A 129,471-nucleotide genomic window follows, 5' to 3' on the forward strand; every position below is an offset into this window, starting at 1 on the left:
CCCCTCTCACACACACACACACACCCCGTACACACACACAGCCGTTCTCATGCCCACACGCGTTCCTCCTACCTAAGGTCTCCTCTGCTGGAGGCAAAACAGAGCGTGCTCCCAGCCAGGGGTTTGGAACAAAAAACACTCAGAACCCTGGGGGTCTGATGCCGATCAAAGGCCGCTTGGTGTTTGTAAACCTTCACCCTCTGCCCAGGAGAAAGGAGGGCAGGGATGGCCAGGAACCCAGAGCTGTCAGAGCTCCAGGCCTTCCCCAGAGTGAGGAAAGGCCAGTGAGGCCAAGCTGCCTGACCGCCCCCTCCTGGGGACATGAAGGGGGTGACTAATCCCAAGCCCAGCCTGAGGGCACTCTGCTGGGACCTGCTTCAACACCAATATTGCTCTTGGAGCTGCAGAGACCTTGAGTGAAATGTCACACTGAAAGATGCTGACAGTGGCGCAGGGGAGAGGAGGGGCTGGAGCAGGGCAGGGGACTAGAGATCCTCTGGGGAGGCAGCACCCCCAACTCTCTCCCCTGCCTGCTGTATTCTTATTCATCGTGTTAAAGTCAGGCGGGATGCTGTCCATTTTACACATGTGTCTTGTCTTAGAACTACTCAAACGAAACCAGCAAAACTTTGGCTCCATCACTGCCGCACCTCCAGCACCCAGAATAATGCCTGGTACGTAGTAGCTGCTCAGTTAATCCTTGTTGATGAGGTGATACTCAAGATTTTGATTGATGCTCGCAGTAATCAAATATGATGTAAAGCAGTTTCAATGATTCGATAGGTATTGATCCTCTATGTCCCAGGCACTGTTCTCAGTGCCGGGAATGTGGCCAGGGACAAATGGGAGTCTTTGTTCTCATGGAGTTCATTCTGGGGGGAATCATTTCAAATAGAATCATGTTATGCAGAAAATAAGAGGGAGGGGCTTGCATACAGGGCGAGCGTGGCTGAGTTGGAGAGAGCTGCATTTCATTGGACTGTGCGATCTTGGGGCCCTTCTGAGGAGAAGATGTTCGAGTTGAGACCTGAGTGAGGGGAAGGAACCAGTCACTGCCATGGTGGCAGGGGCTGGGGAGGGTGGCCAGAGACAGGCAGGTGGGCAGTAAGTGGAGACTTGGCATGTTCCAGGGGCAGGAAGCAGGTCACGAAGAGCTCTGTGCGCAGTGGTTGAGAAGGAGGCACAGGGCCGAACGACTGGGCAGGACTGGTCATTCACTGAAGCACCCAGTGCAGTGCCCGGCATTCAGCACGCCCTCCGTCACCCGGCCAGTGACCGTCATAAGTACAGCAGCACATCCGCTCACCTCCCCCAGCCTGTTGTTTTCCCGTTTAAAATCATGGCACTATTTAACGAGGGCTTGATAGGCCGCTGACCCATGCTGAATGAATAAGCATGCAAGGGACATGGAACAGTGGCTGGCTGTCCACTCACTGACCCCTACACAGCAAGAGCAGTTGCAGGTGACAGAGAACGCAAACGGGCTAGCCCCGCACATCAGGCTCACGCCATCTTCAAGAAGTGCAGAGGCTCCCTCCACGGCTCCAGGGGCCGCCTCTCGGCTCTGCCCTGGTGTGGCCCTCCTGTTCTCAGTGTCCTCTCCTGTCCTCTCTCTTGCTGTGTTCTCTTGGTCACCCTTCTCCCTTCTTAAGTATAGAGCGGCCTCCCGCCCTTCCTGCCGTGGCCAGCGGGAGGCTCGTGCACTTCGCCTGCAGCCCTTGGAACGCATTTAGACTCGCAGGCACCGGCCCTGCAGACCAGCGCAGTGAAGGCCTGCGCACTCCCTCAGGTCCTCTGGTTTCCCTGAGCCAGGGCTCAGGCCCGCCCTGCCCGTTGGCTTCTTGCCAAGCACTGCCTCATGTGGGGCCCGGCCGCTCCGTGGATGCAGTCCAGCTGGGTGGCAGCGAGGCTCTGACCAGCCCCTGGGTTGAGGACCACCCCCTGGAGGGCGGCTGGGAAGGTGGAGACAGAAGAGCAGGACAGCACCCAGCAGGGCACAGGGTGTTCATCAGTGGTACTGAGGGCTTGGGCGTGGCCTGTCCCCCTGGCCATCTTTAAAGGGAAGGCGAGAGAGGGAGGGAGCGTGGCGTGGTGTCTAGTTGGAGCATGTCTCTGTGTTCTCACATTAGGTTCTTCACTCAACAAAAATCGGTCTTGGGGTGCCTCCAGGGAACTGCCCGGTATAGGGGTGGGTGGGGAGAGCGGCATGTGTGTCCGGGGACCTTCAGTCCTGACCTGAGCTGGCTGTGCGACCTTGGACCGTTGTCTTCATCTCTGCGCCTCCGTTTCCTCATCTGTCCAGTGGGCACGCCTTCACTACTAGCAGATGAGAGTGGAGGTCAGCCGAGCCGCCTGTGTGCTGTGGGCACTTCTGAAGAGCCCTCTCCCACGGCCACTTCCTTCCCACTGCCCCAGGGATGTGAATGAAGGAGACCAGTGGGTCCTGCCTTGGAGCCAGCTTTTACGCAGCATCCCAAGGTCCACGTCACGGGGTGCGGACCTTGTGACGTGCAGAGCCCTCTTCCTAAAGGAAGCTGCAATTTTGTTAAGTGTCAGTGTCAATAACAGTCACCTATTGCTGGGGAATCAGGTGCTCTGTGAAGTCAGTGGCAGGAGCGACTCAGATTATGCTGGTCAGACACTGGACAGGGCTGCGTGGCGGGGGCTTGTCTCTGCTCCAGCACATCTGGCTTCCGCTGCAGGCCAGAGGCTGAATGGCAGTCATCTGAGGGCCCTTCGCTCAGTGCCCGTTAGCTGGGTTGGGAGTGTGGGTCTCTTCCTGTGGCCCCTCTCTGTGTGGCTTTTCTGCCTGGTTCAATATGAACTTCAAATGTGGTCGCTGGATTTCAAGGGCGAGGGTCCCCAGACTGAGTGACCCAGGCAGGCACCGGGCCCTTGTGACTTAGCTCTGGAATCCCGTAGCTCTACCTTTGCCGTGTTCTCGCTATTGATTGGAACGTCACAAGCCCCTCCTCCCGATCAAGAGGTGGGACAGAGACCCCCAACTCTCAGTGGGAGCAAGTACGGATGCTGGTGATTGTCACAAGTACTGGGACCTGCACCATGCGGGGACCGCGCAGCCCTGTGTGCCGATTCCTGTCCTCCCTGTGAGCCTCCCCTACCTAGAGATGCACAGGAGGTCAGCAGAGTGTCCGTCTGGCTTTCCGGCAGGGGGAGCACTCAGAAGGTAGTGCCAGTGGAGCTGCCCGAGGTGAGGGGAGCCAGCACAGGCCAAGTGCTGAGGACCACGTGTGGCTCTGGGCAGGCGTGGTCCCTGGGCTTGCCACTGTTTCAGTCCTGCCACCTTTGAGCCCCAGCTCGAAACCTCTGTTCTGAGCCCAAACATGGTCTCTTCCCCTCTTTGTCCTGGTACAGAGAGGCCAGCCCAGGGCCCTGGCGAGATGCACCCTGGTCCCAGCTGCCTGCACCTGGACTTTAGGGGCTGGACTGGCGTCCAGGCTGTGAGCTGGTCTAGGAACAGCTGTTCTAGGCTGGGGTCCCCTCCCTCCCGCGCTCTAGAGAGCTCTCAGGAGGACCTTGCTCTCCCTATAGTGCTGCCCTTGATGAGGCTGGTCATGGGGATGGTTCAGGGTCAGGTTCCAAGCCAAAAGGTCATGGAGAGTTCACCCCAGGTTGGCAGGTCCACTGCGAAGCAACTTGCCCTTGGGTTCACGGGAAAGAGGGCAGCACACTCGTCTTTGGGGCTATGGGAACGAGCACCTTACTTGCATCTGGGCCCTTCTGGCTCCGCCTCTCAGCTTCCCGAATTTCAAATCTTTGCATCCAGAATTTTGCCACAACGGTTTGCTCTGCACCATGAGTTACTCAGCGTTTTCCTCTGAGTTGCTTCATATGAAAACTTAAAAGGAGGGTTTTAAAAAATCATAGGCATTAATAAAAAACAAAAATCACTTGCTTTGTCAAAGATAATTCTGAGAATAAATAAAATACAAACAATACGGTGTTGTCTGATTCCAGCAAATGCCAAAGCCTCTCACCACAAGACTGTCTCTGGTTGCGAAGGAAGATTTCCAGGAATGCCAACACCCACCGAGCAATGGCGAGTAAATGAATATTGACACAGGAATCCAGCTTCGTTTTCTGTGATTTAATGTTGTTATTTAATGTGGTTGCTATGGTTTGGATGGAAAGTGTCCCCAAAAGTTCACGTTTTAAAAACATGGTGTTCCCTGTAGCAATGTTCAGAGGTGAAACAATGAGAGGATGAGCACTCCGACCTCATCAGTGGATGAATGCGTTTGGTGGATCAGTGATTTGTAGGCGGGGGGCGGGGGGGTGTGGCTGGAGGAAGTAGGTCCCTGGGGTGGTCTTTGGGGTCTGTATTGAGTCCCTGGCTCCTACGCTCACACCCACTCTCCCTGCTTCCCAGCCCAGGAGCTGAGCAGTGGAGTTGGCTAACCTCGGACTGAGACCTCGGAAACCAAAATAAAGCCAAAATGAAACGTTGCCTCTTCTGAGTTGTTCTTTCAGGTATTTTTGTCACCGTGACAAGAAGCAGCCACACAGCAGTCTGTGTGTCCTCAGCAGGTGCCTCGCACCCTCCGAGAAACCTTCCCCCCAACCTGGTCCAGCAGCAGCTCCCCGCTCAGCTCCGCAGGCCTTCACAAGACCCGAGGCTCCAGCAGCCAAACAGCCGGGACTGCTGGTTCTTGGCCACCCCCACCATTGCTGCCCTGGGCCAAGCCAACGTCCGCTCAGCCAGGTCTTTCAGATGACAGGCTCACCCTTAGGACAGCTGCAATAAAAGGACAGGAGTGACAATTCTGGCGAGGATGTGGAGGGGCTGGGACTCTCGCACACTGTTGGTGGAAGGCTCTGGCAGGTCCTCAGAAGATAAGGTCCACAGAGGCTCAGGTTCCTTATGTAAAATGACATCGTACTTGCACATAACCCCACCCTTTAAGTCCTTTCTAGGTTGCGGGGAGGCCTGAGGTAATGTCAGTGCTCGCAGGTAGTCACCACCCTGTTCAGGTAATAATGACAAGAGGGAAATCTGCAGGCTCCATGGAGAGGCAGTGGCTTTCAGGTCTTGTCTCCGCACCGTTGGCTGAGCATGCCACTGGGGAGCCTGTGGATGCAGGGGCCACTCTTCCAAGTCCCTGCCGTGAGTGGCCAGGCCCGTGGACTCTGGGCTGGACCGCTGAGGTCTGGCCCTGCACTCGATAGCTGTGTGGACTTGGAGGGACCCTCGAGCTCTCTGTAGTGCAGCTTCTTCCTCTGCAAATGGGGTCCACGAGGACCTGCTTCTAGGGTCCTCTGGAGTTCGCTGGGCTAAGTCACGCGGCGTTTTCAGACAGTGCCCGGCACAGAGTGAGCACTCCAGTGCCGCCATCACGATTCACGTCTAAGTAAGAGGGAAGACCACCATTCCTGGGGCATTTCACATGGACGGCAAACTCGATTACATTCCTTTCAATTGGAATTCAATGGATTATAAAGTTTTGTAAAGCTGGTTCTTTTGAATGGTGCAAGCATTGAATATATGTCCATTCACTGGCGATGAAATTTGTGAATATCGAGGATTTTGATACTGTTGGGGTGTCCTGGGGCTGTCCCCCACAGTTGCCAAGACTAGATATATGTTTATTAGATATGGGAAATATGATTTTAATACTGAGCATTAAACAGAGCGAGACAGCAGTGTCCCGAGCCTTCTCACTGTCAGGGGCTCAGCAGTTTGAGTGGCTCACTCTGGAGGCTGACTCTCCGTCTCCCTGCCTCGGGCATCAAGAGGTCATTTATTAAAGGGCTGAATTCATGGCATTTACTCTATTTCTTATTCATATTTTTGAGAACTTTCCAAAGTCTAATTTTTACCCCTTCCCAGATGCAGCACTAAATAGATATCCTCACGGGCACGTGGTCATCTTACCCAGATTCCAAAGTAAAGGAGTCCTACTCAGACACCCGCATCTGCAGGCTCCGAGTCACTGCTTGGCTGAGCTCTGAGCGCACGCTGGGCCTGGATGTATGGTTCCTGGTGATTCACGCTTGAGCAGAGGCTCAGCTCCTTCCTATAACAAGTTTCCTTTGCTACACCAGATGCCCTAAGTTCTCTCTATTCTACGTGGATTTAACATTGAAACACTTGAGTCTTTCCCAACTGAAATGTTCTTTCAGTTTCTGTGTGGCTGACCCTATGGTCCTGGTTTTTTGATAGACTTCATGTGGGATGGCCTTATTAGAAACAAGCTGTTGTCATTACTCCTGTGTGACAGGGTTCTACTTCAGATTCCGATATAGGAAGTTAAAAGATACTGTTTCCCCTACACTAAACGTCCACCCTCACAAACCAAGAGGATTTATAAGCTACAAAACCATAATTTTAAAAAACAAATAGAGAATTGTGGACAAAAAAAAAAAAACCTAAAGGAACTAAATTTTAAGAAGAAATGCCAAGATCCTCCCAGGAGAGAGGGACCTCAGCAGCTTCACACCCTGAGCAAATGCCTGTTGATGTGGCCAAACGTCAAGGGCCACCTGGGAGCTGCCATCCGATGACAAGGAGGGGCCACTCAGGTCTGAATCACCAGTGCAGAGATGGTACACCCAAGGGACAGGCTGAGGAGGGCTGGGGATTCCCCGTGAGTGCAAGGTACCAAAACTGGGGTGGGAGGCAGGAGAGGAGAACCGAGAGAAAGACCTGACATGATACGTATTTTCACATACAAAATATTGGGAGGGAGAGAGAAGAATTGAGAGATGTTCTCCCCTCCCAGGTCCCCCATGCTTACCTACCAGAGACGGAGAGAGGGTCGTGTCACTAAGAGAAAGAGACATGAGGCATTCCAGGCCTTCACAGTGTGTGGGGTCACAGCTCTCCAAAGCCCAGATGAATGTCAACAGGGCTAGGTTCAGGAAATGGGGGACAGGATTTGTAAGAAAAGAAAACTTCCTAATCACCCAAACAAGACAAACTAAAAATACAGCCCTTCAGGTATCAAGTCTACCTAGTCCTAGTGAAGGTAAAGTTCTGCTTCTGCCCTCAAACACTTGGAGCTGAAGTAAAAGTACACCAAAAGCTGAAACCAGCTCAAGGACCCATCAGATGAAGTCCACACTCTGTCAGTCTTACTGGAAAAGGGGAGTATCCCTTTCTGGAGGTAAATATTATCTACTTCATTCTCTACCATTCCTTTCCATAAAATATCCCCTTTACACTCAGATATTAACAAACACAGAGAAAGCAATAAAATGAAATAGTTAAGAGAGAAAAGAATTAATAGAAGTAGACCTGGAGTTGCTCAGATTTTTAAGTTCTCAGAGACTTTTTTTTTTAATTATGACAAATGGAATTATCTAAACAGCATGCATTAATACATGGGAAATTAATATGGAAAATTATAAAAAGAATTAATAGAAATACTAGAGTTTAAAAATACAATATCAGAAATGAAAAGTTAAAATCTAAAGCAAACTGGACACAGCAAAGGAAAATATCTGTGAAGTTGAAGATGGAATATAAAATGCCCAGACTGAAGCACAGAGAGAAAAACAAAGTGAAAAAATATACAAGACATGACCTGAGATTTGTAAGATGATATACTGAATCCTCTGACATAAGTACAACAAGTTTTGAAGGAGAGGAGAGAAGGAGGAAAAAGAAGTATCTGGAGACATGGTGACAGGGCACAGTCCAAACTGATGGAAGACACCCACACACAGATCCAAAACCTGCTCGGCAAACTCCAAGGAAATAAGTACAAGACAGTGCATCCCAGCACAGTACAACCCAAATGCTGCAAAGCCAGAGATAAAGAGACCTTCCAACAGCGTAAAGAGGTATGTGACCTAAAGGGAACAGTGATACAAATGGTAGCTGATCTCTTACCAAAAACAATGTGAACTTGAAGACAGTGAGATGATGTCTTTAAAGTGCTGAAAGAAAAAAAAACAACAGAAAAAAACTGGTCGACTCTCACAGTGAAAATCACTTCACTCTGTATCCAGTGAAAACAACTTCAAACCCAGATACTTCCAGAAAAACCAAAGCAGAGGGAATTCCTCCTCCCAGACCAGCAATGTAAGAAATGGTAAAAGGAAAGGACGCCAGCGACTAAGAGAATGAAGCTGGATCTTCCTGTCAGGAAGGAACCAAGAGAGAGCTAAATATCTGGGGAATGTAAAAGACCATTTTAGAAGTACCTTCATTTTAATTTATTTATCCATATCTTTAAAAGATTATTGACTGTTAAAAATATAACAATGGAGGCAGGAGGATCACAAGTTCAAGGCCAGCCTCAGCAACTTATCAAAGCCCTAAGCAACTTAGCAAGACCCTGTTTTGAAACTTTAAAAAGAGGGGAGGAAGGGGTTCTGGGGAAGTGTCTCAGTGGTTAAGCGCCCCTGGGTTCAGTCCCCAGTACCCAAAAACAGAACAATTGTATTGTACAATTTATAAAGTGGGGTTCTGGTAAATTTTTAACAAGTGGCTCTCTGAGGGGGAAAAAGTCCTTATTCATAGCACCTTATTATTACTGTAAGGTAAGTATTTCCATAATGGTGATTTCAAGTTATCAGTTCTACAGCTGGCTTGTATTTTTGTTTTTTCAAATTTAACAGTCCTCTCTCATGGTGAGCTTCAGCACACCACTGGGTTTATAGAATACATAAATTTAAAAAGACAATGAGAATACAAAGAGTGAGAGGGAAGTGGGAAGTGGAATGGTATGGTTCTTATGCTGTTCCTAAAATAACACCTTGTCATATGAAAGGAGACTGTGGTGGATGCATGTCTTAACCTCTAGAGAATCATTAAAATGATAATACAGAAGAATGAAAAAATAATAATACATGAAATAGATGGAACTCCCAAAAGTATATTCAGATGGCACAAAAAAAGACACAAGAGAAGAAAAAGAGGAACAAATAACACATAGAATAAATAGAAAATAAATAGCTAAAGAGGACACTTAAATCCAACCAGAAAAATAATTACATTAAACGTAAATGGACTAAATACTCCAATTAAAACTCAGAAGCTTGGTGCAGAGGTGCACATCTGTAGTCCCAGTGACTTGAGAGACTGAGGCAGGAGGAATGCAAGTTCCAGGGCATCCTGAGCAACTTAGCAAGACCCTGTCTCAAAATGAAAAATAAAAATGGCTGGGCACATAGCTCAGTGGTAGAATGCTCCTGGATACCATCCCCAGTACTACAAGAACGAGAAACAGAGACAGATATAGAGATAGAGACAGACAGGATAAAAAGCAAAGTCTATCTGTCTACTACATACAAGAAACAGTTATGAATATCGAAGCATATATAGGTTGACAGTAAAAAAAAAAAAAAAAAAAAAAAAAGGAAAAAGTTATCCCAGGGCTGGGTAGAGCACTTGCCTCACATGTATGAGGCCCTGGATTTGATCCTTAGCACTACATAAAAATAAATAAAGATATTGTGTCCATCTACAACTAGAAAAAAAATTTTTAAAAAGAAAGAAAAAGATATTCCATGTCAACATTAAGCATAAGAAAGTTAACATAGCTATATTAATATCATGGTAGCATCTTGAGTTTCCTAAATTATATTTGACTGTTGAAGCAAAAAGTGTAACACTGATGTGGATATAAATGTATTAAGAGTAAATACTATAAACAATCCTATTATAAATGAGATAAGGTTAAAAAATGAGAAGATACGGTTTCTTCATTTCTCTGAATCTGGCAAAATGACACCAGTAGACTCACGCTAACTTATGTATACTTAATGCTCAGACCTACACTGAAAAAGACACAAACAACAAAACCCAAACAACCCAAGGGCAGAGGACTCTTCTCCAGAGAAGCTGTATAGATGGCCAATAAGCACGTGAGAAGGCTCAGCCTCAGTAACCATTAGGGAAATGCACATCAAAATCCCGAGAGAGACTCCACACCCCAACAGTGTGGCTATCATGGCGGGGAAACCCTGGAAACAAATGCTGGTGAAGTAGGAACCCTGGTGCACTGTTGGCAGGAATATAAAGTGGGGCAACATCTATGGCCATTCCTCCACAAAACAAGCATAGAGTTACAATGTGAGCAAGTAGTCCCACTTTTGGAAAGTAGAGACTCAGATACTTGTCCACCGTGTTCATAGCAGCATTACTTGTAATGGCCAAAAGGTGAAACAGTATCAACAAATGAATGGATAAACAGCAAAGCATGGCACATACATGCAATGAAGTTTTAAAAATATTTAGTTAGTTAGTTATAGGTGGACACAATATCTTTATTTTGTTTTTAGGTGGTGCTGAGGATTGAAACCAGTGCTTCGTGCTTGGTAGGCGAATGCTCTACCTCCGAGCCACAGCCTCAGCCCCATGCAATGGAATTCTATTCAGAAAAAAAAAAATTCTGACACAAGCGACAATATGAATGACCCTGGAAAACATGTTAAGTGAGATAAACCAATAAACCCAGTCAGAAGACAAGTGTTCTGATGCTGTTTATGTCAGTAAAATATCTAGATCCACCCAATTCACAGAAACAGAAAGTTGGGGTGGGGGGACGGCAGAGGCTGGGGGAGTTAATGAACCAGTGCAGGTTTCAGAGACAGAACTTCCAGACCTAGGACTTCGCAAAGAATTTGAAATCAAAAGCATGACCCGAAGGAAAATTTAACTGGGAGCACATCAAACTGAGGACGCCCGCGGAAGCCCGTTAGAGACTCACAGGGCCCGGTGTCGGGGCACCCCAAGACCCTCAAAGCTCCACGCAGGGCAGAAAGCCAGGGACGCCCAGAGCGCGGCCCGGAGGGAGGAGAGCGCCCAGGAGGAGCCGCGGGGCGTTAGGGAACAGATGAACCTCGGGGAGGCAGCGCCACGTCCCTAGCGACTGGTTACGACCAGCGAGGGCGCCAAACGCCGCGGGACGCCCAGAAACCCACTCTTCAGGACCTGCGCGGGACGCTGCGATGACACAGCGACTTCGGGAGCCTGTTTTATCTGTTTCTTTAAAAGACCAGCCCTGGCACCCTGTGCCTTCATCCAAGAGGAAGGAGAAGCCTTCTCCAGGGAGAAGGGACCCACAGGTCCCTCGCCAACCACGGGAGAGAATGAGAAAAACCGCTGGCGCTGGGGCGCCTCCCCGCTGTTCTCTGAACTTCCCCGCACACCCCGCCCCTGGCCCCGACGGCCGGTCACGGCCGTCCCTCCCGCTTTCAGATGAGCAAACTGAGGCTGGGGTCCGAGGCTGGGGGACGAGGCTGGGGTCCGAGGCTGGGGGGCGAGGCTGGGGTCCGAGGCTGGGGTCCGAGGCTGGGGGGCGAGGCTGGGGGACGAGGCTGGGGGGCGAGGCTCGTCCTGGCAGCACGTGGCGGAGCCAGGGTCTGCACCAGGTCCTCCGCACGGTCCTCCTCACGCTGTGCTTCTCTGGGCGGGGAAGGTCGGGCCAGCTGTCCCGGGACACCGCTGCGAAGCTGCGAGGCTTCCACCCGAGGCCAGGCGCCTGCACAGCTGGGTCCCTGTCCCCGGGCTCCGCTCGCTCCTGCGCCCGGCCGCGGGGAGGAGGAGAGCGAGGGCGGGACGCGGCCGGCGCAGTCCCCTCCCCGGACCCTCCTCCGGGCTTTAAGCCGGCGCCCGGGCCCCGCGGGGCAGTCGGGCCGGCCCGGGCGCCGGGGATCGCGCGGATGGCGGCGCTGGCGGCCCTGGCCAAGAAGGTGTGGAGCGCGCGGCGGCTGCTGGTGCTGCTGCTCACGCCGCTGGCGCTGCTGCCGGTGGTCTTCGCCCTGCCGCCCAAGGTAACCCTCCCACCCGCCCGCGCCACCCGCTGCGCCTCGTCCCGACAGGCCGTCGCGGCCGCGATCCTCTCCCCTTGGCCTGCCTCGGACTCCGGGAAGGCCGCTCCGTCCCCGGGTATTTCTCCTGCTCTTTGGAGAGCGGCCTTCGGGCCCTCTCCAGGCTGCGGGATGATTTCTGGTTCTGAACTCTGACTGGTGCTTGGCCACGCTGCGGTGCACATTCCCCTTCACGGTGACCATGAACGCCCAAGGATGCCGGGGTGGGTGGCCTGGGCAAGTCACTAAACCTCTCTCAAGTGAACTCCCGTAAAGACAGGGGGGTGATGGTGTCAACCTGTGGCCTAGTGGTGACTTTAAATGAGGCGATGTGTGTGAATCTCTTCCAACAGCCTGGTGCACAGTAAGTGCCTAATACATGCTTGCTGGCCTTTCCTTTGCACCAGGTCCTTTGGTGACAGGGGGCAGATTTAATGAGTGCCTCAGGCGCATCATCTTAAAATCCTTTCAGCTGCGCCGGAGGGGGAAGCTATTACCCCACACTCCAGAGGTAGAAACCAAGGCCCAGAGAGAATGACCTCAGAGTCACACAGCCAGTGACTGCGTAGGGATTTGCCCCCTGGCTTGTCCCCAGATTTTCAAAGAAAGTAACTCTAGAAGATCAAAGGCTGCGGCTGAGGTCAGAGGAAATGGACATGCTGGGGGCTGGAGGGAGAGGGTACCCGGCCCCTCCTGGGTCCCTCGCCTGTGCCAACCCATCGGCCGATGTGGAAGACAGAGTTCCTACTCAAGAGATGGCTTCACCGCTCCTCCCCGGGATGCCGCGCGAGGCAGTTCACGTGCACAAAATCACAGCACAGAGAAGGTGTCTCCGTGGTGCCTTACCCAGCACTGCCCAGCTGAGAGCCAGGGGCGCCGTCTGAAGGAAGCGGCCCCTCCTTGGTACAGGAGTAAGGAGGTGGCACCCGGTGGTGGCTGGGAGACCCAGGACAGTGGTGTGGACGAGTCTTAGCTGTCGGACCCTCTTGACATGAAAACCAGAAAATAAATGATGTGTAAGTCTGAGGTTGCCGGGCGAAAGCCAGCCCGCCTCAGCCCCCTTCTGCCCTGTGGTTCTCCAGCCGAGCTCCTCTCTTCCCTGGGTCCCGCTTTTCTGGCCTTTAAACTGGGGTGTCACCTCCCTGCCTCTGGGGAGCAATGGGAGGGGTGGCGTGAGCCGCTGACTGAGGCCGGCTGGAACCTGCTGGGAAGGCGAGGCTGGGCCAGTGCTGCTGTCCCCAGGCCCCCCAGAGACTGAGGAAGAAGAGAGGAACCCCCGCGTCCGTCCCTGACCTGTCTCTGCAAGATGGTGTCCATGCGTCATGAGGTCAAAAGCCTGTACTAACTCTGGGGTCTCTAGAAGAAAAACGATACACACTTACAAAAACGAAATTCAGCACGGAGCTGGGGTGGCCGTGAGGTTTAAGCTTCACTAGTTTTGCAGGACTCCTCTGTCCCCAACGCACACGAGTGGGTAGCAGGGAACGTGACAGTGAATGCGGCAGCCACCCCTACCAAAAGGAGCGCTTTTCAATGCCGAACTCCGCTGGCTCCGGGCTGGACCGAGCTCCTCAGGCACTGTCCCATATAATGTCCAAAAAACCAAGGAGGCAGCTGCTTTTTGAGACCCTATTTGACGAGTGAGGAAACAGAAGCTCAGCAAGGTTAGGTTATCTGCCCAAAGTTGCACAGCTGGTCCAAAGCTGGAGAGCAGAGGTTGTAGTTTAACCACTCTCCTTGGTTCTGATTCAGTAGGAACCACTCCTGTTTCCTGCAGTTCCCTGGAGGGAACCCTCTGTCTGGCCCTAGATGTCACTGCTTCTTTAAGTGACTGACAAACCAGCACCTTCTCTTTGGTGCTTGGGGTGGAAAGTTCTAGCCTCCTTCAAAATTTCTGATGACATACACGAAGCCCCCTCCCCCACATATATTCTTGGACATTAAGAAGTGACACGTTTCTCAATCTGATGTCCAATGTGAATAAGTGTGCCCTTAAGGAACATTGCTGTTTTTATTGCAAAACTGGGTTTGCTCTGCACGGGCAGCCACAAGACTTTCATCTTAACCAGACCCTCCCCACGATGGCCTTGCCAAACGCTGGTGATCTACCTTAAAAATAGTCTTGCTCTGCACTGTGTCTCCGACGTAAGTGCCTGCAGCGCCAGCTTCATCCCCAACACCAGAATGCCACTGCTGCACCTCTCCGCAGCCACCAGCGCAGGGCGTCTTGTACTCCGGGTTCCTAGGAAGCGTGTTTGTTTGGTGCTGGGATTGAACCCAGGGCGATCTCCACCACGGCCACACACCTGCCCTTTTTCTTTCTGAGTTGCTTAGGGCATCTGAGTTGCTGAGGCTGGCTTTGAACTCACGCTCCTCCTGCCTCTGCCTTCAGAGCTCGGGGATCACAGGGGGGCTCCGCTGTACCTGGGTCCTACAAACTTTTGAGAAATGCCAGATACCAGATCAGGATGGGGGCTTGAGAGGCCAGCGTTGCTGCTTGCTGGGTGCTGAGGAGGGTTTTCCAGCTCTGTGATTTCTAGGGGTAAGTGTGGTCCAGAGAGAGCTGGGCTGGTCTGCAGGGAGCTGTGGTCAAGCCAGCGCAGGCACAGAGAGTGTTCTTACACTATGTCCTCTGGCCTGGACGTGGCCAGCAGGGAGGGAAGGACCTGGGGTGCAGAGGCTGGAATCTCCAGCCCCACTGGGGATCCTGGCTCTTACCCCAAAGAATGCCAGCTGCTCAGGACATCAGGATGCTGCTGACTCTAAGTTTTTCAAGTGTGGCCATCGCGGGAATCGGAGGTTTGGGGAGTGGCCTTGCACAACATGGGCCCTAGGGAGCAGGCAGAGATGGACGGTTAGACAGGCTTGCAAATAAGCATCAGCCCCATGAATTTGCAAAGTCTGGCTCCCTTTCTTGCCTTGCACCACTGAGAGCAAATGAAGCCCTGCTGACCATTTGGCCAAGATGAGTCCTTGACAGTGGGCACTCGTAGGTGACTCCAAGGACACTCCGAGTGGAGGGAGTCCGGGTGTGCTAGACAGGGCTGCTACAGGATGTTGTACAGGTTGTACACTGATCAAGGGGCCTTGCCGAGGCCAGCAAGGCTGACCGGCCTGTCTGCCCATGCCAAACTGCGCCTCGGTGTGAGCCGATCCACCTCTACTGTCTGTCTGCACAGAGGTGTGCGAGAGGCTCCCCGCAGGCTTGTTCTGGGACGGGGCTCTTGGGAGGCTGCGGAGCTCCTGTAGGTCAGAGGCCCACTTCCCACATTTGCCTGATTCCCAGCAGCTGGTGACCAGGGAACCGTCATGTTGTTCCCAGTTCTGAGGTCTTGAAATCAGAAGTGGATTCCCACCCCACATGCTGGCCCTGTGGCCTCGGGCAAGTCACGGTCCCTGTCTGGGCCTCCGCAGGCCTCGTGGCCTCGGGTCTTCCACACCCGATTCTGGACCCACTGCCGGGGTGCACCTTGGCTGGGGACTCCAGAGGTCGGTGCCCGCCCAGCTCCCGGTGTCCCCTTGTGCATGATGGCTGTCCCTGTCACCTCAGATAGAAAGAAGGGCCTCCTGGTGTGACCCTGCGGCACGCAGGGAGACTGTTGTGCACGGTCTGGCTGGACCTGGAGCCTCCACCAGGGTCCTCACGGGAGGGCGCGGCAGGAGTCAGAGGCTGAGCGAGGGTGACGTGGCCAGGCTGGGTTCTCTGCGGCAGCTTCCCGAGGCACCTGCCCGCTGGCCCTGGACTTTAGCCTGGTGGACATGATCCCCAACTTCCGGCCTCCGGCCTGCCCTGCGGGAGCCCGGGTGCCATAGGTCGTGATTCTTGGGGTCGTTTGTTGCAGGAGCGACAGGGAATGAACAAGGAGGGCTTGGGGGAAGTGGAGCCTCACTTTTGGCCCTGAGTTCCCAAGTGCTACTTGCCCAGGGTCACATGGCCCTGTCACATGGGCCCCTGTTCCTGGGACGCACACGCCTGTTCAGGAGGGAGCTGCTAGGTTGGGACAGGTCCAGGCTGGGGATGTCTCTGCGTATGAGTTCGTCTCTGGCCTCTACCTGATGAGCTGTGTGATTCGGGAACAGTGTCTGGACCTCTCTGAATCCATTACCCACCTTAAAAAATGGACGTATCCACCGTCTTTCCTCACTGGGTTTTGTGATAAAAAATAAGTAAGCTCCTATTTGAAAAGCCACTTCTCAGAGACACATAAGTTGTTTCTCCGGCGATGGAATCCAGGGCTTGCCCGTGCTGGGCCAGTGCGTCACCACTGAGCTGCACCCAGCCCCCTCAAAACCACTTCTGAGCCGGGACCTTGCTAATGGGCCTGGCTGGCTTTGAAATGCCTCCCGCCTCAGCCTCCAGAGCTGCTGGGGCCTCGGGCCTGCGTCCTGGCGCTGCCCTGGGGCACTCAGTTCTCTTCAGATCCCTGGAGTCACCAAGGGAGGAGAAGCGGGCGTTGACCGATGGCTTAGGAAGAATCCCGGGCCCTGCTCCGTGACCCACCTCCCGCTCCCCCCACTCCCGCCAGGCTGCTCCTGCAGTTCCTGAATCCGCCCAGGCTGCCCGTCACCCCAGGGCCCTTGCCCTGCCGTCCCCCAGATGTCCCGCGGTCCTCGCCCCACTCCCTTCATCTCAGCTCACCTCCCTGCGTCTCTGCCCCATCAGAAAGGGAAGTGAAGCCGCTCCACTCTCCGCCCTGTTTTCCTTCGGGACCTTTCCCACCACCTGCCCCCTGAGCCGCTGTGTGTGTCCCTGCGGTGCGGCTCCTCGAGCTGCGGTTCTTTTGTCTGGTTCATCATCGGGTCTTCAGTGCCCGCACAGAGTGGGTGCTCAATAAGCGCGTGTCACAGAGAGAAACGAAGGTGGGTCTCGCACCAAGGTCGTGACCCTCATTTCCTCGCGAATCCCCGCTGCAGCCCCAAGGAGAAGCCGCCGGCCCCGGTGCGTTGGCTCCGCTCTGCTGGTTCTTTGTTTTCTCGGTGTGGTGCCGGGGTTGAACCCAGGGCCGCTTTACCTGGGGACCGCCTCCCCAGCCCTGGGTTTCACTTCTGGGGATGGACCCAGGGGCGCTTGACCACTGAGCGCACCCGGCCCTTCATGTACTTTATTTGGAGACAGGGTCTTGCAGAGTTACTTAGGGCCTTTCTGTGTTGCTGAGGCTGGCCTTGAACTTGCAATCCTCCTGCCTCGGCCTCCCCAGTCGCTGGGATCACAGGTGTGCACCGCCGAGCCCAGCTCTGTCTTGTTCCTGCATTTGCCCAGTGAGGAATCCGAGGGCAGAGGGCAGAGGGCAGAGGGCAGCTGAGGGAACGGTTCCCAGCCAAGTCTCCCCACTCGTGCCTCCTGCACTGAGACGCTGAGTCCGCCCCCTCTGAGAACAATCGGAAGCTGACTCAAGAGCTGGGAAGAGGGCCGGGCCAGGGCAGGGACAGCTGTGGGCGACCGTGATGCTCTGGGTGGGGCTGGCCACCAGAGAGAGGATGGGGTGAGGGGCTCCTGAAGAGCGGAGCCAAAGGCGGGAGGAGGAGTCCCCGCTCACTGACCCACTGAGCTGGCCCCAGCCACCGCTGCTGAGTGCTGCCAAGTGCACAGGGTGCTGTGCCTCGTGGGCGGCCTGGCTGGTCCTGACCGCATCCCAGTGAGGTGGCCCTGAGGGAGCAAGGCCGGGTCGGAGCCGCAGAGCCAGGGCCCCGTGGGTGGTGGGAGGCAGAAGGCCCCCGGGGCCGCGTGATCTGCCTGCTGCCCGCCTGGCCCCTGGACCCGCCTCAGAGTCCCTGCACAGACTTGGCTGCCACAGGGGAGGGGGAGGGGAGCGGGGGAGGGGGAGCGTGCCCGTCAGCCTCTCAGATCCCTGCAGACGGCCTGGGTCCCGAGGCACCCACACCCGTTGGTCAGAGGTGGAGGAGTGGGAGCCGTGGGCGAGCCCTGGAGGGCTCATGGCAGGAGTGGAGGCCCGAGGCCAGGCAGGCAGGCCCAGGGTGGGCGGGAGCGCTGCCCACGGGTGCCCACAGGGCTTCCCGGGTGATGAGGGCGGCTGGAAAATGGCCTGGAGTGTGGTGCCTAGGACTGTGGGTTTGGGCTTGTTGGGTTCTGAAAGCAGCACTTGTAGACGAGTGGGTTGGGATCTCTAGGAACTGGCCAGCCCTGGAGGCGCAGCACCTGCGGGTGTCAGAGCATCAGACACAAAACTTAGTTCAGCGTCCTGCACTCTCCTCTTCTCTCACTATGCCTCAGCCTCACACGCCTCTGTTCCTCAGACTGGCCAAGACCACACCTGCCCCAGGGCCTTTGCACTTGCCTTCCCTGGATGACCCTGGCCTCCTGTCTTCTGTGGCTGGCCTCTGCTCATTTGGGTCTTTGCCAGCACGCTTGCCCTCCTCACTGCACAAACCTCTTCCTGAAACATCTCTGCCTTACTGCCTTCAGGGATGTATTCCCAATCTCAAACAAGCATCTTTCTGCCTCTCCCACCAGGCTGTGGGCAATGTAGGGACAGGGCCCCCAGGACCTAGAACAGCATCCAACACGAGTAGGCACTCAGCACGTGCATGGCAGAGTCTGGATTTGAAGGCAGGTTCTGATTTCAGAGCACTGTGCTCTCCAGAGCCCCAGGCTGTGGCCCAAATCGTGGAGCGTTCGGGCTGAGCTCAGTGTTTTCAGCTGGGAGGGGGCTGGAGGGACCTTCTCCGCCCTCTGCCAGCAGGGCGGGTGGTCCCAGAGCCCCCAGCTGGGCCCCCTTCAAGTTCTCCCTGCCAGGTTGACCCGCTGCCCCTTCCCGAGCGGGCACAGGACCCTGTGCTCCTCTGAGGCCCTGCCAGGCCTCCAGGCTCCCTGCTCCTGCAGGTGTGTAAACAGGCCCACGAGGCCCCGCCAAGCGGCAGGGAGCAAGATTGTGTTTCCTGACCACTCCGGACAGTGCCCTCTGGCCCATGAGCAGGGCTTTCTGACACCCCCAGACCTGCCTGGGGCCTGGAGCAGGTGGAAGGCTCGGCCACTCTCGCTGCTGGAGGTGGGTCAGGGTCTTGGAGACACAGGGCCATGCTGCCCCGGGGAGCCTCAGCTGCTTCTCGGCCCTGAAGTGTGCGGGACCAACGTCCCTGCTGGGCCCACTGGGCCACCTGACCTGGTGCCAGCAGAGCCCGTTGTCGGCATAATAAGGGGCACTGCTCTGTGCTCTGTCCACTTGTCCCTGAGATCCCCACGAGGGGGGCAGTGACCCCGTCTCGATAGAGACATGGCCCTTCCCCCGGCCAGGCCCCCCCTGTCCCCTTGCTGTGCTCTCCCGACCTGGGAGGAGTGTGCTTTCGCCTCCTCAAGCCCCCGAGGGCAGGTGCTGGTCCCTGGCCCTGCGGGAGGTGAACTGGAGCTTGCCCTGGGCCCAGGCCCTGTCCATGCCCCTCCTCTGTCCCAGAGGGACTCTGGGAATCCAGCTGCCCCTCTCTGCACTCCCTGAGGGCCGGCTGCGGTTCCACACACTTCACTGAAGCTCCTGCCGCTCCGTGGCCAGGGGCGGACACCAGGAGGCAGACTCAGATGAGGAGACGAGGCCCGGGCGGTCAGTTGCCTGCCCAGGCGCCCGTGGCGGGAGGCGTCAGAGCCGGGGTACAGACACCCACGCTCTGGCCCTGGTGTGTCCCTGCAGGCCCGGGGTGGTGGGCCCACCTCACAGATGCAGAGGCCGAGGCCCAGGAGGTAGGGCCTGGAGCGGCAGCGCACAGCCGCGGCAGGGGCCTGGGCTGGCCTCGGGCGGCCTTGCTGAAGGCTCAGCTCCTCCTTGGCCGGCTGTGGGCAGAGGTGCCATCCAGACACGGGGCAGGCGTCCAGGAGCGGGCGAGGGCTCAGGCCTTGGAGGAGACGGGGCTCAAGTGCTGGCCATACCCAGTGCGCGGCCGTGGCCAGTCCTCCCCCCCTGCGCCTCGTTTCCTCATCCACGAGGCAGGTGTCCAGTGGCCGCGGGCTCCAGAGCACCCCACATGTTGCCTGTGGGCGCCGCGGCGCTGGGCTTCTGGCCGTACCGACAAGGCTCCGGTCGTCTCACGTTGGTCCCAGGGGACATCTGGCCACTTGAGGCCATTCTGATCGTCACATCCCAGGGTGGGGTGCTACCGGCCTCTGGTGGGTCCGCGAACACCCTGCATCGTGGAGGGGGCCCCGGCTCCCCATCTCCGCAGCGAGGCTGGGGGCGGCACAGTGCAGCCCTCTTTGCTGTGGGGAAGCTGGGGCTGCAGAGTGGGGTGCTTGGGGGGCACCGGGCTGGCAGCGGAGGGAGGCCCAGGGAAGGGCTGGGAGCGGGGAGTCTTCCGGACCGGCCAGAGCACTCGCTGCGGGCTCAGAGGCCAGCTCCGGGCTCTGCCTGCCCCCTGCCCTCTGCCCTCTGGCCCCTGGACAGCCGCCTTCTCTGGGGTGGGAAATGACAAAAGAAGGCCTGTCCCACCCTGGGCCTCCGTGTCCCCGGCCCCTCTCTCTCCTGCCAGGCACGGGGAGCTGCTGGCTCCGGGGCTGGAGTTGGGGCAGCGGTCAGGGAAGTTCCCCTGGCCCCTCGGCCACCCCTGCCCATCGGCTTCTCTGGAGGGGCTGGAACAGCCAGGAGCCCTCACCTGGGGCTGGCGAGGGCTTCTCTGCGCCGAGGACATCTGGGGCTGGAACTGTGGGGCGCAGGCCTGCGGAGCCTGGCGAGCCTGACCTGCGGCTGCCTGTGGCCACCTCTGCTGGGCTCCGGGAGCCCACGGCCGGCTCTGGGTACTCTCGCCCACTGCAGGGAGGCTGCCGGGCGCCTGCCTCCCCCACGCCTCTCCTGCTGTGAGCTGCACAGACCCGGGCGCTTCCGTCTCTGGAAGAGGGGCCTGCTTTTCCCCAGACTTGCCCCTGGGGCGGGGCAGGGGGTGAGCACAGGCCCCAGCGCCAGACCCCAGGCCTGCCTCCCACCTCTTGGCTGCACGACCTGGACACGCCCCTTGTCCTCCCTGTGCCTTGGCTTCCTCGTCTATCAGATGGGACGCTGCGGCTGCCCTTGGGACCTGGCGAAGGGGCCTCCTGCGCCTGGACTGCTCAGGGCCGCAGCTGGCTGCGTGGTGGTCTGCTCTGCACTTGAGCCCCGGGAACCGCGGTCGGACGAGCTCCTGGGCCTCCGGCTCCGTCCCCGGCTCAGTGGTCTTAGGCCCTGGATTCCCCTCCCCCTAGAGAATGGAAAGAAGCGTGTCTCCCAGAGGTGTGGGGACGGTTGGTGACACAGTGCTCATTCAGAGGACACCTCAGAGAAGGCTCCCGTCCTTCTTAATCTCAGCCCAAATCCCAGAGCCAGGGGACGCTGAGGCTCAGGGTCAAGTGGAGCTGGCGACCCCCAGGCCAGGCCTCGGCAGCAGGGCCAGCTGGGCAGCCGGGGGGTAGATGGTGGCCGACCAGGAACGCAGAGGGCAGGGCCCATCCCAGAGGGCACAGGCTGCAGCCGGCAGCTCAGGGGGCCGCGTGTGGCTCCGTGGGTGGAACGCGGTGCTGCCATCGCCAGCCGGGGTTTCCTCACGGGTCACGCGGCCTGCCTGCCTCGAAGGAAGCCAAGTCTTTGCCCACAGAGAAGGTGAATAGTGCCGTGCACCCTGCTCGCGGTTCTCAGCACACAGAAGGTGCTCAATCAATGTCCCAGTTGGCTGTGCATTAAGAACCGCCATCTCTGCCTGTGCCCCTGCGCCAGGCACTGTCACAGGGGCCAAGACGTCAGTCAGAACTACTAGCCGAGCACCTGCGAGGCACCAGCTGCCCTTCTAGGGGACAGGGCGTGAACTCAGCCACAAGTCACTGCCCAGTGGAGCCGACGTCCTGGAGGGACACAGAGAGCCAAAGCACATGGGGGGAGTGTGGTCTGCAGCACGTCCCTTGATGCTGAGGTAGGAGGTGGCAGGGGCCCAGGGACAGAGACAGTGCCGTTCTAGAGTCGGAGGTGCCACTGGGAAGGAGCTTTTGAGAAAGGCCTGAAGGAGGCGGAGGAGCCGGAGATGGAGAGAGGAAGGGCCTCCGGGCAGCGGGAGCAGCGAGTGCAACGGGCCTGAGGTGGGAGCGGGTGAGTGCTCCAGGGGCAGCAGACGGTCCTCCTCTCCTCACCATGGCCCTTCCCAGGACCCTGGTCCTCCCCCAGAGAAATGAAGTGAAATCCCAGGGCCTCGGCGAGGTCTGAAGGCTGGCGCCATCCAGGCCTGCAGACTGGCCTCCCCCCGGCCAGGCCTGCAGGGTGAGCTCTGGACGCCCCCTCAGGCATGAGCGTGAAGGGACCGCTGGGCGAGGGAGCTTGGCCACGGGGAGCTGAGGAGCCGCCCAGGGTCACACAGTGAGTCAGCTTCTTTTTCCCAAAGACGATGTGTCCTGCTGCGCTGAGCCAGGCAGCGTGGTCCTGGGCCGCCCCTGCCCGGTCCCTGCCCTGCCAGGCTGGTAATGATTAGTGAGCCGGGCAGCCCCAGGGCGCAGACTGCCCGGGAACACTTTTAATGAATGGCTCCGTGAACTTGAACTTGTCACAACATCTGCTAATGAGTCCAGGGTCTGACATCCCGCAGAGCAGGGGTGGGGTGAGGGGGCTGGCTCAGAGGTCACCGGGCAGCTCCCCCCTGTCCTCTGTGAGCAGTGCCAGCAGCTGCCTTCCCTCTGCTCCTCCTCTTTGCTGACCACGAGGGCCCTGAGGCCAGACCAGGGCTCTGGGCACGGACCTTCCGGTGGGATCCTGGCTTCATCCCTGCCAGAGTGCACTCGTGGGCAGAGCCACCAGCCCCCGGCCCCAGTCTTCTCATTTCTGAGCAGGTGGCTGAGATGAGCCGGAGGGCAAGTGCAGGTCACGCCTGCCTGGCGCCTGGGTGGAGTGGGTGCTCCATGAAGGCTGGCTTTGTGACCCCTGGATGCCCACACTGAGGCACAGTGGCCCTGAGCAAGTCCTGCGGCCCGAGCCACAGTACGCCCAACACCCTACCCGGTGGCCACGGATGTGGGTTTTTAACAAAGGAACCCTCGGAACCATGCCCGGTGCCTAATAAGTGCTCCGTGTGTGACGGCCTTGCACTGCAGTGGTATGGCACCAGGTGACGGGGACAGCTGCTTGAGACGGCGGGAGAAATGCTCCTGGTGTCACCCAGCTCTCTGTGGCCTCGTCGTCTCCTCCGGCGGCCTCTGCCCTGGTCCACCACGCATTCCCACTTACGGATGAGACAGGGAGACTCAGAGGGCCAAGCGGTCAGATCGGAGAAGCGACCTGGCCAAGAGGGCACAGCAGTCGTGAGTGACAGGCGTGGGGCTTCAAACCCTGCTGGCTCAGAGGGCCCAGCCCGGGCAGGGCTGGCGAGGGACCCCTGAGGTGCAAGGTGTGGCTTCTTCCTTGCCAGAGGTCGGAGCTCAGGGCCTCCCAGCTGGCCCTGGGCGCTCAGGTGGCAGCGGGAGGTACGGCTGAGGCCGCTGGCCCCAGGCCTGCCCCCTCAGGTCTGGCCTGAACCTGCATGGGGTTTCCGGTACCTCCCAGAGCCTGGTCACAGGCCAGTGCGTGACAGGAGTGTCTGCAGCAGCCCAGGGAGCAGGGGTGTCCTGAGAGCTCTGCCCCCAGCCCTGGAGAGGACGTGCCCCTCTTTCCTCCCTGTCGTGGGCAGAGGGCAAGCTTGGGGTGGTGGGGACAGAGCAGCCTTGAGCCTGCCTGGAAGCCAGGCCCAGCTCAAAAATTAACCGCCTGACGCGGCACTTCCCCTGCCCCCACTCCTCGTGTTTTGCCTACAAACTTTAATCCCTTGGTGAGTTGGCTAAGCTAGAGAGGCTGGGGTGCCGTGGGGGGATTACAAGGCTTCCTGCAAGGCACTCACACCCTGGGCCATGTGTCTGGGTTGGGTGGACATGAACAGGGCTGCTCAGGGACTGTGACCACCACCACCCCTGCCCCACTCACCCTGTCCTTGCTCCCAACAGGGCAGATCAGGGCAGGACCAGGCTTAAGGAGGGCTCATTGTGAGGGTCATGGGTGCCGTGCCCTAGTGCCAGCTGGGCTCCCAACCACTGTGGCCTGAAAAGCTCGGGACCATCACCTCTTAATGAGGAAAGAGAGAGAAGCTTCTGGCTGACACAGTCTACCTCTGACTTGCTGGGTGGCCTCAGGCAAGCCTCTTTCCTTCTCTTTCCCTCTACTGTCCTTGGGTTAGACAGACAGATTTTCTCAGTGTCAGCACTATTGTCATTGACACGGGGGGGGGGTAATCTTGATTGCAGACGGAGGGCACCTGGGCGCTGCAGGAGGTCAGCAGCAGCCCAGCGTGTTCACTAGATGCTGGCAGCACCTCCCACCTCTCATGACAATCAGCGACCTCCCCTGGGGGACAAAACCGCCCGCCCCCCCATGGGAACCATGGGTTTACATTTTTGAAGTCCAGCCTTAAGGAATTGAACTTGTATTATTTATAATAAAATAATGTTGATATATGATCATAACAATGCAGCAGAACAACAGGCCATTTGTCGGGGTACCCTCGTACCGACCCCTGGGGGTGTGTCTTACATTAACAGCTCTGTCCCCCAGGTGGGCATCAATGTCATGTGTCTACATCAGGCAAACTGAGGGCAGGGGCTCACCAAGCAGCCCAGGATGGCTGACTAGAGAGTGGGGGCCTGGGGTGGCGTCTCCACGCCCCCTCCTTCCCGCATGCCGGGAGCCAGGGAGCAGAGGACCGTGGTTCTGATGGCCAAGTCCGCAGGGGAGGCTCTCGGGGCTCAAGGTGGCAGAACAGGCTGCTCTGTCCCAGCCGTCTCTGCAGCAGCCTGACAGCAGCCACCAAAGGGACAAAAGGAGAAAAAGAGGCCACCTTCCAGGGAAGCAGGGGACAGTCCACCCGCGAGGTCCAGCAGACAGGGCCTTGGGGTTGGGCCTGGGGCAGGAGGAACCAGGAGCAGCCCAGCAGCCGGGCAGGACCGGCTTCCCCCTTCCCTTCCAGTCCCCAGCCTCCCTCTTCCTGGAAAGCCTGGGGTAAGGAGAGACCTTGAGACATGTGACAGCCCAGGCGGGGTGTGCTGATCCCGGAGGCTCAATGACCTTTGGCAAGAAGTGGGCAGTCAGAGGGCCGGGGAAGGAGGGGACGGATAGCGGCCACACGTGGGCCAGGGGTCCCATGTTCTCTCTGCAGGAGTCAAGGGAACAGGAAGGCTGGGGGCCACCACGCCGGACCTCCTTGGTGTTGTGCTCAGCAAGGCTCCCGCCTGCCAGCCCAGAAGACTCCAGGGCCGGCTGGGGAGAAAGGTCCAGGACTCACTGTGCAAACGGTAGACACCTGCAGCCCCGCCCACCTTCCCCCCAACAAAGAAATGGGCCTGGAAGGCGGCCCCCATTCTGTAGGGAGCAGCCAGTGTGGACCCTCACCAGGATGGCCCCAGAGTGAAGAGACAGAGGGATGCACAGCGAAAGCCCGCGGAGAATAGAGCTGGGAGAGTCAGCCTGGAGCAGGAGGCGCAGGAGCAGGGGTTCCCTCTGAGATGTGAGCACATCAGAGAGGTGATGGCCTCCTGATCCCCAAATAGAGCACCAGATCTCAGAATGCGAGGTGCAGGGCCCGGAAGGGGAGGACGGGAACGCAGCGCTCAGAAAGAGAGCAAAGACAAGCAGCCACCCTCAGAGGAGAGGGGATGGGGACGTGCTCACACCATAACCAGGTTGTGACAGAGGGAGCGACAGGGAGAGGAAGCCGAGGAGAGGGGTGCTGGAGAGGAAGGACAGCAAGCCTCGACACGGTCGAGGTCCCTGCGGAGGACTAAGCAGCTGAGAACAAGGTGGAATCTTCAGTGGGAAAGACTTTGTTAAAACTAAAATATGTGCAGGTTGAAAAAGTACATTGTTCCCCAGAAAAAAAGGGACAGAGACTCGGCAACGCAGAGTTCAATCATGGCCACGTAAATGAACTTGGCAGTTGAACAAATCGGCGGATGGACATCCCGGTGAAATTCTGTGAGCTGTAAGGGGGAAGCAATGGACCTGGCCTCAAATTTCTCCTGCACAATAATCACGGGTCTCCGAGGAGGAGAGGGGAGCCCAAGAGCCGGGCCAGCATGTGAGCTTTACGTTCAGAGAATGTCTTCTTTTAAAAAAATATGTCTATTGGTTGTTGAACCTTGGAGAAACAGAGCAATGAATAAATAAGAATGCGCTCCTGGGGCTGGGGTGCTGGGGTGCAGCTCAGTGGCAAAGCGTCTGCCTTGCATTTGCAAAATCCTGGGTTCAACCCCCAAAAAGAAAGAAAGAAAAAAAGAATGCACCCGTTACCTCCCCCTCAGAGAACCGCCCCACATTTCCAATCGCCTTCGAACGCCTTTCCCCTGACAGCTGGACGTCCAAATATGATCATTCCAAATGTGCAGAGGAAGAGACTCAGCCCCGGGTGTTGTGTGGCTTGTCCTGGGAAACAGGAGCCAGCCTGTGGGGCCCAGTTCTGTCCAACAGAAGTCTGTGTGAGGAGGGAAGTAGCTACACCTGCTCTGTCCCCAAGGCAGACACCAGTCACAGGGGGCTGCTGAACCCTTGAAATGTGGCTAAGTCTCTGCGAAACCAGCAATTTAAACGTCATTTAATTTTAAGTACTATAAATAGTCGCATGTGACGGGGCTGCTGTATCTGGACAGTCCAGCTCAAGAGATGTCCTCAGCATCCCTTGTCTTCTGATGTTGCTGACTGCTTTCCACTTGGCCACTCTCAGACCCCTTCCATCTCAAGTTTTGCTGAGGTCTGGCCTCTGGGGCAGCCTCCTTGCTTTCAGGCCCCGGGCTTCTCCAGCCGCGATCTCCCGTGGCCTCCTCCTCGGCTCCTCCACACCTGGAGGCTGTCGCTGAGCTGCCGGCTGCACAATCTGCTGCGGATGGAGCGGATGGAGCGGAACTTCCCCTGGAGCTCGCCTTGCCAGGGGCCCCTCAGCTGATCCCCACTCCTGCAGAGCCTCTGGACAGGACAAAGTGGCACCAGGGCAAGCTGCTTGCCCTAGGGTGACCCAGAAAGTGAGTCTGCAAGATCTGACACTCCCCAACCTCTGACCTCCAGAAGTTAAAATTCAAAGGATCAGTGGCTGCCATCACGGGATGCCCTGCTCCCTCCTACCTGGATCCGCCCTTGAGGAGCAGGAGCCTGCCCTTCCCCCACACAGGTCACGTGGCTGGTCCCAGTTCACAGAGCACGGGGCCCAGCCACAGGGTGGAACCTGCCTGCCGTGGGGTGGGTCATCCACTGCGTTCCCCTTCACGGTGAGGTCTCAGAGCTCACCCTGCGCTCTCCATGGTGCTGAAGAAATCGCTCTGCCTCTCCAGGTCTCGGTTTTTATACCTGTAAAATGGGGGTTTTAACATGGAGCAGAGATTTCAGAACAGGGTCCTGTGACCCCTAGAGGTCCATCAGCACTTTGACATCACAGTCAAACCGTGTGTCTGTCTGGGCACTTTTCTGAGGTTTTCATTAATAATCAAAGACATCCATGACTCCACCAGTTAAAACCACGTCAACGCCCGATCATAGACCGATGAGTGTGGGTTGGACAGCCCTGGCCAATAATGGCCACCTCCCTGCTTTCCTTTCAATGAGTCAATCTTGTTAAGCTGAAGTTTCTAGGAAAGCAGTTTGAAGCTTCTCTTGAGGCCCCAGGAGTTCGGGGATCATGGGGCCCACGTGGCAGGGAGCAGAGGGGCTGAGCAGCCCTGCTGTCCTCAGGGGGCCTGTGCCACCTTCACCTTGGTCCCCACCCTTCCTACTGCACCCATGACACTGAAGCCCAGTGTCAACTGTAAATCATTGTCATGTTTGGGCATTTTTCCCCTGGAAAAATAGTGCTTTTCTGCCCTTCCAACACTGTCAAGAGCGCCAAGCAGGTTCGTCAAGATGGTGCGATTTTTCTCCCACCAGCTCACGTCACTCACCAGATAGTCCCCCGCGCCGCAGTCTGTGATGCCTGGTTTCTGTCACTTATTCTTTCACTTAGCAGATCTAGGAGGACCGGGGTAGAGGGGAACGGGACGGGCAGGGGCCCTGTGGCGTGGCCTTGTGGTCTGGGAGGAGAGGCTCTGAGAAAGGACACGCAGGAGACTGCAGCCAGGGAAAAGCGCCTGTCAAAAGACATGTGGAGCAGACCTGAGTCCCTCATGAGACTAGACTGGCTCCCGAGGAGGGGCCTTGGAAGGGAAGCTGGGCAGGGGGCCGGGGAGGGGACAGCAGGTGCTGAGTCCTGTTCTGGAGGTTGGCCCGTCTCATCCCCCAGGGGCCTCCACTTCCCATTTGGCCACCTCAGCTCTGAAGTCCCTGCCTCCAAGTCTCCTGGGGAGTCCCTTCTGTCCTCCAGGCCCCGCAGGGGAGGGAGGTGGAGGCGGGCAGTGGGCTTACTGATTCCCCCCAGAGCGGGCATCAGCGGGCACATCTGCAGCCACTTGCCCGCAGGAAGCTCAGCGGGGGAGGGGGAGCTGTTTGGGTCACCCTGGCACTGGTCCAGTCCCCAACCCGTGATGTCACGCCATACTCACTTCCTGCCAAAGTCCCCGGTGGCCACGGCAGACTCCCCAGGTCCCACCGTTTTCCTCAGGTCACCCCCCAGTTGACATGTGCTGTCCTGGGCCTTCCCTCCACCCAGGGCTGATGTGGGCATCCTCGCAGGAGCCGCCAGAGAGAGGAGGAGACGAGGAGTAGAGGAGAGAGGGGAGGGAGACGAGGAGGGGAGAGGCAGGCTGGCCCAGTGCCCACCCTGAAGGCCAGAGTTCAGCCGCGCGCCGTCCTCCCCGGTTCACCAGGTGTGGAAGGGTCACGCTGCACAGAGCACTCGCCGGCCATCACCCCCGAAGCAGACGTGCTCACGTGTCCTTACCAGTCACGATCACGATGTCCCCCAATGAGAAATGACCCAAATGTCCATTGGCAGAGACTGTAGAGCGAGTTGCCTGGGTTCAGAGAAGGAACAGCTCTCGACAGCCAAAAATAAACCCGGGGCTGATAAGTGCCACTTGGACGGATCTCGATATCACAGCAGACAAACGGCCAGACGCAGAGTGTGTCCCGAGTGGGTTCCGGATGCCGAGGCGGGAACAGGCGGAACCCAGCTGCGTTCGTTGCTGCTGCTTCGGGCACTGGGGCTTGGCCCAGCGGTGGGTGGGGTGACCTGAGAGGGCCCAGGGACGGTGTGGGGTGGGCGGTGGCTGTGGGGCTGGGAGTGGTCAGAACCCCCGAGCTCGCCCTCGCCCGGGTGTGGTGCTGCTGGTGGACTGGAGCTCAGGGCTGACTGAGAAAGCCGTCCCTCCTGCCCGGCTGCTGGGGGGACTGTCCTCTGGGGCAGTTCTTTTCCTATTACTTGTACCCCAAAACCCCTGGATATGAGGCTCGTTCCGTCACTCTTGGGAAATGATTAAAATCCCAATTGCTTGATCCACAGTCTCAATTCGGAAATCAGAATGGCCAGCTCCGGGGGTGACTGACATGTGGGACTGGACCTGAAGGGACCCCTCCCCTTTGCCTCTTTGGGCTGGGTGCTGGGAGAGGGAGGAGGGACAGCCTGTCTCCCAGGCCTTGGGTTTCATCTGTCCCTCCTGCACCCACCGTGAGAGCAACCTCTCTGCCTCAGTTGTCCTGTCAGTAGAATGGACACAGTGACCCCTGCCCTCAGCGGGTGAGAACAGAATGAGTTCATACGTTTGTAAAAGTGCCCAACGAATAGTACTGTCCAATCTCCGTAGCCCCTTAGATGTTTAAGAGGGACGAATTTAAAAGTGAGGACTCCTGTTAAAGGATGTCGTTTGTGAACGACAGACAGCGCAATGCCAGGAACTGAATTCTCTGTTTTCTTTTTCTTTTTGCGGAGCTGGGGATTGAACTCAGGGCCTTGTGTGTGCAGGACAAGCACTCCACCAACTGAGCTATATTCCCAGCCCCAGGAACAGAATCATCTGTATCAGTTTATGTGCGTGACCTGAATGGATGTCTTTTCATGATTCCCCCTGAAGAGAGGGAGGAAGTAGTAGTGCCTCCCAGTTCAGGTTGTGTGGGCGTTGAGTGAGTTGCCACATCAGAGAGCCCTGAACTGGGTGAACGACGGGAAGTGAGAAAGTACTTGGAAAATCAGTGGAGGGCGGGGTGTGGCTCGGTGGTAGAGCGCTCGCGCGCGCGTAGCATGCACGAGGCCCTGGCTTCGAGCCTCAGCACTCCCCCGAAAAATGTTGGTGGCTGTCATGATTGCTGCAATCCCTCCTGCACATCGTGTCGTGAGTCAAGACAGAAAAGGAAACTCTGAGCCGAGCGTCTCGGAGTTAAAGATGCCCAGGGGACCCCATGCCACGGCTCCCTACAATTCCAGGCCATTTTCTTTTGATGCCCTTATCAGGAAACCAGGCTCAGAAAACGCCATGGGAAGTGACCCTCCCTGTCCCCTGAGCTTGTGCACAATGGCTCATCCATTCCTCCGGTGTTTGGTAGAATGACTTCTGAAGCCACCACGGCCTGAAGGCTTGTGTGTGAGGGAGTTTACACGGATTGGATTTCTCTGGAGGAAATTGGACTGTCCAGCTCTTCTGTTTATTCTTCTGATAGTTGAGTGACACTTTTCAAGAAGGGGGTTTCCTTTAAGGCCGTCAGAGTTGTGGTGTACCTTGTGTGAACTGTCCTTTATTATTCTTTGGATGCTGTAAGGTCCACGGTTGGGCCTCTTCATTCTAGTCCCCTGTTAGGTGCTGACCTCAGAGTGTCACCAGCAGAGAAGCTACCTTCAGGCCTGAGGTGTTTAACTTGGGTGCTGGACATGATTCCTCCCTCCCTCTCTCTCTCTCTCTCTCTCACACACACACACACACACACACACACACACACACACACACACACACACATACCGATTCCTTTCAAGTTAGAGGAACGAGTTTGCCACGTTCCTCTACTGCTGCACAACTTTGCCCTCAGGTTGCGAGTACAATACACAAGCAAATGACCAGACGCTGGCGGGACAGCGCAGGGTCTGACCTTCGGACGCTGCCGGAGCTTTCGTTTGCTAATGTTTAGTTGAGGCAGTTTCTCCTGAGAGAAGTCTCCCCTGCTAACCCCTCTGGCCTCTCAGCTAAGTTAATGACTCCCGCTAGTTGTCCCTAATGGACTTGGAGCCACGGCTCCTTTGGGTCACGTGACTTGGTGCTGCTCTTAAAGAGTCTTTAGCCACTTGCCCCGAAAGCATTTAATTTTTTAAAACTTATCTTGGTTCTGGGGATTGAGCCCAGGGGTGCTTATCCACTGAGCCACACCCCCAGCCTCTTTTTTGTTTGTTTGTTTGTTTGTTTAGAATCAGGGTCTCACTGAGTTGCTGAGGCTGCTTTTGAACTCACAATCCTCCTGCCTCAGCCTCCCGAGGCCTGGGGTGACAGGCGTGTGCCACCTGCCCGCTGCCCACTGAGGGCAGAGGTTCTCTTCCTCCCTCTGCCCCCGAAGCTCCAGGACAGGGTCCAGCAAAGAGTACCGGGGGTCCCCTCCCTCAGTTCCCTCATTCTGCACTGCCTCAGCCCCTACGTGTTGGGCGCTAAGCCGGGTGCTGGGGACACAGAAGAGAATGAGACACAAACAGGGACCCCCTCCTCGTGGCACTTGCATTCTGGGCGGGGACACAGAGGAGGCCAGCGACACTGAACACCGGAATCGTCGCAGTTTGCGACTCGGCAGCATTTCCAGCCACACAAAGTTTTAAGGGATGTTTTGATCCATGGGCAAATGAATGTCAGGAGCTTTGGGTCCACGGGGACAAGTAGATGTGTGCATGTGGTCTGGCAGTGCTTTGGATGCTCCGGGAATTTCAGGGGTCGGTAGGGAGAAGGGCTGTTGAGAACTTCCCCGGCTTGGAACCCGTTTTGGCGGCCTTAGGGGGTACACCAGCGTGACTGATGTGGACGCCCCCTCAGGCCCCTGCTCTGCTCCCAGCAGCTCACCCTCCCAGGTCCTCTCCACGTGGAACACACCATGTTCCTGACTAGGAATGGAGTGGGTATGCAGTGGCACCCCCTTTTACTTCTGAGCCTCAGGAAACACACCCTTCCGTTGACGGAGTCACCTGTAGTGAACAGCGAGGGTCCAGGGAGATGGAGGAGCGTCTTATTCCAATTGAGCTGCTGTAACAAAAGGCGCCGTCAACTGGGTCGGGGTGAACCACAGGAATGTATTGCTCACAGTTCTGGAGCCTGTTAAAGCAGCCCAGCCAGCTCCAAGACAGAGGCGCCGACACACTCAGTGTCTCAGGGGCCTTTCTCTGTGCTTCAGCACCTGTTGCTGGGCCCGGACAAGGCAGAGGGCCCCCAGGCCTCTTACAATTGCATTCATGAGGGTCCCGCCACAGTGGGGTTAGGTTTCAACATATGAATTGGGGGGCTGGGGGAACTCAGCCAAGGCAGCGCCCTCCTCGGTCCCCACCAGTCCCTCCGATGGCTTTCTTCTGCCCCATGCTCACGGTGCTGGGTCGCCTGGGGCCTTGTCTCTCGGGGCGAATGGTTTGCCTGCACGTGGGTCTCCTGGAGCTGCAGAAGCTGATGAGCTGCAGGTGTCTGGGCCCCAGACTGACTGCCAGTGTCAGGGGCAGGAGTGCACTGTCCCCTGGCAGTCTGGCGTCTCGTGACAGACCCCAAAGAAAAGCAAGATGTCTTCTTGCAAAGTGCGAGATTGTGCGGGGGAGCCCAGAGCTCCACGGTGGCACGTCAGGCTCCTGTGAGCACTCGAGGTTGCAATCCTGGCTCAGGATGCCTCGTTTCCAAACCGGGACACCGGTTGGTAGGTCAGGCGGTGCACAGGACGGGATGAGTGTGACGGTCACCGTCTTTGGGCGTCGAGTGTGTGCCGTGCTGGCCGCTGCACCTGCCCAGCTGCGGCCGTCCTTACTGTGTGCCCTCCACTCCAGGGTGGTCCCTGGGCCCGCACAGGCTGATCCCTCTTCCTGTGGCTGCAGGAGTGTTTCTCTGGCTGTGGGCAGAGCTCAGCCTGCACAGGGGGAGGTCGGAAGTGCTCCCAGGAGCCGTCCTCAACCAGCGATGGCCAGCGGCTCCAGGGAGAACAGCTCCCGGGTGTGCCCTGTGCTGCGTCCCAGGCTCCCCACCAGGACTGTGGCTCCAACTGCCCACGGTGGAAACTTCTCGTAAACTCACCTTGTATTGGCCCCTTCTCTGGGTCACCTGCCCACACCCTTCCAGAACTTTCTGAGGTCCCCTATTAAATCAAGTATTTCCATTCTCATCCTCGCCTAGGGGTCTACCTCCAAGACAGTGAGTATTTTGGTTGGTTTTCTTTCAGTCTTGTGAAGTAGGAAGAAATAGCTTCTCTATTTTGTACCGAGAAAAATGAGGCTCAGAAAGGTGATGCCCTAGCTCAAGGTCAAAGCCAAGGGCACCACTTCCCGGCGAAGGAGCCCGGTAGGCCCTGCACCAGGCCCCGGGCACACCCCCAGCTGTGCATGTCCCCCGCAGGAGGGCCGCTGCCTGTTCGTCATCCTGCTCATGGCCGTCTACTGGTGCACCGAGGCCCTGCCCCTGTCAGTGACAGCGCTGCTGCCCATCGTCCTCTTCCCCTTCCTGGGCATCCTGCCCTCCAGCAAGGTCTGCCCCCAGTACTTCCTCGACACCAACTTCCTCTTCCTCAGCGGTCTCATCATGGCCACTGCCATCGAGGAGTGGAACCTACACCGGAGGATCGCCCTCAAGGTCCTGATGCTCGTGGGAGTCCAGCCGGCCAGGTAAGGCCAGGCCACAGGGCCAGCCGGGGACGTGACTTTGCCCCTCGCTGCCTGGAAATGGCGAAGGACCTTGATTCACAGAGTCCCTGCGAGCACTAGAAGGTTGTTGCGGGCTGTCCCTGAGCCCCGCGCAGAGGGCCTGGCCCTGCGCTCTCAGGCTCGCTCGCTGCTCAGCAGCCCGGGTGATGGGGTGGAGCCGTTGGGGACACACAGTGGGTGGGAAGATGGCCCAGGAGAGGCGGGGGCAGGACCCAACCCTGCAAAGCCATTCTCCAAGGGTTGGGTGGATTTAGCAAAGGAGTGTGTGTGTGCACGTCTATTGTTTTTTTTCCATGAACCCCTTTGGCAATTTGGTGAATCTTAAGATTTTTTCTCAGAATGATGTTTTAAATTGCATGAAGCAATCCAGTTTTCAGGATTTAAAACAACAACCACAACCCTAACTGGAGCAAAATGCAGTTACTCAAACAGTATTTTTAAAACACATTTTGCCGTAACAGCCCCTTTATGAACCCAGCACACGGCAAGATCTAGTGATGAAACCGTTTTGAGCATCATCGCTAAGCCAGGGTCCTGCAGCTGTTACAATGTGCTAGAAAACACCTGTGACCTTTTTTGGTGATAAAGTCTCAGGCACTGAGGAAAAGACTCACTTCTCACTAGACGTTAGCAACGTGAAGATGCCAGGTGTCTCCCTGATCCAGCCTGGTGGTGTCCACAGCCCCCTGCTGTAAAGGGTCCTGAGCCAGGGAGTGACCTGGCAAATTTACATCTTTAAGCCTCCTCTTGGCCACATGTGGTGGGCTGCAGGTGAGAAGCCAGGTGCAGCCTGGCTGGGAGGCTGTTCTGGGTGTGACAAGGGATGGTGACAGCTTGCACTAGAGGGTGGCAGTGGAGAAGGACAGAAGGAGAGACCTGAGAGCTCTCTGAGTGACATGACCCGTGGGGGTGAGGGAGGAGGAGAGCTGTGGATGACCCCTGGGTTCCAGCATCCACTCTGCTGAGACAGCTGCCCGACTGTGTGAGGTGTCCCCTCGGGAGGCTGTGCATCCTGCGGGACAGACTCCATCGAGAGCTGAGCCCAGCAGCCAGCGGGGTTTGCTATCCAGGGGCGCGGGGGCTGTGGAGGTGAATCTGCAGCCATGAGCACAGCGAGGCACTGGCTTAGAACCATCTAGACACAGAAGAACCGACCCAGAGGACACTGGAACTGACAGGGAAGGAGGGAGGGTCAGTAAACGGCGGGAGCTTAGATCATTGGTCTGATCTATGAACAGAACTCTGCTGACTCCTTCCTTCATAACCGTCTAAATGAGCTCCAGGTGGATTAAGAAACTAATATATGAAAAACCAAACCCACAACACCCGAGACTTAGATTCTGTTGTGGAGGCAGACCAAGCAAAGACCAGGAGCCGAGGAGTCAGGCGCGCTGGGTGCTGGGGAGAGGCTCAGCGGGTGAGCAGCGGGTGCTGGTGGGAGTGGGGGCCAGAGGGAGCCTGGGAAGGTCGCAGGCAAGATGGCAGGAGCCTTGGTGTCCTGGCACCTTTACCCTGAAATGGGTGACACGGAGGGTTTGGTGGAAATGGCTCTGGTTTCCCTTTCCCCAGGAGCCTGTGGGCCGTTCACTCACAGTGGCCAGGGCTCTTGAGATCCCAGCAAGCCCAGATTGTGGGTCGCTTTGGCCACTGACTTGCTTCTCTGCATCTCAACTTTCCACTGTGAAGCTAAGGGCTTGGGTTCCTCAGGGAGGGGAGCCTGGGCCCAGAGGACCTCGTGGAGCCTGGGTTCGGGCTCTGACTCCATCTCCCTCTGTCCCCAGGCTCATTCTGGGGATGATGGTGACCACCTCCTTCCTGTCCATGTGGCTCAGCAACACCGCCTCCACCGCCATGATGCTGCCCATTGCCAACGCCATCCTGAAGAGTCTCTTTGGCCAGAAGGAGGCTCAGAAGGAGCTCAGTTGGGAAGGTGATGAGAACACAGGTGAGGCTGTGCAAGGGCACTGCGGCCACTCCACCGCATGAAGGGCGGGGAGCAGGGACAACCAGAGGAAACTGGGAGAAGCCAGGGGAATGCGCACTTGCAGAGCACCTTCTAGGCGTCAAATGTCTAATGGAGAATCAGACAGGTCCAACTGTGGGACCTTGGTTTTCTGATTCTTGCATTTGTTGAGCATATGTATTGGTTCCTTTGACTCTCCACATTACCCTTTGAACTGGATCCTATGATGAAACTTTGCTTGAAAGCATTTGAACAGATGTTCAACCTAATTCTCAGAGAAACGCCAATTGAAGCAATGAGATTTGAATCAATAAGACTTTAAAAAATAAGAAAGCTGGGTAATGTCCAGTGTTGGCAGCCACGTGGCCGTGGGAACGCTGGGGCACTGCTAGAAAGAGTGTGGTCTGGGCCGGCCTTTAAGGAAGGGAGGAAGGGAGGGAGGAAGGAAGGAAGGAAGGGAGGGAGGAAGGAAGGAAGGAAGGAAGGAAGGAAGGGAGGAAGGGAGAAAGATGAAAAGCTACACATTATGCTCTTCAGGAGTGTGCGGAAGCCAAATGTGCCTCTGCCCTGGGGGAACAGCTCTGCTCCTGGGGGATAAAGCCCCCGGGATTCTTCATCCGGGAGACAGGCGACAGACAGTCCCTGCGCGTTCTTCCTGGGGTGAGGAGTTGGCGGTCACGCAGGCTCTGTTGATGGCACACACCAAGCACAGCACCGAACCAGCAAACCAACAGTTACAGAAATGGATCTCTTAAAACAGTTTTGATTGTGGGAAAACCAGAATGAGGTACAGGCCCCAAGGACAACATGTGAATTAAACACGTGCACATGTGGATGACACGGCGTTGTGGAAGAACATAAGGAATATAAACTGGCACCGTGGCGCACACCTATGGTCCCGACGACCTGGGAGGCTGAGGCAGGAGGTCCCGAGTTGGAGGCCAGCCTCAGCAAGTTGGCAAGGCCTAAGTGAGAGAGACCCTGTCTCCAAATAAAAAATGAAAGCACTTAGGAGTGTGGCTCAGAGGTGAACGGCCCCGGGTTTAATTCCTGGAGAGAAAGAAAAGGAAAGGAAGGAAAGAAAGGGATGGAAGGAAGGAAGGAAGGAAGGAAGGAAGGAAGGAAGGAAGGAAGGAAGGAAGGAAGGAAGGAAAGGGAAGGAAGGAAGGAAAGAAAGGGATGGAAGGAAGGAAGGAAAGAAAGGGAAGGAAGGAAGGAAAGAAAGGGATGGAAGGAAGGAAGTAAAGAAAGGGAAGGAAGGAAGGAAGGAAAGAAAGGGAAGGAAGGAAGGAAAGAAGGAAGGAGAGCACAGGAAGCAACAGCTGCCTCTTAGCCGTGGGGAAGCTGCTACAGGAGGGTCCAAGTGGGGAGCGGTGAGAGTAGAAACTTTAAAAAAATGAAACTGAAGAGGGGTCTGGGCAGCCACAGTGGCACTGTGCCGTGACCTGGCCCCGTGACCCCCACCCTCTGAAATTGTGCTCTTAGCAAAAACAAACTGACTGCAAAACCCCACAGCGGCCACCGTGCTTTAGACCACTCTGTGGGCCCAGAGAGGGCAAGCAGCCTCCCCAGATCACCCAGTGGGCAGATGATGGAGCCTGACTCAGGCCCGGCACTGGGCTCCAGAGCCACCGGTGCCACCGGAGGGAATCAGCCGAGCCAGAGGGAATCCTGTGGCCACAACTCAGAGAGTGACGTCTTCAAGCCGCTGCAAAAGCAGAGGTGTATTTCCCTCAGGTACCAAGGAGCGGGAGAAGGCCGTCCAGGTCACTCCAGGGCACAGGCTCCTGGGCTCTTCTTGGGCAGCCCGAGTCCCTGGGCCTTTCTCCCAGGGCTGCACGTGGCTGTCACATCACGTCCACTTTAAAATGTCTCATTTCTTTCTTTTTTCTTTTTCTTTTGTGGTACTGGGGACTGAACCAGGGCCCTGGGCATGTGGGGCAGGCTCTCCGCCCACTGAGCTGCACCCCAGCTCTGAAATGTCCTATTTCTTAGTTGATCCGTGTGTGGGTACAGATCACTATTCGTCCCACACCAATTTCTCTGGAGTTCTCCTGGCAGTGGGCCCCCGTGGGCTCGGGGCTTTGCAGGGAAAAGGCAGGATTTCCCGGGTTCCCTTGCGGCCGGATGTGGTCAGGAGGCTGCATCTGGCCTCAGGTACATAAGTGCCTTCCTGCTCGCTGCTTCCCCCTGGGTCCATGAGACTAGGAGAGGCGCCACCTGGGACCTAGAGGTAGAAGCCACCTCTTGAGAGAGAGATGGCAGATGGGTCCCAGCAGATTTTGGGGTCGTTTTCATAACTCACACGACCGCATCCTCCACGCCTCTGAGGGTTTTAGGTGCTGGTTACGTTCTTTTCCAGTGTATGTTCCAGTCAAAATGGATCTGACCAAAGTTAAATGCTGGCCCGTGTGGCATCTAAGCCATGTCGCTTGCTGGCATCTCTGTGCACTAGTGGCTCCTGTGTATTCTGTTCCCACAACGGCCCTGAGAGCTCGGAACGATCGTCAGCCTGTACAGGCGGGGTTGGGGAAGTGAGGCCGTTCATTCATATGTCGTCGCTGGCCAAGCAGCGACCCCGGGTCTCCTCGGGGGCAAAGTCTTCTCCCTGGGAGGGGGGAGAAGCTGGGGCTGGCAGACTTTTTCTGTAAATAACCAGATAGTAAATATTTTAGGCTCCGCCAGCCGCTCTGTCGCGATTACTCAATTCTGCCTTTGAAGTGAGGGGCAGGGTGCCAGTGGGCGTGGTGGGCGCTAACACGACTTTATTAATGAGTTAAAATCTCACGGACTGTCGCATCCTGAACGGTTATTCTTCTACTGATCTTTTCAACCACTTAAAAATGTGAACTCCAGTCTCCATTGGCAGGTGGTGCAGAAACAGGTCATGGCCGGATTCTAGATGCAAACCGTGCGCGGCTGCCCCTGCTCTGCACTGTTGGCTTTATTGGTTTTTAAACTGTCTCCCCAGGTCTCTGCACCTTGTCCCCTTTCAACCCCGGCTGAGCTCTCTTTATCTTAGGCTGCCCTTCCTAGGAACAGTAACTGTGTTTATTGAGCACTTACTTAATGCAAGGTCCCTCCTAAGGCCTGGGGTCTGAATGAGATGGAGCGGAAGAAATAAGAGGAGCTGCCGTGGCCTCCCAGGCAGCGTTTCCAACTGTCGGGAAGGCCTGCTCCTTCTCTCCCCTATCCGCCTCCCACAGGAGTCTCTTTTTCCAAAATGAACACACGAGGTTTGAATACCAGGTCCTTCCTTACAAACACGCAGAGTCTGAGGCCCGGGGCAGAAGGGGTTCGCCCAGGGTCACACACAGTGGTGACCTTGCAACAGGAGCCGGGGCCTTGTCCCTCGCACGGCAGGATGTCAGGAGGCTGGGGCCCTGGGAGGCTGGGGGCCCTTCAGCAGCCGCAGGACAGAGAGCAGGGACTGGTTAATGATCAGTCTCTGGGACAAGGACAAGGCTGATTCCAGCTCAAAGAGAGATGTCCCTTCCATCTAGTTCTGTGCCTTGACCAGGTGCTGGGGTGAGGCCAGAGCTGGAGGGAGTGGAGTCTGTGCTGATGAACCAGGAGAGGGGCAGGGCGTCTCCTCCAGGCTGCAAGGTCACAAGGGCCATCGATAGCAGCCACACAATGCTAATATCAGCCACCCTTTTCTGAGGGCCCACTCTATGGCAGACGCCATGCTCAATGTTTCAACCCATCGACTTGTTGAATCCTAACTGCACCATGAGGTAGATGACCTCCATTTACAGATGAAGAGACTGAGGTTCACAGGGGCAAAATGATTCACCCAGAGTAACACCGTGAACGAGTCGCTGAGCTCTAGTCTGTGTTTATGAGCTCTGTGCCGTAGGGCCTGGCCCAGAGAGGAGCCAGGGAAGCTGGGGTAGGATGGGGCTCACTGGACAAGACCCCAGAGGTCCTCAGCCTTTGAGGGTAGACCTGCCCCCTCTCTCCAGTTCCTGAACCATCCTGTGCTCGGTATTGTCACGTGAGTGGTGGCTTCAACACCCTTCCACAGGGGCGCTCCCATTCATCCTCCAGCTGTGGGGGTGGGCGGCACTGTTTCACCCCGTCTTACAGAGGAGCAAATGAAGTTCAAGTCAGTGATTTGCTCAGGGTCCAGTAAGGGGCCTGTGTGTGCTAGGGAACTGCTCCACCACTGAGTTCTATTCCCAGGTCTTAATTTGACTTTTTAATTTTGAGACAGGGTCTCACTAAGTTACTGAGGCTAGCCTTGAACTTGCGATCCTCCTGCCTCAGTCTCCCAAGTAACTGGGATTATAGGTGTGTACCCCTGCACCCACCTCTACCTGGCTTTCAAATCTGAACCTTTTCCTCCTTTTCTCTGCCCAAAGAAGGCCACCCAGGCATGCCACCCATGACTTTCCTTCAGGAATGTCCGAGATGCACCATCTGTCACAGAGACATCTTTCGGGTGGCGGTAAACATTGCCCTCCTCTTCCCTCATTAGGCCAACCCACCTCCTGAACCTCTTCTTGTCTATAAAGACAAAATATCCCCATTTTGTCTTATGTTGAGTGACATGTGAGAAACGACAGCCAGGCACATAGGAAGTGGCTCATATGTGGCCGCTGCGTAAAAATCTCTCTAGGATTCCAGCAGTGGGAGGAGCTTCCAGCAGTGGGAGGAGCTTCCAGCAGTGGGAGGAGCTTCTGTCAGTGGGAGGAGCTTCTGGCAGTGGGAGGAGCTTCCAGCAGTGGGAGGAGCAGTGGGAAGACCCGCCCTGTGGTGGGTGGAGAGGGCTATTCGCTGGCTCCTTGGGACCTCCCCACGGACTCCACGCTCCCTGAGGGCCCGTGTTGTCCCTCACCGCTGTGACAGCTTTGTCCTGCCCACTTGCTCACCCAGAGTGCCCTCTGGCCGGTGGCAGGTGTCCCGTGTTATTAAGGAGCTCTAAGCCTCCGCCCCTCGGACGTGCAGTAGGGGTGGTAAGTGGCCTCCCGGGGCGTCAGGAGTGCTGATGAATTCATGGATGGCACCTGCCTAACGTGGGGGCTTCTGAATGTCCCCTCCTGTCTCAGCTTCCCGAGCTGCTGGGGTTACAGGCCAGCGCCACCCCGCCAGCTTCTGGGTCGGGTGGATGCCAGCTTTGCCCGCCCGTCTGGGCCTCGGTTCCCCGGGTGGAGGGGAAAGGTGGCCAACCCCGCCCGCGCCCAGGGCTGCTGGGCTCTGTCCTCCACCCCAGCGAGCCTTCTCGGCCCCTCGGACTCCAGGATCACGTTGTTGACCAAACCTTACGTAAGCGCCAAGCTCCGGCTGACCTCGACTTGTGCGCCCAGAGCAGCCGGCTCTCGTGGCCTCTGGGCCCCGCGGCCACGGGAAGCCCGGGGAGGCCTCTGGTGAATCGTTAGGCTCTCGCCTTGCTGCCCTGGCCCCAACTCCATGTCCTTGGCTTCATCGGCTCCGTCCTTAGAAGAGTAGGCCCGGGGACTGCTGTCACCTAACATAAGAAACGGGACCCCTCGCCCATCGCCGGTCCCTCCACCGGGGTGTGTGCGGCGAACCCCGACCCCGGCTGGGCTCCAGCTCCGTCTGGCCTCCAGCGGCCTCCAGGGAGGAGCAGGTGGAGCCCCCACCAGGGCCGGGCAGCCGCGGGAGCCTCATTTTCCCACCAGTAACTTCCACAAGTTGCCCTCAACCCTGGCTGCACAAAGAGGTGCCCCCAGAACTTCTTGAAGATCCTGAGGCCCAGGCCCCACCCCAGAGTCCCCCATAGGGACCCCCGCCCTGGGGACTCCTCAGGGCCAGCTGTGTGGAGCTCGGCGAGGTCGGAGGGGTGTGGCAGCGGTGGCCCAGCCCACGGGGAGTGGTGCAGAGGGCTCTGGAGGTGGGGACCCGGGTCACTGAGTCCTCCTGTCTAGCCATCCCCTGGGGAGCGACTCTCCTCACCCACCATGTGCTGTGGAGGGCTCCACCTTCTGCTTTAGTGCCCTGGGCTCAGGGCTCAAGCCTCAGGTGTGCATGTGTGTTACTGTCACCTGAGCCCTGAGGTCCTGGTCCCCGCCACTCAGGGTGAGCTGGCTGACTTCAGCCTCAGACTTCTCTGGTGGTCACAGCACCACCCCAGGCACAGCAAATATGACCCCAGCTGCTGCCATAAAACCCTGTTCCCTCCTGGTACCAATAGGAACCACCCAGCGTGGGGGGCGGGGGCGGGGATGATGACTTCCCCCAGCCACTGGGTGAGCAAGCCGCGGAGAGAGCCAAGGCTGGGGTCCAGACCCTTCCTGCTCCTCCACGTGGTCAGTGTGTGACTGACTTCCTGAAGGAAATCCCATGTAAAGAGGAAAAATCAAACATTTTGCTGGACTTTCTTTGAGAGTGTCAATGTCCTTCAGCCTAAGTCCCCCGGGAATGTCCACTTAAATGAGTGGACTATCCACCGCAGCAGGGGTGAGAGCCTGCACCCCAGGCCACAAGCGACTTCATCAGAGGGGTCACAAGAACCTGCCCGGGACTGGGCCGCCCCTCAGGTCACCTGGAGGAGGGCCTGTGGAAGCCCGGCGGTCCCCGATGGGTGAGGCCAGCAGCCAGGGCGCATCCACACCTGGGTCAGGAAAGAGGGTCGCTCATTAGCCAGGAGCGGGTGCTGGGGTTCTCGGGCAGCACAGTGACCGTGCACTTAGACAAGGCCAGGAAGTGGTCTTGCTCTGTTAGCTGGAGGTCCCGCAGGAGGACCACGTGGCCTGGCCCCAGCATCCAGCACCCTGCTCTGTGTCCCGCACAGCACCCTCGCCCACCGGCTCCTGCTGGCACACCCTGGCCCTCCACATCCAGAGCACCGTCTGTTTTTTGTGCAGCTTATGAATCAAGAATAGTTTTTACATTTTTTTTGAAATAAATTGAAAGAAGAAAAACATCTCGTGACATGCAGAGATTATGTGAAATTCAAGTCCCAGCGCCCAGCTATTCATAAACTGTACCTTGCGCGCTCCCCCGCAGAGCTGATTATTTACAGCAGAGATCACATGGCCCCAAGCCTAAAATATTTACTATCTGGCTTCGTAGAAGAAGCTTGCTGGCCTCTGCTTTATCTTTTTATTTTATTTTAAAGTGCTGGGGGTGGAACCCAGGGCCTCAAGCAAGCTGGGCACGTGCTCTGCCACTGAGCTGACCCCAGGCCTGTCCCTGAATTCCTTGGGTTCATTCCTTAACCCCTTGACAGTTGTATGGAGACGGTAACTCCATTTATGACTCGCGAACGGAGTAACGGGAAATCAAGGATGTATCTGGACCAGGGCTTCTGACTTCAGCACTATTACATTTGGGGTGACAGGGCTCTTTGTTGGGGGCCTGGCTTGCTATGGGGGGCGGTTATCATGGTCTCTAATATGTGCAGCAGCATCCCCGCCAAATCCCTGTGACAAAAACGTCCCTAGTCATTGTTCAGTGTCCCTCGGGGGCAGAATTGGCTACATAGTGACGGAAGCAGGCCGCAGTTTCACCGGCAGCCCCACACCCAGCTCCCAGGGTCCTGGGTGGCGGCTCCAACTGCAGGAACTGAAATCCGTTCCGTTTTTTCTCTTCTCCAAAACACTGTCCAGGCTCCTGGGGAGTGTGGTCGGTGAGCAGAGGGGACTTCAGAAGGAAGTCAGATCCTGAGCAGTCCTCCTGTGCCCGAGCTCTACCCCGGCTCCCGTACTGAGCTCCGAGACCCTGTGCGGCGGCCCTTTTCCTGCCACCCTGCCTCGGCCTCTTCTCTCTGCCTCCCCTGGCCTCCGGCTTCCTGACACGGGCTCTCTCCTGCTCGACCCCCGGGCATTTGGGGGCTCCCGCTCCCCTCCTTCAGGTCTCAGAGGACAGATTTTCCTTCTTGGTCAGAGCTCCTCTCTGTGGGAATTTCTTCTCTGCCCTGTTCTCCGCGACACCCCTGCGTCCGACATACCACGTACATTTACGTGTCTGTGGTCTGTCTCCCCCTCTGAGGGTAAGAACCGCAGGGCACGGACTTCCATGCCTTGACACTCCGTGCCCGACACACGAGAGACACTCGCTCCAGAAAGATGTCTCCGTGGATCGATGGTGGAGGCTTCGTGTATCTGAGTTCCTGCCCTGAGCTCCAGGTGGCCCTGAGTTCAAGTCAGAGGAGCAGAAACACCTGCCGGGCTTACCTGCTCTCGGCATCTCTGTGGCCACCAGCCCAGCCAACCGCCACCGCGTTACCTGGAGAAGGGGAGAGGCCCTGCCTGGGTTCCCCGCTCCCAGTTGGGGCCCCGCAGTCCCTTCTCCCGGGCCAGGCCAGAGATGTTTGCAGAAGCCCTGTCATCCCTCTTGGGCGCGGAATCCATTACTCCTTACAGCTGGCCATTCTCAAATAGCCCTTGGGCGGTGGCTGCTCGCGGGAGCCTGGGCCTGGGCTATGGGTGGCCAGGTGGCTTGCAGCTGACTTCCTGCCCACAGGCCGGGACCATCTCCAGACAGGATGGTGGGACAGGAGGGGGTGAGGCCCTCTCTCACCCTTTTTTCTTTAAATGAATAGCACAGGGTCCTCGGCCAGGAAGAGGCCCCTCGGCTGGCTACCCCAGAGCCAGTGCCCTGTCCCCTCTGCCGCTTCCGCTGACGTCGCCCTTCTTTCCCCCAGCTGCCGTGCGGAGGAGCGGCCTGCCCGCAGTGCCCACGGAGATGCGCTTTCTGGCCAGCACCGAAGAGTAAGTTCCTGGGGAAATTCTGGGGAGACATGCTGGGTTCAAGGGTCTGCTTCGGCCTTCCCCTGGCCACCCCGAGGCCGTCCAGACAACCCAGTGCCCGAGTTTCCACCAGTCTTCCCCGTGGCTTGGGCAAGGCCTCAATGGCCTCCTTTAAACGAAGCCACCATGGAGAGGACAGAGGCACAGGAATCCCCGAGGGGCTGGGGGCTGGGGGCTGGGGGCTTTCCTCTTGCAGGAAGGACCCAGGGAGCAGGAAAGCTCGGCCACATGGTCGTCAAGAAGGGGAGGCCAGGCTGAGAGGCTCTAGGACAAACATATCCTGTGATCTGATGGCCGTCCTTCACCCTATGTGACATCTTTACATCATTGTCACGTTTGTTCTGCAGTGTCCTTTGTGTTACGGCAGCATGGTTAAGGCCCCAGGGTTTGGAGTCGCACAGACCTATGTGGAATTCTAGCCCTGCGACTTGTTGACTGTGTGACTTGAACAAGTTGCTTGACCTCTCTGAGCCTCAGTTAGTGCTCACCTACCAACTGGACGTGATGTTGGGGCCCACCTCCGAGAGTTGTTTTGAGATTAGGTGAGATAGTGTGGATGAAGGTTGCCCGGGTCTGACGTATACACAGGGCACCTGTTCCTGAAGTGTCATCTTCCCCATTCTATACGGACGGAAGACCAGGCAGCACAGGGCTGTGTGGGCAGAGCCGGGATGGGTGGGCGGCTTCACTCACTGGACACGCGCTTAGGGAGGGCGCAGGGCTGGTGGGGAGCAGCAAGGAGCAGAGGAAGGCGCCAGCCCTGGGGGAGCCGGGTGGGCGCGTGAAGCCCTCACTGTGGGGCAAAGCAAGGGGAGCCGGCGGGGAGGAAAGGGCAGGTGAAGGCCGGGAGGCGGGAAGGCTCGCCAGGAGGGTCCCGCCGAGGGAGCCCCGCAGGAGGTGAGGTCGCGGGCATCTGTGGGGGGCCTTGCCAGCAGAGGGACAGCACCTGCCCAGCTCCTGGGGTTTCCAGAGCCACGGGAGGCCGGCGTGGCTGAGCCTGCGTGAGCAGATGGGGGTGGTGCAGAGAAGTGGCTGGGGTGACGAGAAGGTGCAGGTGGAAAGACGGCGTGTGGGACCTCCTAGGCCACTGTCACAGCCTTGGCTTTGACCAAGATGGGAGCAACGAGGAGGCGTGGTCTCTGTCAGTGGCTTCCGTGGCCTGGGCTCCTTCCCGGCACCACGTCCAGGGCCTTTGAGCCAACTGTAAGACGTGACCTCTGGGACGGATCCAGCCACTCAGGACCACGTGACCCGGGGGTCTACTTTGGTATGTGCCCATGCAGAGCACACGTTGGGTACGTTGGACAGACCTGGTGCCCACCATCAGGAAGACCATACCCAGGCTGCAGACCCCTCAGCTCCCCATCTGAGTAAGCAGGGCTGCGCTCAGGGCGCTGCAGCCTACTGCCCCCTCGGCCCTGGTCTCAGGCTGACGGGGCCCGGGCCTGAAGCAGACCATGGCTCTGACCAGGCCGCTCACTGCTAAAAGTCAGGCCTCATCTGCTTCCAGCTGTCTCCGGTCTTGGCCTTCGTGTGAGACTGCAGACCCAGTACCCACACCCCAGGCAGGCCCCCGGGGCTCTTTGGGGAAAGTGTCTGAAAATAAATTTTAATCTTAAAAAGTAAGGTTTGACAACTGCTTCCACTCCTCTTTTCAGGTTTACTGAGGTATGACATTAGGTTTCAGGCGTCCCATGTGATGCTTTGCAATAGGTACACACTGAGAAGTCATTACCAGTCAGGCTAAGGGGCCTGCCCACCCCCCACAGACAGAGCAGAGGGTTCTTAGTCTATCTGCTTAGAGACGCTTTCACGAGAGCACAGGTCAAAACCAGCGCGTCCAGCATCTCATTCCCAGAGACAGACCAAGAGTCAAGGGAACACCGTTGTGGATGATTTCTTGGTATCTCTCTCTATACATAAATGCATGTTTGAAAACAAACAAACAAAAAAATGTGTGGCCCACACCTGTGATTCCAGTGACCCGGGAGGCTGAGGCAGGAGGATCGTAAGTTCAAACCCAGCCTCAGCAACTTAGCGAAGCCCTAAGCAATTCAGGGAGACCCTGTCTCTAATAAAATATTAAAAAGGGCGGGGGATGTGGCTCAGTGGTTAAGCACCCCTGGGTTCAATCCCGGTACCGAAAATAAATAAATAAATAGAAATTTAGAAATTTACACTGTCATTCACACAGTTTTGTAACTCGCCAAGTCTCTCCGCGGAGTGCAGTGGACACCTTTTTACTTTAATAGACACCTTTCTACTTTAGTAAATTCATGCCAATATCAGGATCTCTCAACGATATGATCAATTCTTCATTTCATTTCTTCTTGAACTCTTCCACTGCACAAGGAGAACAAACAACCCAGAAAATTCAAATAAAGAATCAAAGAGGAAAACAACACATAGTTCCACCTCCTTCTAGAAAGGGACCAAACAACGCTGTCGTCTTTATTCTACATTTTCAACACTCACCTATTCACAAAACATGAACATTTTAAAAGAAACCCTAAGTTGTACTGTCTCCTGCCTTTGGCTGAGTCTGGGTGATGGTGAGCTCTTATGTCAGTGGACATTCAGTCACCTGTCCCCATATCCGAACAGCTGCTCCATCCAGAAAGAGAGCCCCTTGGCTTGGCTGGTCCCTTTGGGTGGGCTTTTAGTTTGCTTTTGATTTAAATAACATCCAATGCCACAGTGAGCCCCTGCGCCCACACCCGGGGCGGTGCCTCGTTTCTTTAGGACACCTTCCTGCAGCGAAGGTGGCCAATGTCTGGGCTGAATCTGCCTCTAGAAGCCCCCAGACCCGACCCGGCAGCTGCTTCTCTGGCTGGGTTCTGAGCGGCTTCTCTGTGGGTGTTCAAACAGAGGCCACCCTGACGAGGTGGAGGCCCCGCTGGATCTGCCGGCTGACTCCAAGAAGGAGGAGGAATATCGCAGGAACATCTGGAAGGGCTTCCTCATCTCCATCCCCTACTCGGCCAGCATCGGGGGCACCGCCACCCTCACGGGCACAGCCCCCAACCTCATCCTGCTGGGCCAGCTCAAGAGGTAAAAAGCGAGCGCCCCTCGCCTGGGCTTCCATCCCAGTCTCCGCATCTCAGGAAGGTGGACAGAGGCCTCCTTTGGCCAGGCTCTAGGGACACAGAGATGCTCGAGGTCAGGGACACCTGTCCCCTCTGCCAAGGTGACTTTTAGCAGAGACCTACAAGTGAGGGCATGAGCTGTGGGGACAGAGGTCAGGAGAGCGTTTGAGACCTGGGCATCAGCTGCGCCAAGGCTTTGAGGCGGGGCTTTCCTGGAGAGCGCAGGGATCAGGCAGGCAGGGAGAGCCAGGACGCCGGGGAGCACTCGTCCCAGCTACTCAGGAGGCTGAGGCAGGAGGATCGCTTGAACCAGGAGTTCCAGGCCGGCCCAGGGGACAGCAAGACCCACCCAGAGAAAGAAAGGAAGAAAGATGAGGGAGGCTGGCGGGCCAAGGCGGTGTGAGGAGCAAGGCTCTCAGCAGCACCCGAGGGACCAGATCTTCCTCCACACGGGATGAGAAAGGTGGGGAGGGGACAGCAGAGGATGACATGGCGCTTTAGAAACTGACCCCTGACGGGCTTGCTCTGTGGCTGGGAAGAGCCGAGAGAGACGCCTTCAACCATGCCGGGGGGAGGGGCTGTGGGGCAGGCTCTGCTCCCCGCACTGAGCGGGTCCCAAGTGACAGGGCTGCTGGCAGCCAGGGCGGGAGGACAGAAGAGAAGGACTCTTCACTGCACAACCTCATCCCGCTATCCCAAGCCTTTAGTTTCTTGAAGTTTAAAAGCTCAGTACTTCAAGATTCTGTGTCTATGGAGCTGAGATTCCAGGATTCTGGGAGGTTCCTTTGCAGTGGAGATGAATCCTGTGATTGTTGATTTGCATAACTGCAAACGTAGCTTTTAGCAAACAGCAGCTGACAGTGGTTGAGATCAGTGTGGCCACAAATGCTAGCCGGCCTCTCTGCCTGGTGCTCAGCGGTCACCATCTGTCAGGATGGTTCCGAGAGGGGGCCCTGTTGGTCTCAATCTCGTGAGGAAGGAATCAAAGTTCTCTCTTTTTTGCTTTTTGTTCATTATGTGGAGCTGGTTACAGATCCAGGGCGTGCTCTGCAAGCGCTCCACCAGAGCATGCCCCCCAGGTTACTTTCATGAGAAGTTTTCGGTACCCCTCCCCTCCCCGTTTGGCCTTAGTGAGCTCCTGGGTGAGATGAATTGTCACCGTACTCTCAGATCCCAAGTCCTTTCATTTTAAGATCTCAGCTTCACATGCCTCAGAATCACTGAGGGAGGTGAGGAAATAGGTGTGGGCCTCCCTTTCAGAGATTGTGACTTAGGAGGTGTGGGATGGGGCCTGAGCCTCCCCCTGTACCCGTGCTTTAAAGCCGCCAACCCCAGGTGTCTCTTGGTCTCTAGTCTTGCAGCACGGCGGGCCTGTGCCTCGTGGTGTGGATCCGCAACAGACAAGCCAGAAAGCTTGTGGTCCTGCTCCAGGGCTGGGAGGGTCCGGCGTGGCCTTCTGCTTTCCTACTTGTATACTGCCAGGTGGCCCTGGACTTGCTGAAGCCCAGTCTCCAGGGCTGGACAGGAAGCCGTGGGCGCTGGGTGCAGGACCAGGGTCTGAGTTGGGGCCTGGGGGGTACTGGGAAAGAGAAGTCACGGTCAGCCAGTTTCCAGGCCGCCTGCCTACCCTGATGTGAGCAGGATTGTGTTTCAAGTTGAAAAGAAACCAGGGAGGAAGCACTGGGGCTGTTAAATGAAAATGCCAAAATACACAGGATTTTGAGTAAATCACATGCAAATTGTATGCAAATACGCTTGCATCTATGCAAATTGTATGCACAAACTTGGAACTTCTGGTGGAGAGAGAGAGAGAGAGACTGTAAAAGGAAACCTCTCCCATTAAAAAGAAAGTGGCTGCCCTGCCTGATCCTTGGTCCTGCTTCGAAACACATATTACTGTTTTATTTTGATTATCAAACGATACAGACACATTATAAAACAGAAAACTGAGAAAAAAATTAAAAGTGTAGAATGCCTGCAATTCCACGGCTACAAGGCTTCCCTCGGCTCCTTTGTGTTCAGATACTCACTATCAGTGTAGCTTAGCCTTTGTTTTGTGTTTGGCAGTTCTGGGGATTGAACCCGGGCCTCAGGCCTGCGAGCAAGCTCTGGACCACTGAGCTACATCGCCAGCCCTGTACTATTTTGGAGCCTGATTTTCACATTAAAATTTTATAGAAAACATAAATTTTTAATAGCTATCAATTCTCCTGTTTTGGCTAAGTGTCACACTTTATTAATCGTGAGCATTTAGATTGCTTTCATCTTACTTTTGTTATTATGAATTATAGGACTGGCCACATATCTGCTAATATGTTAATATTTTAGAACAATATTTTTCTTTTTCTTTTGTCTACTCACAGAGGCATTCTTATTCATGGTAGAGAATACAGATGAAGAAACAGAAGGAAATAAAAGTCTCTCAGGGTCCCACTCTATTGTATATTAATATTTTCATTCATTTGTGCATTTATTATAAAATAACTTTATATTTTGGTTATTTATTTATTATTTATTTTAAAAGGCCTATGAGCACATGTGTGTTGTCATTTTACAACTTGTTTTTTCCTTTCCAGTCTAGCACAGACATTCCCGACTGCATTTGATCGCTGTTTCCTTAATGCATATTTTTAGTAACAATTTCTGGATAAGAGGGGGTACACACATTTTTTTAAGACTCAATGCACTTTTTTAGAAAATTGTTTTTAATTTGTTGTAATGAGTTATCCATGACAGCAGAAGGCATTTCGTTTCATTGTACACAAATGGAGCACAGCTTCTCATTTCTCTGGTTGTGCGTGACTGCAGAGTCGCACCGTTCACGCAATCGTACATGTACCTGGGGTCCCGATGTCCTCCTCATTCTGCCTTCTCACCTACCCATGCCCCTCCTCACCCCTGCCTCCCCTCTGCCCAGTCCAAAGTTCCTCCAGTCTTCCCGTGCTCCCTCCCCACATTATGGATCAGCATCTATTTACCAGAGAGAGCATTCAGCCTTTGGTTCAATGCACTTGACCAAATTCTTCTCCGGGAAACATTGTTCCACTGACCAAGCACCAGGAATCCCGTCCCCCACATCCTCCCGGCCTGTTGCCCTGGATCCTTCCTTTCAGGCTGATGGTGTGCTCCAATCGGAGGTTGAGCCCGAGTAGCAGAGAAAGACCCCCCTGGGACCTCACCGTGGGGGCGCAGGCCTGGGCTCAGGGAGGCCGTCCAGCTAGGGCGAGGTGGCAGCCCACGTGCGTTTGGTTGACTAAAACCATCTCAGTGACCTTCAGGAGCACGCCAGGCTGGGCCTGCTGGGCCCTGCTCTCACCTGGAGACTGGGGAGCTCGGTGGCGGAGCACTGTGCTCCGTGGTCCCCCGTGGTCCCCGTCCCGCTTCATTGGCTCACCCAGGAGCCCTTCAGTCCACAAGGTCAGAGTCCAGCGTCCCCACAGAAAAGGAAAGGAGGATCCCGGGGCCCCTGTGGTCGCTGCACCCTGACCACCGTCCCCTCCCCGCCCCCGCTGTCCTCAGCTTCTTTCCACAGTGCGACGTGGTGAATTTCGGCTCCTGGTTCATCTTCGCGCTGCCGCTCATGCTGCTGTTCCTGCTGGCCGGCTGGCTCTGGATCTCCTTCCTGTACGGGGGCCTGAGTCTGAGGTACCGCTCCTTGTTCCCCTGGTGGCTGCCAGGCGAGAGACACCTAGCTCCTGGGGTGGGTGTCCCCCGGGACAGCTGTCATCAAGCCCCGTCCCTGCTCCTTGGTGAGCCAGCTTTGGTCACTGGGTGGAAACCCCTGACGGAACAGCTCTGGGGAGGAGACCCTCTTTTGGCTTCAGCTTCAGGGGTCCTGTGGTCCCCTTTGTCCATGGCTCTGGGCCTGAGGTAAGGCAGAGCATCACGGTGGAAGGGTGCGGCAGAGGGACACCAACCCACTATGGCGGCCAGGAAGCAGAGAGTCCCAGGGAAGAGCCAGGGACAAGACCCAGCCCACGGCCATGTCCCAGTGACCTCCTTCCTACCTGCCCAAACTCCCACCCAGTGGTCCATGCAAACGACCAAGCCATCAAGGGGTCAGTCCCCCTACGGGATTTCACCCTGGAATCCAATCACTTCCCAACAAGCCTGCTGCTCTCCTAACACGGGGCTCTGGAGGTGCTGCAGCGCCAGCCCTGACCCCAGGTCTTGGCCTCCCAGGCTGTGGGATCGGGCTGGGCCGGCGGCCGGCTGTGCAGGCCCTCGGTACCGTCCCCCCCTCGACCATCATCCATAGCCCTGTTCTCTAATAAGGCCAACACTCGGGCCAGACAGGAGGGGGGTGCAGGGTCCCCGTGGGGCCCGCCCGCTGCAGGGTGTACTCTGGGCGGCTTGAGGACTGGTATTGATCGATACTGAATCACATAACGGAGGGGACATTCCTTTGCCCACCCTCATCCAATCGACCCGCTTTGAGAAGAAGGCCCCAGCTGGGTGCGAAGGAAGACTAGAAACTTCCCCAACATGTTTTGGAACAAAGAAAGAGCGAGTTCCAGGCCCAGAGACTTAGGCCAGCCCTGGCTTCTAGCCAAGAGGCGATTATGGTGATTTACTTTCCGCATTTGTTTTTACGGTCACTTTATTTATGAGGGAAGTCTTACTTCCCTTTATGGGTGGATAAATTTTTCTACTTAAATACATTTCCTTAATTAAGCGGCGAGCCTATTAGGAGGAATATATTCACTAACCAGGAGCCCGGTGGGGTGCAGAGACGGCAGTGTGGGCTCCGGGAGGTGCGGATGCCCAGAGCTTGGGGAGCAGGAGAAGCAGCTCCGAGCTGGGCCTGGCACCGTGCCCACTGTTCTTCTCTGACCAGGTCCCTCCCCTCATCTCCAGGCCTTCAGGGCTCATCTGTGAAATGGGACCAGCGGGAGCCACTCTGGAGCAGAGATGTACAAATGCTTGAAACAGGAGAAGCCGGGTGTGGGGTTGGCTGACTCAGATCCCTGCCAGGACTCCTGAGGGCGGGAATCGGGGGCTCAAAGGCCAGCTCTGGCCAGGGAAGCAGGCCCAGGGACTCGGATGGGCCCGAGTTCAAGTTGTGGCTCGGTGCCGTCCTACCCAACTCTGGGCCTCCCCGAGTTTCCAATGTCTTCGCTGTAGATTGAGGATAAGAACTAGCCAGGGCCCAGGTAAGGACTGCATGAGGGAAGGGCGGGCTGAACCGTGGCCCCTCGTCTCACCTCCCTGTTGTAAAAGCACCTGCTGCACCTGTCCCAGAGGAGGCTGAGGGAGGAGATGCAGTAGAGGGAGCCCAGTGACAGGGATGTTCTGGGTGCACATAGGAGTGGTTCAGGCCAGCCCCCAACTCCATCTTCACCTAGCAACGTCCCCTGGGCCCCTGAGAGGTGCCTGACATAGGAGCTGAGAGGAGCTGAGGTCGCAGTCGGGAGAAAAGCAGAGACCCAGGCAGCCCCGGTTGAACTTGCTAGACGGGGAGGCCCCCAATGAGGAAGCCAAATCCAGGGAAGTAGGATGGCAAGTACAAAGGCCCTGGGGCCAGGGGTAGCAAGGAGGTAAAAAAGGCTTGATGACGTCTAGTGCACGGATCTGGGTCGTCTGTGCTTTTGGTGTCCTAAGAAACTTTTGCTTGATCCAAGACCATGAAATTGTACCCTGTTTCCTTCTAAGAATTTCATGGTTTTAGCTCTTATATTTAGGCCTTCAGTTCATTCTGAGTCAAGTTTTATGTATGGTGTGAGGTAGGGCTCAGATCCATTCTTTTGCACGTGGGTATACAGTGGCCTCAGATGGCTCCATCCCCGTGGCAAGGTCTCGGCTCTTTTGTCACAGTGCAGTTGGCCATGGAGCTGGGGTGCCTTCCTGGGCTCTCAGTCTGTCCCGTCAGTCTGCACGTCCCACACCACCTCTGAACAGCCTGCTTGTCCACGCTGACCTGAGAGGCCAGCTTGCTCACAGGCCCAGCTCCCACCTGAGTGGGTCTGATCCCGACGAGCTGCTTTGTTCCGTTGATCTGTCTGTGTCCACGGGTCCATTGGACATCAGCCTGGGCCTCATGTTTTCAGACCGTCAGCCAGACTCTGGGGCCACAGCTGTAGGCAGGGGAGGCAGAGGCCTCCCAGCATCGAGGACAGAAGTGACAGGGCTCGGCCAGGCAGGCGGGGGATGGCAGAGGTGGGACTCAGCGCGCGGCTGCCCCTCCCCACTCTCTCTGTTTCAGGGGCTGGAGAAAAAGGAAATCCAAGCTGAGAGTGGACGCAGAGGAGAAGGCGCGAGCTGTGATTCGGGAAGAATTCCAGAACCTGGGTCCCATCAAGTGTGTGGGTGACTTGGGGTGGGAGAGAGCGGGCGACCGCCTGGCCTGGCCCTGGCCGAGTCCCAGGAGAATGTCAGGACCTGGGAATGACCTGGGAGCCCGCAGGACGGGGACTGGGTAGACCCTTGACCAACAAAGCCCTCAGGGTGCTTGGGGTGGGGACCTGCCCCTTCCCACCTCAGGCAAGTGTCGGATACCACCTCCCGTGGCTTTCAGCTCTTGTTTAATGCCCACTACCCATGGGTGAAAACATCTAGGCTCCACCGGTCTGTGTCCGAGGCTGGCTGTGCACGACTCCCTGTGGGGCTCTGGGCATTGTTCTGACCCTCTCTGGGCCCTGCTGCCTGGTCTGTGAAGGGGGTACACCAGGGAGCCATTTCCTCTTGCATTTGGAGTCTCCCTCCCCAGCCCTGCACCCCTCTCCACGTCTGTCCCTCCCTGTGTGTGCTCCTCTCGGTGGCTGTCCCCTCCTGAGTCCTGTCTCCTCTGTCTCCGTGACGGTTCCTCTCTCTCTTCCCCCGACTTTCCCTTTTCTCTCTGCCTTCAACCTCCGTCTCTTTTCCTCCTTTTCTTTCTCTTTCTTGAAAATTCCCAGAAACCACTGGGAGGGGGTGGCCTGGTGCTGAGGCAGGGTCCTGGGCAAGGGCGGAGCCGGGGACGGAGCCGTCACCCCTCATCACCCTGCCCTCTCTCTGAGGCCTCCCGGGAGGGGGGAGTCTTTTCAGCTTTCTCAGAGGGACACCTGCCTGGGTCCCCCGCCCCTGCTGCTGTCACCTGAACCCAGGCTCACCTCTGTGCCTCTCTGTGCCACAGGTTCGCGGAACAGGCCGTTTTCATCCTGTTCTGCATGTTCGCCATCCTCCTCTTCTCCCGGGACCCGAAGTTCATCCCTGGCTGGGCCAGCCTCTTCCCCGCCGGGTGAGATTCTGGGATGGAGGCCAACGGGGAGGATTGTGGGGTGGGCCGTGTGGAGCTGGAGAGGCTGCAGACCAGGACACCCGTGTCTGAGCTTGTGCCATTGTTACCCTCTGAAAAGAGTTTAGGCTTGGATGATAGAACATGTATATATTCAGATATTTTTAAAAACAGCCACCTAGCTGGGCATGGTGGTGCAGGCCTCTAATCCCAGCAATTTAGGAGGCTGAGGCAGGAGGATCACAAGTTCAAGGCCAGCAGCCTCAGAAACTTAGCAAGGCCTTAAACAACTTAGTGAGACCTTGCCTCCAACAAATAAAAGGGGCGGGATGGGGCTTAGTGTTAAGCCCCTGGGTTCACCTCCCCCTCGGGGCTGCCAAGTCCTCACTGTGACCTGGGTGATAAAACTTTGATCTACTAAAGGTTGTTTTAAGGCAGAAACATGTAACTTCATGGAGTCGAGAGAACTGACTACTGTTATTCTTTTATTTTTCCAGAATAATTTTCCAGGTACTTTGTTGATTTTTTCCAGATGCATAATGGATGCTATAAGCATTTCAATGATACAGAGAAAGTGAAAAATAACTCCAAATCTCAACCCCCAGTTCTGATAGACATCTTTTCTGACTTTCAGTAAAGCCCGACCAGATCTGTTTTACCTCTTGGTCAAGTGGCTGGTTACAGGGCTGGGTACATGTGTCCAACCTGGAATTGTACCCAAGACTTTGCATACATCGTGTTGTGTATTACCATGGATACGTCCCATTACAAGTTCATTACGCTTCAGTAAAACTCCTGACAATTAGCTGGAAAGAACTCCAAATAGAAATGTAATCTCAGTAAACAGATCGGCATCCGTTTTTCTCTTTTTTAATTAGAAAAATTATGCATATTCACAAAAATTCAAAGAAGACCAAATCTAAAATGAAAGAGTTCGTTGCCCTTCAACCACCCTCTGCCCAACTCCCGAGGACAATCACAAGGAACGGTTTGGTGTGTGACATTCCGGATGCGCAGACACATATCAGTGTACACATGCATGCACACAGGGAAGTTTGATCCTGAACAACTTGCGGTTTCTGATTCACTTCATTGTTTTTAGGCCCTTCCAGGCATTCTGTGTCCGGGAGGATCTTATTTTATTTATTTAAGCGTTCCTTACGGAGCTATGTCCAATACCACAAATGAGCCCTTCCTTTTTTCTGTAATTCACAAAATCTTGGTTCTATTTCTATGTGGATGAAGATTGGTGCTATCTTTTATCTCTTTTCAAACAGACAGATTATTTTGTAATGTGGGTGAAACACGCTTTACTTAAGCATGTTCCTATCAGAACTCCTCCCCGTTGTCTTACGGGTAGTGAACACCCTGTTCCTAATCTGTGTGTGAGTCTCATAAATCATTCCTGAGGGTGAACTCCTAGGAGCAGAGGAGCTCAAGGAGCGTTCGCAGGTACAATCTGCGGCTTGTTTTCCGCTGCCTTCTAGAAGGTTAAGCCCGTGCGTCCTCCCTCCCCCGCCCCCCCACCAGGTTCATCCCCCTTTCAGGTTTTGACAATTTATTAGCAGGTAAGTGGTATTTTGTTACTGTTTTTATTTGTGTTTTTCTGGCGTCGGGTTACTGGCCCCCTCCAACCCTCAGCTATGTGCATCCTCCTGTCTCCGCACCTGTGAGCCCAAAGCTCCTGTCAGGAACGGGCTCCGGGCCTCGTGGAAGCTGGAGCCAGGCCACCCGAGCTCAGGCCCCTCTCCGCCACAGCCAGGGTCTGGCCCTGAGCGAGCCCTCTCTGCCCCCGACACACAGGCCTGCCCTGAGGGCCCCACCCCTGCCCAGCTCCCCCCAGGCCCTCTGTGGGTGCTTAAGAGGTGGCATTAGGGGTGAGGCGGGGTACATCCCTGTGGGGAGCTCAGGGGTGCGATAGAGCCCTGGGGGCCCCGTGGACCCCCGTTTTTGTATCTCTCAGAGTCTCCCTCTCTGGCCAGGTCCCTCCTGCTCTGGTCCTTGAATCGGGAGGATTAGCGTTTGGCACCAGCCACGTCTAAATGCCCAGGGGCTAGGGAGAAGGGCCTTTGCCTCCCTGGGGGTGGCCCCACACTGCGCTCAGCATCCAGTGGCCCTGTCCCCGACAGTGCCCCCTTCCCAGCGCGCTGACTCCCGTCCCTGACCCTCACTGGCGGGCCTGCCAGCCACGGCCTGCTGAGAAGCCCAGGGTCACATGCTGTGGGCTTCTCATTGTAGGTTTGTGTCGGATGCTGTCACCAGCGTGGCCGTTGTCATCGTCCTGTTCTTCTTCCCGTCCCAGAGGCCCTCCCTCAAGTGGTGGTTTGACCTCAAAGGTAAGGTGGGCCAGGCTGGGCCTCGGGTCTGCAAGGACCGTGGCCTGCGGCGTGGCCTCAGGGACCTGGAGCAGCACTGTACTGACCAGTGGTCCTGCGTGTCCCCCTCGCAGTGTGAGGGACGTCTGGGGACTTGGGACTGCCTGAGGTGGCATCCAAGATGTGTTCTGGGCCAGGCCCAGCAACTGGCCGTGGCTGTACAACCCGTGAGCCAGGAATGGGTTTCATATAATTGAGAAAAATCACAAGAAGAACATTTCCTGACGCGTGACATTGTAAGAAATCCACGTCCCGTGTCCGCAGTCAAGGTGCCTTCCGCAGGAGAGCTGGGAAGCCGGGAGGTTCCTTTCCCCTTAGTTATGTACGTCGACCCAAGGCCCGATGTTGCCCGGCCCTCAGCCAAACCCCCTTCCTGAACAGTGGCCGACCCCCCAGCCAAGGCAGGAGGCGCAGCTGGTGGCCTAAGAGCCAGGCAGGACAGAGCCAAGCTGGGCGCAGTGAGTCGGAGGCAAAGCTCAATTAAAATCCAAATTTACGAAAATCACCGCAGGCCCCTAAGCGGGCGCCCGAAGGCTGAGGGCCAAGTGCCAGTCTGCGACCCCAGTAGGTGTCCAGCAGATGCTGCCAGAAGGCGGCACCAGCACTTGCCACCTGTGCCTAGCCCCGTGTCTGTCTCAGGCAGGGAATGGGCTCTGGACCAGGAGTCGGGGTCAGGGGTCAGGGGTCAGGATCTAACGGCTTCCTGTTGTTGGGGAAGAAAGACTTTGGCGCAGGCCAGTCCCAGCTCTAGTGGAGACTGCACAGAAAGCCAGGTGTCCCCAGGGTCCCACACAGCAGTGGCCTGGCTGGACCCCAGGGGGCCTGGCCGTGGGCTCCCCGCTGAGCCGGACTCAGCTCTTCTCTGGCCCTGGCCGCGCTCCTGCCCGACGGCCCCTGCTTTGCTCACGCCTCGTCTCCGAGCTTCGTTGCTGGGCGTCTTCCGCGGTCCTGCTGCCTCTTGGTGGCTGCTTCCCCCTGGCTCCGGCTTCGCCCCCAGCGCTGCCGCCCCCTGCCCTGCCAGGACCTCTGCTAGGGCCACCCTGGGACATCTGCTTCTGCAGGGTTTCTGCCCCCACTCCAGCTCCCTGCAGGACCCCGCCCACTCGGCCCTCCGTGGGCACCTGCGTGGGCACCTGCGTGGCAGGACTCTTCTCCCAGTCGGCCCCCTCCCTTGGCGGCTCAGAATGGGGCTGCTCCGGCTGCTCCTTACTTGGGCGGATCTTCCCCAGAGGCCACCTCACGGCACCACGGGTTCCCGGCCTCCTGTGACGACTGCCCAGGTCAGGTGGCCTCTCCTGAATGCCCAGAGCTTCCTTGGCTGGGCTGCAGCGGGTGATGACGGAGACGGCCGGTGCCCGCTGCTGCCCTGTTCTGGTGCTCTCTCCCCGGCTCCTGGGCTCGGGGCCTCCCACAGGGAGGAGGGCCCTGGGGGCTGCATGTCCTCTCAGTGGTCTCGGGATCAGGTTGCTGGCTCCCAGTCCGTGCCCGGAGCACGTGGCCTCCTCGTCCATCTCCCCTGTCACATCCTGGTACAGAGAGCAGCGCCTGCCCCTGGAGGAAATGGCCGCAGAGAGGAGGACAAAGGACAGGAGCTTGGCACCCTGGGAGCAGGCTGCACAGACCCATGCCGTGGGGCAGACGGACGCCCGCGGTTCCTGCCCGCGGTTCCTGCCCGCGGCCGGCACCCAGGGAGGCAGGACTGGTTCGGTCCGATGTTTCCAAGAGAAGCAAAGATTCTGGGCTTGTGTGAAGTCTCCCAGATTTGAAATGTTGGTCACCAATTCAAATGACAAAGCCACCGCCACGCGGGCCAGTGGCAGTCGCACTAGGACACTGTGAGTGGAGCTTGGTCCAGGCAGTGTCACTATGCCACCTTAGCCAGCATTGAGTCCCTGGTGGGCAGGGACTCTGAGCACCACTGTCCTCTGGCCACCGGTGTCCTGTGCAGACTGGCCGAGGTGACGCTTTGTGTCTTAGCCCTCAGAACGTGGACGGTGCCTTAGAGAGTGGTCTGATGGTCAGTGTCCAGGGCGAGAAGGTGACTTGGTCACAGTCACCCGACGAGCTTAAGCAGGGCGTGGAAACCAAGCAGCTTGGGTTTCCTCTTCACCCCAACTGGCCGCGTCCACTCTCCTCCTCCCCCTTCCCGGCCAGCCACAGGTGTGGTGTCTCCCTGCTGGCCCTTTTGTGTCCCAGGTGTCCTGAGCAGTGTGTGGCACATGGCAGGGTCTCGGGGTGAATTCGTCAATTGAAGAACCAGGACTTGCTGTGGGCCATGGCCCCGGCTCGGCCCTTTGCCCACGGGGGCACATTTCATCTCAGCGCCAAAGTCTCTGAGGGAAGTGCTATCACCCTGCCTGGCAGATGAGGAGGTCGAGGCGCAGAGAGGTGGAGTCACCAGCCCAGGTCACACAGCTGGTGAACAGCAGAGCGAGGGTCAAACCTAATGCAAACCTGTGCTTGCTGCCTGTGCTTCGCTGCTCTAGACGCCAGCCAGGCGGAGCTTGAGCCAGAAGTGGAGCCCACCTGGCCAGAAGCGGGCTAACAGGAAACAGTGGCAGGGCGTGGTTGGGCAGGACAATCGTAAAAAGGGCAAAGTTCCTGCCAGTGGTGCCTACCAGGTGCCCGGGGCCTTCCCCTCCCTGTCCTGCTCTACCTGCCACACAGGGCGGTCCCTTACTCTCTCAGGCCCCTTCCCCCTCTAATGAAATAGGGCGGTATCACCCCGTGGAGGCTGGGCCTCCTGCCACCTGGCCTAATTGCCTGGTGTTGGTCCAGGAGTCCCCAGGCTCTCCCTGGGGAGGTTCCTGAAGCAGCTCTTATTGTTCTTACTTTCTGATCTCAAAACCCTGGAGGCCGGGGAACTGGGGAAGCCAGAGGGGAAGGAATGCCAATGGGGACCTGGGAGCGGCTGCCCCTGCTCCCTTCCAGAGTGTCCGCCGCCCAGCAGGGGGCCCAGGGTGACATGCAGACACTCACAGTGACTTGGCTCCAGGCCCTGGGGACGCAGGGTCAGCTGCCCCGCCCCGCTCTGCCTCAGGCAGGGCTCACAGGGACCTCCGGATTGGCCAAGGCTGGGGTGCCTCCCGGGCCAGGCCCAGCCACCCCCTGCTGTCGTGAACAGTCTCCGTCAGTGTCCCTGTGCCACTGTCTGGACTGTCCTGGCGGCTTCCCAGCCACAGGGACAGAGCAGGAGCTGGTGGTGGTGGCTCGTGCACCCTGCACCCGGCTCGCTGCTGCCCTCCTCACCACTGCCCACGTGGGCCCAGCTGGGGAAGAGAGGCCAGGGGACGGCCTGGACCAGGCTGCTCTCGGTTCCGTTGTTCTAGGTTCCTCCCTTCTCCCTTCCTGCTGGGCCTGGGGATCCCGCGGCACCTCCCGGGGCAGATGGAGATTTAGGTGGTGTCTGGCCTGTGGGGCGCCTGGTCCCCCACATCTGGAGCCGAGGCATGGACACCCCCTGGTGACACTCATGGGGTCTCTCCAGCACGAGGCCTTGACGTCCTGGGACCCCTGAGTGTCCCCACGAAGAAGGGGCTGCAGGGCTGGCGGCCCCCTCCTCAGGCCCAGGCCCCTGCGCATTGCTGGGTCCCTCTCTCTGCCCAGCTCCCAACACGGACACGGAGCCCCTGCTGACCTGGAGGAAGGCCCAGGAGACGGTGCCCTGGAACGTCATCCTCCTGCTGGGCGGGGGCTTCGCCATGGCCAAGGGCTGCGAGGTAAGAGCCGCCGTGCGGGCAGGTCCCCGTCCCCACAGCTCAGACAGGAGAGGGGTGGAGAGGGCCGGCGGGCACAGCCAGGTTCCTCTTTGACAAAGAGGGACAACCATGGTCCCGGCCTCGTGGGCCCGCACTCGGCAGAGGCAGAGGGAGGAGGTCAGACGCGCAGGCTCCAGGAGCTCGGGTGGCCGCAGGATGAACGCTGTCCCGACTGGAGGGTCCTGGGAGCGGGAGGAGTAGACGCGGCGTCCTGGATGCGCTTTCCTTGTTCAGCTCCCGGGGCCTCCCAACGACCCTGTGCGGCAGGGGCCGTGAGGATTCCCTTGTGTAGATAGGAAAGCTGGGACACAGAGAGGTAAAGTAACTTGCCTAAGGTCACACAGATGGGGAGTCAGGATGAGAAACCAGGGAGTCTAGAGTCTATGTCCTCGACCCCAGAGATCTGCATGTCAGATACTAGTAGCCGTTGGTTCGTTAAAGCTATCCCTAGTGTTATTCTAGAAGGCTCCCTGAGCGCACAGTAGGACTGGGGCCGGGCAGGCGAGGCACAGAGCAGTTCAGGAGGCGCTCACTCTCAGGCCATGCAAGTCCACGGTCCGTCGGCACTGCCCAGAGGCAGTGCAGCCTCGGCGTTCAACACCTGTGTTGTATCATCTCATTTAATCCTCACACTGACCCCCAGGGAGAGATGAGGCCTCCATCCCTGTTTTACAGGAAGGAAGACTGAGGTGTGGACAATTAGGGAGCTCCCCAAGGTCACGAGCCAGCGCTCTGCTGGGAGCTGGGGTCCAGCCCCGTGCTAGTCCCAGGCCCCGCCCTGTGCCGGGCAGAGAGCTCACTGAACCTCCCAGCCCCTTGTGAACCTCCCAGGCGGGATGCACAGGGCTGCTGCTGCCCGCGAAAGGCAAACGGCAAGACAGGAGGAGGCCGGTGGCCCCTGGACACCTGCGATTCGGAGCCAGAGCTGGCCCCTGGGCTCCGCCCCCACCTCCCCCGGGCCACGCCCACAGCCAGCCGGGCTCACTCTGCAGGAAGGCAGAGAAAACCAGATCCCGGCTCCCGGGCCTTCCACTTCACCTCCACTTTGATTCTCAGTTCAGGTCCCGTCCCGAGCAGGACACCTGTCACCAGGGCATACTGTGCAGGTGACCGGATTTGGGGGCTGAGCTCTGCCTCCTCTCACGGGTGCTCTGACGGGCTTCTCCACCTCTCTGGGCTGCAGTTTCCTCATCTGTGAATCACAGACGAACTGTTCTCCTCCACAGAAGAAACGGGGGCAGTAAGATGATAATGACCCAGGTTGGCAAGTGCCCGTCCACCACCTCGCCGCCTCCTGGGGCCACATGGACTCTGAGCTGCGTGGTGGGCAGCGGGCCCTCAGTTTGCGCCCTTGGAGGGAGAGGAGAGAGGGAGAGGCTTTAGAGCGTCCTGACTGGTCAGAGGTGGCCAGGCCCTGGACTCCCAGTGTCCACTGTCCGCGGGCCTGAGCTGATAGGACTGTGGGCCAGAGGGCTCTTCTGGGGCCAGGTCAAGCTGACTGCACGCTGAACCTCCCCCGCGAGCCCCCCCCCCCATGCGGGAGGCACACACAGGTCCTCCGTGACGTCCTCCGTGAGGCACCTGCTGATGAGGACCGTTTATTCCAGAAAGAGAAACGCACACAAGTGAGCAGAATTCAAGGAGAACAAATGACAGGCGAACAAAAGGACTTTTTTTGGTGTCCATTTTAGGAATTTCAAGGCCAGAGAGGTTAGGTGACTGGTCCCAGGTCACACAGCTCTCTGGTAGCAGGGCTGGTTAAGAACCCTGGTTCGTCTGCCCCTCTCGCTGTCGCCTCCTGTGGGGGTGTATCAGGGGAGGCTTCCTGGAGGAAGTGACTTGTGACTCAGGTCTGGCCTGAAACGCAGTGAACAGGTCCCCTGGGTTGGAAGCTCCGCCCTTCTTACTTATTCGACCTCCGTGGGGGGCACTGAGGCCTGCCTCACTGGCTGCCCTGCCTGGAAGCTGGGGAGGGGAGCTGGGGTCAGGAGCCATGGTGCCGTCAGCACAGGGACCTGAGCCCAGCCCGGCCCAAGGCAGGGGACTGGGAGGGCGGCCTCGCCTCCCGGAGCCTCTGGGCAGTGGCGGGTCCTGCTCCCGGGGCCAGGCGCAGGGAGGCGGGGCTGGCTCTGGGCCCGGGCCTGGGCAGCGGCGGGTTCTGTTCAACAGGGCCTTTGTGTGGTGGCCCCCTCCTCCCAGCCTCTGCTGGTACCATCCTGTCCCCGGGCAGCTGAAGCCCAGCCCAGGAGTGACAAAGCTGTGGCACGGCCCAGTGTGTTGGCCGGGCCACAGCCAGGCCTCCGAGGCTTGGAGATCCTTGGCTGGGGCCCAGCTGAGGCTGGGCGTGTGGCTTCCCCGGGGCTGAGTCCGAGAGCTAAGGCCCAGCCTCGTGGACGTGGGTCTGCAGCGTGTCCCCACTGCAGGGCTCTGCGGCAAAACCGTGTGCTCACGGCTGCCCACACACGTGAGCACAAACCCAGGGACTTCCCAGGCCTGCACACGAGCCCACGCGCCGCCTGGCACCTGCCTGACTCCCCGACCTTGACACCACCTCTCCCTCCTTCACTACTCTCTAGTCCCTCTGACCGCTGGCTCTTCCTCAGCCACGTCAGACTCACATGCACCCCAGGACCTTTGCACCACATTTCTCTGTTGAATAGTCTTCCTGAGATCTCCACGTCCATGTCTCAGCCCCTTGGAGACGACCTCCCAGGCCACCATAACTAGAGTCACCCCGCCCTCCGCTCCTCTCTTCCCACCCTGCTCATTTCTGTTGTACCTCATCTACTCTCCGACAGATCCGGGCAGTGTTTGCTTATTGGTGATCTGTCTCATGGGGACAGGGACCAGACCTGTCCCAACCCCTCAGGTCCAGGCACCCAGGAGTGGACCCCTCAGGTCCAGGCACCCAGGAGTGATGCCCAGCAAGCGTATGTCGTTAGGATCCATAGACGGCGATTTTGAAAATGGATGACAATATAGAAAAGGAGCTGGAAGAACAGCGCCCCCAGGTGCAGACCAGCCGCTATGGCCGCGAATGTGTGACCATCTCAGGGCAGAAAGAGTGGCCTTGTTCTTGGCCTTCAGATACAGGAGTCACAAGAGCCACTTCTCCACCGACAGATTGAAGTCACAGGCGCCTGGTGCCGAGTGGAGCAGACCCCGGGGCAGAGACCCGAGCCCTCCCCATCCCGCTCCTGAGGGGAACCTGAGGCTCGTCCCTCTTACTGCCCCATCATGGTGGGGGACAAGAGCTGGGTGGCATGGCCGAGGCCCAGACCCCAAGCCCAGAATCACTCACCCTCTTTGTGCCTCAGTTTCTTCAACCGTGACGTGGAGGTGTGTGCCACCTGCTTTGGGGGTTGTTATGAGGATCAAGTGAGTGAATATCAGCAGAGACTTAGCAGAGTGCCCGGCACTGAGGAAGCACTATGTTGTGTGATGAATCAAATGGGTAATAATAATTTTATTCAGTGCTGAGTATGTACAGGGACTCTTTTTACCTGTACTTGTTCACGATCACTTAAAGAAACCAAGGAACAGAGATGGTAAGCCGCCTGCCCAGTGTCACCCAGCTGGTAAACGCGGCGATGAATGCAGGGTCCCACAGGCGCATACAGGACTCTTTGTTCTCCTTCCTTTAATCCGAGTCACTGGTCTTGCTTCCTAAGATTCTTATTCAGGGCTGTAGAGGCACAGCGGAGGCTGCTGTTTTACGAGCCTCTTAAGGGAGTTTGAGGACCCCAGGAGAGTCGATTTCACACCCTGAACTTGAGCCGCAGCGGCCTGCTCGTAAGAGGTGGCCCTGCGTGGAGAGGAGGCCCGGGAAGAGGATCTGGACGAAGTAGGAAGGGGGAGGGGGCCTCACCACGCTAACCCAGCCTCCCTCCCTCCCGTCCTGCAGGTGGCCCTCGGTCTTGTCATCCTTGGGGCCACCAAGGAACACAGTTGACCTCTGCACTGGGTGATTCTGAGTCCTGCCATTTCCCGCATCTGGTGACTCGGTGCTGCACGGGGCTCTTCCCGGGTCCTTGGCCACTTCTCTGGGCACTCTATGCATCAGTTCTCTCTCTCAGCAGCGTCAGGACAGCACTGCTGTCCCCAGTTTACAGGTTCGGGAGTCAGGCACAGAGAGGCCTCGCGGCCTGCCCAGGGCGGCTCAGGCAGGGAGGAGCCCGCCGAGAAGCACCCTGACTCTGGAGGCTTCTCTCCACTTTTGGCCGTGCTGCCCCTGACTTGGCTCTCTCTGGTTCCTGGCACCCCTGGGGACATCCTGGGGACATCCCTGGGGTGTGCGTTTCCTAGGAAACAGAGCTTCCGATTCCAGAGGAATGGGAAAGGGAAGGTGAAGTCCCTTAGTGTCCCCAGCAGAGCCCCAGGAGCTGCCCAAAGTCCCTCCTGCGAGGAGCTGCGCCCAGGACCTGGGGGCTGCTGGGCCGATGGCAGGAGGCCCGGCTCTCGGAGGCCAAGAGGCGGGGGCCCTGGGCGTCATCCTGAGCAGGCGCATTGACATTCCCTGCCACCTCCCTCTCCGTCTAACTGCATGTGCCCGGCTGGGCCAGCGCTGCGGCCTATGGGAAAAGCCAGTGGCCCCACAGTTCCTCGCAGTGTCCCCAGGCCAGGGAGGCCCGTCCTGGGCTATGGGCTAGTGCAGGTGGAGCAGAAACACCCCGATTCTGCAAGGACCTTTCCACAGTGAAAACATTTTTAGCCTTTATTATTCATGCATTGAAGGTAAGCTGAAAGTCACGTTGTACAACCAAGTGTAGTGTTTTATTCATGTAAATAGAGCAACGTGTTTTACTTACAACGTGTTCTAGAAGCCATCATGAAGTCTGAAATTCTGAATAAACGGTGAATCTTCTATTAAACATGAAAGAAAATGGGCCAGGTTTCTTTGGCAAAACAATGTGAATTGGTAGCAGAGGATCCTGGGTTGATAGAAGGACTATGGCAGGAATGCATTTGATTTTAAATGTTAGGGCTTCATCCAACTCTGCCCTTGATCAGTTCCTAAACCTATACTTCTGCCGTTTTTGAGGAGAAAACAAGCTACAGGAGAGCCATGGAGCTGCGTTGTGATCTCATGTGGCACCACCAGGGGGCAGTGCGCAGCAGCACTGGCCCTAGCTCTCAGTCCCGCAGGCGGCGCAGCATGGCTAGAGAGTGGCTCAGGGGACTGTAGGGGGTTTTCTTCCCTTCCTTCCCTGGCCTGGAGGACTGCGGTCAGCTCTGGGTGCTGCTCTTAATTAAGAGATAAAGTGACAAAGTAGTGTGTCCAGAGGAAGTGGGGTGTGGGGAGCTTTGCAGAAGCATGTCAGCTCATGAATCGGATGTGGATCTCAGTCACCATTTGGGGGATGGACCGTGGGCAGGTAATCACAACACCTTTCCAGGCTCGGATTCCCCACCACCACCCTCTCCCCATAAAACAGGGACGATAAAATCCACCGTACAGGATGGCTGGGACGAGTCAGCAGGTAACGCAGCAGGTGCTGGCCCCAGAAAGCCTCCGTCATGACAATTCTTATGACGGGAAACAGTAGTACAACGCCAATAATGTTAGTATTTACATTAGCATTGTAACAGGCATCCTTATTATGGATCATAAATATCTTTATTCTTAATGATCATTGACTGTGTTGCTTTTGACATATGTTCATTTGTTCCATATTATATGTGATATTTAGTATATCGTATATATAATACTTCGGTACATATCAACATATGATCATATAATAATTACAACAATAATGAATATTTTGCATAGCAATTGTTGAGATTTTGTTAATTGATCACCATCGTTGGAGGAGTGAGACTCGTGGGGAAGGGTCTGATCTTCTCACTCCCGCTCAAGTTGGCGCCTCGGGGTGCTACAGCCTATGGAGACAGAATTTCTGATTCTAACCAAATGGGTCACGGGGACCCTGAGTTCCAGCCCCTGGCTGGTAGGGTGTGAAGTCTGGGAGGCCAAGCAGCTGGCTCCGATGGTGCCCTTGGCCATGCCCCCGCCCCTCTGCCCCGGGTCTCCGTCTGCACAGGGGCAGCGCTGTCCCTGCGGCAACGCCCCGACCCCCCGGGCAGCCGGGTGGGCTGGTGTGAAGGCTGTGCCCACCCGCAGGAGTCGGGGCTGTCGGCGTGGATCGGGGGGCAGCTGCACCCGCTGCAGAACGTGCCCCCGGTGCTGGCCGTGCTGCTCGTCACCGTGGTCATCGCCTTCTTCACCGAGTTCGCCAGCAACACGGCCACCATCGTCATCTTCCTGCCCATCCTGGCGGAGCTGGTGAGGGTCCCTGGGGCCGAGGGGGGGGGGCACGCCTTCCCGGGGCAGGGAAACCCCTCCCTGCGACAGAGCCCTCCTAGGGACCCTGGTGTCACTTCTGTCTTCCGAAATGCGGGGAAGTGTCAGAACCACGGTGTCATTTAAAAGATAGGGTTTTTTTTTGCTTCAAGAAATGCATAAATATGAGTTAATATGTTCAGAGTGAAAAACAAACAAACCAGAAACGCCCTCGTTGGGGAAAATGAACCTGCAGTGACATGGAGAGTTTTCTGAGAAGATATAAATTTCCAAAGTTGGATGATGTGGAAAATCTGAGATTCTAAGAACAGGCAAAGCTGTAGCCCCTCTCAAAAGCAGGCCTTTCCACTGTTGAGAACTTGGGCCAGAGAATTCTCTGCGGTGGGTGGGCTGTCCTGTGGGCTGTGGGGGTGTTGAGCATCATCCCTAGCTTCGACCCTGGGGGGATCATCACACTGATTGAGAACCTCTGCTCTAAAATCACCAGCCCCCGGGGCGGGGGGGTGGAGTCTCATCAGGGACCCGCTGGAGCCATTTATCCAGAATCTACCTTTGCTGGTGAGAGGGGGCAAGTCTTCAAGGAGCAGAGAGTTCCCACCTCACCCAGCTGGTCCCCAGCACAGAAAGAGAGAGGGCCTGATGCCAAATCCAGACAGAGAGGAGAGGGGGAGAGAGAAGGGAAAAGAGAGAGAATCCAATCTCACGGGAACAAAGATGCAAATACTGAAGCGAAGTGAGTCCAGGATCATATGCAAACAACAAGAATAGTCACGATCAGGTAGATGGTCTTCTAAGAATCTGTACCAGGGTTAGCCTCAGGAAACCATCCATGAGGTGTTACACTTAAACAGATTAAAGAAGACCACGCCATACGACTGTTTCAATATGATCCCAAACTGACCAAATCAATGTGGCGATCACGTACGGTGTCTAAGCCTGGAGTGCCAGTGGTGGCACACAAGCCCTCTTGCCTGCTCTGTCTGGTTTGGGTTTTAGTTTGCTTATTTTATGTATCAATTTGCAGACAAGTCACACTGAATCAGCACAGAGCTATAACGTGTGCTTTTTCAACCACTGGGGGATATTCCGTTCTAAATGGACAGTTGCTGATGAGTTCAAGCAATCTTGGGCTCTTGATCATATGGGTGACTCCAGGCTGCTATTACCCAACAAGGCTGCCTTGATCTTGCCGGGTCTGTGCATCCTTGATTGCTTTTGGAGAAAAGGCCTACAGCTGCGATTCTTGGATCAAAGAGCCTGTGCATTTAAAAGGTTAGGTTTGAGCAAATTGCTCTTCAAAGCGACTCCCAGCTTACCCTCCCACCAGCAGTGTGGGGTGGCACCCCTCACACCCTCAGTCAGACCCTTTCCCAGGATCTCAGGGACCTGGCAGTAGGGGTGCTGTGGGGGGGGGTGGAGAGGAGGGAGCCTAGAGCCTGCTCTTGCTGGAAAGCCTCTGCAGGACACATTCTCTTCTCATCAGATCCACAGAGGGCGGTGTCAGAGCTTCCCCAGAATTTTCCAGGCTTCTGGTTGCAGAAACTCCTTAGAGGGGCCCCGATGTCCTATCTTAAGTAAAATGGCAGAGATTGACCGACATGAATTGCTGGTGAATCTGTCATGTAGCAGAGGTGACGCGCTGGTGACTGTTGCCTGAGGTCAACCCACAGACAGCTTACTCCACAAGGCTTAGAATGTGGGGATGCTTGCAATGATGCAGCCCGAGCTCTCCTTGTTACTGAAACGCAGCCAGCCCCGACACAGGTGCCCGGGGGAGGACCAGGTGTGGAGCGTTATGTCAGGGCCCTGGTTCTCAGTCCCTGTGTGGTCCCTGGAAGCGGCAGCAGCAGCATCACTGGAGAAACTGCTCAGACCTGTTGGATCAGCCCCTCTGGGGAGCAGGGCAGCCATCAAGCCCTGGGTAGTTCCGATGCTCGCTCCCATGAGACGGTCCTGGCTAAATCGGCCCCAGCTGCTCCCTAATGAAACAGCCCCGTGGCCCTGCGATGGCACTGACTGGGAACCTCTCTCCATCTCGTCCTGGTCTGCTGGCCCCTTCCTGCCTGTGTCTGTCTGTACTTCTGGCTGCATGTCTCGGTCTCTCTGTGTCCCTGTTCTCTGTCACTCTGCCCATCTCTGTGCCTCCGAGTCCTTCTCTTTCCAACTGTCTCTATCACTCATGTGGTTGCTCGGTGTCTGTCTGTGTCTTGGTCCCCTCCTGGCCCAGGCCATCCGCCTGAGAGTGAACCCGCTGTACCTGATGATCCCGGGCACGGTCGGCTGCTCCTACGCCTTCATGCTCCCCGTCTCCACGCCCCCCAACTCAATCGCCTTCGCCTCCGGACACCTGCTGGTCAAAGACATGGTGAGTCTGGGCATTCCTAGCCACAGCCTGGGAAGCAGAAGGAGGGGCACCGGGCACTGGGCAAAGCGTCCAGGCTGGACCCACGCCCTCCACCTGCCCCAGTCTCTGAACAGCTGTTCTGAATGAGGCTGGGGACAGGTTTCAGCAAACACTCTGGGCTAGGCCCACGCTTAGGCCATTCCAGCAAACACGCCTAGTGACTGCTCCCCACAGTTTGCTTCAGGGACGAGGGACCTGCCCCTCTCTCTGGGCACTGCTGTTTTCTTGGTTGTTTGACCAGCAGCTCCGTGCCCAGAATCTTTAGGAGAGAGGGCAGCAGACACGCTCTGGGACTTAGGGGGTGGCTTCAGTGCCCAGGAGTGAGACAAAGGAAGCAGAGGCCTGTGGGTGGCTGGGAGAGCTCAGCATCTGAGCAGGGCTTCCCGTCCCCTCTCCCAGCTCTGGCCCCAGACCCTCCCTCCCTCCCGCCTGCCACTCTCCCCCAGCAGCTCCTCCCTCCCCACTGGCTGCCTGGAGCATTTGTTCAGCGTCCTGAGCTGACACAGCCAAGAGGGGTGATCAGCGTCAGCAGGCAGGAGACCCCAGCAGGATAACTGGAGAGAGAGGGACCAAGGGTCAGAAGAAGAAAGAGCAGAGGAAGGGCTGGTGCATTCTGCGCTCTGACCACTGGGGGCAGCAGCGTGGCGAGGCCGGGAGACAGGTGGCAGAGCTTTTAGAACGTGAAATGTGAATATTGCTGAGCTCCAGAAAATGGACAGAACCCGGAACAGGGGACGGAAGAGATGAATTTGATGGGAGGGGAGGGATGGGATGCCTCTCAAGCAGGTGACAGTAGCTGAGACCTGATCTTGAGAGGCAGTCAGTCTTCCACAAAAAAGGGAGCAGAGCTCTCCAAGCAGAGGGTACCGCAAACCCCTGGGCATGCTCCAGAAGCACCCAGAAGGCTGCTGTGCCTGCGGCGGCGGAGACGATGGGCAGAGTGCGGGCACCAGGCCTGGGTCGCTCTGTGGGGCTCCAGGCAGGACAGAGATGTCTTTAGAGGCGACTCTGCACTGAGTGGAGCGAATGTTAGGGCAGGAGGGATGTGTGGAGCAGAGGGGACACAGTGGGGGCAGACGCACAGGCTACAGGGCTCCAGAGAGCAAAGAGGCAGCCAGAGGAGCAGAGAGACCCAGGGACAGTGAGTGACCACCACAGACCGCCCACTCGTCTACAGCTGCCCAAGGGGACATCTTTGTCCCCATGGGATCCAAGCCTGGGTGACACTAAGGTGAAGCAAGCAGAAAACCAGATGGGAAAGCAGGCGTTTTCAACGCAGGAGACCCAGTGGCCCAGAGTCCAGGGGGAAGCGCAGGCAGGTCCTCTTCAGCTGCTCCAAGAAGTGGACTCTCCAGGGGGGAAATGCATCTCCATAGACAAGTACAGCCTCCCCTGGACCTGCAGAGTGTGCACGCGCGTGTGTGTGTGTGTGTGTGTGTGTGTGTGCGCGCGCGCGCACGCGCGTGTGGCCTGTGCTCATGTGTGTCTGTGGGGGAGGGGCATCACGATCAGACACGGCTGCTCTCCAGTGGTGGGACCTGGGCAGGTGACCTCCCTGGGCTCTGGGTGGGTGACTCCTGCTGGGATCTAGGTTTCCTCACCTGTACGTGGGTCTGTGCTGGCCCCTCCCTCAGCCTGGGCTCCATCTCAGGTCCGGACAGGTCTCCTGATGAACGTGATGGGCGTCCTGCTGCTCAGCGTGGCCATGAACACCTGGGCCCAGAGCATCTTCCAGCTGGGCACCTTCCCGGACTGGGCCCACAGCCACTCAGCCAACATCACAGAACCACTCACCTTGACCAACGACACCTTTCGGACCCTCTGAGCCTTCCTGGGGGTTTCCCTGTGGGCTGGGCCCTCCCAGAGGACTGTCACTATCACTTGCTGCTAGGACCCTGCAGGATGATCCAGCAGTTCTTTGTTGTCATCCAGTATGCAGCAGAGCAAGGATAACCTCCAGTGGTCCACTGGGGCCCACAGGTTCCTCTCTCATGCGGTCAAGGCCCCAGACCTCCCAGGTCTGCGCCTGAGGGCAAGCTCTGGGAGCGTTCTGAGGCGGGATAGAGAGCCCACTTTAGCCACCTAACAGATCTAGAATGGGGTTTGTCCTGTACGTGGGGCGAGAGGCCCCCATGCCCTGGAGCAGCCTCCTCCCCAGTGGGCTGCTGGGGCCTCTCTGGGAGACCATCTCATCTCCAAGGTTCCCAGAGAGGCTTGGGGCTGCGCAGTTCTGGGCCCGATGCTTCCTGCCTGGGGTTCTGCCCGCTGGGGCCTGGTCTGGGACCGCTGTGTGGCTGCCACCCTGTGACACCCTCCAGTCCCTGGAGACGGGAGGAAGGGAGGGCCTGGGCAGGGTCCCTTGCTGTTTCCCCCAGCACAGCCGGGTCTCGGGAGCCCAGCGCCACGCTCCCGGGAGCTCCGCTTCTCCTCCTGGAATCCTTCAGCTTGGCCCTAATCTGGGGTCAGGCCAAGCAGCGGCCCTGCCCTCTCACAGGTGACCATGGCCGGCCAAGACCCTCCTGCAGGTGGCCCCGCGGGCCTCTGTGGCAGGGGGTCATCCCCCATTTCTTGTCCCAGGAACTGGTTGTCATCTCCCCGCCCTCCCGCCCCTGCCCCTCCCGGGTGGGGAGTGTGTTCATTCAGCAAAGATCGCATCTGGGTGGGGGAGAAAGTCTAAGGAACAATCAGGGCCTGGGGGTGGCCTGGGGGCGGTCTCAGGCAGGCACCTGGGGACCTTCCTGAGCAGGTGGCGGGGCTGGGCAGGCTTCCCCAGAGGCAGCCGCTGAGACACCGAGGGAGGGCAAGGAGGGCGGTGCATCGGCAGCTGCAGAGGCTGCCACCTCCCGCTTCCCCTTCCTGCTCCCTGAGCGGGGCTCCCTGCAGCACCGGGGACACAGGGCTCCTGTCTACAGCTCAGTGCGTCAGAGGTGTTTCCCCAGGGGCAGGGCGGAGGCCCCTCGGAGCTGCAGACTGGGTTCCACTTCCTTCCTGGGAGCAGTCAGTGTGAACTACAGCTTCAGCCCACTAGGGTTGGGTGGCCCTGATCCCTAACATGGGACAGTGAGAGGCTCATGCACAGAGAAACCCATGGACTTGTCACCAGAGGAATCATGACTCAAATACTTATGATCAAAAATGCTACAAAATAAAGAATGTTAATCAACACTGGCTCTAGAGATCCTTTGCCTCTGTGAACACGAGAGAGCCACTGACCCCCAAATTCCTGGACTTCATGGTCGCCTATGGCTCCACTTGCTTCCTCTCCCCTCCTCGACTCCAAACACTCAAACTCTCCTACCTCAGGGCCTTTGCACATGCTGTCCCCCTACCTAGAACACTCTGTACCCAAATATACGCGTGGCTCCTGGCCTCACTTTATCCAGGTCCTAGGTCACCCTTGTTACTGTCCACCCTTACGCTGCCCTAATCATCCTCTTAGTTCTCAGGATGCCAAGTCATCGCCTTCTTTCCTTCCAGCATATACACTTACAAAAATACAAATTTTATTTGGTTCGCTGCCACAGCTCTGGCACACAGGCCAGCCTCTGCCCCATGCCACGTGTTCGGCAAATATTCAACACGTGGATCTACACCAGAGTAGGAGACAGTTATCTTGGCCTCTCTCGTGGGGTCTTGATCTGGTTCACTTCTTCCCCCATTTGTTCACCCAACAAATGTCTAGTTAGAAGCTTGATGTGCTGGTTCCCTGTCCCCACCCACATGGAACTTCCGTCCTAACAGGAGGGACAGGCAACAGGAAGATAAATAAATAGAAGAAATGACTCTGAGTCATGATTCGGGTGAAGAAGAAAATGAGACTCCCCGTGGGTACAGTGGTCAGAGGCCACGCTCAGGACTGCCTGAGGAGGCAGCGGGGGCTGGGACAGGCGGGCAGGAGTCCACCAGAGGCAGGGAAGGCTGCCAGGCAGGGACGGCCTCCACCCAGCGGGGCCCCGAGTCTCAGAGTCCAGCTTCTGCCCATTCTGGCTGGTGACAACCCTCTCTGCAGCTCCCCATAGGAAGCAGCTCTTCCTGGCCCTCGGGGGACAGCCCTCAGTGGGTGTTGCTGGCCCTATGCTGAAGGGCTTCCTGTTCTCAGCACGAGAGAGGAGCTGGGGCAGAGGACCTGGGAGACAGAGGACCTGGGACAGAGGACCTGGGGAAGAGGACCTGGGGGACAGAGGACCTGGGGGACAGAGGACATGGGGCAGAGGACCTGGGGGACAGAGGACCTGGGGGACAGAGGACCTGGGACAGAGGACATGGGGCAGAGGACCTGGGGGACAGAGGACCTGGGGGACAGAGGACCTGGGGGAGAGGACCTGGGGGACAGAGGACGTGGGGCAGAGGAGCTGGGGCAGAGGACCAGGGGCAGAGGACGTGGGGCAGAGGACGTGGGGCAGAGGACCTGGGGGACAGAGGACCTGGGACAGAGGACCTGGGGCAGAGGACCTGGGGGACAGAGGACCTGGGGCAGAGGACCTGGGGGACAGAGGACCTGGGACAGAGGACCTGGGGCAGAGGACCTGGGGCAGAGGACCTGGGGGACAGAGGACCTGGGACAGAGGACCTGGGGCAGAGGACCTGGGGGACAGAGGACATGGGGCAGTGGACATGGGGGCAGAGGACCCGGGGCAGAGGACCTGGGGCAGTGGACGTGGGGGGCAGAGGACCTGGGGGACAGAGGACCTGGGGCAGAGGACCTGGGGGACAGAGGACCTAGGGCAGAGGACCTGGGGCAGAGGACCTGGGGGACAGAGGACATGGGGCAGTGGACATGGGGGGCAGAGGACCCGGGGAAGAGGACCTGGGACAGAGGACCTGGGGGACAGAGGACATGGGGCAGTGGACGTGGGGGGCAGAGGACGTGGGGCAGAGGACCTGGAGACAGAGGACCTGGGGCAGAGGACCTGGGGGACAGAGGACCTGGGGGACAGAGGACCTGGGACAGACGACCTGGGGCAGAGGACCTGGGGGACAGAGGACATGGATCAGTGGACGTGGGGGCCAGAGGACCCGGGGTAGAGGACCTGGGGCAGTGGACGTGGGGGGCAGAGGACCTGGGGGACAGAGGACGTGGGGCAGTGGACATGGGGGACAGAGGACCTGGGACAGAGGACCTGGGGCAGAGGACGTGGGGCAGAGGACCCGGGGCAGAGGACCTGGGGGGCAGAGGACCTGGGGGACAGAGGACCTGGGGGACAGAGGACCTGGGGAACAGAGGACCTGGGGCAGAGGACATGGGGCAGAGGACGTGGGGCAGAGGACCTGGGACAGAGGACCTGGGGGACAGAGGACCTGGGGGACAGAGGACCTGGGGGACAGAGGACCTGGGGAACAGAGGACCTGGGGGACAGAGGACCTGGGGCAGAGGTCGTGGGGCAGAGGACCAGGGTCAGTGGACCCGGGGCAGAGGACAGGGCTCTATTGCAGAGGCTCCATGGCGAGGTGGGAGGGTGGTGCTCAGTCCCTGGAAAGGTACCAGGTTGGTGTGAACCACACAAGGAGCCATGGCCCAGGAAGGACAAACCCTCCTGTTCTGACAGCTTGTCGCCCTAAGGAGCCCCCGGACGCCGGCCTCGAGCTGATCTATTGGCTCCTTTTTCTCCTTGGACCGAGTCCTCAGGGATGGCTGCTTCTGCCCTTTGTGACGTGGCTGCAGGGAAGGAACTAGCGGCTGGCATGTCGTGATGGCCACTGAGGCTCCAGAGTCCCTCTTGGGGTGGCTTCTCCAAGATCTGAACAACAGTCCAGGACATTGACTCTGCCCAGAATCAGCAGGTTTCAGGGGCTGGTTGGCGGCTGTTTGTGGACCCTCCTACTCAGCCCCGGAGGAAATAAGCAAGAATAGGAGATGCAGCTTGGAAAAGGGCTACTTCTAGACGGCCACAGGTTTGAAGAGTGGCCAGACGCACTTGTTTGTAATCAGGGAGATGCAAATTAAGAGAAGATAGAACCACACGTCAGTAGGATGGGAGGAACCAGGAGGGGACACGAAGTGGTGGTGGCCGGGAGGAAACCAGGCCTCTGCTCTGCAGGCCAGACGGCGGCCCCGGAGCCCGCCAGAGACTCGGCAGTGGCCAGGAGGGTCATTATCCTTGCTCCCTGGACCCAGTCGTCCTACTCCTGGGTTTATAGCCCGGCCAGCTACCCCACGGGTCCCTAAAGAGACAATGTCAGAAGGCCACTCTTCTTGAGGTTCGGGGACCTGGAGGCTACCTCGGCAGCCGACATTGGTGAAGCATCACACCCAAAGGCTTCGCTACCCGGGGGCCTCGGACGCGTGCGCACTCCAATATGGGTGCCAACAGATGCAGAGTCGAGAGGGCAGAGGAATGGGAGCCGCGACCCACGGGAAAAGCCAAAGGTGACATGAAAGTCACTGGACAGTGTCCAGGGGGCTGTCCAGGGGCTATGCCACTCCACCCCAGCATGCTGCGAGGGCTTGAGGGGGTCTCTAGTGACTTTGGACTCAGTTCCTAATCTGAGAAATGGGAGCGCAGGGCAGGGCTCAACAGGAAACGGGAAACAAGCTGGCTGGCTGGAGTTCAAAACCATCATCCACAGCCAGGGACAGAGGGCAGGAGGCTGGGTGCAGCAGCACCTCCCAGCCCAGGCCTCCAGGAGACATCCGCCTGGGCAGGGGCTGGTCCAGGGACACAGGGAGCCCCAGGTGACGCTGCAGGGCTGAGGGAGACACGCAGATGGTGTGAGCAGCAATCCCCCTGCCCTCACGGATGGGTTCCCAGAGCCGCGCGGTGCCTAACACGGTGGGTGACATCGAACCCCACATCTACACCTTCCCTCCTCCTCCGTGGCTAGGATACGGTCATCTTACAAATCAGGCCCAGGAAGAGGTGGACAGTGATGACGAAGATGAAAGTCATTTAAAACTGGTGAGTTGTTTGTTTCTGAGATTTTCCTCTGAATCTTCGGGGACTGTGATTCCTGACGGATGAGGAAACCCAGGGAGCAAAGCTGTGGGCAAGAAGGGAAGAGCGAGGGAACGTGAGCCCTGGGTTCACAGCTGTGGGCCTCGTGAGTCCCGCGTCCAGCAGCGAGCCTGGGACTGAAGGCAGGAGCCGCAGACTCCCAGGTCACCTTGTTCCCGTCAGGCTCCCACTGATGGGCAGGACCCCCCATCCTGGAAGGCAAGGTGCTTGACTCAGAGTCCATTTATTTTAAGCGTTAATCTCATCAAAAGCATCCTCATGGAAACATCTAGAATAACCTGGGACCAAATATCCGGAACCACAAAAGGCAGAAAGTGACGAGTCTTCAGTGCGGCCCTCCCAAGCCCACCTCTGGGGCCAGGGGACCAGGGGCCAGGAGCCGGAAGCAGGTCCAGAGGCAGACCCCACACAGGGTGACAGGCTTTAGTCACCACCAGAGGTTGCCCCTGGTGCCCCCCTGGTGCCCCCCCCCCAGGCCTGGGTCAGACGCTCTGGCCCTCCCCGGTGAGTGTTCAGCTGCTGATGGGCTGCTTCCCCCCCCTGCTATTTTTTCTTTCTTCCTCTTTCTCTTCCCTCCCTCCCTCCCTTCTCTCTCTCTCTCTCTCTCTCTCTCTCTCTCTCTCTCTCTCTCTCTCTCTCTCTCGGGCTCTCTCCCTCCCTCCTCCCTCCTCCCTTCTCCTTCCTTCTTTCCCAGGGGTTGCACCAGGGCCACTTGACCACCAGCCACACCCCAGCCTTTTTATTCTTTATTTTGAGACAGCGCCTCACTAAGTTGCGGAGGCTGGCTTTGAACTCGTGATTCTCCTGCCTCAGCCTCCTGAGCCGCTGGGATGACAGGGCTGCACCCAGCTGGGTTGCTCATCTTTAAAGTTCCGATTTCACTTAAAAATCTGGATTCCCACTTCTCTTGGGAAAGAAAAGATCTAGCAACGTGGGGGGCACAGCCTGTGAGGGTCCTCAGCTCTGGCCACCTGCTGCAAAGGCAGGAGCCCTGACCAGATGCTCTCCCCTCTCTGAGCTAGCGATGTGGGGCCCTCGTGCCACCTGGCGACAGTGGCTGGGAGCCAGGACGGTCACCGACCCCAGTCCCGAGCTGCGTGTCCTCTCACCCTGGCCCCCTTCTTCCCACTCTGCCACCTTCCTGGCCTGGGAAGGCGCTGGAACCCAGGATCCTAGGTTACACCATCTGGAGGGTCCATCTTGGCCTCAGTGTCCCTGGTGGCCACGGTGGGGAGCCTCACTGCCCAGTGGAACTGTCTCTGATGAGGGGGCAGCTGGCTCCTGCCCGGCCCAACACAGAGGCCACTTGCTAAGTGAGGGCCTGAGCCCTCCCCATGTGGCTGGTCTGAATCAAGGCGTGTCACAGAACACAACGCCGAGCAGATTCTAAAAACATGAGACATACAAAAGGGAACTGTCCTAGGAGCAATATTCCCTATTTTTCACATATGAAAGGATAATATTTGGCAGGATAGTTGACATTTGAAAGGATACTGTTTTGGGTATATTAGACTGAATAAAGTAGCTTCACTGAAATCAATTTCATTTTTTATGGGGTTATTAGAAAATCACATCGTGTGACTCATTGCCGGGGCTCCCGCTCCGTTTCTGTCCGGTGGTCCCACCACCTCGCTGCTCTCCTGACCATCTGGATGGCGGCCTTGTTCTCCACCCACGAGCTAAACACCCAGTGTCACCAGGAGTTGACAGACCTCTGCTTGTGCTTCTAGACCAAGGCCCCGAGAGCTGGGCACCCAGTTCCCCTCTGTCTCATGCCTCTGAGTCCTTCACCCAGAAATTCCCCTCGACAGGCCTGCTCTGTGTGGATGACTCAGAGCCCCTTCCGGATGTGGTGGACCTTGAGGTCAGGCAGCCTTAGGTGGGCAGGGGTGACTGCCCACAAATGTCAAAAAAAGCCAAAAATACCTTCTGCTCTTTCCTTTCCCAAGTCTCCAGTCCCCAATCCATAGACCTCCTGGAAACAACTGAGTGGTTCTTGACCACGCAGCTCTCTGGTGGCTCTGTGGAACCCGGGCCAGCGCTAGTGGGTTCCCTTCTGACCAGCCCAGTGCCTCGACTCCCTGTGTGAAGGGACCCAGTGACGGTGGCCTAGGGGGTATCACAGAGGCCTGCATGAGCAAGTCTGAGCAGCCCGGAGCTCCCTCAGGCAGAGCCACCAGCCCAGGTGGGAGGCAGCAGGGCATGAGCATTTATCTACTGCTTACTGGATACTCCACACATTATCTCCCTGGGTCCTCAAACAATCCTAAGAGGTAGGTAATAGACTCTCCTTGCTATAACAGAGGACGCACAAGTTCAGAAAGGGACTCTGTCTTGCCCCAGGCCACATAGCACAGTAACTGGCACAGCTGGCATTTGAGTTCCTGTCTGCTGGGCACAGCCCAGGGCCCCTGCAGTTCACGGAGCGCTCCCTGCTCCCTGCAGCTGGACAGCTGGACAGCAGGCCTGACTGCTGCCCCCTGCAGAGGTTGCAAGTTGGTGACCCTCCTGCTGCCTTTGGCCTGGCACCTGATGATGGATCAGCACCACCCGTGCCTCATTTTTGTGGGGCTTTAACATTTGGCTGGGGCCGTGGGGCAGCTGCCTTTCCCAAAGGAGCCCACACGGTCACAGTTCTCCGTTCCATGGGACCTGCTTTGTGTGTGAGCTTCCCTCCCAGCCCTGAGGCACATGGCGGCTGCCTTGGAGATTTTTGTGCCTGCTTCTTGCGGATGTGGAGGCTCCAGGCTTCCAGGGACGCATGGCCCAGGAGAGTTTAGCCACACTCAGCTATGAGACTATGAGAGGTCACGTCCCTTATCGGGAGGCAGGACCCTCCTCTTTAGATCTAAGCAAGTGGCCCAGGGAACGTGCCTTTGAAGGGCAAACGACAGGCAGCCTGGGAGGCCATCTAGCTGTGTCCATCCCGACATGGTGGGGTGCAGAGATGCTGGGGGAGATGTCTCTACTCCCGTGGGACTGGCTTTCAGGTCAGCCTGGAAGTGACGGCAGCGTAAGGTACATGTGGGTGACAGACATTTATTGAGTGCCTTCTGTTTGTAATGCCGGGTATACAGCAAGGTGATCACACATCTGAATTATTCCCTCCAAGGCAGTAGGACAGTGGACAGGAGCAGTGACCAGTCACAGACCTCTGTGACCATCAGGGATCCCACTGTCTCCAGTGGATTCCCCCCCCCAAGAGTTAGGGACCAGGGTCCCTTGGGGCAATAACAAGGGACACAAGGGACGGGGAGAAAGGGGAAGCAGAGCTGACTTGTTTGTCTCGCATTACTGTGAATGAGCTGGTTTCTCTGAACCTCGGTTTCCTCCTCTGTAAAATGGGGCAAAGCCTACCTTCCTGCTAGGGGGATTGCAGATATTTCTTGGGAAACTTCTTGCTCTCCTCCCACACTTTCCACTGGCCCTCTCTATGGGAAAGGGTGAGGCAGCTCACCCAACCCCCAGGAGGTGGGCCCAGGCAGGCGGGACAGGCAGCCAGGAGGGCTTAAAGGGTAGAAAAGCAGAAGCACAGGGTTCCCCCCATGGCCACTCCACCTGCCACTGCTGCCTGACACTGACTGCCATTCAGGGACCATGAGGGGCCTCTGTGGAGCTGCTGAGCACCTCGTCAGGACCGGGTAGGTCTGGGGACTTTGGACAGTGAGGGCCACAGGTGAGAAAAGGTCAGCAATCTGTTGTGAGGAGTATAAGCCCTCGGGGTCTTCCATGCCCTGGCTGCGAGACCTTGGGTCCACCCTCCCCCTCTCTGAGCCTCAGTTTCCCCATCTGTGAAGTGGGAATGATAATGGTGTCTATGAAACTGTTGTGAGCGTTGAGTAAGGAAATGTACACATAGGGATTGGCTCGAGGGAGCACTCGGTAAATGTCACCAGGTGTCCTTGTCATTTGTAATTCCCAGCATGGAACTTGGCTCCCAGGGCGACCTCGTACTGGTTTTTATGATTTTATGATTAACTGGTATTTCATCAGCTGCCCTGTGCCAAACACTAGTAAGACGGTAGAAGGGGCGTTTAGTCCCCCGTCCAAATGCCTTCAAGAGCCAGATGGGATTGTGCTGGGCAGGGCCCCTCGGTCCTGTACCTTGAAGGGTGGGGCACAGCCTGTAAGGGTGCATCCCTGTCAAAGGGGGCCGTGGATCCTCAGCTCTGTCCACCTGCTGCAAAGGCAGGAGCCCTGACCCAGAGGCTCTCATTTCTCAAGAGAAGCTAGAAATCCCAATTGCAATGTGAAACTTCCTGTATCCAGATGACGGCAGTTCTCACACACCCACGGCGTGGACCAAAACAAAGCAAATTTGCACACTGGATTCAGCCCTTGGGACCCCAGGATGTGGCCTCTGGTCCAGGGCCCCAGGCCTCATGCGTCACGGCGTGTTCAAGTCCCCCAACCCTGTTTCCTAAGGGAGCAGTCAGAGTGCAGGAATTCTCATGCTCTGCTCCTTCTGTTCGGGACACCCAGCCTCCTTTCCCCACGAAAGAAATGACACTTGTTCTCCCAGCCCTAGCTTAAATATCACCTCTTCCAGGAAGCCCTCCTGACTCTCCCAGGTAAACATGACCCTCCACCTTCTCCACCCCAGTGCAGACCCAGGCTGACCATTCCTGAGAGACCTTTTATGGTGGACTTACGCTCTAATGTCCTGTTCATATCTCCCCAATTTAACTGTGAACTTGTCCTGTGTGTGGCCCATGACTTAATTCACCTCAGTGCCCAACACAGGGACAATTATGTCTTACCTTTTCTTTACCTTCAAGCATTCATTACCTCCTCCAGCATCCTGCCCTCACTGCTGGCCTTGATTCCTGCTGATCTGAGCAAACAGGAGCCATCCTGCCATGCTCCATGAGGACTTATGAGTACCACATCTTTATGAATACTTATCAGGCACTATTCCAGGCCCTCGGAATGTATCACTGACCCAAAGATACAAGGCCCCTGCCCTGGAGGTGTTGACCCGCTAATGACAGATATAGCTCAGGTGGTGCTCATGATGTGACCAGAATGACCCTAGGAGGCACATTCTACAGATGAGAAAACTGAGGCACAGGGGGTTAAGGAACAAGGCCACACAGCTGTGAGCAGTGGAGCAGGGGTTTGAATCGGAACAGACCAGAGGCGATGCCCTCCATCCTTGCCCTGCGTGTTTCAGGGGTGCACACCTTGTCCATTTCCATCATTCCCCGTTTCCTGCCTGCCACCAGCTAACGGCCCACCTTCCTTGCCCCTAGATGATAAAGGCCAGGGCCACCGGATGGTGAGCTCAGGGAAACAGCTTCTGTCTCCGTCCCTGCCCCTCCCACTCCTTGATCCTTCTCCCTTTGTCTGGGCTTCCTGCTCCCTGACTCCTTCTTTCAGGCCAGTTGTCCTCTCTAGGTTACGGGCTCCTGCAGCCGGGCAGGTGCCCCCCACCCTCAGGAGCTGCGCAGGACTGGGCTCTTCGCCCACCACTCCCTCGAGACCCAGCCTGGGGAGGGCTGTGATTGGTTCAGCGTTGTCACGTGGGTGGGAGTGGTTAGCTCTGATTGGCCCATCTGGAAAGTTGGCCTGCCTCCGTAGCAAAAGGGTGGCGTCCGCTAGCAGGCCTTGGCATTGAGCGGCAGGGACGGTGACAGGCCCACCCGCCCCCTGATGGAGCGTCCTCCCATTTCCTTGTGTGCAGGTGGAGGTTCTGGCAGTTGGGGATCCGCAAGGCCCTTGACCCACTGCAGGCTGCCTGGGATGCCTTCTCCCAGCCTGTCCCAGCCAGCTGTGGCCAGCTGCTGACCCAGCTTCTCCTCTGCGCTTGCCTGGCTGTTGCTGCCGCAGAACTGGTTTGTCATTGGCTGGTCTCGTCGTGGCTTTACCCTTCAGGACCCTCGGGCATCATAGCCACTGTGTGTGGACTCCTGGTCTTCCTGGGCCTGGGCCTGGTACCCCCGGTCCGCTGCCTGTTCGCGCTCAGTGTGCCCACCCTGGGCACGGAACAGGGACGCCGGCTGCTCCTGTCCTACAGTACTGCCACCCTGGCTGTTGCCGTGGTGCCAAACGTCTTGGCCAACATGGGTGCAGCTGGACAGGTGCTTAGGTGCGTCACCGAGGGCTCCCTGGACAGTCTGCTCAACACCACTCACCAGCTGCGCAATGCGTCCACCGCACTGGGCCCCACCAGCCGATCGGGCAGCCGGGGCCTGACATTTGAGAGCCAGGGAAACGGCTCTGCCTTCCGGCTTCACATGCTCAGGGTCTCTCAGGGGGTCCTGGAGGACTTCTCTGCGTTGGAGTCCCTGGCCCGGGCAGCAGCACTGGGGACTCAGCGGGTGGTCACCGGGATGTTCATGCTGGGCCTCCTGGTGGAATCTGCCTGGTACCTCCACCGCTACCTGACTGACCTGCGGTTTGACAACGTCTATGAGACACCACAGCTGACCCGGCAACTGGCCCAGGCCCAGGCCACCCACCTAGTGGCTCCTCCACCCCCGTGGCTGCTCGGAATAGCGCGACCCAAGCTGTCCCGGGAGGAGCTGCTGCGCTGTCTCCTGAGGTTGGGGCTTCTCTCCCTGCTCCTGGTGGTCACAGCTGTGGCAGTGGCCACAGACCACATGGCCTTCCTGCTGGCACAGGCGGCAGTGGATTGGGCTCAGAAGTTGCCAGTTGTGCCCGTCACACTTATGGTTAAGTATGATGTAAGTGCTGGGAGGGCAGATGACCCAGGTCAGTTCCTGGAGGGAAGGGGCAGCCTCACTGAACCCTGGACTTGCAGAGCTGGGCGCAGTGACACGCACGTGTAATGCTACCCAGGAAGATGAGGCAGGAGGTTCGAAAGTTCAAGGCCAGCCTCAGCAACTTAGCAAGACCTGTCTCAAAATAAAAAGGCTGGGGTGCAGCTCAGTTGTAGAGCATCCCTACATTCAGTCCCAGTACTGGAAAAAAACAACAACAAAAAACCACCTGATATGCAATTGCATTTACTTGCCTGCAAAACAAAGGCCTTGGATAAACCATGTGGCCTGGGCAACGGCAAATGAACCCATTTGATCCCCACAGGAGGCCTAGGAAGTGGTTCTATTTTCACCTCCTGTTGTAGGTGCAGATGCCAAGACCCAGAACCCTGAAAATCACTTGCCCTGCAGGAGTATCCAAACACTCTAGCCTCATTTCCTGCATTTGAGTTACATGCCACACAAAAGAGGTTTAATAAATAGTAGCTGTTACTAATAGCTCACGCCTGGATAGGAATGGCCTAGACCATCAGTCAGTCAGCTGTGACTCTCAGAGCAAATCCAGCTGGCTCCCTGATTTTGTAAATCCAGTTTTATTGGAACATAGCCTGCCATCTGTTGTGTATTATCCATGGTTGCTCTGCAAAGGCGGGGTGGTCGAGGAGATGCAGGACAGACCACAGAACCACAAAGCCAGCAGTTACTATTTTAAATTTCCCATCTCCTTACTGTTGGTTGTATTTACTTTCGGATCACAATTTGTGGTTTCCAATCTTTTCTTTGTGTTTATTTATATTTGTTTGTTTATTTGTACTAGGGATTGAACCCAGGGATGCTTTACCACTGAGCCACATCGCTAGCCTCTTTCTATTTTTATTTATTTATTTATTTATTTTTGAGACAGGGTCTTGCTAAGTTGCTTAGGGCCTCACTGATCTCCTGAGGCTGGCTTTAAACTTGCGATCCTTCTGCCTCAGCCTGCTGAGACACTGGGATTACAGGCATGTGCCCCCATGTTCAGTTTGTATTTTTTATTTTTAATAGTGAGATCACACACAAAAGCCTATTGCATAAAAAACACCCAAATGTCAGACCCTGAGCTAATACTATTAAGAGCTTATATTTATCAAATACTTATTATATATTATAAAATTGTTTTTTGAATTGCAAGAAATCAGTTTAGGTGATCATGACATAAGTTGTCTTTTTTTTAATGAGATAAACTAGAAAATTATGAGAGTATATTGCAGATAATAAGGCTATGTATTATTTCGTGAAACTTTTCATCAATCATAATATAATATGTGCTTGGAAGATGCTGTAAAATGCATTTCCTACCACAGGTCACAGGAAAGAAATGTGTCAGGGAATGGTCTAAGAGTGTTCCCTGGTTGACGTAGACTTCATTCATCATATCCAAGATGCTATCAATTCCAAGTCACACTCTTGTTTGTTATAAGAGAGGAAATGCTATTCATTAAACCTGACTCAATGCTTTATTTTCACTTAGACTTCCAATTATACTCATGTAAAAGTAATTTACTTTTATTTAACAAAGATGTATTTCACCACATCTCCTCTCAGATACACATAAAAGAAAAATAGAAAGTGATTGGTTAATTTTCCTAAGATGTCCTTCCGCCCAAGCCCAAACCTGAATGACGCTGGCCAGGTCACAAGTATCCCAGGCTTCTGGCCAACAGGAACATTGGTGACGCCCCTCTATTTTCTCCTGCACTGTTGACCAAGCTTGGGCCGAGTCTCTGCGAGTGTTGACGCTGGTGCCTCTGACCCTCTGGGGAGCATCTGGGCCCAGCCCTCCTCCTGGCTTCGGCCACCTTGTCTCTGCCAGGGCTCTGGGAGCGCCTTCTGCTTTCGTTGAGCGCTTCGGGTGTGGCAGGCCCTCACACACGGGTTCGTGACTCAGCCTTACTTAGCACAAACCTCCTTTCCGTGGGTTGTCACTTGGCAAGAAAACATAGGCTAAAGTTCATCCCTCAACATGAATCCTTGCTTCACTAATATATTTGTGGCTTGCTGCTTGGGACTTTGTTTCAGTGGACATAACCACTCACTTCTTTTTTTAATTATCATTTTAAATTTTCTCATTTGTTCTTTTTTAGACATACATGACAGTACAGTGCATTTTGATGTATTATACATACATGGTGTAGAACTTACTCTAATTAGGATCCCATTCTTGTGGCTGAACATCACGTGGAGTTACACTGGCTGTGTATCATATATGAACAGAGACAAGTGATGTCCAACCATTCACTTCTGAAACAGAGTTTCTTTTGGAGACATTTTGAGATGGCAGTCAAACTCTACACAGACCAAGAATGCACATCACTTTCTAAAACCTCGGTGTGGGCACTCAGGCTAAAGGGATACCTGAAAGCAAAACGTGACCTGCTGTGGCTGCTGAGAGCAGTTACCGGTCATATTGATTTTAGACACGTCCTGATTTTAAAGACGTTAAAAAGTAAAAAAAAAAAAAAATGCATCTCAGAATGGATGAAATAAGGTAGTTTCCTTAATCGCCACCATGATCCTTGAGATAGGAATTATCATCATCATCATCCCCATTTACAGAGAAGGATACCGGGGCTCAGTGAGGCTGGGGGAACTTCCCCCAAATTCATCAAACCCAAAGTGGCAGAACCAAGCTGCTTGCTACTTTCATGGGTTCCTTCCCCCATGAAAAAAATTTTTAAATAAATGGATGCAAATACATTACATGTTGAAAATGTTTGGCATAAACGTTCATTTTTTTTCTTCTAACTTAAAGCAAAATAAAAACATTTTCATGATCCCCTAAAAATACAGCAGTGGGAGACCCCACACCTGCCTGCCAAGCTACTGAGATGTTCTCCCTGAGGGGAGACCGCCCTCCTTGGCTGGGACTGCCCCGAGTTGGCCACATGTGAACCCACCCAGTGGCTTTGGGTTCCCCATCTCTTAAATGAGGCTCCTGTTGGCCTCCACCTCATAGGATCACTCACATTTGAGGGGACAGTACATCAGAATAGTCACTAGGGGCTTAGCGGAGGGTAAATGGCCTTGAGCATTAATTTGCCTTCTCTAAAGCATTCTGCTAAAAGGTCGTCGTCATCATCATCGTCGTCATCATCATCGTCGTCGTCATCATCATGGTGACACAGGTAAGATGCTTTTTAATTGGCAAAAGCGTCATCTGCTGCCAGCCTCAGTTACCTTCGGCCTCCCAGGAAGCGGGGGTCATCTCCGCACCCATTTTGCAGATGAGGGCAGGGAACTTGGGCTGAGGTCCCCAGGCCTCGCAGGGCGGGGTGGCCAGTGCCAGAGCCCGCGGTTGACTGCCCCTTCTCTCCTTTCAAGGCGGCCTACACCGTCCTGGACTTCGTCCCCTTCCTCCTCAACCGGCCCCCGGCCCAGAGCCCCTTCCTCTCCGCCCGCCACTGCTTCCAGTGGGACCTGCGCTTCACCTCCGCGGGCTGCCGGCTGCTGCCCGCCCAGCGCCCCCAGGCCGCCGCCGCGCTGGCCGCCGCGAGCCTGCAGCTGCTGGCCGGCTCCACGCTGCTGCTGGAGGCCTACGCCCGGCGCCTGCGGCACGCCGCCGCCGCCGCCTTCTTCCCTGCGCAGGAGGCCAGGAGAACCCGGCACCTGCGCGCCCGGCTCCAGAGGAGGTACGACCGGCACCAGGGCCAGCCGCCCCCGGGGCCTCCTCCGTCTCGCGACCTCGCGGACCGCACAGAGGCACGTGGCCGAGGAGCAGGAGGCCGCGGGTAGCGCGGACTTGAGCCGCTACCTGGCCCTCGGCTGCCTCCCTGGTGACCTGGGGTGGACACCTACCTCTCTGAGCCTCAGTTTCCACGTCTGTAATGACAATCCTTATGACCTGCTTTCCACGCGAGAATGTGCAAGGAGATATGGAGCGTGAAAGGCAACTAGCCGAGGGCTGTGCACCCGTCAGACCAGGAAGCAGGGGGTGGCCATTCCAGGCCTCGAGGTGGTGCCGGGCCTCTCGCGCACCCCCTGATCCACCTGTTGGAGGGAGGCTTTGCATCAGGCAGGAATTGATCCAAATGCTCCGGGGACGACTTATCTATTAGCCTCTGACCGCTCTGGACTTATTTATAGTGACCTAATATTTTGTTTTTATAAATGAATGTGTTTATTAAATCTTAGATTAAATGTTATTCCTCTGCTTCCCCAGGAGCCTCGCAGCAGGATTGCCAGGTTCAATGAATAAAAACACAGGAGGCCCAATTCCATCTGAATTTCATATGAACGGACACAGTTGTTCGGTATGAACCCCAGGGTCATCCACATGTAACCCACGTGTGACCTTGAGCTTCCCGCTGTCCACACACACACACACACACACACACACACACACACACACACACTATAGCACATTAGATAATATTCTTGATTGGCTTTTATGTGAGTATTAGAACCGGGCGACAACAAATTCTAGAATAAGTGCTCTGAGGGGTTGAAAAAAGGAGGTTGGTTTAAAAGACAGAAATGGGCTGAAAGAGAAAGAAGAAAGAACAAAATGCAGATCAGCCCATACCTCCTACGTAACTATCAGAAAACACCTGAGTTGACTTTTTTCCCCCCAAAAAGGGATATGAAAAAATAAAGCAGGCATTGGCAATCTCTTCCCCGTCACCCACATACCTGCTTGCCAGGTCTATTTCCAGGCCTTTCTTTGAGCAGAATCTGAGTTATGAGTAATGAAGAAATAGGAAACTCTAAGTCGATCTAATTTTAAAAACAGGAATGTGGGCCAATTGGAATGCCCAAAGTTTAATTATAGGTAAAAGAAATGGATGTAGCTATCTTAAGCCAGGGAGGATTTAATACAGGAAATTGGGTTCTTATTGGAGCTGGAGGAGGGGACCCCAGATCTGACTCACCAGGAAGCTCACCTCTTCTATCCTCAGAAGAGTAAGAAATCAGGAAGCCGCTGCTCAGAGGGTGGGCCCGGGTGTACTCTCTTGGCTGACACAACATGCAGGAGACACCAGAACCAGGCTGAACGCGTGAGTTCTGTCCTGGCAAAACACGAAAACCCCCAGGACTCCACAGAATCCCTGCCTGGGCCCGGAGCTCGCTGTCACACAGCCCACCAGCACCTTCGGCCGCCACTGTGTCACATGCCTCTGAGGTTCATGCTCTCTACACACTCACTGTGAGTGACGCTCCCCAGTTGACATGCAGGACGCCAAACCTAGTAGCCTGGCTCTCAGGACTCAGGTCACCGGCAGAAATAGGAGCAGCAGAAATTAGGCCTCTGCTTCCCCCGGGTTTCCATGTGTTACATGGTCGCATGGAATTGTTGGAAACAGCTACACTGGAACCCTGGCTGTAAGGGGATTGGGGTGTACTTTTAATTTTCCAATCCAAATAGTTGGGGAAGATCTACTAAAATATTGATTTTGAAACATTTTCGACCACCACTCAAAATACTTTTTCTTTTGCAACCCCCTCTAGGTGAAATAAGTTTAATTAAAGACACTTGGTTTTTTTCTTAATTTAAATTTTTTATGGGTGCATTATAATTATACACAGTAGTAGGATGTATTGTGCCCTATTTGGACGTGCACTTAACAGTTTGTGCAATCTCTTCTTCATCTGTGCAAGGTATTCTATTTCCTCTCGTCAACCTTGTCCTTCCTATGCTATTCCATTTCATCATGTTGTTCTAGTCTCTTCTCTTATCCTACTTAAGAAGGTTACTGGTAAAGCCTCCCAGATTGCAAGCCCTGCTGAGCAGGAGGTGGACTGTGTGTTGAGCTGGCCCTTGAGCTGGGTCTTGGACATGAGGGACAGCAGCACAGACACAGCAGAGAAAGGCCCGGGGGCAAAGCTGCCTGCGGTGTTCAATGCCGAGACCCAGAGAGGGGGAAAGAGGAGTTTAAACGCTGCTTTTTTAAACCTTAGGATTTTCCTGAGAAACTCCAGTATAAATAAAATGGCCTTCCCTTTGGCTGTGTTGTTGCCCAATGAACCCAATAGGGGCCCAGCTGACACTGCCCACGGGTGCTCCCAGGGGAGGGACCGGGGTCAGGCCTCTTTCCCATAGCTGACCGCCCAAGCACATCTAGGAGGTCGGGTTCTGAGGAGGCTGGAGAAGAGAAGCTCTGAGACCCGCCCCTGGCACCCCACGCCCCCAGCTCTGGGGTATTTTTAGGCTGTGAGTCACCACCTGTGGGGAGCTGAGCCAGGCTCCATCCGCTCCTCCTCCCACTCCCAAGGTTACTGAGCCCCTGTCACAGGGCCTCGTGGGCCTCCCACGCCTCCAAGCCCCCACCAAGGCTCCCTTTCCACATGGCTGCCCTGTTGTTGTTCAGGTGGTGACTCAGCCACGGTATTGCACAGACAATGTATCAATCCTCCTTACAAAAATCAGAGCATTGCAGATCATGACAGTTAGCCTGTGTCAGTGCTTAGGAGTGCTGGGAATGTACTAGAAAAATGCTTAAAAACTGATTCTAAAAGGAAACAGGAAGGAAGGAAGGAAGGAAGGAAGGCCCTCATTTGTAGTATTTGCTGAACCCCATTGTATAAATGCACCACCGCCTCCACCCCACCAGGGGATTTCGAACCACCCACAAATATTCCTGAACTGGAGTGGGGAAGAGATGCCAACATGTCCAAAGCTCTGCTGAAACCTGTGTGCACAAAAGTGTCTGAGTTTAAACGCTGCTTTTTTATTATATGGTATTATTATCATCCTTCTTTTGAAGGTGAAGAAGTTGAGATTCAAGGAGATTAAGTACTTTGCCCAATGTCACACGGCTAATAAGCTGCAGAGACAGGCTTTAAACCCAAGTAGTCTGTCAGAATCCGAGGTGTTAACTGGCCTTTCAAATAAAGAGAAAGCCCTTTAAGCCTTCTTCATCTCCCCAGATGGAGCCCTATCACCTGTTGCCTGGGAGTCTTTCAGATATTATTTGTTGAGTCTTAAGTGACACAATACTTACACATGTTGTTCTACAACTTTTCTTTTCACTGAAAAATAGGTCATAGCCTTTTTCGCATTCTGTTTCGTTGTTGAAGAGCATGAATATGTCGTTAGTTATTTGGAAGTTATTGGCTGGTGGATGGAGAGGTGTGTCCAGGTTTTGCTCTTGTATACAACGTTGCAGTGGACATCTTTGTGCATGCCTCCTGGACCCCATCAGGAGCTCCCCTTACAACACTTGTGAGAAAGTACAGGGCTGGGGCTGGGGATGTGGCTCAAGTGGTAGCGCGCTCGCCTGGCATGGGTGCGGCCGGGGTTCGATCCTCAGCACCACATACAAAGATGTTGTGTCCGCCGAAAATATTAAAAAATTAAAAAAAAAAAAAAGGCTGCTTCCCAGGCTTCAGATGGCAGGCGCCTGTGAGCTGGTGTGGCAGACAGACATCTAAGTTGGCCACAGTCGGCCCACCTCGTGGAACTCATACCTGCCCTGTTGAACGTGAGCAGACCTCGTCCTGGTTCTGGCTAATCCAATATGACAGAAGCGATAGTAGGTCACTTCTGGGACTAGGGTAAATAAAATCAGAAGGTCTATCACACTCTCCTGTGCTTTCTTCATGGCTTGCATGCCCCTCCAGGTGGAGGGACGTGGGACCTGCCTGTCATCTGTACACCACCTACCCAGCACCCCACACGTTCGGAGATTGTAATCTCCAAACCCTACAATTGGGTGGAGGCGTCCTTGTGTCGGCATGATGGGCTGTTCACTCCGTCCCTGGCCTCTCTCTCCTCCCTGGAGGGTGGATGGGGCTGAATGTACCAAGCTCCTGACCAGGGCTTGCCCATCTGGTGACACCTTCATCGCCCAGGAAAACCCACAGGGTCTGAGAGCTGTGTCAGGAACCGAGGTCTGAGACCCAACATAAGAGCAAAAGATTCTCCCAGCACCGTGTTCTGCAAGGGTCTCGAAGCTGTAAGTCGGGAACTGGGGGCAGAGACACAGAGATCTTTTAATTTCACACACTGGACGAATGTGTCTTCCTCCTGGGACTTCCAGTCTGCGCTGTGCTTGGGACAGAAAGAAAACGCCTTCAGGTGCAGGTCACCTAGAAGAGCTGACAGTAGGAGCCCCACAGCCTGCAGGGGAACTGGGAGCCCCAAGATGAGGTGGGTGAGGCTCCCAAGCAGCTTCCCCCCGAAGCGTACTGGGAAGACTGTAAGATCGGGAGCAGGAAGTTCTGTGTTTACGGCCAGTCCCCACTTAGTAGTCACACGACACTGAACAACTCAGGCCTCCCAGAGCCTCATACTCCTTCCCTTCCAACAACGAAAACAGAACTTCCCTCCCGTCCATGTGAAGAGCGGCTCCCGGCCACACAGCGTGGCTTCCACGACCCCGGTTCACTCCTCAGCTGGGACTCACCGAGCTCCCCGTGCACCAAGCCCTGAGCCAGGGTCCACGATACCCACGCTCCTCCAGGGCCACATTCTAGAAGAAAACGGGCTGCAAAGGCATCAGAACATCAACGAGATGGCTGCGGCTCGAGGGTGGGGGGAGTGCCACCCGGGGCCAAGCGCAGCCTCAGGGGGGGAAGGACAGCGAAGGCCTCTCTGAGGAGAGGTGGACGGGACCTGGAGGATGAGCGGCCCTGCAGAGAAGGAGAAGGAACTTCCAGGAAGAAGACTCGGAGAACAAGGGCACCAGGCCGGGGCAGGCGGATGTTTGGAAGGGCTGAAGAGAGAAGGGGACGTGGTCACACAGCTAGTCTGAGGCCCTGGCTCCTCAGGAGCCCCCCAGACCACCTGCTGGGCGTCAGGCCATGGAGGCCAAGGCTGACCCTGAGCCCAGCCTGCCGCCACCCACAGTCTCGCATTTGGTTTCAGCGTCTTCTCTCTCTCTGGCCTAGAGACAGAGAACGCGGGCTGGACCCGCTGTGTGGGGCCACCTGCTTCCCCTTCCTTCCCAGTAGCCCTCTGAGGTAGCCAGAATCCTTACTGCGCCCATTTTATAGATGAGAAACCTGTAGTGCCGGGAGGGTGATGGGATCCCCCAGAGTCACCATGGTCAATTAACTTTTCTGCTGCCTAAGGAAGACTCTCAGACTCCCAGAGAAGTAAGATGCTCAGGGGCCCTCATTCCCCTTATCTGAAATGGGCGCTAGCCCTGGGGTGACCCAGTTGGAGACCTTGAGGTGTCCAAGGACTTGGAAACCCAGCAGCGTCGGGCGCCCTCTGCTGGCCGCCACAGGACCATCCCAGGGCTTGCTTCCCACCCGTGGGCCGGGCCAGGTCTCCGCCCCTTTTTCCCAGCTTGCACTGGGTAGGGGGACACGTGGGGTAAGGACTGGGGAGGGGAGTGCTGCAGTCACTGGTTCAGCGGCCCCCACCCTGCCTCAGCAGTCCTGGAAGGTGAGCCATGAGGTAGATATGGGAGATGGAGATCCATCTCAGCTCAGTTAGGTGCTCCTGCACCTAGACCAGGCTAATGTCCTTAACAATGCAAAGTACATAATTAAAACCTTGTGTCTACTGTGATGGACCGACCCTGCACATCCTGCAGGGAAGCAACACGTTGAGGCTGCTCCTCCCCCTGGGACCCAGCTGGTTCAGTCAACAGCACAGGCGGCCATCTCTGACCCCAACACAGCGCAGTGGAAGGACATGCATTATGGAATCAGTGGTGTTAAGATACACAGAGCTCTCAGCTCTGCCATTTTTTAGCTTGGTGACTTTCATGTCACCTTATGAGTCCTACCGTCTCATCTGTAAAATAGGGATCAGAAAGGTGCTTCTCCAGTGGACATTTGTTATTTTTGTCTGTCTGGCAGATTTCCCCACCATTCAGCATTTTTGCAGATAAACAGGAACTGCTGTTCCACCACTACCCACTTCATGTAACCTGGTGCCCAGTCCCAGCACCTTGTCGTCTCCTGTACATGGGTCTCACTAGTTCTAGTTTCCCAGATGCCAAGACGAGGGCAAGGCCAGCCAGGAGCCTAGAGCACAGAATTTAAGGGGGCACCCACTCTCACATACCCTGGGGCTGTAGACTCTCACTCTCAGGTGGAGAAGTGCATCCCACAGGGAGTGGTGCCCCCTTAAACTTTGCACCGAGGGCCCTCCCTTATCTTCTCCTAAGCCTAGCACTGGTCCCCATTTCCTTGGTTACAGTGACCAGTCTAACCTATGACAGCCCAGAGATCTTTCCTGAGAAAATATGTAGGTTTTAGGACAAAAAATTAATTTCTTGCTCCCTAGTTTGCAAGCCAATAAGGTGGTAACCCCAGAACTTTTGTGCTCTCTTCATGTACAGAAGGCTTCCAAGAAGAGAGAACAAGGCAGACAGGGAGGACAGAGGGAGTCCTGTGGACACAGTTCCTGGGTCCAGCCTGCCCAGCGCAGCACTGCTCCATCCCTCCTGGTTCTATGAGCCGATTTGCTTTGTCTCATCTAATCTGGGTTGTGTTTCTGTCACTCACAACCAAAGAATCCTCACTAACGAAACCTAAGTCAAGAATCGTGGGAGTTCCGAGGGCTGGTCTGCCGGTCTCTTGGCGGCAGCGGCACGAGAGCAGAGTCGGAGCTGCGGCAGTGCGAGTCATGGCTGGACAAGCATTTAGGAAGTTTCTTCCACTTTTTGACCGAGTATTGGTGGAAAGGAGTGGAGCCGACACTGTAACCAAAGGAGGCATTATGCTTCCAGAAAAATCTCAAGGAAAAGTATTGCAAGCAACAGTAGTAGCTGCGGGATCAGGCTCTAAAGGAAAGGGTGGAGAGATTCAGCCAGTTAGTGTGAAAGTTGGAGGTAAAGTTCTTCTCCCAGAGGATGGAGGCTCCAAAGTAGTTCTAGATGACAAGGATCATTTCTTATTTAGAGACGGTGACATTCTTGGAAAGTATGTAGACTGAAACAAATCGCTGTTGAAATGGCATCCTATGAAGCTGCCCATTCCACTGAAGTTCTGAGATCTTTCATCATGTAAATACTTTCCATGTGTCTTTTATAATAAACTGATGACAATCCAATAACATCCACTGTCTCAAAATCTTAGTTTCCCCGTACTTGTGTAAACATTTCCAAATAAAATATGTAATGAAAAAAAAAGAATTGTGGGAGATCAAATCAGGCGGTGCGCGCACAGCAGGACGAAACGTGTTTTCCCAACGCACCTGAATTTCCCTGCAGAGGCACCGGGTCTTGTTTCCTGAAGGCTTCCTGCCAGTGTGACTGGGGCTGGGGGGTGAAATCTACAAGGGCTACCCTGACAGGCAGGAAGGGGAGTGGAGGGGGGGCTGTGAAGCTGTGGGAGAAGCACGGGAAGGGGAAGGAGTGAGACCCAAGGACCAAGCCCCGAGGGAGACGCGGTCTGGATCCTAGCAAAGAGAACGTTCAGCCCCCGATTACTCGGCCCAAGGGTAGCAGGTGATGGTGGAGGTCCTAAGAGGAAACTCCCGTGTACTGGGGAGAACTCACAAGTGGTCCACACAGATGGTTCCCTGCCCAGCACCGTTCCCTGCCCCCAGCCCACATTCTTACTGGCTTCCCCCTGTGGAAGTGGGACATTCCCGCTTCCCCTCGCCCGGCTTCCTGCGCAAGTAGGCTGGGGTGTGTGGTCCAGTCCTGGTGATGGAACCGACAGGAAGCCTTCTGGATGGACAGACTGCCTCCCTGATAGCTAGACATCCAAAAGGAGACTGCCCTTGATGTCTTCCAACATGATTTCAAGTGCATCTGAGGCTTGGTACTCACGAGAGGATTTGTTTGCAGGAAAAATTAAAGAAGCCAAGGATGGAGGAGGGGCAGGACGGGAGGAATCTGAGCTTCTGATGTCATCATTGAACCGTGAGCTCAACCAGCCCCGCTGTGGCCCTGCCCAGAGCCCTTGTTCAACTGAGGACATAGGACATCCCCCTTTTTAAAAATGAATTTTAAAAATTGAGAATAGCTTTAGATCTTCCAAAGATGATTAAAATACTAGAGAGCTCCTCTGCACCCCAATCCACTTTGCCCACTCAGGGCTCTCTTGTTCTAATGCGGTACGATTGCTATAAGGAGGATTAATGCTTACTATTTTAAAACATTAACACTTTGTTCAGATTCCTCTGATTTTGATCTGCAATCCTCTGTATGTACCAGGATCCCACCCAGAGTGCCACATGACATTTAGCTGTCCTGTCCTTAGGTTCCTAGGGCCGTGACATTTTCTCAGACTTTCCTTGTTTCTGATCATCGAGGCAGTTTTGAGGTGTGTGGGTCCGGTAGACTCCCTCCGTGGAGACTCGTCTGATGTTTTCCTTGCGATGAGATGAGACTTTTTTTGCCCAGGAAAACCACAGAGGTGAACTGCCCCTCTCATCACATCATTCTGAAGACACACACTGTCCTCGATTACCTAGCTGAGACAGTGGTTGTCAGAACTTTTTGCTGCTGTAAAATAGACCTCTTTCCTTCTCTTCATACTTCTTTTTCTGGAAGGAAGTCACTAGGCACAACCCACACTGGGCGGTGGGCAGGTGTGCTCTACCTCGTTGAGGGAGAAGTAGTTACATGAATTACTCAAAATTCTTTTGCATGTGGGATTTGTCTATCCATTATTTACTCATTTATTTACATCTGCATGAACTTGTGGGTATTTATCTTATACTCTATGTCATAACCTAATACTACTCTATTTTGTCTCTTAAATCATTCTAGCTTTGGCAGTTGGGGGCTCCCTCAGTTGGCTCACACCTTCTTCGCCATAGCCCACCAGCACAGGCGTTTTTAAGATATTCTTCCTGTCACTACCAGGTGCTCGAGGCTCATCTTGTCTGTTCCTGCCCCCGGATGCAGCCAGTAGGATTCCTGACTCAGTTCTCTGGACAGTGGTATTAGCAAACAAGGTCTGGGTGCTAGGTCTCCGGTCCCTGTTCTTAAGCCATTTTAAATCGAGTATTTAGTTATTTGTGGCTGGAAGCTCCGTAACTTATTGTCACAACATCTGGTGAATGCTGTGGAAAATACAGCTCAGGAGCTGACAGACTAAATGTCTGTGTAGAGCGTCCTAAACAACACTACCAAACATCCCTTGTTTCCATAATGGCGTCTATGGGATCCGGAGGGGCCTCTGCTCCCTTGGGGGAAGTGGGGCGAGGTGGCTGCTGGGAGACACTGTATCAGGAGCCTCACTGCAGGGAGCATGGAGATATCTTGTATCCAAGGCCCAAGCAGAGGTCCCAGGGCACTCCCCACCCAGCCAGCCCTCGGGAGATCTGAAGCACCTGTGAGTGCCTGAAGGGAAGCTCTGTCAGCAAGGGAATTGTCTTGAACTTGTCTGAGAGCAAGCACTGTGCCTTTCTTATAATGAACAAAAAGACCTGAAATTAAATCAGTGATCAATGCCCAGTAGACGTGAAGAGTTTCTCCTGTTTTTTTAAGTACCTTTTAGACTGAAGCCTACCATGTCGCAGTAGATTCAAGTCTCTTATGAACTCATTTAGAGATGTTCTGTTAAGGGGAATTGTCTCACCCCAACTAGCCTGGGGTTGGGACAGGGGCAGTGAACTTGTGAACTAAATCATCCAGTTCGGGAATTAAGAAAAGAGGCGAGAAAAGAGCTACCCCAAGGGGACAGGGCAGGGGGGTGATCTGAGGGCCCAGGACGCCCGACTTCCCTCCTGGAAAGCCCTTTGAAGACTGCATCGAGTTCCCACCTGGAATTCAGCACCAGGGAACTCTGGACAGCTCCCCGTCTTCTGGCCTTAAAACGAAGGCTGGTCTTCCAGGTCAGGCCTTCTCCATAAACCAGACCTTGTTTTCCAGCTGATCCGGTCCTATCCTAACACGAGGAACTATGCTAGAATCATTCTTTTCTTTCTCCTCCTTCATTGGACCCATCCCAATTTTCCTTGTGTAATGTCATCGCATGTGTTCAGACATGAGGGAGTAGGGAGAGTGGGATTCACATCACAGTGGCTGTGATCACGAATATATTCACCCTTGTATTGGTCACCTGCATGCCACGATTTTACCAGCATCACTTGTGGAAATCTCTGAAGCACTGGGATGACCTACGCGGAGCCTGCGCCCCCAGGTCCTCTGCTCTGACCACGTTCTAGGACCACCCGACTGACCGCATGAGGACGGGACAGCGAGTGCCTCCAGAACCAGCCTCCCTTCCGGGCAGGGTGCCCAGGTGTCAACTTAAGGAACTTGTCACGACCCCTCCTCGAAGCCATCGACCACTGCCAATTCTTGGAGGACGCCTCGGCTCCCTGTCGGTGCCCATCTCGGTGCCCCAGGTCAGCATGGCCTCCTCCGGCGAGACCCGGTGCCTGGGGAGAAGCAGCGTGGACCATGATGTCTTCAAAGCTTCTTCTCTAAAGGGAGGGGCTGGGGGCCAAAAGGGAAGGGAGCCCTGGGCACAAAGGGAAATCAGAGTGTGGCCGGGAGGGGCTCTCCTGGTGGCCCAGATTGCTATATGACTTGGGCAAAGCACTGGGGCATGATGGGTTCCTTTGGGGACCCCATTTCCCATTAACGATGGCTCAGGAAACATTCAGAGACACCTCACAGAGTAAGAGAGTTGACTGTGTCAAGAGCAGATTTGGAGTCGAGGCTCAGAGAGAGGAAAATCCATGGGTCCATCTCAGGGCACCTGTCCGGTGGTCATTGTGGGTCTGAGCTCTGGGTCCTTGCCATATCTGGGTCCAGCCCTTGGCCCAGCATGGTGGTAGCCCGCTCACTTATTCGGGTGTCCACTGTGCCTGCGTTCCCAGGACGGCCCCCGAGTCGGCACTGCAAGTCCTGCATCTTCCTGTCTGTGAAGCAGGACCCGACATTGTGCTTAGCCACAGCCTGCTTCCGAGGATGGACTTTATAGGGCACAGAAGTGCCTGCTCCAGGCCAGCCTAGCACAGATGCTCCCTGCTTCTGACTGTCTTCCCCTGGCGCCCACTCTGGCCTTCGCGATTCTCACCACCATTCGGTGCTCCACCTGGGACCATCCATATCCTGGGGTCTCCTCACTAGACAATAAGTGGGAGGTTCCTTGAAGGCAAAACTCATGTCTGGTCTCTTCACCAGTGCATCCCAAAGACCAGAGCAGGGCCCTGCACATAGTAGGTACGCCAGATATCTGCTGGATGCATTAATGAATGGGTAATAATGGAGAACAACCTCAATCCTAATACCTGAGACTTTTGGCTAAGACCTGGATACTGGTTTAGGGAAGGTTCGAGGTGCAGACTGACTCATTGGGTCCTTTGGTTGCTGGTAACAAAGTTTCTCTAAAAAATCGAAAGAGGAATATTGGGATTGGAAAGAATCAGAATCAGCTGGAGATCCAGTTAGCTGGAAATAACGGGAAGAACGAATGTCAGAATGAGCTTCACATTCTGCTCAGGACTCAAACTTGAATTTATGATATGCTTGTTTGGATCATGTTCCTGCACCTTAACCAGGAATAAGGTGAGAGACTCTTTGGACCACCCTCCTATAACTGCCCTTGACAGTTGTGCAGATTGGGCACTGCTCAAATGCAGTAGGCACCACTTAAGCACCAATTAAATGGATGGATCCTCTGGGGTTGTGCAGTGCACAGTCTGTGAGAGCATGTGTGGCAGACCTGAGTGGGAATTGGGTGGTTCCCCAAAGGACATGTGTTTGTGGTCAGAAAGAGAAGGTATGAACATCAGGGGAAACAGAAAAAAGAAGAAGAAAGAAAAAGATGCCCCCTACAGATGAGGTGGCCCAAGTTAACGCAGCGGGAGAGGTGACATTATTTGATGTATCAGCAAGATCTCCACCTTCCTGGTCCGTCCTCAGTGCTTTCCTTCACTTGGTAGCTTGGGACCCTGAGCCCTCTCAGTGGGGCCTGCTGACCCATGCAGAGCTGGCCCGCGTGGTGCTGCCCTCCTGTGGCCACCGTGGAGACTGCATGAGCCAGCGTCCCAGGCGGATGCGGTTTTACTCTCATCTTTCTCCTCCCGGCTTCCTGGCCTCTGCAATCCCTCTTCTCCTCCTTCCTCTTTCTTCTCCCTCCCCTCTCCTTCTCCAGGCTGTTCCTCCTCGTCTTCTCCCCCAGGGCTGGACATTCCATCGTTCCCCTCTGGTATCCAACCCCACCCACATCTTTCTCTGGCCTGGAACTTGTGTCCTCGGTCACTATGTGGCGGGGTCTACCAGTTGTCTGTGAAGTGTGACTGACAGGGAACAGACGCAGGCACTGGGAGACTGAGGGAAGGGAACGATGCCATTAGCTGGGCTACTGTGCTGACCCCGCTCCCACCCCTACCCCCAATTTCTCTTAAAAAAAAAAAAAACAACAAAAGTCATTTACCTGCAGCCCTGCCTGGCTTACCTAAGTGGGACGTGTTACGTCCTTCAGCAAATTACCTGTTGTCTGCAGGAGAAATCCAGCCCCCAACTGCCCATTTAAAAGAACTCATGTCACCCTGCAGTGGGGGGATTTTTGCAACCTTTACCCAGACCCCATCCCAGAACTCAGGGAGATAAGGAAATTCCCACTAACCATAAAACCTATAAGAACAGGTTCCCATTAGAGCTGATCAGCATGGGCCAAAGTGACCTCGAGATGTCGTGCACCACGGAGACTTGATAGTCTGACGTCATCCTCCTGTCAATCAAAAATCAAGAGGTGCCCCTGGGTGGCTCTCTGGAAACTTCCCTGTGCTGCCCCAGCCTGTGGGCTCCCGTGCCCCGTGACAGGATGGATGACTCCACACTGGATGGTGTAAGCAGCAGCGTTTGTCATTCTCTCCCGTGGTTCTAGAGGTCAGCTGGAAGGTGTCTACCCTCAGGGTCTTTCTTGCAGTCTCAGGCAGGTGGTGGCCAGGTCACCTTGAGGCCTTTCTACCTATGCAGTGGGTGATCTGTGTTGGCTGAAGCCTGGACCCTGGCTGGGGATTTACCTCACCTGCGCGTGGCCTCTCATGGGACGACTGGATTCTGAGAGTGAGCACCCCGACAGCTGACGGATCCCCGTTACCTTTTTGCCCAGGCCTTGAAGTTGCTGAGCATCCTTCCCACTGTATTCTGCAGCAGTCACAAAGGTCCACTCAGCTCAAGGCAGGGGACAGAGTCCATCTTTTGGTTGAGGGGGTGTTGGAGGGCCTGATTCTGGACCCTCGTGGAGGAATGCTTACCTTGTTCACTGGGCAGCAGGGAAGTCCTAACAGAACACCGTGTTGGGGACAGGGTGCTGTCGGAGCCTGGGCAAGCGCCATTCCCTGCTCCTTTGACAGGAGGCTATTCCCCTACGGGCACAAGGCCGGCCTGCAGGGCAGTTTCTGGACTCGTGCTGCCTGGACTCCTGTGAGGTGACGTGCTGGGTATCACCTGTGGCCTGTCGTGACTGTTCTGTGTGAATTGGCACATACCCACCCTAAAAGCTATTGCTGCACAGCAAAGCTGTCGCAGTTCTCTGAGACCATCTCTGGAGGGTTTCAAGCTCGGGTAGGTGTGGAAGGGCAGGCCCTCGGCAGGGTGGGAGAGGAAGAGGGATGGGAGACCCTGTAAGGGCATCCTTGGAGAATACGCCCTGCTCCGGCATCTCAAGCAAGACACAGCCCTCCCCCAAGCACTTGGGGCCGTGGCAAGTGTTCTTATCATGTGTCTCGTCCATGACACGCAGGTTCGGGGATCTCATTAAGGAAATCTGGAACCTTAAATCCTTATATTAAAAGGGAAGAAGAATTTTGAAAATAAAAACGAGCTGTGTCTAACTCAAGTCTGTCAAATAAGAACAGAAAAAACCTAAAATAATACGGAAGAATTGAATACAGATTTTAAAAGTCAAGGAGATAGAAAATTTAGCCAAACCAAAAGCCAGATTTTTTAAAAGTACTAAAGGAAATGTACAAGTGTCTAGATATAATGACAAAGGAATTAAGAACAGAGGGCCCTCTCACCTCCCTCACCCCAAATTTAGGGATGGAAGATTGGTCTTGTCCACAGATTCACAGAGGATATAAAAGCTTTCCAAATAATTTCATAAGTAATTTTGTGTTATTGATTTTGTTAGGTTTTTAAATTTTTTTAATTGACATGTAATTCTTGTACATATTTATGAGGTACAGGTAATTTGAAAGCTTAGTTGGAATGGACAGGAATCTACAAAAATATAAGTGAAATGAAGAGTAACAGAATTCTAAATGTAGGGCTGGGGTATGGCTCAGCGGTAGAGCGCACGCCTAGCACGTGCAGGGCCTTGGGTTCAATCCTCAGCACCACATACAATAAATAAGTGAAAGTATTATGCCCCACTACAACTAAAAAATAAATATTTTTAAAAATGAATTCTAAATGTATCTACAAATAGAGTAAAACACTGGGCCTAGAAAATCTGACAGGTGTATTCTAGGTGCATAAAATCAGTATTTAGAAAACTCCTTCAAGGGAGAACAAACAGGGAGTGCTCTCAACTCAGCTTATGGTCTGTGTAGCTGCAACACTGAAGCCTGACAAAGAAGTCTTTTTACCTATAAATAACTGTTTTTAAACATGAGTCACTCCTAAACAAATGTTTATTGATATGCTAGAATCTGCATGAGATTCGCTCTCTCTGCTGTAGATTCAGTACATGGATTTCTACTCTTCCGAGATGTAGTTTGGTTACACTGCCCAAATACCTCTGAAGACAGATGTATGTACATACACCCACATGACAATGCAGTCACCTCATCACCTAGAAACTAGGAGAGAAGCTGAAGAGGCACCTTCACAGCCCCCAGTAGCAAGCAATCCTAGATACACCTTGGCTCCAGGCTTCCGACCTTGGCCCTGTGAGACCATACATTTCTGTTGTTTAGGCCGTTCAGTTTGTGGTACTTTGTTACAGCAGCTCTCATAAACTAATACAAAAGGCAAGCTAGAGGGAAGAGTGATTTGAGGACAGACAGAAGTTAATGAAAACTGCTAGAGAAATTTTTAAAAGGAAAAGACAATATCAAAACCTAAACTTGCCATATACTTAGGCTTGTAAGTAATAAATATTAAATATTTATTCCAGTCTCTTCTTCAGTGCTTATCTCAGTGGGGATTTGTATGTGTATATTCTATTCCCTCTCTTTTTATGCGAGTGTGTACACACACACAATTTGAAATTCAAATTTAATTAAGTTAAGAATGCCTTATTTTCTTTCTCATCCTGTGTATCAATTATATGCAAAAAAAAAAAATAGAAAACCTACTCATTGTATTTCTTCATAGAGGAAATGATACAGACCACAGGGGAAAGTCTCTCTTCTCCCTGAGTGATCCCATGGATTATTGTTGTGACAATTGGGGCATGCCTTTTCTTAACCTTATATAAACTGATGCTGTCATACCTATGTCTATTTAAAGATGGATATCTTTATCAAAACATACATATGCAAAAGAATTATGCTTTATGTATTTGTTTTCTCTTTGTTTTATTTCACCTAAGATTATATTGAAGGCATTTTTAATTGGATAACAACATATACACACCTATTCTTTCTTAGTGCTGGCATAGCATTTCATTGTGTTCCTTATGAATACATAATGAACTTATGTATTCATTCCCCACCAGTGTACATTTATACAGTATCCTTTTAAGACTCTAAGCAGTGTTCCAGGCTGGGGACATAGCTCAGTGGTAGAGTGCTTGCCTCACACGCACAAGGCCCTGGGTTCAATCCCTAGCACCACCAAAAAAAAAAAAAAAGTAAACAATGTTGCAAGCAAATCTTTATGAAAGTATCTTTGTGAATATAACTGTATGCTGAAAAAGCACATCTTGAAAAACAATTTTTAAAAAGCAAACTTTAGTGTTCTGCTGTAGCAGATCCCAAAACACAGAACCCACCTAAAGCCATGTCCAAAAATACTTTTTTTGAGGAAACTCCCTATGGATTAAAAACCCAGCAGGATCTGTGGCTTTTATGCTACTTTTTAGGTGATTGGCAGATCTAGAGTCACTTAGCGTAAGCCCAGTGTCTATTTGGCAGTTAGAATGTCAGAGACCTGGATATTAACTCAGCAGTCTGCATTCACAGCGGAGGCAGGAAGGAACTTCAGCTCTGTAATCTCCAACTCAAATCTTCACCTGCCGCCTTCTCTGGTTGAAAATAAAATGTTAGGAAAAGAGGGAAGAGGACAGGATGCAGTGTGACCTACCGTGTTATGTAACATGCTCACACCTTCATGGGGTTAGAGGATGGGAGATGATTCCAGGAAGCAGGAATGAGGGGCTGGGAGGACGCATGAATGGTGCCAAGCTGACATGAAGGTGTGTCATTAAGGCCACTGCTGTAGACCTCAGCGTTGGATTCTTTTTTTTTTTTTAAGGGGGGGGGGAGGGAGGGAGAGAGAGAGAGAGAATTTTTTATTCATTTCTTAGTTATTGGTGGACACAACATCTTTGTTGGTATGTGGTGCTGAGGATGGAACCCGGGGCCGCACACATGCCAGGCGAGCGCGCTACCACTTGAGCCACAGCCCCAGCCCCTCAGCATTGAGGTTCTGCCTGAAACTCTGAGAAGCACGCAGAATGTTGCCAGAATTGTCTCCTGCAGGCCTGGACTTGAGGACATTTATTCATCACTGAGTTTCCAACAGACTGTTCACCCTTCCCTCTCAGACCCCAAACCTCTATTTTCGCAGAGTGTGAGGGTAGGGATGGAAAACACAGACTCTGCAAGTGGGAGGGATGGGGACAGGGGTTAGTCCTGCTGCCACTCCTGCTTTCCCAGCTGCTGGGGATAGGACATGATATGTCTGCCATTGGTTCAATGACACGCCACATCCTGGGGGACAGCACCCTAAGCTCTCAGGGTGTGATTCCAAAACCTGCCTTAGCAGACCCTTTAATAAGCCGACCGTGTCCCTGAGGATGGCTCTTTAGCTGACGCCTTATATGGCAGGACTAGTGGGTCCCTAGAGGGCCATCTGCAGCGGCTGTTGAGGAACTGCAACCTCGCACTGCACGGAGAGATTAAAACCTGTGACCTAAGACCTCTGTCACGGGACCAAACCTTATTACTATTATGCACTTAGGCTGATGTCACTTGTCACTTTGAGACTTGAGTTTCACATGGCTGTGACTCCCCCTGCTTCAAGTGCCATGCTGGGAGCTGCTCTCTGGAATGGCTCAGGAGGCAAGGAACCAAGTCCTGTCCACGACCACGTGAGCCACCCGGGAAGCTGACCTTTCTGGAGCTGACCCCTTGAGTTCAGTCAGAGATCCCCAAACACAGAACCCACCTAAGCCATGTCCAGAAACTCTGAAATAATAAATTTCAATCAGTGTGTTAAGCCCCTGAGTTTGGGGGCAGTTTATTATACAGTAATAAATAATTAAAGAAACCAGCTAATGCAAGAAAACTGGTAAGTCAGTCAGAAATTACAGATCAAAAAGAGAAATCACATCACCTATTATCTCCCTTCCCAGAAACGACGGTGCCTTGTAACTGGTCCAATTTTTAATACTTTAACAATAGTAGGATCCTAAAGGTATATGTTTAGGATAATACTTTTAATAAACATACGGGAAATCTTAGCTTTATAACCTCAATTGGGTTTTGGTTTGCTTTTTGTTTGTTTTGATTTGGGTTGTTGGGGTTTGGTTGTTGTGTTTTTTAGTTTGGTTGATGCCAGGAATACCCTACCACTGACCTGCATCCCCATACCTTTTTATTTTTTATTTTATTTTGACACAGGGTCTTACTAAGTCATCCAAGCTAGCCTTGAACTTGTGATCTTTCTGCCTCAGCATTCTGAGTATGTGGGACTGAGGCCTCTGTACTCAGCATCAATTGTTTTTATATGGCAATGAAAATAAGTTAAAAGGAAATCCCCAATTACAACAGCAGCAGAACACTTGAAATATCGAGAACTTGAATAAGTAGACATTTATTTTATGTTCCTTGATGAATAAGAAATTTTATTTTTTAAGTGAAATTCCAACAAAAATAATGTACATTTTAGTACATAAAGTGTTTTCTCTTTCTTTGCCTTCTGTTTTTCTTAATAGAATATTTAAGATACATCCAGAAAATTCTAGGGAAAGCAGAATAATGTTAGTATATATGAAATTGGTTTAGTTTATAAAATAATTAAGTGCTGGCTCCTTACAGGATTCTGTGTGGACAAAACATTTTCAAGAACTTAGGTGACATCTCAAAGCAGTGCATAACAAATGAGCTTATCAATAAATCATATTAAGACAAACAGCTATAACTGAAAATGTGAATATTATACCCATAATTCACATGGTACATCAAATAAATCTAAAACAGCTATCAGGCCTTCTATCTTAAACTATACATTACTGTGGACATGCAGATTGATTCTCTCCACCTTTTTATTACTGTTAGGATTAAAATCATTATGAGGAACTTTTTTGATATACATATTTTCATACTGATTCAACTATTTCTTTGAGATATTCATAGAAGATGAATTGCTGGAATAAAAAGGGCATATAATATCCAACTTGGGTACAGAATGTCTCCTAGAAATATAACAGGAATTATACTCCCACTCAGCCTCTCTGGGAGCAAACTTTTTCCAAATTCATGACAACACTTTATTATTCTTTTTAATCCTTGCCAAGCAAGTCTGCCAAAAAAATTCATATGGAATTTAAAAGATCATTTTTTGCATTTATTGCCTGTAGTATTACTGGCTGTTGCTACATATAAGTAACTCTGGCTCATGTACAATTATTCCGTATTAATTGTGTCTTTCATGTTCTACTCCATCTCTTTAAAAATAATTCAGATTCTAATCCTTACTAATTTCTAAAGGAGCTGTTAATAAATTGAGCCTTTTGTAATTCTTATATTTTCCTCCATTAAGTTGGCTTTTGAATCTTTTCTTCCTGAAGTGAGGGTTTTTTTTTTCAGTATTTAACAGTCAAATTTACCAACCATTTCATCTACATTTTTGCTTAAGGCATCCTATCTTCTATACCTGAGGATGCAAAAAAAAATTACTTAATCTGATATTCTGTTTTTTAAAATTTCAGCTTTATGGCTATGTAAACAACCTTTACTATGATTTGCAAAGTGAGAGTTTAATTTTTTACTCCAAACGTTTGGGGAATTGTGTCACATGATTTTTCAATAATCCATTTAACAATAAGTCTCTCTTGTTGATTTAGAATGGCATATTTTCATATAAATTTTCATAAATAATCATTTGTTGATGGATAACAAACTACCCCCCCCCCAAGTTTATGTGCCTAAAACAAAAAATGCATTATTTCTTGCACTCTGCATATTTACTTGGATCAACTGGGTAGTTTTCCATGTGATTTCATCAGGAGCCAAGGTCATCTAGGGACTTCCCTGTCCTCTGTGTTCAAAATGGCTCCACTTATTTTGTCTGATTTCTTTGTGTGGTAGCCGAAGGCGAGGCATAGCTGGTTGCAGGGACAGATAGGTCTCTCTTTCTCTAGGTGGTCTCTGAACCTTTCTTTCTACTCTTGGTCTATCCTCTTGGTCTCTAACAGGGAAGCTGGATTTCTTATGCAATGTGGAAGAACTCTCCAAAAGGCAAAGCTGAAGCTGCCAGAGCTTCTTAGGTCCAATTTCCTAAAACTGGTAGCGTCCTTTCCAATGCATTCCCTTGTTAAAGGGAGTCACAACATCAGTCGAATTCAACACAAGAAGGAAAATATACAAGTCTTGAATACTTGGAAGTTTGGTCCATTGAGGGCCACTTTTGGAGACTAGCAACCACAGTTACTTATATTTCTTTCCTGGAGCTTGACAGTAATATATAACTTTCATGCCTTCCAATGAGTAAAGTAACATACAGCTTTATTTATTCAACATGTATACAACACATTCATCGTTGTCCTCCTGGAGGAACATTTTCCATATTATTTGTGTTACACGTGAGGTAACTGACGTTGTTAAAATATATTGACGTGATATTTTTATTAAAATAAACCATAAATTGTGATTTCCCCTCCTGCAAAATTGTCAGAAGGGCATCTAATGTTAAACTCGGGCATCTGGGATCCGGGATCACGGCTAATAGACTGTTTTCTTCAGCGATATTTGCAGATACTCTGGTTTGTCTTGCATTTGCAGCCGGTTCTTGTGTCTTCTGGGAAGCCGGCCATTACTTTTTATTCCCTGGGGTAAACCCTGCAGCTCCTTCCTGTTCTCTTTACACACTGCTGGAGCTTCTTCCAGTCTGTAATTTCCCTTTCTCATCCACAGCCATCGGGGAGCCTGACACGAAGCTCTTCTCTTTAAATTCGTGGTTCACAGCTGTCAAACGAGAGTGGGGCGACGAGCACGGCCGCTCCTCGAGGGACCCCTTCATCTCTGGGCGGCGGCCGCGGCGCCTTGTGGGTAATGTGGTCCCGGAAGGGCGGAGAGCGCCGCGTGGAGAACCCTGGGAAGGGAAGCCCGGCGGCTTCGGCTGCGCACGCGCCGCTTCCGGCCTCTACCTGGACGCCCTTCCGGTTGTCCGGCTCTTCCGGGGGAGGGTCGTAGAGCCTCAGCCTTCCCGCGTCCTGGCGTCCACTTGGCCTGGGGCGGAGTGACAGCAACGCGGGTGTGCCCGCCAGTTAGAGGAAGGGCTGGCGGCGAGCCCAGAGCACGCGGGGGTCGGAGGGGAAGGTGGGGCCGGGCGCAGCTGGCCTCGGGGCAGCGAGGTGCAGGCGCGTCCCTCTCGTGGAGGCCCGCCGCGGGGTTCCGATGGTCGGGAGCCGGGCAGGGAGGGCAGCGCTGGGCGCCTGTCCCGCAGGCCTCGCGGCGGGCGCGCTGCAGCCCTTCTCTTCCTGAAGACGGGGCTGGGTGAAGGGGGGAGGTGTGTGCATCAGGTGTCTGAGCCCAGAGTTCCACAGATGCCCCTGGACCTGCACCCGGGGGTGACTGTGGCCCCACAAAGCTCCAGTTCGACTTGGAGAAGAAGGATGCGAGCTGCCGTGGAGGGAATGGGCAGGGCCCAGATTTGACAGCAGGACCCTTCTTTGGAGGATCTGCGAGGTTTTGGCTGGAGGGGCGGGGAGCTGGCCATAGCTGAGGAAATGGTTTCTCCATCACCTCCGAACCGCGTACATGCCATTCCCTGTGATCTCCACTTCTGTTTTATTAAGAGCCGCTCAAACCATGGCAGCCACCACTCCTGGGATTTATTGAATTTCCCCTGTGTAGAGTCACACCGTGGAGGTAAAAGTTTTTAACAACCTTTTAAATTTTCCTTATTTTAAAATTGGAATTTAGAAAGTAAATATTCTATTCATCTGTGCGATTTGCTAGTGACAGAGCCAAGAATCGAATCCTGGTTTCTCAATTCCCAGACCAGAGGTCTGTCCTCCACCACGTTTAGGTTAAAACAAGTTTCTTAGCAAAAGTTCTTTTGTGAACTTATGATTAAGGGAAACCAACCTTTAAACAAGATAAACATCTTAAAGCGCTTGGATTCCTTCTCTCTGGATCCTGTGATCTCATTGACTAAATATAATTAGTAGGGAAATGGGTAAGTGACATCAATATTTTCCCATGACTATAAATATTTTAATCCTAGAATCAATTTTAATGCTAAACTACTGTTCCAAATTTTGTATATAATAACTTTTGTTGATCCAATCTCCTATTACTTGACTCATGTTATTTTTAAATTTTTCATAGGAGGCATAAATCGGCAGTAATTCAGTAGAAAACATTTGTTTACATTCACTCAGAGAAACTCCATGAGGGGAAAAAAAGAAAGAAAAGGAGAGAAGCTCTATGTCATCAATTCACAACTATAAGTGGACATTCCCCAACCTGTTGCTTCTGTACCAGGTTGGTCAAAAGACCATTTCCTTACATGGAAGTGTGCCTGTCTTTGTAGGTAACTGTAAGGGCTACTGTCTAAGCTGACCTCTCATGCTTCCCTTCCCCATTCTTCCTTACTCAGCTCTGCTTTCACCATTCTTGGCCCTTTCTCAAGAGCACCCGAAAATGAACAAATCGCAGGTAAGTTGTTTTGGGATTTTCGTCCCAGATTTTACAGTGGATTTTAAGAGATTTACAGTTTGTGTTCAGGTGAAATCGAAGCAGTATATAAAATTTGCCATCAGAGAGTAAGAGTATCAAATCAATTTTGGAAAAGTCAGCCTAAATAAACAGAAATCCTATAGATGTATTCAAGTTGTTCCAAAAAGGCCCAGACAAGGAGATTTGCCTTACATTGGATATTAGCATGGGTTTTCTTTCATTTATATACATTGACATTTTCTTAAATAGTCTTTGAATAAGTAATACAAAGACAGCATTACGAAAAGCAATTGTCTTGGGGGTGGGGGAGGAAGCAGTGGGTTTCCTGTGACTTTGATAGCCAGGCAAAGTACATTAATCATAGAGAACTAATTCATCGTCATCCAAGTAGATGGCAATCTGATGATTGTCCATGGTCCATTGATGAAACCGAGAATAAATCGATTGCACATTCTGCAGATAATAGTCTATAACTGTTTCTCTCAGATATACTTTTAAGACAAGTTTTACAAGTAGCAATTCAATGTTATATTCTGTAGGTAAAACTTCACTTGCTCTTCTTGATTTAACTCACTTTGTGTGGTCTTTGTCTGCTCCTGCCTCTCCCATAGATCTCTTCTAGTAAAGTTAGCAGCAACCTAAATATTTTCAAATGCAGTGGGTTGTTTCCAGTTCATGTTTTATTAGATTGATTATTGCATTTGACAGTCTGACCACCCTGCCCCAAAATGCACCTCCAATAATATCTTTGAAATCACTGATTCTCTTTCTAACCCTCTAATCATTGTCTCTGTTATATAGTCTTCTTCCCTTTTGTACCTCAAAATCATTGTCCCATTGCTATCCTATTATTCTTTCTGGTGTTTTTCATGCCATTTATGGTTTAACTTATAATTCTTTGTACTTTGAAATCTTTTTCTACCTCCAATAACCTCAGCTTGAGGTCCTTGCTGAACATCTCCATAAAGATAGTCACAAAGTTCTTGGAGTCCTCCTGTCCAAAATAGAAATAATATTTGCAGTCAGTTTTCTCTTCTTTATTCCCTTTCATTGCCATTACCATCCCACCAGTTATGCAAGCCAGAAAAATCGGATACATCTAAATTTTTCCTGTTCCTTACCTCATACCATGTCTAGTTACCAAGCCTTGCTAATGTCTAATAGATATTTCTTGAATTTCTTCCATACTTACTTCTTCTGCCCAGTTTCTGTCACTTGATTGTCATAATAGCTTTCTGCCTACATACTGTTCCCACCTGAAAACTTATAAGTGCTTAATGAACCCTCTAAAATGCCAGTCTGATCATGTCTTTTCATATGGAAACGACTTAAGTATGACCATATTACTTACAGGATAAAAGTTTAGTATTCTTAGTTAGTGGGACTTATAAGGCTATTCTTTTTAATTCCTGCCACTCTAGACCTTTCATTCAACAACTGTGTTTTGATGAACTTTTACATGCCAAACATTGTGCTAGCTACTTCGTGTATAGTGTGGACAAAAGAGATATTATCTCTGTTCTCATGGAGCTCACAAGCTAGTTCAGGAGAACGGCATCAGACCAAATATCCTTTGATCTAACACATTTTGGAGAAGACAAAAACTATGCATGTTCCACCATCTCCTACTTCTCTCTTATTTGATGATGTCTACCCACGCCATCTGCCTTCTCTTTTACACAAGGGTGGAACAACATACCATAAAGTGTGGTTTCTGGCCTCATAAAGGAGCGATAATGGAACTAGATGGTGCAACCCAAAGGTGTAGGCAAGGTGACTTCCCTTGGGAACTGAGAAGGAGGCGGGCAGATAAACTGACACATCTTTTTCTCATGCATGGACATTCCAAGGTCAGTTTCACTTTGTGGTCCTTCTGAAGTCCCATGGGTCACTACATGCTCCTGCTGAGGTACCTGCTGCCTCTTTGGAACCCATGTGAAGTGGACAGTGTGATAGGCCTCTCACATCTCATTGTTCTTACCTGCCCTTTCCTCTCTCCCTTTAGTACTTTAGTCTTTGCCTTAGGCTCTATTTTCTGGAGATCCCAGCTAAAACACTTCTTCCCTTTGTCTTGGTTTGGAAATCACAGATAATCTTATATAATTTTATAGAATCAGCATAACTGTATAGGAGAAATAAAATCCAAGTAACTTAAAACATGTTTTGATATGGATTTGTACAGATACATGAAAAGTCAGAGTAATAGCCTGATGTTTAAACCTAGAGGTTGAGAGACTGGATAATAATTACAAATTTACAACTTGTAGGTGTAGTTCAAATATCATTGGCAGCATTTCCATTACAGATATTTTTCAAAGAATGAAAATTACTAAAGTTCCAATCCAAATCAAATAACCATGTTCCCTGATATATTCAGTATTTCATTTGAAGAAAATTTAGTCTACATGAGAAAAAAATAAATATAAATACATATGTGTTCAAATGTAAAATGGAATAAGGGTCTAGGCTCAGATCATTATGAATAGATTCATCATCTATAGGAATATTTAGGACACTAGAAAATTACAGAAGACTTGGGACATTTCTTTCCTCTATGAAACTGTCCTGTGTTGTAGGAAGTCTACCATCCCTTGTTCCCTCTCCCTCCAAATTCAGCAGCGTGCCACAGAACATTGACAGTCCAAACTTCCTGAACGGAGGTGTAAAATGCCCCGTGTGCCAGGTGTCAACCATGCTGAGCACTGCTACAGTGCTGAGTGAGTGCATTTAGTTTCCTCAGCATGTCCCAAATTTTATGCTCCTGCATGTGCCTAGTGTGCTGATTGTTCCCTGGCTCTTTACCTTTTCACCTTCACTTGTTTGTGACCACAGCCAGGAGCCATTTCTTCATAGAACCCATTCCTGCCTCTTGTCTTCTGCCCCCTGGGCTGTGTTCAGCATTATAGCTGTCTGCATTTCTGTATCAGTGTAGGGTCTGCACATTACCTGTGAGTCTCCACACAAGTAAGGCCATTGTTTTTGGCGGTGCAGGCCCATATTGCATTCCTCTCTATGCCTGCTGAGAGTAGTGCTCTACATTTCTTTGTTGAGGGTCACCTGTGAACTCTCCTCTGCTCCGAATGAATTATCAGTCCATTAGAGTTGCTTTCAGAGTTGACCTGAGTCACCAGGAGAATCGAGTTTATTATAAGGTGAGTGTGTTACTGTTCTTATGTGGACCTGTGTTATAGGCCACCACGTTTGCTTTCATGAATAAGAGGACTCTAGTGATGGCTCTTTACACTCACAGGCCTTTCGAAGTTATTAGGACCTTACATGTCTGTTGTGCCTGCAATTGTAAGACACTGTTTATTGTCAGCTACTTTAGAGGATATAATTCTTAGAGGAAATAATATGGGTATTGTGACTGTTTCTAGCTTATGTATAGGAGACAGTTATTTATGGAAGGAAGGATGTCATTAAATTATCTAATAAAGTGGGCCAGTGTGAAGATACATAGCAGACTGAGGAAGGAGAGACTGAGGTGAGCCAGGACAGCCATGGAATGAATGGGTGAATGTGCAGGATACGTACCTAGAGTACAGGATATGTCTGCATATCTTCTGCATGAGGGTATACAGAGCTGGAGGTGCACTCTGTTTTTTTTACTGCTTTATTTTGCAATAATTTTAGACTTAAAAAAGAATTAGAAAAAATCACAGGCAAGGTACTTGCATACCCTTAACCTACTTCCCCTGCATAGTACAGTGATCAAAACAGAAAATGAACACTAATTCAGTAGTGTTATCTATCGTCTCAGATTTTGCCAGTTGTCCCACTGATACCGTTTCATTTCAAGGATCCAGCCTAGGATCCCACCGTGCATTTAGCTCTTATGTCTCTGTAGCCTCTTGCAATCTGCCACAGTCCTTCTTTGTCTTATGACCTTGACACTTTATTGGCCAGTACCCTGTAGGGTTCATTCTAGCCTTCCTCTTTCCTTATTTATAATTCCTTTGTCTCAAAGGAATGAATCGGGCTCTTGTAGTCTGCATTCTGTTTACTTATTTTCTCATCCAGCTATACACAAGAGGTAATTTTAAGAACTGCCAATCCACACCCCATGTGAGAAACAAATTTCCTAACTAAAGTATAATTGTATACCATTGATTTTACTTAGTCTTACTGAATGTAGTCAAATGCTCTTTTCTAAAGTTACTTTGGATAGTTCTTTCCTTCCTCATCCCTTTCACTGTGGGTGTGACTTATTGTTAATTTGGGTGTTCAGATGTCACTCTTTGTGTTCTGTTTGGAGTTCCCTTCCCTATCCCGTGTGATCGTAGTTACTTGTTCTGGGATGGATATACCATCCTTACAAACTGGAACTGTACAGAAGGATATGTAGAGAAGTGCCACTCCCCTTGCTCTGCCCTTTCCCTCACCCCCATACTTTTCACCTGTTCCCACTCTTCCCCTGTAACCAAGTTTGTGGGTTTCTGGTTTACTCTCACTATATTTCTTTTATACACACATGATGGTTGTGTGTTATTTTCTTTTACATAAAATATAGTGTGTTGTACATATTCTTTTGCGCTTTGCTTTTTTCACTTAACAATATAGCCTGGAAATCATAGAGACTTCCTCATTGTTTATGCCTTCAGATTTTCCTTCCAGTCACCAAATTTCCACCTGCCAACTGATGTCTTTACTTCTGTAGTCCACAAGCACTTCAAGCACAGCACATAAAGATCAAAGCTTTAGCTTCCTATGCTCAGTTTTTTTCTTTTTCCTGATTCCCTAATCTCGGCTTACAGTGCTTTCATCTACCCAGCTGATCATGCAAATGGTCTGGGTGTTGCACCTCCTACTGCACAACCAACCAATGACCAACTCCTCTGTCCTTCATTGTGTTGGATTGATGCCCTTCTTCTGCACTGGAACTTAGTTGGACATCTTAGTTTTCTTCCTACTTGAGGACATCTTAGTTTTCTTCCCCCCAATCTGACCTTTAGGCCATTCTCTTTTTCAGAGAATGGGTCAGCAGATGTTTTCTTTAAAGGACCACAAGATGATTATCATTGACCTTGCTGGCCACATAGTCTCTGGCAGCCTGTTTGGCACAGCAGCTTTAGCATGGAAGCAGCTGCAGAGATGTGAACGACTGAGCATGGCCAGATTTGGCTCTCAATAGCTATATTTGGCCTACAACCCGGAGCTTGTACTTTGCCAACCCTTGTGCATTGCTTTTGGGGGGCGGGACAATAGTGGGGGTGATGGAACCCAGAGCTTCTCTACCTCTGAGTTCTGCCCCCAGCACTTTTTACCTGTTGTCTTGAGACAAAGTCTCACTAAGTTGCCAATACTGGCCTTGAATTTGCATCCTCCCGCCTTAGCCTCCCAAGTAGCTGGGATTATAGGCATGCACCATATTCCCAGTTTAGAGCATTACTTGTGAAATACAAATTTGATTGTGAAACTCCAGTCCTTGCTTGCAAATATCTCTATGGATTTCCATCATTCACAATAGTGGTCTCCAAAGTGGAGAGAATAGGGGGCAGCCCCGGGCCCCTGGGCTTCTTTCTATTCATATATTATCTTGACTAAAAGAATAAAATTTTCAGGCTTTATTTGATATTAATATATAGCTTAAAGTAACTCAGAATTACATTATAGTTTCTAAGTAAATGTATGTATTGGTTATATGCAAGAAAGTTTTACTGATGAGTTTTACGATCCCAAAATTCAAGACTACTGATTTAGGGAAAGGTCCCTCAGTCCAGCTCACATTCCTACAAAACAGTTTTTATTTCAGGACAAACATTGACCCCTCTAAAGGAAGACTCCTTTAACATAAATTAGAACTTTCTCCTTTTGTGACTACCCTTTATCTTTGCTGAAGGTGTGTGTTTATATTCATATCACCCAGTGAGAGGGTGTGCTCCTAAAGAGCAGGGTCGGTATTTCATGTGAGTAAGTAATCCAGGAAATCAAGCACTCCAGGGCATGGTGTAAACTCAGAACACTTAAATTTTTTATTTAAAAAATGAGCATAGTGACAGGATATTTCCAATGCTTTACCGTCCTGCAAAGCACATCTCTCTAAGCTTACCATAAGCCTTGGCAGTGGTCTCCTTATTTGTGATGTTCTATAGATTTGGTGTCACTCATCTCAGATTAAACAAATTCTTTCAGAGATCAGTTTCATTCAGGGACCTGACTGTGAACTTCACCCATGAAGAGTGGCAACAATTGGACCCTGACCAGCGGCTTTTGTACAGGGATGTGATGTTGGAGAACTATAGCAACCTCATCTCAGTGGGTGAGCAACGTTTCCTTGTGCACCTCCTAAGAGCATGCTTTTCTTCTGTCACAAGAACATGTTGAAATTCTAGAATTTAATTACATAGCCTTCAGTATCAGAGAAGAAAAATGTTAAAGCCATTTTAGGCAATAGAAGTAGGTATGTTGTGTGTTTGTGAGAGAGTGAGAGAGTGTGCACACACATGCTCCCTGTCCTTTCCTGCCCTTCACAAAAACATTCTGGCTTCACTGAGCTTTTGCTGGGCATCTTCGTTGCATGGCTTCTGAAACTATTTTCTTCATGTTTCAGAGATCCTGAAGTCCAAAGAGCTTGGTCCAAATTCTGTGTCATTTACCATTAACAGGGTTTCGTGTTAACAAACCAGATGTGATCTTCAAATTGGAGCAAGGAGAAGAACCATGGATAGTGGAGGAAATCTCAAGGGAGAGCTACACAGGTAAATAAATGATAACTGAGCAGGTGGAAACCAAAGGAAATGAGAGTTCCCAGATGCCCAGCAACCACAGTTGGCATCTTATTGTTGTGATTTTTTTTTTTTTTTTTTTTTTTTTTTTTTGCGGCAGGGGAGGGTTACTGGAGAATGAACGCAGGGGCACTCAACCACTGAACCACATCCCCAGCCCTTTTTTTGTATTTTAATTAGAGACAGGATCTCATGGAGTTGCTTAGGGCCTTGGTAAGTTGCTGAGGCTGGCTTTGAACTCTCGATCCTCTTACTTAGCCTCCTGCACTACTGAGATTACAGGCATGTGCCACCACACCCAGCTACACAGTTGGCATCTTTATAAATTTTTTTTTAAGAATCTATTTATAGGACCCATATCTTTGGAAGTAATTGAGGAAAATTAACTGTAGTTACTGAAAATATTGTTTGTCTCCTAATAAATATATTCCTTTAATTGAAATGTATAGATTATTGCTCTTAAGTTACCTAGCCCCAGAATCCAAGTTCCTCTTTCACCACGCCTCAGCTTCTTTTATTTCTGTAGTATTCTCCTGCCTACCTTGACCTATCCAGTCTCGTCATGGACATGTTTTACACCTAGACATTCATCAATCTGTCTTAATAAATCTTGCTTGATATGCATGGTTTCTCTAGTTCCTTCTTCTGTGTGTGATTTAACTGAGAAATATCAGTTTAGAATTAGGCAAACAAAGCTCCTAGCACTCCAACTGTAAGTCCCCACCCCCTCAGGCTTGTACAGGTGTCTGAGGGGCCCTGCCTCCCTCTAGTCTGGGCCATGCTCCACTCCCAGTTTCCTACCCCGTTCCTCTTTTTATTTGTACAGTTCCCATATCACTGTAAATTCCACATTCACCTCTTCCTTATCGTACTTTTCGATAACACTGATCGTCTTCCTGAGAACTGCGCTGCCTAGTCTCAATGCATCACTGTCTTTCCCTGAAGCCTTCACTAGACTCTTGTCTATTTCCATACCCAGTCGACCACAGTTGTGGTGTGCTTGGTGAACTGTTCCCTGTGACTTTTATTTTTCCACCCTGTGTTTAGAGTATAAAGTGTCAAAGGTTCTTTGCTGGCTTCCTCTTCCTTTGACACTGTTAAATAGACTGGCATGGATGGGTTTGCTGTTTTCTTTTCCAAAATCAACCAAGAAGGAGATATTTGCACTTGAAATTCTTTACTTCTGTGAGGCTTGGCCTGCAGTCTGGTCCCCTACTACAAGGCATTTGTGGGGATTCCTTTTGCATAGAAAATGTGTAAAGACTCACAAATTATTGTTAATTGTGCTTCTTTTTAGAAGATGATGATGCCTTAGAGAAGGACAAGGAAATTCAAGACAAATATTTGAGTCAAAACAGCACGACACTCATTACAAAAAGAGTGAATGCATTTGGAACAACGTTTACTCTGGGCATGAATCTTGTTCCCTCACGAAAAATACCCTACAAATGTGATACAGGTGGCAACAGTTTTAAAACTAGTTCAGAAATAATTGTTGCAAAGAAAAGCAAAGAAAATATAAAGGTTCCTGATGAACATGGTGGATGTGGGAAGGCCCTGCTCCATGCTAAGCATGAGGAAAGTCATTCTGGAATGAAAAAATGCAACTGTAATCAAGCAGTGGAAGCCGGCAGTCAGGAGGAAGATCTTCTGCAGCAGAGCATTCAGACTTGGAAACAACCTTTTGACCATAATAAGTGTGGGGAGCCCTTCTTCAGGAGGGCACTCCTCTCTGCAGAGAAGACAGTATGTGCTGAAAAGAAGCCAAATGAATGTGATGAATGCAGGAAAACCTTTTCTAAGAGGTCCACCCTCATTGTGCATCAGAGAATTCATACAGGGGAGAGACCCTATGTTTGTAATGATTGTAGGAAAACCTTCCGCGTGAAGACCAGCCTCACTCGACACCAAAGAATTCATACTGGAGAGAGACCCTATGAATGCAGCGAATGTGGGAAAGCCTTCATTGACAAATCTGCCCTCATCGTGCATCAGAAAATTCATGGAGGGGAGAAATCCTATGAGTGTAATGAATGTGGAAAGACCTTCTTTCGGAAGTCAGCCCTCGCTGAGCACTTCAGGTCACACACGGGGGAGAAACCTTATGAATGTGAGGAATGTGGGAATGCCTTTGGCAAGAAATCTTACCTCATGGTACATCAGAGAACTCACAGAGGAGAGAAGCCGAATGAATGTAAGGAATGTGGGAAAACCTTCTTCTGCCCGTCAGCGCTCACTGCACATCAGAGAATTCACACAGGAGAGAAGCCCTATGAATGCAGTGAGTGTGGGAAAACCTTCTTCTGCCAGTCAGCCCTCAATGTGCACCGAAGAAGTCACACAGGAGAGAAGCCCTATGAATGCAGTCAGTGTGGGAGATTCTTATGCACCAAATCAGCCCTCCTGGCACATCAGATAGTTCACAGAGGAAAGAAGTCTTACGAATGCAGCGAATGTGGGAAGTTTTTCTGCCATAAGTCAACACTCACCATACACCAGAGAACCCACACAGGAGAGAAGCACGAGGTGTTTAATGACTGCGGTAGAACATCTGTGGTGAAGCCGAACGGCAGTGACCATAAGAGAATGGACACAAAGGAGAATCTGTATGAGTGTCATGAGCATGGGCATGCAGCCAACAGAAGTTCACACCTCTTTGCACACCAGAGGACCATGTGGGAGAGACCCTATGCATGCAGTGAGTGTGGGAGGACCTACTGCAGGAAGTCAGCTCTCACTCACCATCAGAGAACACACTCGGGGGAGAGGCCCTACGAGTGCAATGAGTGTGGGAAAACCTTCTGCCAGAAGTTCTCCTTTACTGAACACCAGCGAACTCACACTGGGGAGAAACCATACGGATGTAGAGAGTGTGGGAAATCCTTCTGCCATAAGTCAGCCTTCAGAGTCCATCAGAGAATTCACACAGGAGAAAAACCATATGAATGTAACCAATGTGGGAAAAGCTACCGTCGGCTATGGACACTCACTGAGCATCAGAAAATACACACAGGGGAGAAACCCTATGAATGCAATGCATGTGAGAAAACATTTCGCCACAAATCAAACTTCCTTTTACATAAGAAAACTCATAAGGAGTAAGTTCAGCAAGGCAACAAATCAAGTAATTACATAAAGCTAGAACTGAATATGCATGGGGGAGTGAAATCTTTTCAGTGTAAGGAACATGGGAAAATTTTCTGCCACAGGTCGGCCCTCACCATACTATCAGAGAGCTCACACAGCGACACAGTTTGTTTAATACACGTGTATCACATTCAGTGTGAACTCTGAAAATGTCAGCAATTCAGACACTACGCCAAGTGTGCCTACCTTTAAAAAAATTGAAGTGTTATTTAAGTTTGTTACTTTATTGTTCTCTTCAGTGTTACTTGATAATGTGTCAGCAGGTGTGAAGGTCTAATCTTACTTCATTTTAAATCAGTGCCAGTTCTTATGACAGTTGATTAACTGCCAATGTAGAGATTTATAGTATATTAAATCATCAGGTTAGACAGTTTGTTTTCTGTCTTCTGTCTCCATCTGTTAACATCTGGTAACAGACCCCCATCCCTTTATCTGCAAAGGTGACAATTAAGAGGACTAACCACACTACTACATATCATAAGGGTGTTTTTTAGAATTCATCTATCAAATTCTGAGAAAGGGCCTCTGTAATGATGATTAAATTATATTGTATGGGTGCATGTGATTAAGCCGTTTTTATGGAGATCATGTTGAGTCCTGATTTCTGAGTGGGTTTTTCCCTAAGCCCTTTCCTGGCCTCTCTCTGCCTCTGTGCATTCTGCCCAGGGAGGACAAAGTGAGCCCACCTAGTTGGTAAAGCTGGGGAGAGTAACAGGCTGCTCAACTCAGCGGTTTTCTGTCTTCATTGTGGGCTTTCCTGAAAGTATGATTTCCTGTCATGGGTATTGCCAGTGACTAAGTAAGCACATTGGCCTCATTCTGTCATTCAGCTAATTGGCCCATTTGGTGGTCATGCCATGTTGCCTTCTCCACATCTGTCTTCATCTGTAATAAAGGCCTCATCCTGACCCGTAACTGCTGTTGCTGCTGCTTTTAATTTTTGATTATTCAGGTGGGAGAAAATGGTGCTGTTTATTTGGGGCTCTTCAGAGAACCCAGTGTAAACATTATTTATTTACCTGCTTATTTGGTTCTTATTTTATGTCCTTCAGCACAATGGACATAAGTATACACATGTGCATGTATTTTATATATGAACAATATTTATCCCTTAATATTTTTCTTTGATCTTGTAAAATGTATTATTTTAAGTAAACCCAGTGATTGCTCCGTGTTTCTTGACTGGTTTTGCATACTGGGGTCTGTATATCATGCTGTGCCTTCTGTTGCCCACTCGCTCCGAGTTATGTGAAAAACCATGATTCTACCCATCACTGCATTGTTTTTCTTTTTGGTTTGATTTAATATTATATATGGAAAAGCTATGTGTTAAGAAAAAAAATTTTCAAATCTGGTGAAAAATGTAAATCCTCAAATCAAGAAATTCAATGAACCCTGAATAGGAAAGAAACAAAAAGTACAAGTCCAATCAAAATCAAATTTCAAGACATAAAAATCAAAACCAATTTAGTAAAAAAAAAATTTTAAAGTAGTAGCCATCCTTGCACGTTGGTGCACACCTGTGATCTCAGCGTCTCAGGAGGCTGAGGCAGGAGGATCACAAGTTCAAAGCCAGACTCAGAATGACAAGGCACTAAGCAACTCAGTGAGACCTGTCTCTAAATAAAACACAAAATAGGGCTGGGGACCTGGCTCAGTGGGCAAGGGCCCGAGAGTTCAACCCCCAGTACCCCCACACACACACAAAAAAAGGAATAGCCAAAGAGAAAAAGACCACATACAACAGAGCCTATTCATTTCCCAGGTTGCCATAACAACTACCATAAACTGTGGGTCCAAAACAGAAGTCTGTTATCTTGCAGCTCTGGAAGCTCAAGTCTGAGGTCGAGGGTTGAACAGCCTTGGTGTCTTCTGAAGGTGCTGGAGGAAGTCTGTCTCAGGCCTCTCCTGGCTTCTGGTATTCCCGTGGCTTGAGGCATTTTATCTCCAATGGCTTCTCCTGGTGCTGAGTTCCCCTTTTCATAAGGGTATACTGGATGAGGGACCCCTCCTGTTCAGGTAGGACCTCATCTTAACCAGTTGCGCCTGTAACGACCTTATTTCCACATGAGGTCTCATTCTGAAGTACTGAGGGTTATTAGGACTTCATCATAAACTTGGGGAGACAGTTCAACCCATAATACAGGATAATGTGTTCATTTCCTATTAGTGTACCCCAAATTACCCCCAAACTTAGCATCTTAAAATAGACATTTATCATCTCCCAGTTGGTGGTTTGGAAATCTGGGAGTAACCAGCTACGCCTGGCTCAGGTCTTTCATCAGGTTGCGGCCATTTAAAGACAGACTGGGCCTGAAGCCTCCTCATCCACAGTGGCTCTCATGTGGCTGTTGGCAGGAGGCCAGTTCCTCTTCATAGAGCTTCTTGTCCTGTCCTCTCAGCAGGACAACTGCATCTCTCTAGAGCAGCGATCCAAGAGTGACGCTATGGCATCTCTTGAAGCTCATGGTTTTCACTCCATCCTCCTGGCCCCACAGACCAGCCTTAGCATGGTGTGGGAGGAGCCCGCACTGGGACATGGAGGCCCACAGGTGGGAGTGCCCAGGCCGTTGTCACCAGGGAACCACAGAACAGTGGGGTGGTTTCAAGAAATAGGCAGCAGCTGCACTGAAATTTATCTTAAAATGTTCCTTTTTGCCAATGAAATGGGGAATTAGACCATTTTGTGAGAAAAAATGGGGGAGAGGTTTTATCAATTGGTATTATTTATATGACTAACACATTTGATTTCAGTTCAGCCATATTGCTTTAAATTTATATCTTCCTCTTCTTCTCCCCCAGGATAGCACTGTGGGCTATGTCTCTGGGTATTTAAGAAAGTTTGTATTTCCGTTCTGTCAGTTACCATTATATTAATGTCCTTATAAAATGCCTTAATGTCTCCTGTTTTTTACAGGGAGTAGGAGGGAAGACACAGTCTATTAGTTTCTTACTCTCAGTTCATGAGGAAATTGGTTGGTAATCACTTCTTCCCTTTTCTCTCCCTGTTCACCTAGAACCTGGAGTTACTGTGCTCATTCTGTGCCTGGGGGCTTTACTTCATCTGAAGATGGGTTTGGTTGGGAATTCCTGGTTAGCTTTTTCTGTCATTGAGTATCCTAACGTGGCTAACCCCAGCTTATCTGGATCAAGGGTCATTCTTCAGAGGTCAGGTGCTTCTGGATATCCTGGTCTCTACCCCTCCACACAGTTAGGACAGACTTCCATGACCTGTGTCACCATCAGCCAGGGCCTCTTGCCATCAGGCATCTGGTTGGGGTCCTAGCCAGTCGCCCTCAGAAACCAAAATAATTTCTTCCCTGTGTCCCTCAGGGTTCAATCAGAAATAGAGGTGTATGTCTATAGATGACAGATTGGTAGGTCAATAGTTTTGTTACCGAGACCTGACCTTAGACAATTGCAGGGAAATTGTCACATGGTTGACCTATGTCCCATGCTGGAGCTTAGAATCCATAGCCAGGCAGTCGGGAAGGAAAGGTGAACCTTGAGTGGGCAAAAACAAAGACAAGCAGACCCCACAAAGACAGAGGGACCTGTGTCAACCGGCGTCCTGCAGGAGAAGTTGGTACCCTTGTCACTTTCCTAATGACTTAGCCCAGAGGCTAGATGAGCAAAAGGAAGATCCCTGGTCAGGGAGAGGACTCTTGGGCCTTCTCCTGGCCCAGTCCACCAAGAGAGCCAGCAGGTAAGGAACAGCAGACGCCTTCGGAGAACACAAGCAAAATGACTGCTGCTCCATCCCTCTGGACGTCAAGCAGAAGTGTCCTCTGTGGCCTACCCTCACTGGAAACTACAGCAAGGGAATTCTGAGGAACACAGACTCAGCCAAGCTAAGGTGACACAGTCACCACACTCCTGTTTTCCCATCAGGGCTAGCGATGGTGGATCCCTTGTTGATTTCCCAACCCTGACCCCACTTTTGTACAGTCTCTATTCAGTTCACTTTTGTGACTCTTATTTATTTATTTATTTTTTGAGGGGGTACTGGGGATTGAACTCATGGGCACTTGATCACTGAGCCACCTCCCCAGCCCTATTTTGTATTGGATTTAGAGACAGGGTCTCACTGAGTTGCTTAGCACCTTGCTTTTGCCGAGGCTGGCTTTGAACTCACCATCCTCCTGTTTCAGCCTCCCGAGCTGCTGGGGTTACAGACAGGCATGCGCCACCACACCTGGCTCTTTTATTAACCTTGAATGTGCTGTTTCTTAATGGGGCTGGTTCTGTGATCGGTACCAGAAGTGGCCCAGGGAAATAGATTCTCAAAGTGGAAATGATGGGGTCCTCGAGTGGGGCCTAGGCCAGGTACCACCACCGTAGAACAAAGGGACACAATTATCCTACTGTGCCTCAGGACAGAGCCATCATTTGGTTTGGGCCTTCCAGAGACAGCTAGTTGATCTTGAAGACCCTAGAGTGGACTTAGACGGGCAGCCTTCCGAGGTGCAAGCTGATGTGTAAGTGACCCATGTCTCAGTCCCCCAGAAGAAACGTGACTGCCTGTTGACGGAATTCACGGCACTCCCTCCGGTTCAGACCTAGGCCATTTCTCACACCTCAAGTGGCTTTGGGAAGGACCTTTGAAGGGGGTCCCTGCCCTGGGGTGATACAGTGACTGTGTGACTGGTGCCTCTTCCTCTCTGCCTTCCCAGGGATGCCTGTCGTCACTTGCCACATGGCTGTGCTCTGGAGCAAGGGAGACACCCAGACATCCTGGGCAATGGCAGCTCAGTGGTGGCCTGGAACATGTGCCAATTCTTATTTGTTTGGTACCTAGGATTGATCTCAGGGGCACTTTACTACTGAACCATATCCCCAGCCCTTCATATTTTTTACTTTGAGACAGGGTCTTGTAAAGAATAAATAATAATAAAGGGTGACACTGAGACAAGGTACAGAGGCAGGGAAGGTGGCAGAGTGGCTCCTTGTCCAAGCAGTCACATTTATTTATACCAATAGGCCCCATTAGGTCATTAGAGCCATACCACATTGTTGTTTGGAGTATCAGGAAGGCTGCTTACTTTGCAGTTACAGTTTACAGTTACAATATGCAACATGAGGAGGTTTGTGCGGCTCTCAAGAAGGTGCTTGTCTGAAGTTACTGTTAGGCGGGCGGCTCCAGGAGCACCTGAGCTTGGTGAAACATCGTAGTTATCAAGCAAGCAACTTCCTTATTCCCAGGAGTTACGTGCCTACCATCAGGGTGGAAACCCTCGTGAAGAAGGTCGCTACAGCAGCCAGGCAGCCCATATCTCTTATCCGGAAGTTCCCCAGCAGCCAGGCATTCTGTACCTTGGCACAGAGACTTCCTAGCCACCAAGCAGGCCACGATCACAAAGTTTATCAGAGACCCCAGTCCCAAACCCAGAACCCCTACAGGGTCTCACTAAGTTACTTAGGGCCTTGATACGTGGCTGAAGCTCGCTTTGAACTTGGAATCCTTCACCTCAGCCTCCTGAGCCAGAATATACTAATTCTTAAAGTTCCCAAACACCACCAAGGTCCACAGTCAAAGTGGACACAAGAGGTCAAGAGATAGAGTTTGGACCTGAATTCATCTCACAGAGGATCAGCTTCTGCCAGTGGAACTATAGGCCCTTCCTGCTGTTATTTCCTCAGCCCCAGAATGCACAGTAGAGACAGACTAAGTAATTAGGATAATCTTCATAGGCTCCCTTCTCCCAACCCCCAGTACTGGGATTAAACCCAGGGGCACTCTTACCATTGACCTACAACCCCAGCTGTTTTTATTTTTTATTTTGAGACAGGGTCTTGCTAAGTTGCTGAGGCTGGCCTTGAACTTGTGATCCTCCTGCCTCAACCTCCTGAGTTGCTGAAATTATAGGCTGAGCTACCATGCCCAGCTCCCCAAGGGATTTTTTCTTCATAGAGCATGGTGACACCAGCCTGTATTTACTATATACACCTAGGCTATGTGACATATGCTACAAACTTCTGCAGCACAATACTGTACTAAATACTGTAGGCAATTGTAACATCCAATTTAGTGCCTAAGCATATCTAAATCAAAATGCTACATGATAGAAATTTTTCACTTCTGTTGTAATCTTATGGGGCCACTCTTAATCCTATGGGTCCTTTGTTGGCCAAAACATCATGAGGTTGCACATCACTGCATATATCAAAAAAATTTATTTTTTGTTAAAACAGTTAAATATCAGTAACTAGTCCCTTTGACTCTTGGAAGTGTCTGTCATCTCCAGAGAATTAAGTATTGTCACATGTTATTATGCATTATTCCTAATTTCCAAGAATTTATATCCACACATTTGAAATGAATTTGTAGAATATATCTAGTACACTGCCACTTAGATTATAGCAACTTCAATTATACAAATTTGAAATAATGCCAAAAAAATTATAATATTAATTAAAATGTCTCATATCAAGTTCAAATTTCCAATATAGTACATGTCTTCCAAAGTTTCTAGAAATTGTAAAGAACCACAAAGCTGGCAAGCAGCAAAGAGCACTTTTGTGAACCTTGATATTGACACTTGGCTGCATCACTTTAGCATATAAACTAAAACATATCAACTTAGCAATCAAGTCCATGATTGTTAGTGTCCTGTGAATTAATACATTGATACTAATGCTTTAGAATGTTTTTGAATGATTTTGTAACTTGGACAATTATTTTAACATGAATTTTTATTAAAATTTAAAATATTTTAATTACTACATCAGTCTCATCCAACACTCACTAAATGATAGCATTTTTAAGGTACCTAAAAAATTCATGTAGGGATCCAACATGGCGACCGTCGAGGAAGCAGCAATTCTAACGTCTCCACTTTAACCGGATAAGAAAGACCCATCGGAACAGCGGCAGCCTACCTACGGAGGAACTTCGAGCATAATTCCCTTAAGAAGAGAGCTGCCGTGAACTGGTAGGTTTATTGGAAGTGACTGTTTGTCCCAGAGAAGTGGATCTTGGACGGCCACGCGGGCACAGGGATCTGGTCCCGCAGCCATCAGCCGCTCCGGCAAGCGGCTCCCCCAGGAGGCTTAGCTCTCGCTCTGGGAGGAGCCGCCTAACCCACCCGGTCCCTAACCACGCAGCCACAGCTACCCAGCTAGACAGGTGGCCCCCGGCGGGTGCAGAAATCAACTCCTGCAACCAGCAGCCGTTTTTGCAAGCGGCAGACACCCGGAGCGACTTGGCCCGCCCCACCCGAACCGGAATTTGGCCTCCGCCATCAGGGCTCCCCTGGGAGGCCTAGTGCTCGCTCTGGGAGCAGCCGCCTAACCCACCTGGTCCCTAACCACGCGGCCACAACTACCCGGCTAGACAGGTGGCCCCGCGGTGGGTGCAGAAATCAACTCCTGCAACCAGCAGCCTTTTTTGCAAGCGGCGGACACCCAGAGCGACTTGGCCCGCCCCTCCCGAACCGGAATTAGGCCTCCGCCATCCGGGCTCCCCTGGGAGGCCTAGTGCTCGCTCTGGGAACAGCCGCCTCACCTGCCCGGTTCCTAACCACGCGGTCGCAGCTACCCGGCTCTACAGGTGGCCCCCCCGGCGGGCGCAGAGGTCCAATCCCGCAATCACCAGCAGCTTCTGAAAGCGACAGCGGCCCGGAGCGGAGTGGCAGCCCAAACCGGCAGACGCCTCCGCCATATCAGCTCTCCCGGGAGGCCCTGCTCTCCCTCGGCGAACAGCCAAACCACCCGCCCGGATCTTAACCACACAGACACAGCTACCCCGCTCTTCATGTGGCTTCCAGTGGCCCGACTCAGCTAGAAGGGTCCCCGCATGGCCCGCACATGGCCATGCCCTCCGGGCTCTGCTAATAACCCCGCCCACCTGGCGAACAACTGGGAAACTTCAAAATCTCTCTGTGGGCGTGACCGAAAGGACCAAAGGACTCTCGACACCCAACTCCCCTTACTGCCAGAGTCAGGCAGACCTGAGACCCACCAACGGATCAGGCCTAGAGGCCTGCCAGCATGGTAGATACGCCACTCCAACTGGAGTAGGGGGGCAGAGCAGAGCAGCTGCCCGCATCCGGATCAGGCCCAACGACCCAAGGGGTGTTAGTCATATCGCCACAATTGGAGGGGGGGCAGAGCAGAGCCGCCACCCGCTCCTGCAAGGTGGGCAGACCTGCGAACAACTGGCAGAGCAGGCCTAGCGGTCTGCCAGCACAGTTTTGAGATCACCCCAACTAGAGAAGAAGCACAGCCACTACCCGCCCTGCAAGGGAGATTTTTCAACTATACAAGAGCAATATAAATAATTAGGGGGAAAAACTCATAAACACAACAGTTCCACCAAGCAGAAAGAAACGTGAGCAGCATGAAAAGACAAGGAAAGAAAGGACGACAAGCAATGCAGGTCAACTCAACTTTAGAAGAGGTAATAGCTGCAACAGATGGAATGTCAGATAAAGAGTTCAGGATATATATGCTTCAGATGATCTGGAGTCTCAAGGAAGACATGAGACAGCAAAATCAGACAATGAAAGATCACATTGACAAACAAATCCAGGAAGTAAAAGATCAATTTCACAGGGAGATAGAGGTAATAAAAAACAAACAAATAGAAATCCTAGAAATGCAGGAAACAATAAACCAACTTAAAAACTCAATTGAGAATACTACCAGCAGAGTAGAGCACTTAGAAGAGAGAACATCAGACAATGAAGACAAAGCATTTCAACTGAAAAAGAACATAGACAGCTCAACAAGTCTGCTAGGAAACCATGATCAGAACATCCAAGAATTATGAGACAATATCAAAAGACCAAATTTAAGAGTCATTGGGATACAGGAAGGCACAGAGCTCCATACCAAAGGAATAAACAGTCTATTCAGTGAAATAATACGAGAAAACTTCCCAGACTTGAAGAATGAGACAGAATCCCAAATCCTAGAAGCCTACAGGACGCCAAATGTGCAAAATCATAAGAGATCCACACCTAGACACATTATAATGAAGATGTCCAACATACAGAATAAGGAGAGAATTTTAAAAGCTGCAAGAGAAAGAAAGCAGATTACATTTAGGGGCAAACCAATCAGGATAGCAGCTGATCTCTCAACACAGACTCTGAAAGCTAGAAGATCCTGGAATAACATATTTCAAACACTGAAAGAAAATGGGTTCCAACCAAGAATCGTGTATCCGGCGAAATTAAGCTTCAGGATAGAAGATGAAATTAAAACCTTCCATGATAAACAAAAGTTAAAAGAATTCGCAGCCAGAAAGCCATCTCTTCAAAAAATCCTTTGCAAAACATTGCAGGAAGAGGAAATGGACAGCAACATTGAAAACCAACAATGGGAGGTAGGACAGTAAAGGGGGGAAAGTAGTCAAAGAGAATAACAAATCAGGTTTAGTAACATCAATAAACAAATATGGCTAGAAGAACAAACCATATCTCAATAATAACCCTAAATGTTAATGGCTTTTTTTTTAAAGAGAGAGTGAGAAAGGAGAGAGAGAGAGAGAGAGAGAGAGAGAATTTTTAATATTTATTTTTCAGTTCTCGGCGGACACAACATCTTTGTTGGTATGTGGTGCTGAGGATCGAACCCGGGTCGCACGCATACCAGGCGAGCGCGCTACCGCTTGAGCCACATCCCCAGCCCCTAAATGTTAATGGCTTAAACTCACCAATTAAGAGACACAAGCTAGTAGAATGGATCACAAAACAAGACCCAACAATATGCTGCCTACAGGAGATGAATCTGATAGGAAAAGATATTCATAGACTGAAGGTGAAAGGTTGGGAAAAATCATACCACTCATATGGACTGCGGAAACAAGCAGGAGTGTCCATACTCATATCTAATAAAATAGATTTCAAGCCAAAGTTAATCAAAAGGGATAAAGAAGGACACTTCATACTGCTCAAGGGAACCATACACCAACAAGACATAACAATCATAAATATATATGCCCCAAATAATGGTGCAGCTGTGTTCATCAAGCAAACTCTTCTCAAGTTCAAGAGTCTAATAGATCACCATACAATAATCATGGGAGACTTCAACACACCTCTCTCACCACTGGACAGATCTTCCAAACAAAAGTTAAATAAGGAAACTATAGAACTCAATAACACAATTAACAACCTAGACTTAATTGACATATATAGACTATACCACCCAACATCAAGTAGTTACACCTTTTTCTCAGCAGCACATGGAACCTTCTCAAAAATAGACCATATATTAAGTCACAGGGCAACTCTTAGACAATATAAAGGGGTAGAGATAATACCATGCATCTTATCTGATCATAATGGAATAAAACTGAAAATCAATGATAAAAGAAGGAAGGAAACATCAAGCATCACTTGGAGAATGAACAGTAGGATGCTGAATGATCAATGGGTTTTAGAAGACTTCAAGGAGGAAATTAAAAACTTCCTAGAGTTAAATGAAAACACAGACACAATATATCGGAATCTATGGGACACATTGAAAGCAGTTCTAAGAGGAAAATTCATCGCTTGGAGTTCATTCCTCAAAAAAAGAAAAAACCAACAAATAAATGATCTCTTACTTCATCTCAAAATCCTAGAAAAAGAAGAGCAAAACAACAGCAAAAGAAGTAGAAGGCAAGAAATAATTAAAATCAGAGCTGAAATTAATGAAATTGAAACAAAAGAAACAAT

The 129,471-nt window shown here is 53.1% G+C and overlaps 5 protein-coding genes and 2 long non-coding RNA genes across 26 annotated transcripts; 5 read left to right on the forward strand and 2 right to left on the reverse strand.

Annotated features, from left to right (window-relative positions):
- The first annotated feature begins 11,579 nt into the window (after positions 1-11,579).
- Slc13a3 (solute carrier family 13 member 3) lies at positions 11,580-72,501 on the forward strand. Of its 7 annotated transcripts, none has more exons than XM_078052030.1 (14): positions 11,580-11,742; positions 33,215-33,480; positions 35,301-35,464; positions 44,094-44,160; positions 47,068-47,250; positions 50,805-50,930; positions 53,488-53,583; positions 54,397-54,501; positions 56,737-56,834; positions 60,480-60,592; positions 66,753-66,914; positions 69,160-69,297; positions 70,514-70,716; positions 70,988-71,139. In XM_078052030.1, exons 1-14 carry the CDS (start codon positions 11,632-11,634, stop codon positions 71,004-71,006), a joined length of 1,851 nt encoding a protein of 616 aa, XP_077908156.1. In that variant the 5' UTR covers positions 11,580-11,631; the 3' UTR covers positions 71,007-71,139. The 7 variants fall into 7 exon arrangements, with proteins under 7 accessions (XP_077908156.1, XP_077908160.1, XP_077908159.1 ...); XM_078052034.1 differs by having other exon boundaries at positions 70,616-70,716; XM_078052033.1 differs by lacking the exon at positions 60,480-60,592 and having other exon boundaries at positions 70,616-70,716; positions 70,988-72,501.
- LOC144378201 (uncharacterized) lies at positions 11,749-18,997 on the reverse strand. Of its 2 annotated transcripts, XR_013439876.1 has the most exons (6): positions 16,418-18,997; positions 15,324-15,568; positions 14,497-14,608; positions 13,888-14,216; positions 13,161-13,407; positions 11,749-12,763 (listed from the first exon to the last, which is right to left on the reverse strand). It is a non-coding gene; the product is annotated as an uncharacterized LOC144378201 (long non-coding RNA). The 2 variants fall into 2 exon arrangements; XR_013439875.1 differs by lacking the exon at positions 16,418-18,997 and having other exon boundaries at positions 15,324-16,271.
- On the reverse strand, positions 26,325-28,994 carry LOC110598144 (uncharacterized). Of its 9 annotated transcripts, none has more exons than XR_013439872.1 (4): positions 28,271-28,602; positions 27,674-27,859; positions 26,865-27,086; positions 26,325-26,619 (listed from the first exon to the last, which is right to left on the reverse strand). XR_013439872.1 is itself a non-coding variant. In XM_078052039.1 (4 exons), exons 1-4 carry the CDS (start codon positions 28,390-28,392, stop codon positions 26,681-26,683), a joined length of 435 nt encoding a protein of 144 aa, XP_077908165.1. In that variant the 5' UTR covers positions 28,393-28,602; the 3' UTR covers positions 26,325-26,680. The 9 variants fall into 9 exon arrangements, 3 of the variants coding, with proteins under 3 accessions (XP_077908165.1, XP_077908164.1, XP_077908163.1); XR_013439871.1 differs by having other exon boundaries at positions 26,325-26,622; XR_013439869.1 differs by having other exon boundaries at positions 26,325-26,747.
- A 3,572-nt stretch (positions 72,502-76,073) lies between the features above and the next one.
- Positions 76,074-87,273, forward strand: Ocstamp (osteoclast stimulatory transmembrane protein). The gene is made up of 5 exons (XM_078049085.1): positions 76,074-76,232; positions 78,085-78,153; positions 81,687-81,815; positions 81,923-82,975; positions 86,372-87,273. The coding sequence occupies exons 1-5, from the start codon at positions 76,074-76,076 to the stop codon at positions 86,780-86,782; spliced, it is 1,821 nt and encodes a 606-aa protein (XP_077905211.1). The 3' UTR covers positions 86,783-87,273.
- A 6,252-nt stretch (positions 87,274-93,525) lies between these two features.
- On the forward strand, positions 93,526-94,000 carry LOC101967567 (10 kDa heat shock protein, mitochondrial). The gene has a single exon (XM_040275457.2). It carries the CDS (start codon positions 93,570-93,572, stop codon positions 93,876-93,878), a length of 309 nt encoding a protein of 102 aa, XP_040131391.1. The 5' UTR covers positions 93,526-93,569; the 3' UTR covers positions 93,879-94,000.
- Positions 94,001-94,459: 459 nt separating this feature from the next.
- LOC144378202 (uncharacterized) lies at positions 94,460-96,357 on the forward strand. Its single transcript, XR_013439877.1, has 2 exons — positions 94,460-94,812; positions 95,665-96,357. It is a non-coding gene; the product is annotated as an uncharacterized LOC144378202 (long non-coding RNA).
- An 11,019-nt stretch (positions 96,358-107,376) lies between these two features.
- On the forward strand, positions 107,377-119,722 carry Znf334 (zinc finger protein 334). 5 transcript variants are annotated; one of them, XM_078052040.1, is made up of 7 exons: positions 107,377-108,122; positions 108,213-108,432; positions 108,585-108,740; positions 108,856-108,914; positions 115,068-115,194; positions 115,541-115,633; positions 116,958-119,722. In XM_078052040.1, the coding sequence occupies exons 4-7, from the start codon at positions 108,900-108,902 to the stop codon at positions 118,760-118,762; spliced, it is 2,040 nt and encodes a 679-aa protein (XP_077908166.1). In that variant the 5' UTR covers positions 107,377-108,122; positions 108,213-108,432; positions 108,585-108,740; positions 108,856-108,899; the 3' UTR covers positions 118,763-119,722. The 5 variants fall into 5 exon arrangements, with proteins under 5 accessions (XP_077908166.1, XP_077908168.1, XP_013214019.2 ...); XM_078052042.1 differs by having other exon boundaries at positions 108,638-108,740; XM_013358565.4 differs by lacking the exon at positions 108,213-108,432.
- The last annotated feature ends 9,749 nt before the right edge of the window (positions 119,723-129,471 follow it).

This window comes from Ictidomys tridecemlineatus, chromosome 5, assembly GCF_052094955.1.
Source record: "Ictidomys tridecemlineatus isolate mIctTri1 chromosome 5, mIctTri1.hap1, whole genome shotgun sequence".
Lineage (NCBI taxonomy): Eukaryota > Metazoa > Chordata > Mammalia > Rodentia > Sciuridae > Ictidomys > Ictidomys tridecemlineatus.

Excerpts from the sequence above, each read along its gene's own strand:
- Znf334 (XM_078052040.1), top strand. Across the intron at positions 115,195-115,540 it reads TAGCAACCTCATCTCAGTGG|GGTTTCGTGTTAACAAACCA; the intron begins GTGAGCAACGTT and ends TACCATTAACAG. Across the intron at positions 115,634-116,957 it reads CTCAAGGGAGAGCTACACAG|AAGATGATGATGCCTTAGAG; the intron begins GTAAATAAATGA and ends GCTTCTTTTTAG.
- Ocstamp (XM_078049085.1), top strand. The coding sequence starts at position 76,074 with ATGGGTTCCCAGAGCCGCGCGGTGCCTAACACGGTGGGTGACATCGAA. Across the intron at positions 78,154-81,686 it reads CGGATGTGGTGGACCTTGAG|GTTACGGGCTCCTGCAGCCG; the intron begins GTCAGGCAGCCT and ends TGTCCTCTCTAG. Across the intron at positions 82,976-86,371 it reads CACTTATGGTTAAGTATGAT|GCGGCCTACACCGTCCTGGA; the intron begins GTAAGTGCTGGG and ends TCTCCTTTCAAG.
- LOC110598144 (XM_078052037.1), bottom strand. The coding sequence starts at position 28,392 with ATGCCCACATCAGCCCTGGGTGGAGGGAAGGCCCAGGACAGCACATGT. Across the intron at positions 27,087-27,673 it reads GCGGCGCGGGGGACTATCTG|GTATAAAAACCGAGACCTGG; the intron begins GTGAGTGACGTG and ends CCCATTTTACAG. Across the intron at positions 26,623-27,026 it reads AGCACCATGGAGAGCGCAGG|CAGATTGTGCAGCCGGCAGC; the intron begins GTGAGCTCTGAG and ends CTCCATCCGCAG.
- Slc13a3 (XM_078052030.1), top strand. The coding sequence starts at position 11,632 with ATGGCGGCGCTGGCGGCCCTGGCCAAGAAGGTGTGGAGCGCGCGGCGG. Across the intron at positions 50,931-53,487 it reads TACGGGGGCCTGAGTCTGAG|GGGCTGGAGAAAAAGGAAAT; the intron begins GTACCGCTCCTT and ends TCTCTGTTTCAG. Across the intron at positions 56,835-60,479 it reads GTGGTGGTTTGACCTCAAAG|CTCCCAACACGGACACGGAG; the intron begins GTAAGGTGGGCC and ends CTCTCTGCCCAG.
- LOC101967567 (XM_040275457.2), top strand. The coding sequence starts at position 93,570 with ATGGCTGGACAAGCATTTAGGAAGTTTCTTCCACTTTTTGACCGAGTA.